General features: G+C 38.3%; 2 protein-coding genes across 8 annotated transcripts; one reads left to right on the top strand and one right to left on the bottom strand.

Moving 5' to 3' along the window:
• Positions 1-9,119: 9,119 nt before the first annotated feature.
• Positions 9,120-121,748, bottom strand: Mia2 (MIA SH3 domain ER export factor 2). Of its 7 annotated transcripts, XM_013154660.3 has the most exons (30): positions 121,433-121,746; positions 119,155-119,288; positions 107,138-107,224; positions 101,853-103,086; positions 93,154-93,372; positions 92,926-93,026; positions 76,778-76,909; positions 72,547-72,568; positions 72,364-72,452; positions 69,425-69,496; positions 67,985-68,011; positions 67,362-67,472; positions 66,268-66,339; positions 64,443-64,547; positions 60,645-60,767; positions 58,545-58,665; positions 56,665-56,711; positions 55,592-55,682; positions 53,474-53,612; positions 49,888-49,989; positions 48,313-48,373; positions 47,627-47,662; positions 43,934-44,001; positions 42,690-42,772; positions 40,953-41,081; positions 37,021-37,179; positions 25,841-25,963; positions 12,402-12,460; positions 11,310-11,535; positions 9,120-9,743 (listed from the first exon to the last, which is right to left on the bottom strand). In XM_013154660.3, the coding sequence occupies exons 1-30, from the start codon at positions 121,545-121,547 to the stop codon at positions 9,556-9,558; spliced, it is 4,275 nt and encodes a 1,424-aa protein (XP_013010114.2). In that variant the 5' UTR covers positions 121,548-121,746; the 3' UTR covers positions 9,120-9,555. The 7 variants fall into 7 exon arrangements, with proteins under 7 accessions (XP_013010114.2, XP_063102947.1, XP_063102953.1 ...); XM_063246877.1 differs by lacking the exon at positions 25,841-25,963 and having other exon boundaries at positions 121,433-121,748; XM_063246883.1 differs by lacking the exon at positions 40,953-41,081 and having other exon boundaries at positions 121,433-121,747.
• On the top strand, positions 89,268-100,609 carry LOC134475684 (uncharacterized). Its single transcript, XM_063246931.1, has 2 exons — positions 89,268-89,406; positions 98,579-100,609. Exon 2 carries the CDS (start codon positions 98,891-98,893, stop codon positions 99,923-99,925), a length of 1,035 nt encoding a protein of 344 aa, XP_063103001.1. The 5' UTR covers positions 89,268-89,406; positions 98,579-98,890; the 3' UTR covers positions 99,926-100,609.
• Positions 121,749-125,451: the final 3,703 nt, after the last annotated feature.

Genomic DNA, 125,451 nt, shown 5'->3' with positions numbered 1-125,451 from the left:
ATTGTTTGAGGTCGGATCGCGCAACATTACTTAGTTTGGCTTTCAAGTTCTGTGTTTTTTATTTTTTTATTTTTTTTAGGTGAGGTTGGGGTTTGGTTCTCGTGCTGCCCAGACTGGCTTTGAATTTACGCCACCCTCTCAGCCCCATGAGCAGTTGGAACTACATGAAGAGCCGAAATTAAAAAGTTTATCAGCTTTTCTTTTTCTTTCTTGAGTATAATGTTGAGATTTCTTGTACAGTAAGTTCTTGACTTACAAACAGCTTCTATTCCAGGAGAACATTAAGTCAGATTCGTTTTTGTGTAACAGTAAGTCTTACACAGTCTACCTGTGAAAGTTCACAACTTGAATAGTCTTGGTCAAGGACTTCTGTAATATGAATTAATTTCAAATTCAAATGGCTTGTTTTTATTACAGATATTTCAAAGAAATGATGAAGTGCAGTTTAGAATCCCCCACACATAACCCTGATATTAGTTGAGACCTCGGAGAGCAGACGTTGGCCACGAAGAAACACAAGTATCTGATACATGAAGGCAATTAAGAGGCCCTGCAGGGAAACTTTCTCTCACCCCAGCTGTCATCTTCCTCAACACAGTTACACCCATGGGCGTCATGCACCTGAGTGTCCCACCTGCTATCTGCACACCTGGCACTTGGTTTGCCCACAGCTTCCCAGACTCCTGTCCATGGTGAACACTCATCTGGCCTAGGAGGAGTGAGTTTCCCCATTTGTTCTCCGCCCAAGACACTGTCAGATCCAGCTCAATGGAAAACATAGGAGTGATGAACCGAGGCTCCTCGCAGCCTTTGAGGGCCATTGCTTTGGTGCAGTCTACTCATTGGGGCTGCTGGTGGTGAAAAGAAAGTAGACAATGCATGGTGAATCAATTTTCAGGACAAGTCATCTTTTCTGAAAGATTTTAAAAAATAAGGGCAAGATACACCATGAGCTGGCACGAAGAGACACTGGGAAAACACACTGTTACTTGCAACATTGGTTGGCAAGTCCAAGATCCAGGTACTGACCAGTATGGTGTCCAGCGAGAGCCCAGCCTCCCCGTGCAAGAGGGAGCCTTAAAGCCTGCATGTTGTCGCAAAAACAAAAGCAGGGGAAAAAACAAGGAGCAAACATTCCTGCAAGGCCATTTTATGCAGTACTACTCACCCAGTCATGAGAACACAGTCCTCGGGACCTGAACACTTCCTTTCAGTTGGGCCAGGCCACCGGCTCTCACCTCTCTCTCCTGGCACACTACACATCACCATGCTGGACAACTTTCTTTTCCTCACAAATTAAAGCGTTTTTTTTTTTTTTTTTTTTAGGGTCTTACTGTACAGTTCAGGCTTGGCCTTGAGTTCACTGTGTATTCCAGGCTGGCCTCAAACTCAGTGGCACTCCTGTCTCAGCCTCCGAAGCGCTGGCACTACAGGCATGCGCCACCATGCCCGTCAGCTCATTTTTGCTGACAGTTGTGTTTGTTTCCTCTTTGTGAATGTTATGCTTCCTTCCAAATTCTTGTAACTCACCTCCTCCAAGCTTTCCTGGACCTCCATTCTCTGCTCTAATTTCCTTCAGTGTACACAATTGCAACTGCCTTGTTTGCATTTTATTCATCACAGTCTCTCTGCCCACTGTTAATTTAGAACATAGGAGTTTACAGGGAGCAGACTGTCTCGTTCACAACTGTTTCCTACACTAAAGGCCTAGCATGCAGCAGAGACTCAATACATACTTGTCAGATGAATGGAATGTTAACATTTGGTTTCTGCGTTAATATTGCTATAGCTGGAAAATATTTTTAAGGGGACTATCAGGGAAAGAGGACAGAAAAAGATGAGCAAATAGGCTAAAAGGTTTGAAATTACAACAATACAGCAGCAAAAGAAAGACATACTGTCTCTTTAAAGAAACACTACACAAAGGAAAAAACATTACTGGAACATACGACCATGGATATTATAGGTGAGTATATCTTACTATCAAGAATTTTGAATATTGACCAAAGTTAAATCCCACCCTTTTAAAACAACTGCCAGGACTGGGAATTTAGCTCAGTGGCATAAGCGCCTGCCTTGCAAGTCCGTGGTTGTGAGTTCAATCCCCAGTACTAAAAAAAAAATTGCTTTTTGGTAAGGCGCTAAATTATTAATAGTGGGCAAGGCATTACAGTACTGTTTCTAGTGGTATGAGTTACAGACAGTGGTAACATTGACTCTTTTATTCATTTTAATTTGGGAATCTTGTCAAGATCCACAGGAGAAATGACGTATGAAACAAAACTTCTATCTTTTGTATACATCTGTGTGATATTCCATTTTTATCTAATTCAATTCTTATTGCTTCTAATTATATATAACAAATAGAATTTAAGATAACAAAACTTGCCAGGGATATAGCTTAGCAGCTCTGTGCCTGCCTGGCAACTACATGGTCATCAGTTCAATTCCTAGTACCAAAAATAAAATATAAAAATTAGTAGAAAACATTTTTGTTATTAAATGTTCTTTATGTGATTAAAAAGCAAATTCTTTTCCTAAGTACTTGGCTTACTACTAGATTGAAAAGGTAAGTTGTCTTATGTTTCATGGAATAATTAAGATCTAAATTTAGTCAATCATCTGTTTTCATAAAAGTCATTTATAAAGCCCAGTACTAGCATTTTCTAATTGTCCTTCCTTTCCAGTTTGTTTATGTTTTGTTGTTTTGAGTGGAAGTGGTGCTGGGATTGAATCCAAGGTGTCTCCTGCCCCCAGCCCTCAAGTTTTCTTTGCATCAGAAATATTTAATATTTTAAAACAATCAATTCACAACATAAAATGTTACTCATATCTAATTTCAATATTGAAAAATTATTTAGAAGTCAACTTCTCTAATTCTTCACTTTATGAAGAAACAAATATATTTAGTTTTTACTATTTACCTTTTTGCTTTAGATTATAACCAAAGAGTCATATAATTAACATTGTGCCACTTTAAAAAGCCTACCACTGATTAGTCACTTTTTTGTCTAAGCAAGACTGATAATTTCAGGAGCTTCTGAAAGAATATGACCTTAGTCACATACTTTTGTTCAATGAAGTAGTAACAAAATATAAACTGTTTGGGCTGTTTCAACTCCTCAACTCTTAATTAGATCCACAATCTTAATAATGTTTTCCTTTTATATTAATACTCAGAGCAAACTAAAAGTTAGTTCATAGGAAACAAGGAGATCAATCTTTTGCAAAAGGGGAGCAAAGATGAAAAGTGGAGGGAGGGGAAAAAGATATGTCATGTACACACACCAAAACCCCACAGGGAAGGCAGTCATTACGTACTGCAAACCGTACTCATTCAAGATGCTGATGGTGATGATGATGCTTTCCTTCCAAATTTTCTGAAGACTTCTAATTTCTGGCTGAACTTACTACGGCACAAGGCATGTAAAGGTAAATAATAAAGTGTACACTAATGACGACACCATCATAAGTAATATCACACAAAAATACAAAATTATAATTATAGTCAACAGATACACCATGTTAGATGTAGCTGGTGAAGTGTTTAAAACTGAAGGGTTAGCCGCCTTCTATAAATAAAAAGCAATGCAAAACCAGAAAGTAAGTTTTAGTTAGGTGCAACTATATAGTGAGCCCAGAGTAGAAAGAATCTCCTGATTTTATGTTCTTAATCCTTTTTGCTACAACCAGATGTTTACAACTCAGAACTGAAAAATAAAGCAAAGTCACTTCACACTCAAGATTTTAAAGTACAACCTCTTTAACCAGTTTTTATTTCAAAACCAAATTAAAACAAACCAGCTTCCTCGGGTTATTAATAAAGATGGAAATAAAAGTATCTGCCTTTATTCCTTCACAGGATTGTTATAAAAAGCATGAAGTATTAGATGCAAAAATGAGCATCCACATTCATATTAACATTCAGAGAACTAGAGCAGAGTTGTAATCCCAGGGGTCAGTAATCCATTGACCCACTGTATCTTCTCTCAGATTCTGTCAAACCCAATTCCCATGTGCACACATACCCTGATAGGAAGGACAACTTCTTTCTCACCTGCCTGTCTAGGGATTAGACAGATCTTCTCGGGGTGAGCACTGTGGGCCTTAGTTAACCAACATGCATACACTGTGTTATAGTTGTTCTGCTGTGGCAGAACAATTAGTAAAAGCACCCTAAAGGAAAGCCTTAAATGGCTCTCATTGGCTTCTCATTCTGTCTTCCATATCCTGTAACCTCCTTCATACTTTCTACTCATCTTATACTATATAATATTAACATAAATTTTTAAAAAAAAATTATCTGAGCTCACAGTTTCAGAAGTGTCAGTCCATGGTAACCTAGCTCCACAGTTTCTGTGCCCGTGGGGAGGTGAACATATGGCAGAGTACGTGATGCAGCAGAGATGTTCACCTCTAAACAGCGAGGAAGTGGAGAGAACAGTCAGAAAGGAAGGGGCCAGGGGCAAAATGCAGCCCCCAAAGGCACAGCCCTATGACCATCTTCCTCAGCTAGGCCGGCCACCTAAATGCCCATCATCCTCAATGATGCCATCGAGTTCTAAGTCTATAAATGGATTAAGAGCCCTCAGGGTGCACTCACCTCCTTAAACCCCAACCTCTGAGGACTGCTGTACTGGAGACCCAGCCTTCAACACAGGAGCTTCTGGAGGGCACTCAGCATCCACTCTGTAGGGCATCCGTAGACTTCCCAGTCCCTCCCAACCAGAGTCACTGAAGATTTTGTCTTTTGAAAAAACACATTTCCTTTTTCCAAATAAAGTTAACAATAATCGTGTTCATTCTAATGTAAATTTTACCACTCACTGAGCACTTGTCATGTGTTAAAACTCTATCCATACAATATTTTAGACCTTTGTCAACACTGATGAAAAAAGAACCTAAAGTCACTTCTTTAAGAGCAGACTCCCCCTACTCCCTGTTCTCTCTGGTAAAGAGTTTGAGATTTATTTTTTTGAGTTTGTGTTTCACCAATCAAACTTCAAAGCTCCGGTAGGACCAGTAGCTTTTTTTTTGTCTTTTTCGTTTTTATCGGTACCAGAACTCACGACTGCCTGCTTGCAAGGCAGGTGCTTATGCCACTGAGCTAAACCGCCAGCCCCTAGAAGGGGGCTTTTAGAAAGTGCTAGTTTATCGGGGCATGGTGGCTCACTCCTGTAATTCCACCACTCAGGAGGCTGAGGTATTATCGTGTTGCGAGTTCAAGACCAGCCTGGGCTACAAAGTGAACTAAAGGTCAGCCTGAACTGCATAGAGAGACCCTGTCTCAGAAAGACAAAAGTAAAAAAAAAAAAAAAAAAAAAAAAAAGTGCTAATTTAAATTATCCATAATGACGTACACCTGTGATCCTAGCACTTGGGGAGGCTGAGGCAGGAGGATAGCTGGGAGCTCGAAGCCAGCTGGGGCTACAAAGTAAGTTCAAGGTCAGCAGTGAAACCAGTCTTAAAAAGACAACAACAATAACAACAACAAAGTAAAAAAAGATGCTAATTTATATAGAAAAAAATCAAATCCATACAAAAAGGACAGAATCTATAGGAAAACACTGTATAGAAAAATGTTCAAAAACATTAAATATGATTGCTGAAAATTAAGTTTTCAAGACCACTGGAATACACAGGTGAGAAAAATTTACAGAAAAAAGATGAGAAAAAGTACAACCAAGGCAAAAAGGATTTCCCTGAACTTCAGGATGTAGATCTTTGGAATCCAACAACACACAGGCCGTGGACCAGCACCACTCACGCTTCCTCGGAGAGCTGAGGAGCGTGGAGGATGAGGAAGGGCGTCCTGGGTGTAGGTGCTCAGCTTCCCGGCAGCTGCTCAGGCACCGCATAACCCGTAGCGCTGGGGAAGAGCCATCCCCAGGCAGTGAGGGACACTGCCCCTGCGCCAGGGGCTTCCTCAGGCTGTCAGGGGCTCACCTGAGTCACAGATCCTCTAATCCTTCTCGTGGTCCTCCCCACCACCCTCTTCAGTGTCCACCTCCATCTCAGCAGCTGCTGGTCAGAGAAGGCCTGCACTAACAGGTCGGTGTTGTTTTCACTGTTTAAGTTTCATTACAATTAATTGTTTTTACTCTATTCAATATTCTGTTTTGACTGGTTTTATAATGTTGTCTTTGGCTTGATTTCGCTGTACCTAATTGACTGGACAACTATTGTGAAGATAACGAGATATACTATGGTACCCATTACTGGTATCCTGGTATCCTGCTGTGAAGTTCTGTACCAATTTCACTGCACAGTCTCAATTGGCTTTGTTCTGTCTTGTTCTTTAACATAAATTTTTTTTAAAAGTTAAGAAAACAGATTCATCAATTTTGCATTCTACATATCCTTTCTAAAAAAATTTACCCCTAGTTGATACGTTTGGAAATTTTGTTATAGTTTTTTTTTACTTATTTTCTTTTTATTCTTAAAATAAAATGGATCTGAAAAACTTAATTTACTTCACAGTGAATTCCAGCAATAAACATCCAAATAAAAGACACCAAAGTAACAACAAAACAAGAGCCAGATGGGACAGGAAAACAACTCCAAGAAATCACTACAAAGGCCAGCTTTGTTTAAAGCCCACGAAGCAACTAGTACGAGATGCAGCAAGAGGACAGGAACTTCCAGGACAAAAGTTATAACCGTTAAAAAAAACTCAACAGAAGAAACAGCAAAGATTTAAAACCATGACAATGATAGTATAGGAAAAAAATAAAACACATTAGGAAAGTTAGGAGAGATTCGCCCTCAGGTCAAGTTGGCCAGGGATAGAACAAACTAAACTGTGGTATTATTTTATTACTGCTAAACAGGGGAACAGAAAGAAGAAAAAAATTACTCATTTGACTCTGATGTTCAAGAACATTCTGAATGACCCACAGAAATTGTTACTTGGATTGACAGAGAAGGAAATACAAATTTAAGAGCATGACTTGATATGACGGAATAATGTTTAAATGATCATAATGACATATATGCTACCTACTGAATCAAACTTCAGATCAACCACGGGACAATTACAAAAGACAGGTTATACTTGTACGCAATTAGAAAACTTGAAAATACAAATGTATAGCTAACATAAAGTAGGATCCTGGCTGAAACTGGAAAAAAGGGAAAGTGAGACAAAGGACACAGGCATTAAGAGAGGTTTAAATACTTTTCAATTACAAGGTCATCAATATAAAATCTAAATGAGCACCAAAACCCCAGTTTTTCATGAAGAAATCAATCTACAAACTGATAAATCTTGAAACAGGAATTAGATATGTGTTCCTTCTAAAGTTCTAGAATAATGAGAAAAGGGAAAATGTTTTAAAGTCTCAAATTATTTAAAAACAAGTAAGAGACACTGTAGCTAGGGATAAGGGACAAACAGGGTGTTACGGTTTGTGTTCACATGTCCCCCGCCAAAGCCTCATAGGATCATGGGGGCAGGCCTTTTGGAGGCCACTAAATCTGGCGTTTGTGACAAACTCACAGTCCAATGCTGGGATTAAGGGTGTGCTACACCCACCCCAGGGTGGACAGCCTGCATATAAGGGACAGCAAGAGGTCTGCCCTGTCACTTCTGCTTTCTCCCACTGTCATGAACTATTGCCCCTCTGTCATGAGACACCATGCCTTGAAGCCAGCCAATTATGGATTGAAACCTCTACAAACTATGAGCTAAATAAACCTTTCCTCCTTAAACTATAGGTGTTGGGTATTCTGTGGGAGACTCTTACTGTACTTATAAATATACTAGCTGGGCGTGATGACACACACCTGTAATACCAGCACTCTGGAGGTTGAGGCAGGAGGGTCCCTGCAAATTCAATACCCTGGGCTACACGGTGAGTTCAAGGCCAGCCTGAACTATAGCAAGACCCTGCCTAAAAAAAAAAAAATACTATTGCTTTCATTTGGGTATATTACTTTAAAAATATATTTGAAAGCTAAATACATTTTTCATTTATCCTATAGACCCAAAGTAAACCCAAAGCTAATCAGCTACATCAAGCCTTTCTGCCTTCCACTGTTTTTATCCCATGTTCTCGTCTCCACTACAATCCTGCTTTCTTAGTTTGTTCCCAATCTTTATTATTTGATGTTATTCTGTCCTCCCCTTCTGTGTCAAGCCATGACAAGTCTCCCCTCTCCTACAGAAAGTAAAAAAAACAAAATCCCCAAATCTGGCTTATAAACATAGTAGTCTTTGTCCAAAGGCTGGTAACCACAATGTTATGAGATAGCATATAAATCACAGAAATAGCCCAAGGTTCTGGAGGCTGGAAGCCCAAGATAAAGGCTCTGGATAGGTTCATTTCTGTTACAGAAGGCAAGTTCTCTAACTCAGAGACAGCAAGAAGGGTCAACAGGCTCCCTTGGGCCCCTTTTATAAAGTGAAAATCTCATTCACAGGGTGCCACCCTAGCCTCTCCCAAAAGGGCCTATCTGTTCACACCACCAGGATTTCAGCACATGGATTTTGGAGAGACACAAACATTCACAGCCCAGCAAACATCGATGTAATGATGTCCCTGTACCCTCATGCCATTTAGGATTGTACCCAAGCATTTCGATAGCCTTTCTTTTTAGGCTTTTTCTCCAAGATCAACATGGCAACAGGAGAGTGGAAATACTTTACAGGACCGGTGTTCCAGTAACATTCAGGAAATGCTGCCATGATGTGTCCTAATTACAAAAACATCATTGCTTTTTTCAAGAACATTTGTTTTTTGGCACTGAAGAAAACTAAATCAACTAGTTAACAGAATACTATAAGGTTTTATATCTTTCCTTTATAATCGTATTAATTTTGCAAGATTAAATACCTGACAAATTAAGAGGGAAAATGAAACAAAACTGTTTCACCAGGAAACTGGTGAACCAACTAAAATCAAAATTCTGAAATTCACTGTAGGCACTATCCTAGTTTTCTTTAAAACATAATTTTGACTTCTTAAAGCATACTAAATTGTTCCTTTGTGTCACTCATGTCTATTTGCAAAGAAGACACCATACTTTTCATAAGATAATAGAATGAGCCCCACAAAAAGATTTAGTTTGAAACTCCAAAGAGATTAGTACAGGAGAAAAAACTAATTTATGAAGCCATATTTATGGAAAAACTAGCCAATTTTATTTGCCAAACAAGACTTTAAATCAATTAATATTTATTTATTTAGGCATAAAGTTACTTTCACATTTGTTTACAACCTTAGTAAACACATTTCTTGGCATAAAGGTAGCTTTTGTTTGCAATTTAAAATATCCCCAACTGAAAGATTGCACATATAAAACTCCTATTATTGTGTATGTAATAGTGGACTAGATAATCAAATTAAAATAGTTATACTGTTTAGAATAAAATAAAACAAATAATTTACTCATAAGATTCATATGTAAATCATCTTTATTTACAAAATACTATCCTGAGAATTATAATTCCATGAAGCTTCAATTTGAGCAAAAGTATAATCACTTAAGTAACAGCAGTTACTTAAACTGAAAACAAGAGATAAAATTATTTTTGAAGAGAGATCAAAAATGTCCTCAGGTTTCTTGCTGTGGCTCTGGATGGTCAGCAGCCGGCTTGCTGGCAGGCAGGGGCGCGGTGGGCCCTGAAGGAAGCTCACTTCTACTTTCAGAAGGCGGGGGTGGGGCTGGGGGCTGGGGGGGAAATCCAGCGCTTGAGGGAAGAGGAGGAGGAGGAAAACCCCGCGGTGGATACACACTTCTCACTGTGCAAAGAGATTGGCAAAAGACACTTTTAACTTTTTAAGAATCTGAATTGCAGCCCAATTAAAATCACTAGCTTATAAATATCTACTCTTATATTCAAAAACTGACATCAGAATAATACATATCTAAAACTTAAATTTTTACATGAAGAAAAATGTTCCTTCTTCAACTATGTATGATTAATGGGAATATAATTTTAAACAATTTTTGTCTTACCACTTTAAAAAACAGGAGTTATTTCACAATCGATATACAGCTTCACTTTTGAAAACATTTTCACATAATATAATAATATTATTTCTACTATTTAACATTCAGACCAGTGATTCTGACTTAACATTATACTAAAACATTTCCAGTGATATTGAGATCATCTTAAAATTCCCCAAATTTTAAAAACAGAAGAGAAATGACAGAATGACTACACAGGGTAAAGTATAGACTTTTCTCTATTATTTGGTAACCATGTATTTATTCTGCAGAAATTTATGGCTCTAAATGGCACAGTATGGCTGTAAAACAATAGTTATTCCTTTTCTCTTATATAAGACTATTAAAGAGTCTCATGATAAATATATCTTAGGTTTTAAGTATGTAAGACTACACAGAAACTACTTCTGAAAAAGACTTAAAAATAAATTAGCCAGTAATTTTTTTTTTTTTTTTTGAGATAGGGTCTCGTTATGTAATTCAGGCTGGCCTTGAACTCACTGTGTAGCCTAGCTGGCCTCAAACTCATGGCAATCCTCCTGCCTCAGCCTCTGCAGTGCTGGGATGATATGTGTGCACTACCACACCCATGCAGTACACAATTTTAATCTAAAAATATAAATAATTAACTAATTACCAAAAATAACAAGTTTCTATTGAATAAGCCTGACCATGGGGGCGCATGCCTGTAATTTCAGCTACTCAGGAGGCTAAAGCAGAAGGATCACAAGTTTGAGGCCAACCTAGGCAAACTTAATGAGACCTTGACTCAAAATAAAAATGGGCGGGGGATGCAACTTAGCATTAAAGAGCTAATATAAGACCCTAGATTCAGTGCCCAAGTCTAGAAAAAGAAAACAGAGAGATACAAATAATTTTAGTCTTAACATAAGATTACTGCAAAAAAACCATAATTTTCCAGACTACTACAATACAGAAATAGTTCCACGTTGCCCATCATGGTGGCACATGCCTATAATCCCAGCACTCAGGAGACTGAAGCAGGAGGATCACTGTGAGTTCAAGACTACCCTGGGCTACATATTTTCAAGCCCAGCCTGAACTGCATAGTAAAACTCTGTCTCAAACACACACACACACACACACACACACACACACACACAGAGGGGGAGAGAGAGAAAGGCACAGTTGCCAGTTATTCAGATAAAGCAAGTGGAAGCCTTCCTGTATTCCACTGACGGCTGGTTGCCCTTCATTTGGAAAAGTAATGGTATATTCACAGAATGTCAGAAAAGTTATTCTTCTGTTGTATTACCATATGAATAGACAGTAAAATTAGTATCTTTGATTTACTGGGTAAAACACAAATTAAATTTTTAAAAAAGAAGGCCTACTTGGGAATGGAGGAAGTGGGCCAGAGAAATCCCTTGGAGGAAAATAGTCTCGAGGCGCTCCGTACATGCTTCCTGGAGGAGGTGGAGGAAAAGGTGGTCCTCTCCTCATGATCTGGCTCCTTGGATACATTAGAAACGGGGGACGCGGGGGAAACGGCGGAGGAACAAAGCCAGGGCCGGCTGCTCTGCTCTCAGCAGGGAGGGAAGAACCCGGCACATTTGAATTCTGTAACAAATCCACATATGGCAGTCACTAAAACAGCCACAAAACTCACAGTAATTTTCCTAAATATCTTAGACATAGAAGAAAGCCACACACAACTAGATAGAAAGCAATCCATAGCAGCCTCAGTTAACAGAACAAGATTCAGTTTTCCACAGTAACTCAACAGAAAATGACCTTTACCAACAAAGTAATATTCTGGCTAAAGCTAAGATACAACTATAATTCAAAAATTTCAAAACATACACTTTTTAAAACTTTGAGACAAGATCTTGTTAGGTCACTAAATTACTCAGGCTGTGATCAAACTTCTAGTCCTGCCTCAGCCTCCTGGAGTGCTGGGATTACAGGTGTGTGCTACCATACTCGGCAAAACACACATTCTTTTCTCCAGCACATGGGGGGAGCGGATGGCAAGATGCTTGTTTTCAGTGATAAACCAATATCATAAATGCAGTAAAAACGAATTAAATGTAGTAAACAGAGGTACAGTGCTTCCTCCCACATGAGGGGCCCTGGGTTCAATCCTCAGTGCCATAAAAATGGAACAAAACACGTTTGTTTGTCGTTTGGTTTTGTTTTGTTTTTTTCAAATAAAAACCCAAATGGTAAAAATTCAACATCTTGTTCTACTAGTAAACTAATTTAAACCCTAAGCCTACAGGTTGTACTTTATCTCCACAGTTTAAAAATTCAGGGAAAAAGATTTTTAAAAAATAGCAAACAGCTTTAATGCTGGGTATGAACTGAATTTTACTGAAAAAAAGATTCATATCACAAAGCAAGTTATTAGCTATATTTCTATTCTATTAAACCAAGTGACCAAAAGGCTCTTTAACACATGGACAAATTCTGTCTTCTATACTTACACCAGGATCATCTTTGGTATCATTTCTACTGGATTCCATTTCTGAAGACACTGGCCCATCTAGACATAAAAGTTAAACAATGAAAAATACAGGACTTAGCATTTTATTCTTAGATTACTTTCAGACCATCAAGGACACTGATGTTCCCCACTCCACCTGCTGGCAGGCACTGGCTTAACATCAGCGTGTTACATTAGGGGCACAGGAACAGCTCAGGTCCCCAGAAATCCCCGAGGACGGGCGTTCTTCAGCAGTGTGCCACTGCTGAAGTCATCACTATGACTGCTCCTGCCCCCTAGGCAATCTGCTGCAGCAGCATCGTGACAGAACATGTAGGAGGGAGCATCCACCCTTCTTCCTTCCTTCCTCCTTCCCTTCCTTTCTTCTCCTTTTTCTTCTTTCCCTTCTTATTCATTCACCAAGAAACACAGATTGGTCATCTGAATTTAGCCAATTTCTAAATAAAAGTTCCTGACTCTGAAAGCATAAATGCAAACTTCTCTGACCACAACCACTGCCTCTTCTCTCGCAGCCCTCTCTTTCTGTCATTCTTTCCTATTATCTATCCTTCAACATCACTGAGGCTTCCAGTCCACCAGTGTAACTGAGTTGCCTCCTTTCTTTTCATCTTTCTCTACAATTCCAAGTCTGTCACTCGAAACAGCTATTAATCTTTGCCTGGTTGATCATTTTTCAGTTGTGCATCTCAACATACTAAGCTTAATCTAGAGCTCAGCTTTTACTTTGTTTATCTATATCAAGGCCACCTAAACTCACAGGAGGGGGAAAACTGGCTCATGCAGCCCGGCACTACTCCAGTTCCCAGTTCCACCACCCGACTCCGACTCCGGGGGCACACAGCCTGGCCTCCCTTCTGTGTCTTCTAAGCCAGCTTTCTCCTCAGCAATCGGAACCTCTATTCTCCTCAAATGCTTACATCTGTAATCCAGCATAAACGTTTCACAACTATATTCCTGTGATCTTCCCCCTGCTATCAGGATCCTTCCAGACAACCTACAGCCCTGACCCTGTGCTCAGAATCCCTCTCCTGGAGCTTCCCTCTCTGTCGGCTCCCTCCCTCTGTTTCTGCTCCATCCAAGTCTTCCCTACTCAAAACTGAAAGAGGATTTCTTTCTAGCTACGTGTCTCCTTCACAATCCACAGCTATTGAGTATACACCGTTCAGAATTCCTCCACTTTTGATCTCCTGTTACTGTAACCTATTTGCAATATCTGTGTTCCACTGAAATTATTTTACAGAAATTAAGAAAGTTTCTTTGTATGCTAAATTAAAAATAGATACTATTAATCCTTATCTTACATTACAGAAGCCAACCCTTACTTAATAGTCTCATTTTCTGAGGTTTTAATTACCTGCTGCCAACTATGGTATGAAAAATATTAAATGAAAAATTCCAAAAAAACAACTCAGAAGTCTGACACAGCATACCTTTTTAAGTAGCATAATAAAATGTCACATCATTCATTTCTACCCTGCCTGAGACATGAGTCATTCCTTTGGCCAGTGCATTCACTGCATACCCTACTGAGCCCGTAAGCAGCATCTCAGTTATCAGCTAGACTACTGTCACAATATCATGACAGTGCTTGTGTTCATAAAGGTACCATCATTTTACTTAACAATGGTCCAAATGTACAAGAGTAGCGATGCAAAGGAGACACAAGGGTACAAAATACGTGTCATGGTTTGTGTCCAGATGTCCCCCCAAAGCCTTATGTGGTCACAGGACTTTTCCACAGGTGGCTGAATCTAGAATATGCAATGTTGGAATTAAGGGTAGATGACTGCTGGGTCAGTCACTGCAGTCTGGCTAACACAAAAGTGACAGAAATAGGTTCATCTCCCCTTCTGCTTTTGTTGCTTTTGGTGTTTTCCACCACTATGAACGGTTACCCCTCTGCCATGCACTCTGCCTTGGAGCCAGCTGATTATGAACCTCTACAAACTGTGAGCTAAATACCTTTCCCCCTTTAACTTTGGGTGTCATGTATTTTGTCTCAGCAACAAGTGACTAAGACAACATGAAAAGACAGATTAACTCTGGTGCTATGTGGCAATGCTGCAGGAGATACAGGAAAAAACATACTACACAGAAGGTTCACTGGGGGATCCTGACACATATTTCCTATGAATAAAGGGGGGCATTGTATATTCCACTTTGCTGACCACACCCTCCCTCCCTCTTGAAATGTTCTCAGCCTCTTATTTCTATAACAAGTCCCTTCTTTCTCTACAGCTACTGCTTTGTAGTATCTTTGAAATCCACTATTTCTGACCATCTTTATTTAAGTAGTGCTATTTCTGAAGGGCCACTTTGGACACTTCTTTTTCCATCCTATCCCTCCTATAGCTTTCATTAGATATATGTAGTTAGATGTAACTTCTATATCTGCAATGCAGATCTTGACCACCTAACTGAAGTCATAAAGTTGCATCCTATGTGCCTTTTTTTAGAGATGGGTCTCACTGTGTAGTCCAGGCTGGCCTTGAACTTAGTTGTATAGTCCAGCTGGTCTGAAACGCACGGGAATCCTCCTCCTTCGGCCTCCCCAGTGCAGGGATTACAGGCATGTGCCACCACGCCCAGCTAGTACTGCTGATTTTATTCAAAGTATAACCTATAATTTTTCTTATCAAACTCGCTCCTTGTCTCAGAACAATGAATGGTCCTTCCTTCACTCACCCAAATACCACAGCCAGGAACTGGGTATCAGCCAAGGCTCCTTCTACTGTACCTCCCTCCCACATGGCTTCCATCCTAAATCCTAATTCTGTTTCTTCCACATCCATTCACATTGATCTAGCCTCTCCACTAAACCCCTGCCATCACTCTTATTGATTCCTGTCACAGTCTCCTGAAAAGTTACCCTGCTTCCAATCTTATTGTTCGCTAAGCTCCATAACACAATCACAGAATCACTTTTAACACACTCATTATCCTGAGAATAAGGCACATATTTCTGAACAGTTTGCAAGGTCTCGCAAAATCGAAACCATGCTTACCTCAGAGGCCACTTGCTTAACTATTGCCTGGCACACTCCAGGGAACAGCCATAATTTGTCAAGCATTCTGTTAATGTATGAGTTGTGTTTTCTAAACTACATCAGGATTCAGGTTTAACTGCAGTGCTGGCGCTTTGCAATAAGTAAGTGGGTTTTGGGTGCTCTCAGTCTCTAAAAGATTTGGCATCACTGTTCTACAACACTGCCATTGTCCTTTCAGTCCAGCTAGCTTCATTTAATTCTCAGTGTACATGCCACTTCTTCTGTTTGTTTGGTTTGGTTTGGGCGGGGGGGCGGGGTTGGTACTGATGATCCAACTCATAACCTTGCGCTAGCCAGGCAGGCACGTAAGCTGCTGAGCTAAATCCCAAGCCCCTACATGCCACTTATATTAAGAAGCTTTTCTTGACTACCTCACACTCAATCCACTTCCACTTCACGTGGGTCAGTGCCTTAGGCACTGCCACAACGTGACTACTGTGTTCCATAGTGTAACTTCCCTCACCCCTTCATTAGACCTCAAGGTATAGGAATACTGGGCACATACTCATCACCAACACAACAGCAACTACCACAATGCCTGGAAGCATCCAATAGGTAACAGTCACGTACTGCATAACAATATTCAGCTCAGTGACAGACCACATATATGACACTGGTCCCACAAGATTATACTGCCTAATGACACTATAGCACAGCGACAGCCAACCCTTTAGAGATCTAGTATCCAAAGTGCAACACAAAACCCACTTATTTATTACAAAGTGCCAACACTGCAATTAAACCTGAATGCTGAGGTTTTAGTTTAGAAAACACAACTCCTATATTAACATCATTTACCTTAAAAGAAAAACACAGTAACAGAGTTTTCATTGCTACAAACAGCTTTTGACTGAGGGATGAGAGATTGCACTTGGTGCCCTTTTGCACAATTAATGTGATCTTTGCTTTGTATGCATGCTAATAATTTGTCAAACCTTGGACTCAGGGACTTGGTTGGCATGCTGAGATAGGGTTCTACGAGGCTGCTACAGCAAGTGTGCCGTAAGTTCACCACCATTGTTATGGCATTTTAGTTTGCATTAATCATCACATGCTCTGAAGTTTCAGAACAATGAACTCATCCAATAACACATTTCTTCTTTTTCTACAGTCTCAAAAAAAGAGGCGATACTTAACGTAAAGAAAGTAAGTCAACATGACACATTCTACTGAGAAATGCATCCCAAAAGTATACACATTCCCTTTCAGTTTTTCACTAGTTAATCTTCTGGCAAAGCGCAGTGGCACAGTACCTGCTTGGCAAGTGTGAGGGCCTGAGTTTGACTTCCTGAACCAAAAAAAAAAAAAACCACTGAAAATTTAAAAAATGGTGTGTAAGATGGATGAACATATTATTAAGTTTTTGTTGGATTACTGAACACAGCTGTTTGCAGTCTCACTGTTTGAATGTCCACATTGTATGCTTTAATCCTGTAAATTGAACAACTATTTCTAAGAGGACAATATGTAATCTATTAGTGATTTCTTACTGGTTTTTTTTTTTTAAATTCTGTATTACTTGTACCCTTATAATGTTTTGTTTTTTTCCTTTAAATAAAATAAAAAAAAAAAAAAAACTTTAAAACTGAAGCTAGACTTCCAGGAGAACATGGCGGATAGATAACAGCAGCTATGGAGGCTCTCTGAGATAGCCAGCTTAGATTCCAGGAATGGTGCAGTATGGGGAGTCCTAAGCAGGGGGAGATATACCCTGCCGACCCAGGAACAAACTAAGCTGAGAGAAAACAACTGGAAATGCAATCCTGGTGCTATGACTGTAACAGCTAAAGTCTCAGTGTCGAAGCTGGAACCCGCGCCTCTGGAAACTACGGCTTGAATTTCCTGCCACTGCTGCTGTATCTGAATCGGCACAGCAGGGACAGAAACGTGAAAGCTCTGAGAGCGGGAATCAGCAAACCGAATTGAGAGCAGAGCTGGAAGGGAGTCCTGCATCGACCTGCGGTAAGTGAGAGGAATGGCGACCCTTCCATAGTCTAGGAGGTTCCAACAGAGGACATTCTGGGACCCGGCAGACTAGCCTAGCCGGAACAGAATGCTGCAGGGACTTCAGTAACATATTCCCCCTCTCGAGCGGGATTGGTGGGGAGCACTTGACCTGGGTGACGCCGCAGACTAAGACCCAGTAGGCTAGCCCAAACCAGGTCCCTGCGCCTGGTGGTGTACCCGAATGCAGTGAAGCCTTCAGCAGGTTGACTGACCTGGAAAGGCGGGTCTAGCATAGGCTGCCCAGATCTGTGTCTCCCTAGTACACTGCAGTGGGAGGGAACACCTAGCCAGCGTGATTCAAACAAACTGTAACTGACAAAGAAAGAAACTGGGCCTCTTATATACGCTTGTATGGAAGCAACAAAAAGTATGGGAAGAGGGAGCAACAAGAAAGGGTCCTCAGTCCCCAATCCTGACAACATTGATCCAGGAAAGGTAAATGCAAAGGAGAATGAGGGCAGAAAACATGCAATATCAGGCACGGCACCAATAGACATAAAGCGATATCTCTGGAACCTTACAGACAAGTTCAAAAGTGAAGTATTTAACCAAGTAAAGCAAGATATTAGTAGAATAGTTAAAGAAATGCTAAGCACCTCCCAAGAAAAAACAGATGGTGGAATGGAAGAACAGAAAAAAAGGGGAGAATTCTTTGATGGAGAAAATAGAGAAAACATAGAATATGTGAAGCAAGTTCAAAGAGATTACCAGGAAACTAAAAACTTTATTGAAAGCTGGCATATCAGCTTGAAAGAAACTAAGGATAGATTATCTGAACTGGAGGACAGATTTGTAATGTGGGAGCTCATGAAAGGAAAAACTTCTTGAAAATAACAAGGAAACAAGCAGTAACAATACAAAGGTTAGAAGATGATAAGAGGATCTATAACCTAAGAATTAAGAATGTAAAGGAAGAAGCAGTGATACAAACAAATGAACTGCAAAAGCTATTCACAGAAATAATCCAGGAGAATTTCCCTAATTTAGCAAAAGGTAAAGATACTCAGATGTATGAGGCATACAGGACCCCAGCCACCTATAATCCAAACAGAGCTACACTCAGGCATATAATAATCAAAATTCCAGAAATCCAATATAAGAACAGAATATTAAAAGCCATCAGAGACAAGAAACAGATCACTTACAAGGGAACACCCATCAGAATTACAGCAGACTTCTCGGCATAAACCATCAAATCACGAAGAGCGTGGGGTGAAATAATTCAAGCTTTGAAAGACAATAACCTCCAGCCAAGATTGATATATCTTGCACAACTGTCCCTAGAAATTAATGGAGAAACAAGGTGCTTCCAGGATAAAGAGGAACTAGGGGAATTTGTGACCACCAATTCAACTCTACAGAGAATACTGCAGGACATTCTAAAAGAGAAAAATACCAAGATCCCAGAAACAGTGGCAGAGAGGTCACAATGAATGGAGCAGAAAGCAAAATGAAGAAGACAAACTGACAACTAATGACAGAAAAAAAGCTCAACGGAAATGAGGAAGAGAAGGTTGGATGGTAGGAACAGCTATTTTGGAGAAAACAAGACATCATAATAGCTAGTGCTGATTTAATATCATCTTGTTTTGAGGTCCCATCAAGCTTTTGTTCTTCTGGCTCCATCAGTCTTAACATGTTGTATCTTATTGGATTTTATTATATGTGATAATATAAACAAAAACTTTTACAGATAAGGAGATAATACAGAAACCATTGTTCATTTTCTGTTAGTTGGTCCTCAATACCATAATACTGTCATCCTCTTGAATGGTTTTACATTGTCTTGATATGTTTGATGCTACAGTATACAAAGTTATACTCAAAGATTTCAAGGAAAGACACACTGTGGTAACTACTTTTATGTCGGGATATCTTGTGGTGAAACACTATTTTGCTTAAATGGTTATGTTCTGACCTGTGTGCTATTTTGTTGTTATGTCCTCTTTTATCTCAATCTCCTTTTTTTAAATTATTTTTTATTTTTTTAATTAAGGAAAAAATAAATTAAAAATAGCAGGATATATTATAGTAACCCACTTTTCCTATTAACTTGATTTGAAACCCTGTATTGCTCTCACCATCTTGTTTGGATTGATTTTACTCTATTCTGTTTTGCTTGACAGTACCAAGTTTGAGAGTATAGGCAACAACTGTGAAGACAGTAAGATTCACTATAATGCCCATTCTGGTTTGACTATTATCTTCTTTTGAAGTCTTGTAATGTCTCCAATGTTTAGGTTTTATTGGTTTTGTTCTTTACTGTTTTGTTCAATTTTATTATAACTGATGATATAGGCAATTCTTTTTAAAATAGCAAGAGGCATTATGGTAACCATTGCTGATCACCTTGTATTCTGTTTTTACATTATGCACTATGTCCATCCTTTTGATTTGACTGACTCTGTTTTGTTATGTCACATTTGGTTTTATTCTCTTCAAAAAAAAAAGTAGTAAGAACTGTAGGAATAATAAAACCCAAAATGTGTAATTGTCATTGTAAAAAAGAGAGGAAAACAAAGTGCTCTAAAGGATATAACTGCATGTATATTTAAGTGTATAAGATAGAGGGACTTCCGGGAGAACATGGCGGACAGATAACAACAACTACCGGAGGCTCTCTGAAAGACTCGGCTCAGAGGCCAGGAATGGTGCGGACTAAGGAGACATAAGCAGGTGGAGATATGCTCTGCTGACTCAGGAACGAACTGGGCTGAGAGAAACCAACTTGGAATGCATTCCTGGTGCTAAAACAGGAACAGAAAAGCCTCGGTGTGGAGGCTGGACCCCACGCCATTGTAAGCCGCGATTTGGGTTTCCCGCCGTGCGGCGGCTGGCTGCCTCTACAGTGGCTCAGCAAGGAGGGAGACTCCCAGAAGCTCTGAGAACGGCAATCTGCGAAAGGCAGGGAGGCGTGCACTGACTTGTGGTGAGGTGAGTGAGAGAAGCTGACACTCTACCACAGTTTGACTCCAGCAGAGGACTTTCTGGGCCCGAGCAGTCCTGCGGGAGCAGGGCACGGTGGCAACTCCAGCCACACATCCCCCTCTCGGGCGAGATTGGTGAAAAGTGCCTGGCCTGCGTGACGCTGCCTGCGGACCTGGTAGGCTGTCCCAACCCAGATCCCAGAGCCTGACGGTGGCCGGGACGGGAGATGCGTAGGCTGCCTGGTCCGTAACTCCCTGGTGCGCAGCGGTGAGCGGGAACACCTAACTGGCGCAATTCGATCAGGCTGTGGCTGACTGGGAGAGAAGCTGGGCCTCTTATATAAGCTTGCATATATAAGGAACAGAGAAGAAGAGGCAGCATGGGAAGAGGCAGCAACAAGAAAGGCTCCTCGGCCCCCAATTCTGAGAAACAGGCAATAGCAGACACCGCACCAATATACATTAAGCACCATATAGACAGCCTCATAGACCAATTCAGGAATGAAGTTATCAATGACCTGAAGCTAGAAGTATGCAGAATAGTTAGAGAAATGCTAAGTACCACCCAAGAAAAAACAGGCGGTGGAATGGAAGAGCAGAAAAAAAAGGGGAGAATTGTTTGATGGAGAAAACAGAGAAAGCATAGAATACGTGAAGCAGGTTCAAAGGGACTACCAAGATACCAAGAAGTCCATAGAAGACTGGCATAACAGCTTGAAAGAAACTAAGGACAGACTATCTGAACTGGAGGGCAGACTTGTAATATGGGAGAATGAAATGAAAAACTTCTTAAAAATAACAAAGAAACAAACAGCAATAATACAAAGACAAGAAGATGATAAGAGGATCCATAACTTAAGGATTAAGAACATAAAAGAAGAAGTAGGGACACAAACAAGTGAACTACAAAAGCTACTCACAGAAATAATCCAGGAGAATTTTCCTAATTTAGCAAAAGGTAAAGATACTCAGATGTATGAGGCATACAGGACCCCAGCTACCTACAACCCAAACAGAGCAACACCCAGGCATATAATAATCAAAATTCCAGAAATTCAATACAAGAACAGAATATTAAAAGCTGTAAGAGACAAGAAACAGACCACTTACAAGGGAACACCCATCAGAATTACAGCAGATTTCTCTTCACAAACCATCAAATCACGAAGAGCGTGGGGGGAAATAATTCAAGTTTTGAAAGATAATAATCTCCAGCCAAGATTGAGATATCCTGCACAACTGTCCCTGGAAATTGATGGAAAAACAAGGTGCTTCCAGGATAAAGAGGAACTGGGGGAATTTGCAACCACCAATTCAACTCTCCAGAGAGTATTGCAGGATATTCTAAAAAAAGAAAAATACAAAGAATCCAGAAATAATGGCAGAGAGGCCACAACGAATGGAGCAGAGAACAAAATGAAGAAGACAAACTGACAGCTACTGACAGAAAAAGAGCTCAACAGAAATGAGGCAGAGAAGATTGGATGATAGGAACAGCTATTTTGGAGAAAATGACATCTTAATAGGTAATACTGATTTCGTATCATGTTGTTTTGAAGTCTCATCTAGCTTTTGTCCTTGTGTCTCCAATGGTCTAAATAGGTTGTATCTTACTGGATTTTATTATGTACGATATTATAAGCAAAAACCTTGTAAAGACAAGGAGATTATACAGAAACCATTATTCATTTCCTGTTAGTCGATTCTAAATACTCTGTAATGCTGTCATTCTCTTGAATGGTTTTACATTGCTTTGATATACTTAATGCTACAGTATATGAAGTTGTACTCAAGGATTTCAAAGAAAGACAATATGGTAACTACTTTTAGGTTAGGATTATCTGGTGGTGAAACACTATTCTGCTTAAATGGTTATGTTTTGATCTGCGCTGTTTCGTTGTTATGCCCTCTTTTATCTCAATCTCCACTCCATTATTTACTTTTTTATCTTTATCCTTTTAATTAAAGGAAAAAAATAGCAGGATATATTATAGTAACCCACTTTGACTTTTTATTACCTTGATTTAAAGCCCTGTATTACTCTCACCATCTGGTTTTTAACTGATGTTCCCCTATTCTGTTTTGCTGGATAGTATCAGGTTCGAAAGTTTAGGCATCAGCTGTGAAGATAATGAGATTCATTATGACGCCTATTCTTGTTGACTTTTATCTACTTTTGAAGACCTACAATGTCTCCAATGTTTTGGTTTTGTCGGTTTTATTCTTTACTGTTTTGTTCAATTGTATTATAACTAGCGATATAGGCAATTCTATTAGAGATAGCAGGAGGCATTATAGTAACCATTGTTGATCACCTTGTATTATGTTTTTACATTATCTATTATGTCCACCCTTTTGACTTGACCGATTCTGTTCTGTTATGTCACATTTGGTTTTACTCTCTTCCAAAAAAGTAATAAGAACCGTGGGAGCAATGAAACCCAAAATGTGTAATAGTCATGGTACAAAAGAGAGGAAAAGAAAGTGCTCCAAACTATATAACTGCATGTATATTTAAGTGTATAAGATAGAAAATGATATCACAGAGTTTTATTGGATCAATGAACAGAACTGTTTGCAGTATCATTGATGGAATGTCCACTTTACAAGCTTTAATTTTGTGACTTGAATAATTATTTCTAAGATGACAATATGTAATCCATTAACTAGTGATTTCCTACTGTTCATTTTTTTTCTGTAAATCTGTATAACTTGTACCCTTTCACTGCTTTTTTTCTCTTTTCTCCTTAAATAAAATTAAAAAAAAAAAAGTGTATAAGATAGATAACCATTATTGAGTTTTTGTTGGATCATTGAACAGAAATGTTTGCAGTCTCACTGTTTGAATGTCCACTTTATATGCTTTAACTTTGTAACTTGAACAACTATTTCTAAGATGACAATATGTAATCTATTAACTAGTGATTTCCTATTTTTTTTTTGAAATTCTGTATAACTTGTACCCTTTTTCTGTATTTTTTTCTTTTTCTCCTTAAATAAAAAAATAAATAAAAATAAAACTGAAGCTAATACTAGATGCGTGGTGCTATGGTACCCATCAAGACTGAAGGGTGCAGGAGGTAACAGAATAACCCAGGGCTTCACAGAAAAGGCAAATCCAAGTGTTGGCAGTCAGCCTCAGGTTCCTTAGCTCAATTCAGATGGAAATTGTGAATCAGCAAAGTGCAGCTCCCTAGTGGTCCTAATGTCGGTATCCTAGCGGTCCTAATGGGTATCAGGTAACACTGGCTGCCAACAGTCCATACAGCCTCTGCTGCTCACTCTCATTTTGTGCTGGACACTGCAGGTTGCCTCTGCTGGGCGCTAGGTCTCTGTGGTCAGTTTTTGTTGGCTGCTGGTCGTTGGAGCTCTTTAGTACTAACAGCTCTGTTTATTCACTCTCTCCACACTACTCAGAGTAAAAATCCTAAGCAGATTTATAGGACTTTTGGGATCCTACTCAAGAAATAAATCACAAGGAGGCTTGCAGGAACACCAAAGGGTGTCTATTTTAACGAGGTCTGTGTTGCAGCACATGGGGGCTGGCACAGAAGGAGCACCCCTTGACCAAACCCCAGTAACATGTTTCTTACAGCCTCGCATTGAATGACACATGACTACAGAAAGTACATTGATGGCTGATTCTACTCGCCTTTCTTTTCAGTGAAGTGCAGTGGTCAAGACCACAGCTCTGGAGTCACACAGATGTGCACTATCTGGTCTCTGATACTTCTGACATCTTGAACATCTTTTGAAGTCTGTGGTTTTTAACTCATAAAATGAGGACAATAAAAATACTGACTTCATAGGATCACCATGAACATTAAGTGAGGTAATTCTTTTTTACTCAACAAATGTTTGCTGACCATCAGTGCTACTCAATGTTTTGGCCATATTTCTCACATTCACCTCTATCCTGATGTAAACCAATATATGAATACATAAGAATCTAAGCTAACACAAACATAACAGCCCAGGTATATATACTGACAGACTAAAACTAACATATTTATACAGAATTTTCCATCTCACAAAATGAGCTCTGCACACATGAACTTACTAAATCCTGCTAATGATCATGTCAACTGATGAATAACTCAACTTTATAGCTGCTATTCATCAATGACATGTGCTATTCCTTTTGTTGTGCTCATGCTCAGTAAATTTTCCAAGTTCATTCAAAAGCAATTCAAATGCCATCTTCCTGGTGGAATTTTCTGATCTTTCACCAAGCCAGGAGCTCTGTCTCCAACCACAGCATACTCTCTATAGAACATTCCACCTGACTGTCATTAATCAAACTTACATAGTTATCTGTCTCTCTAATGTGTTAGAATCTTAAAGCTTCCCATATTTACATCCTATGCCATGTCATGCAGAGTGAGTATATCCTAATGAGCACTTAAAAATTCCGTGCTAGGGCTGGGGATACAGTTCAGTGAGTGGCAGAGTACTTGCCTAGCATGAACCAGGCCCTTGAGTTCCAGCACCAAAAAGCAAACAACAACAACAAAAAAAAAAACCACTCAAATTTAGCATATTATTTTGGTTCTAGTTGAATTACAAAGCAGGAAAAATTTTAAGAGCCAAATAATTATCTTAATTATAACTAACAAGGGAGCTGGGGATTTAGCTCAGCGGTATAAGTGTCTGTGTTGCGAAAAGGCAGTCGTGAGTTTGATACCCGGTACTGGTAAAAAGGAAAAAGACAAAAAAAAAATTATAACTAACAAAAGAAAGCTAGAATGTAGGGCCTGCATCTCTGCTTATTATTCAAAATATACTGGATTTGAAAATAACTATTTCAAATAGATAATGTTCCCCAAAAATAGATTTTCCTAAGGAAATCTCTTAACAATGCATTTAATTTTCTGCTTTTTAAAAATTATTTTTTCTCATATTAACAAATTTTGACAGCTACACTAAATAATATCTTTCCAAACTTTAGTGAACACCTATGAGGTAGTTTAAGTCACAGTGACAGTAGACTGCTCAGTAAATGCTAGCTAAATAAGTCTAATTAGAAATGTTTAAACAAAGTAACTGATTAACCATAATAGAGGTGTACCTAAATTAACTTTCTTGTGCACATTCACTTATCCATCCATATCCCTGCCTAATTTCCCTGCTTACTAAACAGCTTATATGGAAATGGGCTAGAAAACTTTAAAAGTTTTCCACCGTAGGTATATTTAGTGAACCCATCACCATGTTGCTCAAACCAAGCACCAACATATGTTTAGATGCCACTTCTGTGTACAGTATAACAAGAAACATAAACAAGCAGTTTCAGGAAAGAAATCTCACTTTAAAAGCAAGGAGAGGTAGAGATTGTAGTAGCTTTCATTCAGCTTCCAGTCTTCAGTCTGCCACATTTAAACGCATACACCCCCACACGTGCGCAGACACACACACACTCACCACACATAGTTTCTCACCCAGTTTATCCAAAGGAAGCATACTATAACTTCTGAGTTCTGCTGGTCCTGACAGTCTACCAGAATTAGAGTAGTATCTGTCTTGCTTTTGCAATGGAAGAGCAGGATCAGGATACGGTTGGCCTAGAAAACAAGGTTTTGAAATATCTTCATTAATATAGCAAATATAGTTTACTTAAGTTTAATGTGATGAACTTGAGACCTATCATCTGCTTCTAAAAAAATCTCTGATCCATATTAGTGATATAAACTGACCATAATTAGTGACATATGACAACTGCATATTTTACTACATGTTCTAAGAGTATTTTTTATTAAACACAAGTATAATTTGCTACTTTGGATTTTGAAAGTTTCTATTATTGTGTATAAAAATGTGAGTTACAAGTAAGTAAGAAATTTTTAAACAGGATAACATTAGAATATGTGAAAATAATTTAGTTAAAAGTATACATATATAAATTCATTTTAAGACTTCTGGGAAAATGGCGAGATAGTGAAAAGCAGAGAAAGAGCCTTTCTGAGATTTGCTTTCCAGATGCTGGAATATAGCAACACAAGCAAGAGAAGGAGGGAAGCGGGTCCCTGGGACCTAGCAAAGATCTGAAGGGAGAATGAGGCACATGGGGAGAACAGAGACTTCAACAAAGAAGACAGGTGGGTTGTGGCACTTTCCCCCTGAGCCCTGACTCCCTGTGAGGAAGGAGAGGCTCAAGCCTGTAGACACAGGGTAACTTCTAGGCACCCCAAGGCCCCCACAGAGAAATGTACCAGTGATACAGAGAGCACTTGATGCAGCCGACTGCAGTGCCTGAAGAGTTATTCAGACACAGTCGTCCCCAAGAGAGGGGAGATTTGTCAGGTGCCATCGTGGAGAGGGGCCAAATGAGCTCAGACCTCAGCAACTGCTAACTCCATCTACTGGCTCACAGAGTCCTCAAACAAGCTCAACTCAGCAGGAAGTAAAGGGACCTAGAGAAATCCAGCAGGCTCAAGCCAGCAAGAGGCACGGGGAGTATTGTAGGCTGAACAATCTGGATTCCAGCCTTACAATCAGAATCAGCCAGAACTTTAGTGGAACTAATGGTGTAGGCTTGCTGGGATTATCCACTGCCCACCATAAATCTACAGCTTGTTTGCTGGGAATGATCAACTCAGAGCTTGGCTCCGTTTGCCCAGTTTGTCTGCCTGTCACAGCAGACACACACACGGAAGTAGATTTTTTTCTTTTGTTTGTGGTTTTTTCTTTTGTTTTGCATTCTTTTTTCTTGACTGTGCTCGTCTTTATATGAGTTTGAACACTGTTTCTAGTTTTTTTTTATTTTTATTTTTTCTTTCTTTCCCTCTTAAAACATCATAGCACTGACAATAAAACAGACTTAAGGATCAATGAAACAGATAAGAAAATACAGATACAACTCCAAATACCAGCCACAAACACATTCACTGGAAGAAGTCTCTTTAATAAATGGTGTTGGAAAAACTGGCTCTCTAAAAAGAAAAACCAGTGAAGAAGGTGACGATAGCAGGCGGTGCCTTCACCTAGAGCAGACTCACTGTGTGAGGGCAGCTGTCGGAACCAGGGAATGTGTGGTCATGGCAGCAGCGATCCCAAGGACCAACTGCAGAGAGGCTCAGGAGAGGAGGGGAGCAGTGGATGTGGGGGACTGTACTGGCTGGCAGTGAGTGCAGAGGACTTGGTCCTCCTACTGGAGAGAGCCATTGGCCCGGAGCCATTTAGAGACAGGCCAGATAAACCCAGAACCAGAACTGCTGCAGCTTCCACCAGCAGCTCCTAGCTGAGCCAAGACTCATGGGAACTGCTTGGACCACGGGGAGTCCAGTGAGTCTGGTCCCAGGGCAGGCCCGCTAAGCTTGTCCACGACTGCACCACAAAGCAGCTTCCGGCTTGGCGGATAGGCACGATTCGGGATGCTGTCTCCACAGGCTGTCTAGTGAATCCAGAGACAATCCTGAAGTGCACTATTTTTTGGTTTCTCTTTTCTTATTTGTTTTATTCAGTTAGTTTATTTCTCTTTCTCTTTCCTTGTTTTCTCTTTTTTGAGTGTGAGTGTGGTTCCTAACCTCCGTGTGGGTGTTATTTTGTTCTATTCTTTTATCTCTTCAACTCTCTTTTCCTTCAGTCTTCTGCATCAGTTTCTCCAAATTGGTAGGATCCAACTTTGTCCTCCAACCCACTTGTAATCTCTTTCTCTTTTCCCACTTTTCTGTTTCTCCTTAATCCATTTTTTTTGCTCTTCCCTCTAATACATCTTAACCCTTGGGGACAGAATTGCCATTACAGACTTATACACTGTACATAATTGTTTTACATTCTATTATATGATGACAAACTCAGTTCATACGGTTAAAAGTTGCAAATCAGGGGTTGGCTCAGTTTATTTTTTTCTAGGTTATTTGATGCTATGGGTACCATTACAGCCAAAATTGACATAACTATTCTAAACAGCTGTTGGCTCTGATAATCCATGACTGAGACTGACTAGAGGTCACAAAGAATACTGTGACACGGTACCAAAGAACCAGAACTAACCCAGGTGAGCAATAGCTTCTTATCTCCAACAAACTGGAGAGAGAAGATCTTTCAAGAGACTCAGAACCCAAAACCCAGCTACACCTGGAAGATACTTCAAAGAAGTAATCATCACCTGGGCATCCTAAATACCACCAATAAAGCAATCCACCTCAGGCAACTAACAAATATCACTCCAGGAATTAAACTAAAAAAGAAATGATAAGACACTTAAACAAGAAATAACCTCGGATGCCCAGTTCACCAAAGGCAAACCTGGGGGCAGTGAGGCTGGAAAATCCGGAAGCCCCCACCAGATGTCTCAGAAGTGGTAACAAAACAATTGAATGAGGCTCTGAAAAAAAAAAAAAATCAGAAATAAACTCTCAAACTTTTGAAGATAACTATGTAAAATTACAAAAATTGTTATGTTCCTACCATCTTGGTTTGAAAGTTTACACTGTTGTTATTTTGGGTCTTACAGTTAGTTATCTGTTGTTTTGCTCTTCCCTCTAATACAGAAAGGATAGATGTGCATATATAGGCTTATATATGCCTAGAACGTCACCTAAAGGGATTATATTGATTTTATTATGTGTGATGATATGAACAACTGCACTGAAGAAAATGAGACACCATGGTAGCCATTGATGAATTCCTATCATTTTGATTTGAAAGCCAATAATGCTTTTATTCTTGGTTTTGATTGGTTTTAGTCTGTTTTCAATTATTTAATTTCAATATGAATGAAGATACGGACAGTTATTTTGAAGAAAACAAGAGACATTGTGGTAGCCATTATTGATTTCTTAGTGCCTGTTCTTGAAAGCCCTTAAGGCTCTCATTCTTGTGTTTTGACTGCTTTTATACTGTTTGATTTGTATTAACTTATTGTGTGTGAAGGTATCGACAATTATTTCGAAGGAAACAAGAGACATTTAGCCACTGCTGATTTCCTGCAGTCTTTTTCTGAAATCCTGTGCTATTTGCATTGTTTTATTCTGCTCTGCTTTGTTCTATTTTGTTTTGTTTTATTCTCTTTAAACCAGAAATTCAAAAAAAATAATAATCTCTCAAATAACTACAGAGATTACCAAAATACATACCATGCTTAGTGATCTTAGAGGAGACACTGAAAAAAAGACAACTTCCCTCTATTATGCGAAGCATATTATGGAAGCACAACACAGGAAACAAATGGAATCCATAAGGCAGATTCAAGCAAACGTTCAGGAAATAAAAACTCCACTGAAAATATTCGAGGTAGATTAGGCCAATGTGAGGACAGGATCTCAGATACTAAACACAGGCTTGGGGCTGGGGATTTAGCTCAGCAGCATAAGCGCCTGATTTGCAAGCAGGCAGTCGTGAGTTCGATCCCTGGTACCGATAAAAACGAAAAAGACCAAAAAAAAAAATTCTCTAAACACAGGCTTGCAGTTAGTGATCAGGAAAAGAAAGATTTCTCAAAACTAGCAAGGGACCATGAGAAATCAATCCAGCAGCTGCTAAATGAGACAAAGAATTACTTAAGATTAATTGGAGTCAATGAACAAGCAGAAGATACCATAAATGACATTCAAAACATGTTCACAGGGGTGGGGATTTATCTCAGCGGCATAATCACCTGCTTGGCAAGTTGCAAAGTCGTGAGTTTGATCCCTGGTACCACAAAAAAAAAAAAAAAAAAAAAAAAAAAAATGTTCCCAGACATCGTGACACAAAACTTTCTGGTTAGAGAAAAAGAATTTGACACATAAATAAATGAGACATATATAACTCTAATTAGCAATGATCAAAAAAAAAAAGTCTATATCCAGGCACAGCATAGTCAAGATTCCAGAAATTCAACACAAGAATAGAATCTTAAAAGCTGTTAAGGAAAAGAAAAAAAAACACTTATAAAGGAAAATTCCTCAGAATTACAGCTGACTTCTCAGCACAAACTCTCAAGTCAAGAAGAGCTTTGCATAAAATACTCCAATTTCTAATGGAAAATAACTTTCAACCCAAATTAATGTATCCCGCAAAACTACCTTTCAAAATTGATGGAGAAATTAGATACTTCCATGAAAAAGAACATCTAAGGAAATTTATGACCACCAAATCAGCACTCCTAAATATTCTGAAGAACATTCTAGAAAGACATAATAAGGCCTACAACTCCATAAGCCTCAATAGAAGGAATCTACCAGGAAAGGCAAACAATTAGACAAGAAAAAGAAAAAAAGGGGGAGCCAATAATAGGAAAATAACATGACAAGGATAAGTCAATACATATCAGTTAAAACCATTAATGTTAAGGTCTCAATTCACCTGTCAAAAGACACAGACTGGAAGAATGGATCAAAAAGCAAGATTCAACAATATGCGTATACAAGCAACACATTTAATTCAAAAAGAAATTCAAACACTGAAACTCAAAGGATGGAAAGCAATACTCCATGCAAAAGGAATCCAGAAAAAAGCAGGGGTTGCTATTCTATTTGTAGATAAAGTGAATTTCAACACAAGATTAAGAGATACAGGAGGTCACTATATCCTAGTAAAGGAGACAATCCAAGAGGAAGAGATAACAATCATAAATATATAAGCAACAAATATTAGCACACCCTGTTACATAAAACAAGTATTAATGGACATGAAAAATCAAATAAACCTTAATACAATTGTATTGGGAGACCTTAATACCCTGTTATCACAAAAAGACAGATCAACTAGACAAAAAATCAGTAAAGAAATATTATAACTAAATCAAATTTCTGAGCAAATGGACTTAGTCGATATCTACAGAGTGTTCTACCCCACAACATCAGAATACACACACTTTTTTTTTTTTTTGGTCTTTTTTGTTTTTATCAGTACCAGGGATCGAACTCACGACTGCCTGCTTGCAAGGCAGGCACTCATGCCACTGAGCTGCAGAGAGTAACACACTGGAGACTAAAAAAACAATACAAAGAATCAATGAATTGAAGAGTTCGTTCTTTAAGAGATTAAATAAAACTGACAAATCCCTGGCCAACCTTAACACAAAAAGGAGAGAAGAGACTCAAATACATGCAATTAGGAATGAAAAGGGTGAAATTAAAACAGACCCTGTAGAAATTCAGAAAATCATCTATACGTACTTTGAAAACTTGTATTCTAATAAAATGGAAAATAACAGAAGAAATGGACAGATCTCTAGATACATATGAATTACCAAAGCTGAATCAAGAAGATATAAAAATCCTAAATAACCCAATATCAATAAATGAAATTAAAGATGTAATTAAAAGCCCAGGCCCTGATGGATTCACTGCTAAATTCTACAAGAAATCTAGTGAAGACCTAACACCCCTACTTCTCAAACTCTTTAAAGAAGTTGAAAGGGAAGCAATACTTCTAAATTCATTCCTGGAAGAAAGCATCACTCTGATTCCAAAACCAGAGAAGGACCCAACTAAGAAAGAGAATTACAGCCAATCTTCCTAATGAACACTGATGCAAAAATCCTCAAAAAGGCCCTGGCAAACAGAAAAAGAATGAAGGAAGGTGAGGAATGAGAAAAAGTACACAAGGCACTCTCAACAATGCCATAAACCAGGAATTACACTGGAGAAAGAGCCGCGCTCACAGACTTCATCCATAATTACTCAAGAAAAACTTGCAACCTTCAGCGAGTTATCTAACCTTTCTGTACTCTTCTTCCTTCACCTACAAATGAGAATAACAGAGTAACACTCTTACCATGTTAGAATGACTAATAAAAAGCACTTTATGGTATTTGGCACAAAACACACTGAAGTAACTAAGTTAATTTATGATTATTATGACTGTGCCCAAAAATGCTCTGTAATTGTACGATGTTTTAGTTCATGTTCTTCTGCTCTCCTAAATAACCTTTTGTTCCTCTCTAAATTTCTGACATCCTCTTTTTCACCCCCTTCAGTTCATGATCAAGAAAAACTGAAGCATTCAGGTACTCCACTTACCCTCTCCCAATACCTACTTAAGACTGTCTCAAACAACAAAAAAAAAAAATACACTGACAAAACACACAAAGAAAAGATTCGAGACGCAAATAATCCGTTTAATCTAATCAATATATAAATAATACTGTGCCCGATCTATGAAGAAAACATGGTTTTTTAGGAAGTGCAGAACACTTATCATCACTGCCCAAACACTCAGCTCTAAAGCAAGTTTCACAAATCTGCAAGGATTTAAATCATAGACCTATGTACTCAAAGCAGACGGGAAGTAAACTAGATAGGAGTAACAAAAGATACCTGAAATTTCTACACCTGGAAATGAGGGAGTACACTTCTAGATAGTCCATGGGCCCAGTAAGACATACATTTATTCATAAACACATAAATATACTTGATAGAAAATAAAATATGTAAAGGCTGAGAAAGAATAACACATTTCAAGACAATATGATTATACATGTAGAAAATAAAAAAATTAGGTTAGTAGGTGTAATAACATAGAAAATCAATTTCTATGTATCTAAAGAAAATAATTTTTGAAGATATAATTTACAACTGCATCAAAAATATATGACTATAAATAAACTGACAAAATTTGTGTAAGATCCTCACCCAGAAAAGTATAAAACACTAGCAGAAAATATGACTAAAATTTACTGAAGATCAAAGTTAATTCTAAATTTTCCAGTTTAAATTCTAGCAGTAAATTTTTGAGAAGTTGGCCTGTGATACTAAAATCTTAAAGAATCGAAGACTAATAGTCAAACCATCTCAGAGAAAGCTAAGGAAGGAGGCTTCATTCACCAAATACCAACACTTACTCAGAGCCTCAGAAATTGAGAATATACAGGCATGCAGTGCTGAGGCACACCTGCAGCCCGAGCGGTATGGGAGGCGGGAGCCGGAGGGTCTCAGATTAAAATGCACCAGCGCACATGTGCACACTTAATTTATAACAGAAATGACACTAAAGAACACTGGGGGAAAGGACTGTTTTTTTATGTTTCTTTGTTTGTTTTTTTTTTTTGGTACCAGGGATCAAACTTGTGACCTCATGCTTGCCAGGCAGGCGCTTATGCCGCTGAGCTAAATCCCTGGCCAAGGACTTTTATTTAAATTAACAGTGTTAGATCAACTGGACATTCATATGGGACAAAATGAAATTACATTCCTAACAGATACTATATACACAAAGTTTATCACAAGTAGATTACCGATCTAACATAAAGAGTAGAACTATTTAATGTAAGACGTAGGATAGTATCTGTACACCCTAAATGTAAGGAACAATTTCTTGAACAAGAAAATATCCATAAGAGAAATGACTGATAAACTGAACAATGTTAGTAATACCAACAATCTATTCATCAAAAGACCATTAAGAATATAAAAGGGGATAGAGTTGTCCAAAAAATTTGGCATAATATAAACCGTGAATGAAAGAGCTCATTTACAGGAAATATAAAACACCAAAAAAAATATAAGCGAATTCAACAATAGAGACAAGAAATTCAAAAGATGCTAGAGGGTACAGCTCAGTGATAGAGCACTTGCCTAGATACTCAAGGCTCTCTGGGTTGGAGCCCCAGCCAAAGAGGGGAAAAAAAAACAGTTCTAAAGGTACATGACAATAGAATATACAGATGGCAAACAAACTTAGGAAAAGGGGAGCTGGGTGTAGGGGTGCACTCCTGTAATCCCAGAACTTAGGAGGCTGAGGCAGGAGGATTTTTGCAAGTTTGAGACCAGCCTGGGCTACAAAGTGTGCTCAAGGCCAGCCTGAATTGCACAGTGAGATTCTATCTCAAAAAGACAAAAAAAAGAAACAAAAAAGGAATGCAACCTTATAATAATCAGAGAAATGCAAGTTTTCATTATAATAGTATATAATTACATTATACACTATTATAATAACTATAATTATTATAGTTATTATATATTTATAATTATATTATATAATTATAATAATTATAACAACATTATAATAGTGTTACTACACACTGACCAGAGCAACCAAAATCAAAAGGCCACTGTTGGTAACAGTGTTTGCTGATAACAACTCTTAGGAATACTGTTTAATACAGTGTGCTGAAATTTAACCAATATGCACATCCTGCAACTCAACAATTCCTATCCTAAATATATGTTCAATTAAATTCACCCAACAAAAACAATGTTTTATTTACAGTGATCCGAAACTGGAATATACATATTATGTGCGAATACAAATGAACTGGTATATATGCACTCAAAAAATATATGCCAAGAAAAACAAATTACACACACAGGAAAGAATGTGGAGAATCTCAAGATTACAATTTCAAATCAAAGAAGCCAAACAAAAAATATCCATACAATTTCACTGATATGTTCAAAAACAGACCAAAGCAACTTAGAACATGAAGGGTGAAGAGTGGCTGACTACCTTTGGACAAGACAGTACTTGGAAGTAGGGTTAGTTAACAAGGAATGCAGGCCTGGTTACGTAATACTGCTCAATCTGGGCGGTGGCTGGGCGGTTTGCACTGGGATTACCCATGAAGCTGACTATATTTATGTATTTTTTGGTATGTATGTTAGGATCTTGAATAAAAGCTGTCTTTAAAACAGTATTACTTTACCAAATTAAAATGATTATAGCAGTGTCTCGGTATTAATCCTCTCATACTGGGAAATAATATACAATAGTGAATTTCAAAGTCCCTTAAAAAGGCTCCATTGTTATTCACAGACAGGTGTTCATTATGGGCTTATACTAGTCATACGGTAGCCACTAGTCACATGTAGCTTTAAATCTTAATTTACAGTAATTAAATTTCAATAAAATTAAAAATTCCATTTCCCAAGTGGCACTAAGCATGACTTAAGCACTGACCAGCCTCCAGGGCCTAGGGGCACTGTACGGGGCAGTGCAGATACAGAACTTTCCATCACTGCGGGAGGTGTACTGGACAGAGCTGTCACACAAAAGATCTATTTCAGTATTATACTCACGCCACTCAATTAAATTTACTTTTGAAAACCAGTATCCTGACATAAAATGTTTCAATGAAAAATATTAAGATGAGACAAGCGATAGCACTACAACATGGCTCTCTAAAGTGTATTTAGATCTAAAAATACTCAGTTAATACTTTCAACCTTTGCAGCTGGGAGAGCTACTAACCCACTGTCTTTGGATTTAAATTTATGACAACAATCTCCACATTATGCATCCCATCCCGAGCTATAGTTAGAAGCAGTTATCTACAAGATGAGGAATTACTTCCTGAATAGAAGAGCGCTTCAACTTCATTTCACAAAGCAAAGACAATGAGTCAGCACACAGCACTCTTAGGAAGTCTGCCCTAGCAAAGGAAGTGCATAGCAAGTGAACCTACTTTCTCACCGGTCTCTTTCATCTATCATATTGTAATTCTAAATATGAAAGTATCTTCATGTTTTTCTTATGGTGAAGCACTCTGGTACATTTTTGCTGCACTTTAATATTTATAATAATTTTATAAAACACCAATTATCTCCAGACATATTTCTGTTAAAATTTTAATCACTGGGTGATATAAGAATAGTACAATATTGTAAATAAAAAATTTAATTAATTTTGTAAGACAAAAAAATGAAAGTTGATCTGAGAAGTAATTACACACTTGTTCAAACTGAAAAAAATCAAGTTATATGCTTGATACTTGTGCCTTCCCACAGGTGTGTTATATCCAATAAAAGTGGTACGTTAGTTTTCAATTTTCTAACGATTCACAGAAAACTATGAAACTGGTATAGAAAGGTCCTGCATACTCTTTACCCTGTTTCCACTGTATAGTATGATGTTTTATAACTACAGTGTAATATAACCAAGAGGAAACTGACCACAGCTCAATACATGTGTATACTTCTATGCCATCTTATCACTTGTCAATTTATGAAACCATCATTTTCAAGGTTGGGAACTAGTTATCTACATGTATGTTTCTGTTTGTTCCTGTGTTTTTTTATAGTTATGGTTCCAACTAAAGTCAAAAGAGAGTGAATGATATAATCATACAGAAGTGACAAAAGAATTTAAATACCTATGTTTATGGGTATATATCTGTGCACATCTGTGTATACATACATATGCATATATATGTAAACTAAAATATATAAAACTAAATTCTGAGAAGGATATGCTGTGATGATTAAAGGAACTTTTCACTTATCTAGTTGTATCTCTGCATCATTCAGATTTTTCTAAAACAAGTATGTATTATTTTTATAAACAACAGAAACAATACAGACATTCCATTTGGAAGGATAAACAGCTTTCTGTTATGTGAACAGTTATCTCCTATTATCCTGTTTAAAAATCTGTCATTGTTTCCTAAAACATATTATGATTTTTCTTAAGAGAACACATAGAAGCTGGGCATGGGGAGCACATCCATAATCCCAGCCCTCGGGGATCTGAGGCAGAAAGACAGTGAGTTCGAGGACAGCCTGGGCTACCTAGTGAACTCAAATACCACCTCAACTACACAGCAAGACCCTGACTCAAAAACCAAAACAAATATACAGACAGACAGACAGGAACTTGGATGAAAACATTAAAAAAAGAGAGAAAGAACACACAGACTTCTTCTATTTCCATGTAACATACATGAGCTGCTTTCAAACATTAACGCTAACCATGGTACCTGGCGGAGGAATCATCGCCCTGCGGTCCTGTTCCCACGGAGGTGACAGAGATCCAGTGTCTGAAGGTGCTCTGTGAGGATCAGTTAACCTATCGTAGCTCAAGTCTCCTCTTTCATTGCTACTCTGATGGTCCAGAGGATTTTCTAAGCCTCTTGAGCCTAAAGGGGGGAAAAACATACAAATCTATTTAATCTTAAAAAGTGTAAGACCTAACCACAAATAAAATCAAGGTACTCTTTAAAAAGCAAATATAGATTCTAACAAAGTTTGTCTAAGAATATACAGACTACCCTAACAAAGCCATTCTAGGATAAGAGAAAAATTTTGTCACATGCATAAACAAATACTTCCCCTACAATATTCATTTTTAAATGCTATCATCCCCATCATTTTATACTTAAATCACAAATATTAAGTCTGAAAAATAAGGGTATAGAAAGTAAATTTAAAATAAAGATACTTGTACTAGATATAATAAGATAATTACAAAATTAGGTTTTTGTTGCTTAAACTCATGTCAACAGTTGAAATGAGTCTCATTCTTTTCAGTCATTGTAGGGGCTACATACTAGTTTAATAACTGCTATTATTCAATCTATTTTTTTTAGAACAACTGGTTTGGAAATGTAACTTACTCAAATTATCTTAAAAGACATGTCAAAAACTGCATCTCAATGTTATATAACATGGCTCTCCTGTTCTGGCCCAAAATTATTTTAATGAACTTAATTAAAACATTTACACTCCACAAATAAAACTAGCTCTAAATGGCTTTTAAGTAATTTCTAAACATGACATTCACATTCACATTTAAAAAAAAGAGTACTCAAAACAAGCTCTGAAGGCAAATCTAAAATTTCAAAAACAACAGGACTGTTGAAATAAACCTTTAAAGTTAACATTCATTTGGGTCAGAAAACCTGGCCTAACACTTACAAAGGGGGAATCATTTCAGAGCTCCCACCCTCGGCCTGGCATGCACCTCGGTAACAGCGTGATTCCCTAACAGACGCCAGGCCCTGCTCAAACATACATCTCATGTAAACTTTCAAGTTTAAAAAGATGATAAAAAGGAAGGAAAAAAAACACCGCATCCTTCTTTGGTAGGTTACAGAAATTCAGTCCAAAGCAACTTTCAAGGCTGCTGATAACTTATCAAGAATTTCTGTAGCTTTTTAAAATACCTTTACAAGTAATCTAAACACACTGTTTCCTTAAAGTAATTAAATAGGAAAGTAACTGAAATAGGAGAGGAGAAAGCAAAGGTAGTTTTTACTCTTATTTCAAATAATCAATTGATTACAAGCAATCCTTGACTTATTAACTGAACTTGCAGGGACTCACATATGCAGTTCAACCAATTAGATCCTACGCAGGCTGCTTTTTCAGGCTGTACATGGTGCGGTATGTGAAACAGTAAATCAATATTCTCTTTCAAAGAAATAGAGTAAGACCGAAAATATTGCATATCATCCAAACTAGAATGGTAAGCACTACTTCATGTGATGTTTTAATTACTATGTATCTCCCATGGTGAATGTAATTGGTATGTACTGCAAACATGTCATAACAAAAATAAAAATGAAAAAATTATATAATGTTGGTTCACAATATGCCTGGATATAGATTTCTTACTACAAGTCAAAGTGAGACACATGCAGGGGAGGAGCATCTGCTCCTGCAGCACTGCACCCTGCACTGGCACAGCAGGCACGGGAAGTTCAAGCTCCGTCCCCTTCAGTCCCCTTCCTCAAGTGCCCAGGGCAACCGGGCTCCCCCTTATGCCCTGGCGACAGCACAGACTGCAGGGCTCCCAGTTCAAACCACACAAGCCAAGCGAAGGCTCTGTCTGAAATGAGGGCAGGCTTGGGCCCAGCCAGCAGAGAACTGAAGTGGGGAGGGACCAGCTCTACGTGGAATAAACCAAGGACAGAAGATGTAAGCAGGGAAAGGAGAAAGGGGCACTGCTCCGTGACCATAAGGTAGCACAGTGACTTCCTCAAATCCTTTGAAGGCAGCTCCAAAGGAAGAGTCCCGAATATATTTAAAAGTAATGGCAGCTTCACAGAGGAAGTACAGAGTCCCTCCTCTAATGGCACACACCTGCAATGCCAGCACTCTGAGAAGCTGAGGCGGGAGGACTGCCAAGTTTGATCACAGCCTGGGCACCTTAGCAACTGTGGGAACCCCTGTCTCGAAATAAAAATTTTTAAAAAGATTAGAGACATAGCTCATTGTGAAGGTTCTGCATTCAGTTCCTTGTACCAAATTAATTTGAGTATATGAGCTTTGTTGAGCTTCATCTGATGTTTTCATATGAAGTTCTGTAGTTCTCTGTAGTTCATGCTCATAGCTCAGTTTTAGTCTGTTAAAATCACCGACAAAAAGGGCGGGAATCCTTCACTAGCAAAGAATACTATCAGTTATCATAAAACACAGATCTGAGGCTAACAACCCAGAACTTTTGGTTTTGGAATAGAACTTTTTATTTTTTTAACGTGGCCACAAATCCAGAAAAATCTTTAAAGCAATTTGACAAAGTGAAGAAACTTAGGTCAGAGAATGAAAGAGAAAATCTCAAGGCAAACAAGTTTTCAAAGCCACCAGAGCCTTTGTGACACCAGGGTGGCAATGAGGAAGCAAATGCAGAAAGATCAAGCATTGTGCTTGAGCCTGCCGCAGCCACAGAAACTCTCAAAAACAGGTAGGGGACAGGGCGCACAACCTGTGTCCTCAGGGTTAGCAAGCGATTTGGTTCTCCTAAAGATTTCCACAAAGCTCTGCCTACAAGGGTACCACAAACCCCTTCACTCAAAAAACAAAGCAGATTCTTTTACTTCCTGATTTTCAAATATAAAAGGTAATGGTAATGAAGTTTTAATTTTTTTAATTCTATATTGTAATGTTTTATCAAAACAAAATTTGAAAGCCGGGCATGGTAGATCATGCATGTAATCTCAGCACTCAGGAGGCTGAGGTGGGAGAATCGTTGTGAGTTCGAGACCAGGCTGGGCTACAAAGTAAGCTCAAGGCCAGCCTGAACTGCATAGTGAGACACAATCTCAAAAAAAAAAAAAAAAAAAAAAAGAAAGAAGAAAAAATCCAGGGGCCACAGATTTAGCTCAGTGGCACCAGCACCTGCCTGGCAAATGTGAGGTCGAGTTCAATCTCCAGTACCACCACCAACAACAAAAAATTCAATGCTAGATTAAACTGTTATTCCATTTTATGTATTATTTTAAAATTTTATTTTATGTAATGTATATTGCTCTTGCTTTTTATTACTTTTTAAAAATAAGCTATGAGTCAGGAGTGGTGGCTCATGCCTGTAATCACAGCACTCAGAAGGCTGAGGCAGGAGGGTTGCTGTGAGCCAATCTGAGCTAAACAAGAAAGTTCAAGGCCAGCCTCCATTACATAGAGAGACTCTGTCTCAAAAATAAAAAAGTAAAAATAAAAATAAAAGTAAGATATGCATATGAAATCCTTTATCAAAATGTTATCTACTAAGACTGAATATCCTTTATCAGAAATGGTTAAGATCAGAGAAGAATTTCCAATTTTGAAATTTTCTGGATATTAAAATATCTGTGGAATTTAGTAGCTAAGACTCTCAAATATGAAAATACGAAATACAAAATGCTCCAACTTTTTGAGTCCTATGCCCAAAAAGCTGAGGATCTCAGAGCACTTTGGATTTCAGATTTTCAGAGTTTGAATGCTCAACTTAGGTAAGGCTGATTCCCAGGGAACAAAGTATTAAAATCAGGTGTTGTACAGCCCCTTTCCAAAAACAAGTGCCTACAATAAGTGCAAGGAATGCCTGCATTTTCCAAGTGATTATTTTACAAATTATTTTATGGGTAAGTCAAGATGAAAAATATGAAGGAAGGAAGAAATTTAGAGTAAAAAGAATGTTTAAACAATATACCTCTTCCTCCTCCCCCTGGAAGCAAAGGGGAGAGCCTGAGTGGACCCTCCAACAAGGTTGGCGGGGAGAGAAAAGCTCTCGTTTCAGATGAAGGCCGGCCCAGTGGTGAGGGGCCGTATGAGGAATGCTCTGGAATAATTAAAACAGCATGTTTAATTCATGGTTTCAGTCAGCTACACTGTAAAGACAGAACCTCATTTTAGCAGTTACCATCAGGCCACTCTAGTGCCAGCTTTAGTTTAATCCAAGTGTAAACGTCAGCTATACCTCTGGTTTTGCTAACAAAGGACTGAATTAAATAGGGAATCTGGTGTTTTTAAAGTCTATGAAAAAGGCATTTAATACAAACATTACCCTAAGACTTAAACAGGTTAAACAAAGGACTCGGGAGTGAGAAATACACTTTATTGCTAACGGCAGTGTGGTTCCAGGTGTTCCAGCTGACCAGGGCTATAACACAGCAGTGACCCTTTAGGTCAGGACCACATATGCTATGTTTGGGCCATGAAATGTCTGAGCAAAACTCAGATTCTGAAAGTAGAAAATGCATAAAACACTCCGAAGCGTCAGAAACTACATTTGACACCATAGCAGTAAGAAACCAGTTTACATATACTAGCTTACCAGAAAAATCACTTTCTCTGTAATTCATAAAACCAAAAGCCCTGATAGTTTACAAACTTAACCACGCCCAAAATAATACCTATGCTTCAAAGGTCAAAAATCAACAACCAAAACCAAACCTAAAATATCACTAAAGAAACATTTTTACAAATGGTAAATCAGCTGTTATACAACAAAAGATAGCAGCATTATTTACCTTCCCTGAGGCTTCTGCCTTGATTTAGAGAAAAATTCCTTCTGTGTACTACCCTCCTATCCAAACTATTCTACGTGAAATTCATAATAATCTGATATTTTTTAAATGTAAAAGTAGACTTTTATTTTAAGGAAAGTTGACTCTCAGGTAATTTTTATAACTTTCCAAAGGTTATTAAAATGAAATTCTCTTCATAACAAGCATAGGTTTATGTTCACTGCTGCAAGAATTCAGTTCCAATTCAATCAAAACTATTCTTAAACATTTAAACTGGGGCCTGGTGTCTAGCTCAGTGGCGTCAAGTGCCTACTTGGCAAATGCAAGGTTGTGAGTTCGATCCCCCGCACCCCCCAAAAAAAAATTTAAACTGTATGGAATAGTTTGAGATCATTGACAATGAGTAAAAGGTCCGAAATATTAAATACACTTTACAAAGCATTGGTTCCCCATAGCAGTAATTAAATCAAAACTCAGATTATTGTTTTCCCTATTTTTTAAATTAAACAAATACTTTATAACTATTTTAATTCCCACTTTTATAATTCAAGCAAATTTAAAAGCATAGTTAAACGTAAATGTAAATAGTCACACTACCATGCCATTTAAATGTTTATTCATTCTCCCCTCAAATAATGAGTACCTTACTAAGTGCCAACCACTTGACCTTTCAAGGAGAGCATAGTACTAGAAACCTATTATCTTACAAAATCCCACTGAGCAAACAAAATAGTAATCACTTATTTTTATTGTCAAGGAAACAAATCCTAGACACTTGGAACTTTTGAATGCTCAGAACAGAATCCCAGCTCAAAACCTAAATTACATATAAAGAATAGTGTTAAATTATACTAATATAAACTTTATTACAATATATAAATATAATATGTATTTTAAACTAGGTGTTAAAAAAAGACTACCTCTGCCAAATGCTGTGTTTGGAACATCAAGTGCACAAGGATCCTTTTCTAAAAGTTCAAATTTAAACTCTGCTTCAGTTAATCTGCAAATAGAGAACAAACATCACCAAGTTATTTATCCAAGAGGAGCACCCACATTTCAAGAAAAATGCCACTGCAGGTTAGCTGCTCCGCGCTAAGTACTGACACACAGAAATAGAGCTCCATTCTGACCGAGTGATCTGGCTACATCACCCATTACTTATTCTGGGTACTAGTCCCTTGTTGTTTATGGATAGTGATGTTTTGTTGAGATCTGGGGCTGTTTCATGCTTTCTTTGAAAGTAAACTACAATATAAAAAGTTAGTACTATCTCACAGAATCCAAATTTTTGAAACGGAACAGCCAGGTGAACCAGCCCAAATCCATCATTTTATAACTAAGAAAACTAAGGCTAGGAGTTTAAATGACTAATTATAAATGAAAACAGCAGGATTAAAACATAGCACCCCTGAGGTTATATGCATTCCCTTATAATGTAACCCACACGATTCCAATCACAACATCAGGCTGGAAATTCCATTAATTCATCTGTTTTACTCATAAACTTTCTGTTTTAACTACAAAGTTTCAAGTGAATCATATCCTAGTTCTTGACCATCAGACCTGAAATAAAACATTTAATCATTTTATTTTAAATTTCTGACAAAGACACGGGAGAGCACTAAAACCAATATTCAATAATATTGATCATACAGTCTGGCGAAAAAACAGCCACCCGCCAGAGCCTGTTGTGACCCACACCGAAGAGCACGCGGGCGGCCCTTTTACTGTACGCTTCCCCGCCTCCATTTTATTACTGTCCAGCAGGGCACCCACACAACAAAGCCAGGGCATGAGAGGTAAGAAACATCTGTTCTATTTAGCCATTAAAAAATGCTGACACTCTAAACATTTGTATCATAAAGATTCCTCCTTTTTACTTCCTATCCTTTTTACCTCTCTGTACCTCTACTGGCTTAAATTTTTTTAATTATACTTTTTACAGAAGAATTGGTGAAAAAGTTTCCTTCAAGTTCTGTTTCAGTGGCCTTTCCAGGACAAGTATTTCAAATAAAAAACTATTTGTACCTAGTAAAGTTGTTTCACAATCAGATATGCTAGTACACTCCAAGTTTATTTATTCATCCTTTAAAAGTTTTACACAATTCATAAAAGCAGTGACTAATTTGAAGGTTTATAGTGCTCCTTGTAAGTTACTTACTTTTGTCTGCTGTAAGCATTTTCTTTTCTTAACTCATTGAGGTTTCTTTCAGCAGTTCGGGCTGCCAACTTAAAGAAAATAACATCTTTTAAAAACTATTTTATACAAACTGAAAGTGAGAGACCAGCATAAATGTCACAGTGAAGGTATCACAATGATGGCACAAAAACAGCACACTCACCTAAGTACACATCCATCTCGTAACCCAATGTAAAACACTTTAAATTTAGGAAAATATTTAAACAGGAATGAATGTCATGTAAGCAGAGATACGAGCCTGAGACTACAGACAATCAGGTGTCTGGTGACATGGCTGTGAAGTCATGGGTTAGCGCATTTGGTGACACAGAGACCCAGGTGACAGGGTAGGCGCACATGTGCTCAGGGCGACAGCCACAGCAACTCAGCGCCACAGTACAGCAGCCCCACTATGGGACACTGTGGTCATGAACAAAGGGAAGTCATGTGACTCCATGGCCCCATGGGTCTGGAGTAATTTCACAGCGTGCCTGTACAGGTCATTTTTTAAATGGCTGAATACAATCAATGCTGCACTGTTACGTACACAGATTTATACAGATGATATTCCTCTAAGTATTTTACACTTGTTTAATCATACTTTTATTTAATAAAAAATTAAAATCACTCAAGAGGCTGAGGCAGGAGGATCGTGGCAAGTTCTCAGTTATTAATTTTTTATTTTTTGATTTTTATTTTTTAAATTTTGGTTCTGGAGATGACCTCATGCTTACCAGGCAGGCGTTTATGCCACTGAGCTAAATCCTTGGCCTTTGATCATTGCAACTTCAAGACCAGCCTGGGCTACAAAGTGAACTCAAGGCCAGCCTGAACTCCACAATGAGACTCTTGTCTCAAAAAGAAAAAAAAAAAAAATTAACATCAGAATACAGACAGGCATATGCCTGCAGTCTCGGCACTTGGGGGCTGAGGCAGTACTGCCACAAGTTCAAAACCAGCCTGGGCTACATAGCAAAACCCTATCTCAAAAAAATATATGTATTTTTTAAATGAGTATACACATTATAGAAAACAAAGCTTATGTTTATAGTAGCAACCAAGAACATGTGATATTCCTAGCAGTTGCGGGGAAAGGCTACACTTGCACAGTATTCTGGACCACGTATTCCCAGTCGTTCTGCAGACTCTGGGTATACCATGCAGCAATGCGGAGCACATTAGCCTGGCTAACCTAACACAACCCACGGGGCTTACAAGCCGCGATCAAAAATTACAATGAATGTTTACATAAAAACCTATAAACTTCATTACAGTAAAAGTCAAACTGTCACTAATCCCTCTCAAACTATGCCCCCTTTTTTTCCACATCCAAAGGTTTACTTGACAAAAATACAAGTGATACTATCACAGTAAAGCGAAGACTCCAGTTAGTGAAATCTAAAGCTTCTGTATTGTTTTGAATACTCTTATCCACACATCATGTTCGTCACTTTCTGAAGCAATTCTGGAAGTCCTCTTTTTTAACTGTCTTTTTGAAGCTGCCTGGATGTCCTGAATTGATTCAAAATGTTTACCGCAATTTTGGCCTAATAAAAATATTACAATGTCTCCTTATCCACCTGATTCACTGCCTCTGGCACCATGCAACTTCTTTGTGGAAGTCAAAACAATCATGAAAAGCAAGCATTTTGAATTAGTTCAGGACATTAAGACAGTCAGGACAGCACAACTAAAGACACTTCTCGAGAAAAGACTTACAGAATTGCTCAGAAAGTGGCAAGAATGATGAGATGAGTGTATTCAGAGTGAGCAGAAATCTTCTGAGAGCATCAGTGGTAATGTGTCCTTTTTAAATTTAACATTAACCATGTCTGATCATACCTAACAGCATAAAAAGGTAGGCAATTTAGACTGGAACCACCCCTTTACAAGTGAAAGGAACTACTATTCTGTCAGATTTGCTTTCACTTAAAATTGTGAACTATACTTTAGAAATGACTTTAACTGGCCAAAAAATACATTAGGTAAACATCTGCAAGAAGCACAGCTTAAGTTATTTGAGCACTCACTATCAAAAGAAAGATTCTAAGTGTAAATCTTTTTCTAATATGTAATGATATAATCAATTTTATACTAACAAAAAGTTTACACTAATAAAATTTTAGTAAAATATTCTTTTAAGTGTTAACAATGCAGAATCAAAATTACTTCTGAATGGTTTCCACACAGCATAACACATTAACTCTTAGACACAAAACTCATAATAAGCCAGCAATATTAAAGATATATCACAGAAATATGTATAAAAATAAGTTGATGGTAAGTGATTGCAGATTTTTAAATAGCTTACAAAGGTTAAACAAAACTGCAATTTCAGTGACTGACTGCTTTGCACTCTAAAATACTATTATTTAAATAGTGACTACTTATACAAACTATTGTTAGGTACAGTTACTAAGCAAAAAGAAACAGTTCCTGTCTTATGAAATTTAAAGTCTAAATACAAATGACTACAGTAAAGAACAGAATACTGCCACAGGACATATAAAACAGTACAACATCAGCCCAAAAAGTGAGGATTAAATTTAATACAATTAAGCAAATAAATGTTTAATGAAGAAATACCTAAAATCATAATCATAAAAAAGTAGATACAAAACTAAAGGTTCAAATTGGGCATGGTGGCACATGCCTACAACTCAGCATTCAGAAGGCTGAAGCAGGAAGATCATTGTAAGTTTAAGGCTAGCTTGGGCTACAAAAGCAAGTGTAAGGCCAGCCTGAACTTCACAGTGAAACCCTGCCTCACAACCAAAAAAACAGCAACAAAAAAAAAAAAAAACACTAAAGGTTCATCAAATGAGAAAGTTTTTATAAACTATGAAACATTCGTTGACAGCAAGTTTTTTAATGTTTAAATAACATTTATTAGCTGGGCCTGTAATTCCAGTACTTAGGAGGCTGAGTCAGGACAATTGTCCTGAGTTGGAGACCAGCCTGGGTTACACAATGAGATTCTGCCTCAAAAAAATAAATAAAATCTATTATAGTAAAAAAAAATTGCCATTAGTCTTCATCAAAATATTCCCCCCTTCAAATAAATCTAGTCTATTTGTTTTCTCTTTTTTTAATTAGTACACATTTGCAATACAAAATAATTACAAATATGATGGGGAACAGATATGTGTACGTAATACATCTAAATCTTGTCATGTCCCCTTCTTCTCCCTCATTCTCTCCTTCCTGAGAGCAAGTTATAGACAGTAAAATACAGTAATCGGATTCATTATTTTATATATATACACACACACATACCCATACACACACATATACATGCTTTTATATTTAAATTCATTTAAGTAGTACAAATGACAGTGACAATGATAATCACTTCTTTGTATATGTTCTGAACGTTTAAATTCACCACTGATGAAATTAAGTGATTTTTTAAAAATACTAGCTTTAGCCAGGCATGGTGGCACACACCTATAATCCCAGCACTCAGGAGGCTGAGGCAGGAGGATTGCCATGAGTTCAAGACCAGCCTGAACTACACACTGAGTTCAAAGCCAGTCCTTGCTACACAGTGAGACCCTGTTTCAAAAAAACAAACAAGCAAAAACCCACTATCTTTTATTTTCACCTAGTTTAAATAAGCAGTATATCTTCTAAAAAGAATCTGACAAAAGAACCATAGGAGCATTTAAAACTTACCCAATTATCATGTGCTTTTTTCTCATGGGAAATAACCTGAAAACAAAGGTATAAAAACACAATTACTTTTCTTAAGTAAAAACCACTTATATCTACCACCATGATTTAATGTACAACCCATAAACTCATAATATTCCAAACATCTTTGGTGAGACAGTAAACATTTTAAAACAAATTTTCAAGTACACATGATTTACTCCATTATACTTTTAAAACAAAAATTAAGTGTACAAACAAGATTTTTGTCTAGTAAAGTTCTATTTTTTGCAGTAATCAACTCAACAAAGAGTTTCTAACAGATAACCAGCCTGGCTAAATATGAGACCCCAGCCAGGAATGGTGGGACACTCCTCTACTCCCAGCACTTGGGAGGCTGAGGCAGGAGGATCACTTTTGTCTGAGGTCAGCCTGGGCTACACAGTGAATTCAAGGCTACACTGAACTACACAGCAAAACTTTGTTTAAAAAAAATTATGAGACCTCAATGCTAATACATGTTTATTTATCCCAGGTAAACCACATTCCCAAGGAAGCAGAATCCTTAGTTCCCTAAAAACGGTCCATAGGCATATGCCATTCATACCTAAAGGGAAGTAGATGGTCATGTAAGTGTGTCCCTGCACCAATGCAAACAAATCAGAATTGTTTCAAATTACACACATACGCACACATGCACACATACCTACCTGCCCTTGATAAGACTGAATGGTTTTCTCCAATTCTTCTTCAAGGTCTTTGGCTCGTTTCCTAAGAGGAACAAATAATTACTCTAACACAGTATTAAAATATAATAAACACTCCACTAGAAAATACTAAAACACCCCAACGCTCTGTTTGTGTAAAATGTAACTCCAAAACTCATGCGAAGAAAGCACCTTTAAGGAACTCTAAAGAATCTTTCCCTGATCTGTGTTTTTTAAACATGTATCAGGAGTACTTTACTGACCACCGCCCAGCTGCTCCAATCACGTTCCTCTCCACTCTTCCGATCCCTCGCTCAGTCCCCTGCCCTAGTATCCCAGACACCAGCTTCCTGCCCAGCCCTTTGCTCGGGTGATCTGTGCTATGTTTCCAATCTCGGTCTTCTTCATTTTCCCAATCTTTTTTTTTTTTTTTTTGTGCTTTTCTCATTCAGCATCTGACTACAGAGAGTCAGACTTATGTTTCCTCTTCCTACTTTCCTCCCTGCGCCTCTTAGATTTTTTGTAACTTCTCTCAGCCTCTGTGCTAGAAGCAAGCTCTGAAGCCAAGAGGCGCTGACCGCTGCTTCTCCTGAATGGCCATCACCATCATCTGAATCTGACCCAAGAGAGCGGGGATATTTCCTGCGGCGTTTCTTAAAAGTCTTAGATATTTCTTATTCTTTGAATGATGAGGCTGACACTCTTGCTCAAAGACATGCACAAAACCTTTAAATGTTCTTTTCTTTTCAGACTCTAGACTTATGTCCTCGAATGCTGGCTCTTCTACAAACCTCTCCCGAGCATCTTCCCAGATGGCACCCTGACCTAATTTTAACTTGAAGCCACCACTTGGTTCCAAGTCTAGCAAAGTTGCACGAAGTGTTCAGTATACAACTTTTCTTTTTTTTTTTTTTTTTAAGAAGTATGACCCTGGAAGATTTACTCAGATGCCAGGAATCTTAGTAGAATTCTAGGAAATTAACATCTTTTACAAGCTAAAATATTACTTATTACTTTATAAGACTAACAAAATAATTCTTTCTTTTGGTTAAAACCCAAACTTACTCTTCCCTAAGGTAAATCAAAATAACACAAATACTATATTCTGGTCACTATATACTATATTCTGAGGTTCTGCCAAAACCTCAGGATATACTATAGATGTTGTGGACACTATTATATTCTATTTCTTTTTTATTTCCTTGGATCTATTGAAAATTAACTTTATCAGGATGTTAACTATGGCTCACTGTTCTTTTTAAAATACACTGTAAAACTCGTTAGGATTGTATACATTCTTCTCATTTGAACCAAAAAGTAACAGATCTTAAAATTAATGTGTTTATACGTTTCTTGATATTAACATAAAACAGAATTGCTCATATTCAAATGTGAGGTTTAAAAATCACATATGCTTAAAAGAAAAATTCACTCTTCTGTGTAATTATATAAGAGCAAGAATTCTGAATGAAATAAAAATGTCATTTGGTTTTGGCTGCTTTATCTTTTTTCTATCACTGAATTTTTAGATACTCTACTCCCGCCCCCGCCCCAAAACAGAGTATTTATATTTAATACCTGTAGGTCTCCAGCTCTTCAACAGCATAGCTAATCTTTTCATCCAGTTTAGAAAGTTTCTCCTCTTTTTCTAGACGGGAATTTTCCTCTACTGTTAATTTCCTTAAAACAAGTGTTTTATTTCTTTTAATATGTGTCACAAAGTAATCAATTACATCTTTCTGATTTATCAAAACTGTTACCTCTAAAACAATTTTTAAAATACCACTACAAATATCACATGCAAGAAAAAAAAAGTAAGCATTTATGGTGTGGAATATTATAAACTTAACATAATACTGTATTCAGGACAGTAGTACTGAAATTATGGTCTCAAGCGTTCATGCCAGGCATGGTGGCACATGCCTGTAATCCTAGCACTCTGGAGGTTGAGACACGAGGATGCTACAAGTTAGAGGCCACCCTGGACTACACAGTGAGTTCAAGGTCAGCCTGAACTAGACCGTGAAACCTTGTCTCAAAAAGACAAAAAAAGTTTTCTGTATTAATTTATTGAAAAATAAGGTTATAAAGATAAATGCTAATAACTATTATGACTATCATTTATCAAGCTTTCTTTATAAAAAGCATTAAATGTTTTTAGACAAAAAAATTATCATCTAATAAACTGTTTCAATATTTTAAACTGGTAACAAAAAATAGGGATTAGGCTTCCATCAGTTCAGTAATAATAATAACAACAACAACAGAATAAACCCAAAGTGAATAATATTAGAAGCAGTACTAGTCCTACTTACTAATCTTAGTTTCTATTTGTTATTTTTTGAGACAAGGTCTCACTCCGTAATTCAGGCTGGTCTTGGATTCACCAAAATTCTCCTTCCTCAGCCTCGCAAGTGCTGGGATGATAGGAGTGTGCCACTACACCTGGCTATTCTTAGTTCTTTCAATAGCAGTAAGTAATTTACTAGCCATTAGTAGGTGCCATTAGTCTAGCACCACACCGAGCCATTCCCGTGGTAGCAACCCTATGGCACGTGTGACAGACACGGCAGGCTGTCTGGATCACGGCAAGCTCTAAAAGGCTAGCATCCCTGGACCAACCCTTTACAAGTGTTACCATATTTAACTACTACAACGCCTCTATAAGAAAGGTACTATTGTTACTCCTATTTTACAAAAGTGAAAATAAAACAGAAAAACAATGCTGGGTTCATTACTTAACAACAGAGATCTGCTGAGAAATGTGTCATTGGGCAATTTAGCCCCATTATATAAACATCAGAGTGAGCGTACTTACACAAACTAAGAGACTCATGACATCCTAGATGACATAATCTTACGGGCCGCCTTCACATGCAGAGCTCACTGCTGACCCATGTAACACACTGTGCTGTGTGACTGTAACCAGACCCAGGCAGAGGGCTCTCAAGTCCTCTGCATTACCCACACGGCTTCATGTAGTATCATTTATGCTATTCTCTCAAGAAATATTACTGAACAACATGGGAAAACACATATGGAACGCCAAACAGATGTCTCCTCTCTGTTATGAACTTTTAAAGGAATATTAGAAATTACTGGAAAAATAGCATAGGACACAAGTAAATGTTTTATATTTTATACATTACATGCATATTGCTTAGAAAGTACACCTGGAGAGCAACCTTTAGTAAATCCTTTAAGAAAACAAAGGTGTTGCCTTCAGAAAAGCGTGAAGGCATGAGAGCCCAGGTTCACGAGAAGGTGTGTCTCTGCAGACTGTACACTGGAGAAGGCCAGCAACCCTTGGAGCCCCTCCCCCAGGCCTGCGCTCTTATCTGCCCTCCCCTCGATTCTGAGAGGGCCTATCAAACGTAGAAATCACACTCTGAAAGGAATCTCAAGGAGACAACTAATGAACAACCGTATCTTCACATATTTAAAGCAACATACTAAGCTTGCAGTTCTACATTCATTTTTACTTCTCTGCAGTATTAAATTTGGAAAAGTGCTAGTAATGTAACATAGGTCTTGAAAACCACGGAGACATAAAACAACCACACTTACATTTCACTGGTGCGGGGAAGATTTTAAATCTAACATTTTACTGGTTCTGTCAACTCTCTATATTTCACTCTGAAGAGTAACTAGTACCATAATTCATTGAAGCTGAGCACTGGATAGTTTAAGAATGTGACATATAATATTTGGATAATTTAAAACATTTCAAATTAATCAATGAAATCACAATGCAAATAAACACAGACAGGATACTATTCAACCTCTCATTTTTGCTTTGAAAATCTACAGAAGAGAGCTTTTTTTCTTTGAAATGTAAATATATCTAATTAAAATCCCATATCAACCATATACAATTTATTCCCAAAAATTTACTCATTTTTTCTGCATTTCTGCCATCTCAAATAATGTCTTTTGTCCAAAGGTACTTCCAATACAGTGGTGCCTCAGTGCACAAACAATTCTCTCCATGATTCTGGTCACAAATTGAATCACACAAGAACCAAATCAATTTCCCCATAAGGCCAACACTAAACCTAACCACTGAAATTGATTTGGTTCTCATCGAATTCAGTTTGCAACCAGAATCATGAAAAGAATTGTTTGTACAGAGGTACCACTATATCCTGTACTGTAAATTAAAAAGAATAGACTATTCTTAGTTTTACTGATTAAATCCCTGAGGCTGTATTTCAAGTCTTTCATTTAGTCAGATTTATTTCTCTTCTATAACCTGTGAAGTCCAAAATGGCCCACAGGTCCATGATGAATGCAAGTTTTCATCTCTGAATTTTTTTTTTCATCTCTAAATTTAATCCAAATCACTGACATATATAGTGTGGCAGTGAATGAGCTAACCAACCACCCAATATCTTCACCTCACTAGAGCATTAACATTTTCTACCAACTTACAAGTATATACAGGATGTTCTTATCATTTATTCTAGTCACATTCCATGAAGTTGCCACAAGCCCTGAATTAACAAACACTAGATCACTGCTCCTAAGGGTAACATAAAATTAGGATCTTATTAGCCTCTGTTCACAATAACTTTATCAACCAATCTATACACAATCTTGCTTTATTTTACTTAAATGCATGTTGTCGATTTATTTACACTGTTCTCACAGTCAACGGTACTATAGCTCATACCTAACCAAGGTTTAGGTGATATGTATTTTCCCTGTAACATGTGTCATAGCCTTCATGTATTTCACAGTACTAGACAGTACTTGGACATCACGCTTAGGGAGAATTTTAAACAGCTAAATCATAAAAAAAAAAAGCATAAAAATGTTAAAGATGAGTCACTGAACACTACGAAAATGACTCCCATCCTACAGATTAAGAGTTGAAACAGGCAAGACAGAGTTTTAGCGTCAGCTGGGCAATTCAAACTTTGATAGTTTTTAACCCACACATGTTTTTGCCCACAAATGGCTGCAAAAGCTCTGCGAGAACTGATTTGAGGGTTACAAATAAATTTCATCAAGTACGCAAATCTGCATGTACAGACTCTACGAAAATGAAGCAAGAGGATTGCCATGAGTACCTAAAATACATGAGTTCAAGGCCAGCCTAAACTACACAGTTGACCCTACCTCAAAATAATAATGATAAAAACAACAATGTAATTTTTCTTACCTGTGGAGTTTCCTTTCATTCTCCTGATAGAGCTCAGTCATCAGTTCAAGTTTCTGCCGAAGCTTCTGATTCTCACTTGCAAGCTGTGTGTTTTCTGACTGCACTGATGCTTGTTCACTCTGGAGATTTTTAACACGATCTAAAGAAAATTTTGAAAACTCAAAGAAATAAATATTCTGAGTTGTACCCTAACATTTCAGAAAGAAAAAAATTGCTAAAAATACCAAAGTAATAATCTAACTTCAAACTCAATGGAAAATGTGTAAGGTATCTTGTTCATATTTTAATAACTGTAATATTTAACTAAGGAGCTATACAGACTTTGTTCTACTTTTTACTAGCATATCCTTGCTACACCCCAGAGTTACGTTCAGTTCGGGGAAACAGCACCTGTGTACAGCACACCTTCATCAGTTTCACTCCTCGCACCTCCCTCCCCCAGCACCAGCCCATTTCCAGCTACTGCCTCTCTGCTTCCTCAGTTTCTCCTTCACTTCACTCTTCTATCTGGCTTTAGATGTGTCATGTAAGAGGAATCATGCTATAGGTAACTTTCTGTGCCTCATCTTCTCTGACTTTTTTCACTCAACAGTAGGGCTCCAGATTCCACCCATTTTCTTAAAAATAACACTATCTTCCTAATCTTTCTGGCTGGGTGCTGAACATGTGTGGTAAGAGCGGACAACTATCTTATTCCTGATTTTACAGCGATGCTCCCAGTTTTTCTCCGTTCACTATGATGCTGTCTGTGATTGTCTATATACAGCTTTTATCAATTTGAAGTGAGGTTCTCCTATATCTGTTTTCATCAGGGTTTTTATCATGAAGTGATGCTACAGCTTATCAAATGCTTTTTCTATCTCTGCTGAGATGATTATGTGATTTTCTTGCCCTTGACTCTACTTATGTAATAATGTACTGAACTTACTGACTTACATATACTGAGCCATTCTTGTAAGCCCAGGATGAAGTCGGCTTGGTGTATGATCTCTTTAATAATTTGTTGAATTCTGTCTGTAGGTATCTTACGGGAAATTTTTGCAACTATGTTTATCAGGGATACTGACTTGTAGTTTTCTTTTTTTTGTTAAATACTTATAAAGCTTTAGTATCAGAGTAATACTGGCTTCATGGAATGAGTTCAAAAGTACTCCCTTTCAATTACGTGGAAAAGCTTGTAGAGTACTGATGCTAGTTCTTCTCTGAAATTGTGGTAAAATTCAGTGGTGAATCCACTGTGTCCTGGGCTTTTCTTAAATGTTAAAACGGGCTGGGGATATAGCACTGAGCTAAGGCCCTATATTCAATCCCCAAAAACAGGAAATACTTGGGTACTTTTATTAAAAATATAAACATTATTGGGGCTGGAGATTTAGCTCAGCGGCATAAGCACCTGCCTGGCAAGCAGGCAGTCATGAGTTCAATCCCTGGTACCGATAAAAAGGAAAAAGACAAAAAAAAAAAAAAAAAAAAAAATATATATATATATATATATATATATATATATACACACATATATAAACATTATCAGTAAAGTAAATAGAATTTACTTCTACAGGTCTAACATCCCTACTTATATGTAGTAATAAACATGGATTTATATTAAAGAAAGGAAACATATACAGCAAAAAGTACTGAAGATTGGTTTTGTAAAAAAATGTTTAAATTTTCAATTTGCTATTTCTTAACATTTAAAACTACACCAAATATGACACTCATAATAAATGGTTTTACATGTTTTCAAAATTATTCCACTTACTTCTCATAAATGTAAAATAAAATGAGAAAATACTACCAACAACAAAACTCAGGACTAATTTTCCACAATAATGGGGCTAGAGATTTAGCGCAGCAGCACAGCGCCTACCTGGCAAGCACAAGGTCCTGAGTTCGATTCTTGGTACCAAAAAAGAGATGGTTTCCACATATACTCACCAATAAATTGGATTTTTCCAAAATTGATTCAATAATTCATTCTCTAAAAAGAGATGTATTTAGTTTGTTTTTTTTTTTAAACCAGGAATCGAATTATCAACCTCACCATTGCCAGGCAAGTGTTTGTGTCACTGAGTTAAACCCCGGGCTTAGAAATATTTTTAAACTATGTAGACCACTTACCTGTAAACTCTTCCTTTGTTTTATCTATTTCGGATAGCTGTGTATAAATCTGGTTTCTTTCTCCTTCTAAGGATTTTAAAGAAGCATTTAACTTCAAAGAGCAAAAGAAGAAAAAAGTAACATTAAACAGTTAAACAAATAACAGCAGCAGCAGCAAAAACCCTCAATATGCCGCCCCAACCCTCCTGAAGCTATTTTATCACTCTAATAAAGTCATCACCTAGAAACCAACAATCCCTCCATGTCAGAAAGCTAGTAAAGTCACCGGATGACTATTTCTGAGACCAGGAATAGAGATCATCAGTACATGTTTTCTTACTGGGTGCTTAAAGAGTCACTATGTGCGTTCTGCGCCTTCAACACAAGTTTCCAGTTTTCCTATCACTTACCAAGACCTCACATAAAGAGCAGAGACCAAGACAGAAGAAAAACAAGTAAGCCAGAAGAAAACGAACTCAATATTTACTTCTCAAAACAGGATATGGTGCAGTAGAGATAAGAAACTACTAAGACCAAAAGAAAAAGAATGTACTAAGAGAAATCTAACATAAAATACAGTATGGTAAGCATTTAAAATATATTTATCATTTAAAGTAATGAGTAAACTTGAAAGTTTTTAATAGATTCTAAAACTTTTTAGTTTTTGAAGTTAAAAAAGTAAGTAACTGACAGAAATTTCTGATCACTTTTTAAATACACATAATGAGGACAATCAAATGGGCTTTTAAAATAGCTATTAGACAGGAGCCACAGCACACACCTCAATCCCAGTACTCGGAAGGCTGACACAGAAAGATGGGCACAAGCTCCAAGGCAAGCCTTAGCTACACAGTGAGCTCAAGGTCAGCCTGAATCACACTGCAAGATCCTGCCTCAAAAAACCAGAAAAGGGGCCAGGCACATCACTCATTGGCAAGTGCCTGCCTGGCAAGTGAGGTCCTGAGTTCAATTCCCGAGACGCACCAAAAAATAATAAAATAAATAATAAAACAGAGTAGCGACTAAGAATATACATGTTTAACCAATGTGCTGTTTCTTCATCCGTATTTTCATAGTTATGTGACAATACAAACCTTAGCAGCATAAATCAGTTTCTTCAAAGCTCCTTTTGGCTCATTATCTATAGTGAAAAATAAAACTACAATTAGTTGGAAAAGCAGCACAGTACACCAACAAATATCCAAATAACTATTAATCCACTCAAGTAGAACCCTGTAATTCCAGAATTTAGTACAAGGTAAAATGGTCTTTGTTCCCAGGAAGCTAAACAATAAAAGCACCAGGTATACCATAACATTTTAAAAAGTTCTTCTACATTAATTCCAAAAACAGACTTATAAAAAGGATTGAGTATCAACCTACATACAGACCACCATCTCAACTATTTCTGGCCTTTTATAGCACCCAAACTGAGTGGAATTATAACCCAAATAAAATAACAGTGAACAAGACTAAGTTCTACTAGAAACTTACTAGTTTCTTTTATGAGATAAGTAAAAATAAACATAGAACTTTATGACAATCCTCCCTTATTTACAGATGCACTGTGATTTCCAAATTGCATAAATGGTTGGAAAATACTAAATGGAAAATTCTATAAACAGATTATTTTAAATTATGCACTATGCTAAGTAGGACCTAGTGCTGTAATTCCATGCTGACCCAGCATTCCCTTCTTCCTAAGCCCTAAATCACCCATCTGGCCAGCGTATCCACGCTATATACACTGTCTGCCCATCAGTCACTCAACAGTCATCTCAGTTATCAGGTGACCTGCTGTAGCCTTATGAATAAGAGCAGTCATATCCACATAATTTTCCTGACAGTATACTGTTACAATTTTTCACTAGTGTTAAAATTCTCTTACTATAAACTGCACATTAAATATCATAGGCGTGTAGGCATGGAAGAAAACAACACATATAGTGATCAGTACCAAATGTTGTTGCAAGCACCTACTAGAGAGCGTGGATACCCGTTCCTGAGGACTACTACATATATTTACTTCAGAAGTATAACTTTCTTCCAACATATGAATACTATCATAAAAGAATATTTTACTTTTTTTAAAAAAAATCACACTTGCTACTCTTAATGACAGTGTTGATCATATAGCAGATCAGAGAAAAGAGAAAAGAAAGTCATAAAAGAGGAACAATCACTGGAGTGAACTGGGAGGAGCGCACAAGATAGCTGTGTACTATTTTTACTACTTCGTAGGAGTCTGAAATTATTTCAGAGATGGAGGTGTAAAGCACAGCTAGCTGGCTGTATAGTCATGAGAGTCCTTTGTAACCGTCCCAATTCCTGACACAAAAAAAAGGAGAGGGAGGAATGGAGCAGGGTTCATAAAAAGAAGATGTGTTATGTCCATGTGGCAACTCTCCATAATGAATGTAATCACCATGTAGTATAAATGGATGCTAACAAAAGTAATTTAAGAATAAAATTATATCAAAATAAAAAGATCTGTCGATAAGCCAAGGGCACGGTTTGAGAATCTAGTGAGTGGCTATAGTGAATTTAGCTCCTGCCAGTTTCAGAAGGCAACTAACAATGGCAATGACAATTTGAGACTGCTAAGATTAAAGTACTACAATCATCTGACTAAAGCAAAAAAAAAAAAAAATTAACATAAATTATTAAGCACAAGAAAAGAGCACTGAGATGATCCAATTTTAGAAACTGTTGCAATGAAGGCACACATAACACAGAGAGAACAGAGGGACGGAAGCTGTTAAGTTTGAGGAGCTGAAGAAAGATTTCCTAGAAAGGCAGTAATCCAGCTAAAACTGAACTGGTGGGATGGACAGAGAGACAGACGGTGTTTCAGACAGACAGACAGACAGAATATGCTCAAGTACAGGTAGATAAGGAACAGGGTACACAGGGGAAACAAAAAGGAAGCAGAACTCGTCACCACTTTAGCAAAGAGGGTGATCATGACTAATACCTATGTGGGCACCATCTGCTGATTCACTCCTCATGTCCAGCTCCAAGTTACCATCGTCCGGCACGTCCTCTCCAAGCACAGCAGCCCAGTCTTTCATCTTTAACAAGTGTTCAGTCAGAGACTTGACATTTAACAAACGAGAAAAGCAAAGAGAGAGGGTAACGCCTTATGCTAACGGCTTTACACCTTACCAACCACAGCAGTAGTTCAAAACCAAACCATGTAAATAACAGTACACAACTACTTATTTTCTGTTATTAAAATACATAGTTTCTATTACTAACTATAAAATGTATTGCCAAATATGCTAAACGACTATGAAGTATAAAATATTTCCTATATGACATTTCCCACATGTCACAAATAAAACTGGCATTAACATGGGAGTGAAATTTGGTTTTGTTTTTTTGTGGGGGAAGTGAATTCTATGTGAAGCTGCCAGTGAGACAAAATGATCACAGATTTTTACTTGACTCATTCAATTAAACAACTAGCTAAGGAATTCAGTTGATAAAGAAAAAGACATTGTGGATGAGAATTAAAATGAGAGTATTAAGTTTTACAACAGTGCTTCAAATCTTGGATAAAGGACACTTTTCTAACACTGTAATCAAATGGTTACATCCTGCTCTGAAGTTTTCACCTTTCAACTTCATCCCTCTCTTCAAGGTTTATGGCAAAAACAACACACATTACATTTTTGAGTGGTGCTTAGGGAATCACAGCTCATTCTTCTGTTTAGGAAGAATCCCAAGCCCTTTAGGTAGAGTAAGTTTAGGAGAAAAAAAAGCACACTCATCCCTCAGTACTCAGAGGAAATCGGTTCCAGGCTCCCATCTCTCCCATGATGGATACCAAAAGCCACGGACACTCAAGTTCCTCATAAAAAAGGCATAGTGTTTGCTCCTAACTTACACATATTTTCCTGATACTTTGAATCAACCCTAGAGCGCATATAATACCTAATACAGTGTAAATCCTAGTAATCTTTTGCTATACTTTATTGCTCAGGGAATAAATAATGACAAGGAGAAACTGTGTTCAATACAGATGCAATTTGGGGAAATTTTGATCTATGGTTGGTTGAAGTCACAATTTTGGAATCTGTGGATAGAGGGGCAACATCTGGCAAATCATAAATAAAATTCCTGAAGCTAGTATCTTGACAATATTTTCGTAGCAACAAGACTAGCATAAATCTATAGCAATACCCATTTTACTGTATAGATTACTGAAAGTTTTTCATCTTGTCATTGATACTCACAGTGAGTATTTATATGTACTATGAAAGTTTAAAATTTAAAAAAGAAATGGGGCATAGTGACTCACGCCTGCAATCCCAGCAGTCTGGGAGGCATAGGCAGTAGAATCACAAGGCTGAGCTCAGCTTGGGCAACTTAGCAAGAACCTGTCTCAAAATACAAAAAATAAGTTGTGGGGATGTAGCTTGGTGGGAAGGCCCTGGGTTTAATCCGGTACAGGCTGGCAGGGGCTGTGGTAGGGAGTAATACGCAGGAAAAAGGGGCTGGCAAAGGGAAAACGGGCAGGAGAAAGTCAGACCAACACTGCGAGCAGCACCAACTACTTTATTCCTATTATTACAGTCAAACTCCAGTTAAGTTTATTTTTTAAAAGGTTTCTATCTCTATGGAAGTACAGAATATCAGCAATTCAGACATTAAAGACATTCAGTCAATAAATATCACTTTGTCTATCCTGTTTCTCATACTCTTTCCAACCTCTTACCAGCAGAGAGATGGCAGCCTAAAAAGAAAAGGTAAAACCCATCATTCTTTTCCCTTAAGTGCCCAGAGTAAGATAATACAGAGACAAAATGAGGGCTGGGGATTTAGCTCAGTGGTCAGCACAGGCCTGGCATGAGGTCCTGAGTCCGATTCTCAGTATTAAAAAAATAAATAAATAAAAATCACACACAATGGACATACAGAATACTGATGTACATGATCTTTAAATCTTGAAGAAGTATTTAAAAGTCTACCCAAACACTTAATGAAAACAAAAGCTGCCAACAAAGAGTGTTAAAATTTCAGAGTCAGTATTCTCGCCGACTCAGTCACGAAAACTGTGATAGCTACTTACCTTGATGCGACTGTCTTTATCACTTAGAACTTGTTCTACACACACTTTGGCGTCTTCAAATGTTACTTTCTGCTTTTTAAGCTCATTTACTTGTTCTTTCCACATTTCCAATTCTTGTAAAAGCTGAAATTGAAAAAATAACTAAGAAACCAACTTCTCTCATCACACTTACGTACAGATACACTTATCTGTATGTCTGGGTATATCACTAAGACATTAATCACTTTTTACCCAAGCACCACTCAGGCAGTGCATCTGTTTACATACTGTCCAGAGCATCAATTGGACAGAGGTCATTTCATCCAGGGATTCTTGTATTGAATAAATTTCATAAAATTGTCACTTTTATATTTCCCGTTATGTCGTCTTATAAAAATTAATTGAAAGAAGACATTCTGCCCCTCTCGTGAGCCAGCAGCAGTTATGCTGGGCCAGGAAGAGAAACAAGAAGCCAATTCACCCTTCCCGTGAGCCAGGTGGCATGCAGGCTGGGAGACAAGACCACCACCACCACCACTGCTGCCGGGAGAAAATCAGCTCACTCAGAGGCTGGGTTGATAACAACTAAGGTATAAAAACAATTTAATTCTTATACTGTCTGACTTTGCAGTAGTCCGAGCATCTATTTAGAGGATAACAATATGCAGTAGAGAAACTATGAGGAATTTCTTTCTGCATTGGGGGCGGGGGGTCTTTTCTGAGGCTGAGTTTCATTATATGGTTCAGGCTGACCTTGAACTCACTATGTAGCCCAGGCTGGCTTTGAACTCACAGTGATCTCCTGCCTCAGCCTCCTGAGTGCTGGGATTACGATGTATACCACCATGCCCAGCTTTCTGTCTTGTTTTTGAAATCTAATATTATCTTTTTATTTTGTTTCATTTTATTACTTTGCTTTCTTCAGCGTTCTGATTGGTTTTACTCTGTTTTGTTTGATTTTATTATGTCTGATGGTATGGGTGGCAATTTTGAAGATAACAAAAAGCATGATAGTAACCACTGTTGATTTTCTATTATCCTGGTTTAAAATCACTTACACTGTTTTGTTTTGATTGGCTTTATTCTCTCTTTTTCTGGCTGGTTTTATTCTCTTTAAAATAAAATTTTAAAAAATTAAAAATGCAATTTTTAGCCATCCTGAATTTAAATCACTGGACGAATACATGGTTAAGAAGAACAGAATGCTGTTTTCAAACAACTTTCAAAATAAAAGTAGTGTAAAATAACAGGCATTTAAGCATTCTTTAACTGACTTACAAAATAAATTTATATCAAAGAAAAGGGTTCCCAGCAGTACAAATGTGTTACATTTGGTAAGGGTTTTCTTCTTTCTGCGATGTGCATGTGTGTGTGCTAGGATTGAACGCAGGGTCTCATACGTGCTGTTCCTGAACTGCATTCCTAGCTCTTTCACAACTTTGATTTTGACTCTTCTCACTGAATTGCTCAGGCTAACCTCAAACTTGCAATCCTCCTGCCTCAGCGTCCTAGGTAGGTAGGATTACAGACATGTGCCACCACAGCAAGTAATTTGGTCTTTTCTTGCATTCCTTATGTCACATGTAACACACCATATCTACCTCCATTAAGATTTTTTATATGATTATATTCTTGCAAGTGGAAAATATCAAAGAAAAAAATGAAAAGTTCCAAAGAGATTAAAAAATGACATTTTCAAGCAATTATCATTTAAACTATCTCCCTAAAAGTACGGAATCATTGAGGTGCATTTCCCAGAATTGAATCGAGAGAAGTTTCCAGACTGCAAGTGCCCAACCCGATGTATGAAAGTCACACTCCATTTTGTAATTTCAAGGAAATGGAAACAATGAAAAGATACTAAAAGATCCCAGGGAAGAAAAAAATAGATAACAAAAAAGATGTTCTATAATCTGCATAGCATTTGACTTCTCAAAAGTAATAATGAAAAGTGAAGATGATGGAACAAAGACATCAAAACATCATGGAAGAAAAGAAAATTCCAATCCATAATATTCAACCAAAGTATCAGTAAACAGGAGAGAAAAACAAGACACGTGCAAGTATGAATTAACCAAAGAAGAGAAAAATCATAAGCACAAGAAACAGAAGATCTAACCCAGGAGAAAGGTAACGGAATCTAGGCACAGAGGCACATGCCCGTAATCCCAGCACTTGGGAGGCTGAGGCAGGTGGACCTCCATGCATTAAAGGTCAACCAGGGCTACCTAGTGAATTCAAGGCCAGCCTCAAGTGCACAGCAAAGACCCTGTCCCAAAAGACAACAGAATCCTCAGGATGGGAGTGAAGTAAACTCTCAGGACAACAGAGGCCTAACAAAGCTACAAAATAAATTCTTACTGGACCAAGAGAATGGATGGCCTCAAGAACTGCTTTAAATAAAAACACTGAAATTATCAGATTAATCAAACCATTTAAATGCATGAATATGACATCTGTGCCTCCAAAAGGCAATGCACAGATGAGTTACATATTACAGGTAACAACTGTTAACTAAAAGAAAGATAGAATGTTAGTTGTGATCAGGAGAACCACATGGCTCAGATTAAGTAATCATAATATAATCACTGAAAAATTTTTCCACTGAAAAACTGTAACTTTACTGGGAAAAAAGGAGGGGAGAAATGGATGTAGATGTGTGAAGTGTCTGTGTAAGTGAGGGAGGAAGAGAATACACGTTAAATCCTCATTTGACCTGCCACCAGAATTTCTTCTACCTTAGGCTCCAGACTGACAACTTCAATAACCCTCACCGCTATTCTCTGCACGTCCTTCAGTCTGGCAGAGGAGCTCGTGCTCAACTCTGCGACGATGCTGCACACTGGGTTACCTGCATTCCTAGAGGAAGACGGCAGCAGAGGCATACACATTTATATCCTAAACACACAGAAATCAAAGTATGCAAGGGTGTCTGTCCTGCTACATGCTGTGCAGGAAAAGCCTACTCCTGGGAGAGGGGAAGAAAGGAAGGAAGGAAGGGGAAGGCGATGAAAAAGGAATGAAGAAGTGCTATGTGCCTGCACCACCTCCTCACCAGGGATTCCAGCACTATGTACCGCAAATGTGTAGTCATTAACTAAAACTGAAGAAAAATAAACTGTCTTAAACTGTAACCTAATCTCTGAATAGGATACAGCAAGGTAAGCTTTCCAATTGCCAGTCTGACGGCCAGGTGTGGTGGCACAGGCCTGTAATCCCAGCACACGGGAGGCTGAGGCAAGAGGATCACCTCAAATTCTAGGCCAGCCTGGGCTATCCAGTGAGTTCAAAACTGGCCTGAGAGGCCGGGTGTGGTGGCACACACCTGTAATCCCAGCACTCAGTAGGCTGCATTAGGCAGGACTATTGCGAGTTCAAGACCAGCCTGGGTTACAAAGCAAGCTCAAGGCCAACCTGAACTGTATAAAGAGACCCTGTCTAAAAAAAAAAAAAAGAAATGCTACTCTGCTTTTTGCTACATGGAGGTTAAAAATCAGATTTCTTTTTTTACGCTTTATATTCTAAAAGAGGTAGCTAACTTCTAGAATACTGCCTCTGGTCCTCAAGGACAATGTTGTTTTCTTGAATAGGCTAATTATCATGTTGAGAACTGATTTGTGATTTTACTGGCAGTAAGCAATATATTTAAGAACATCTTGACCCTTGCTAGTCTCCTAATCCTGATTTGTTATAGCTACCAAAAACCTCCACGTGCAGTTCAAAAAGCTTATACTTACCCCTAGCAGGGATCGGTCATGAGTGTGGCCAGGCTGTCTGTAATTACATATTCACAAGACGAAGAGTCTCCAGAGTACAAACCTGTTTTTGGCTTTCCTGAAGTTGAGAATTTTCATTCATTGCATCCTTTATTGCTCCCCTAAGTCGCTCTTCGTTGATTTGAAATATTTTGAAGGTTGTTTTGGCCTGAGCAAAAAAATAGCTATAGAGTACAACAATCCAGCAAATGCCCATTTTACATTCTCCTTCAACCATGATATTTATTTATTTCTTTATTTTTAATTTTATTTAAGGAGAAAAAGAAAAAAAGCAGAGAAAGGGTACAAGTTATACAGATTTACAGAAAAAAATAAACAGCAGGAAATCACTAGTTAATGGATTACATATTGTCATTTTAGAAATAATTGTTTAAGTTAAAAATTAAAGCTTATAAAGTGGACATTCCAACAGTGAGACTGCAAACAGTTCTGTTCAATGATCCAACAAAACTCAGTAATAACATTATCTATGTTATACACTTATATATACATGCAGTTATATCATTTAAAGCACTTTCTTTTCCTCTCTTTTGTACAATGACAATTACATATTTTGGGTTTTGTTGCTCCCACAGTTATTACTTTTTTGGAAGAGAGTAGAACCAAATGTGACATAACAGAACAGAGTCAGTCAAATCAAAAGGGTGGACATAATAGATAATGTAAAAGCATAATACAAGGTGATCAACAATGGTTACCATAATGCCTCCCGCTATCTCTAATAGAATTGCCTATATCATCAGTTATAATAAAATTGAACAAAACAGTAAAGAACAAAACCAGCAAAACCAAAACATTGGAGATATTATAGGTCTTCAAAAGTAGATAAAAGTCAACGAGAATGGGCATCATAATGAATCCCACTATCTTCACAGCTGTTGCCTAAACTTTCAAACCTGGTATTATCAAGCAAAACAGAATAGGGAGACATCAGTCAAAAACAAGATGGTGAGAACAATACAGGGCTTTAAATCAATGGAAAGTCAAAGTGGGTTACTATAATATATCCTGCTATTTTTTTTATTTATTTTTCCCTTAATTAAAAGCCATGATATTTAAACAAAGACAAATGTTTGCCAATATTGATAGCAAAGTCATTAATTTAGAGAAAAATAAGGGTCTATTCTTGACTCTGCTGCCAATTTGCCAAGTAATCTTAAACAAATGGTTTCACCACTTACAACCTTCTACGTGTTGTGCAATAAATTCTGTTACCTATTTACTTTGTGTCTCCATGACTAAAAATTAAACTCCATGGAGTTTGTCTGTTAGTGTTAAGTGGCATACACCTTTAATACTGTTCAGTAGATCATCATCATAATAATAATAATAAATACTTACCCAGTGGGGAAACAAAAACTTTTGAAGTACTTCATGTAAAAAAAAATACATATCTAAGATCTGTATCTCAAATCCTAATATAGTATCTTATATCTTAATAATAAAAATAGTTAAATTGTTTTTAAAAAGAAAAAAATTAAAATTTCAAAACATCAGGGAAAAATAGTAAAATTAAAACAATTTTCACCTTATGGTAACCATTTTGGATTTACTATTATCTTATTTTGAAGTCTTGTATTGCATCCATTGTTTTGTTTTTATTGGTTTTATCCTGTTCTGCTCTGCTTGACTTTTTTTAATGTCTGAAGGTATCTGCAGCTATTTGGGAGACAGCAGGAGGCATTAAGGTAACCACTGTTGATTTCCTATTATTTTGAAGTCCTGTGTCACTTACACTGGTTTGTTTTGATTGACTTTGGTCTGTTTTGTTTTGCTTGGTTTTATGGTCTTTAAAATAAAAAATTTTTTAAAATGAAAAAAAAAATTTTTTTCACACACAATAGATTCACTAGACTAATTCAACTTACTTCAGCTACTTGCGCTTTGAGGGATTTTGATTCATCTTCTAGAGCCCATATCTTTTCTGAAACATTGGCCTTCTGCAAAGACAGAACTAATCAATAAGAAAGAATTCACTAACCATTATACATACATATAGTATGCTGCTAACCTAACACTCGTGATTCATAAGTGAGGGCTCAGATCAACTGCTCAGTTAACTTACCATACACTGAAAGGGATTTTATACTAAGTTATGTAACTATCTCATGTACTCACACAATTTCAAGGTAAGTCCACTAATATCACATTTTATTAAATGACCTCACACACATCAATATTTTCCTTAAGTCAAATTTTAAAATAAAAAGACAAATGTTTGCTATATGTAATTTACTATGTATGTGCTGATTTAATTTAAATTCTCTTAGTTACTTCTACAGCAGAAAATGTCATTAAGAACATGTGTTGAGAGCTGGATGTGGTAGCACAGGCCTGTAATTCCAGCACTCAGGAGGCTGAGATGAAGGATGGCTGAGACCAACCTGGACTACATTAAGAGTTCAAGGCCATCCTAAACTACACAGTGTGACTTTGTCGCAGGGGAAAAAAAAAAAACATGAGCATGCATGAAACTCAAGATAACTTCTAGGAAATGAAGGACATATTTGAAAAATTTTGCTTTCTACTTTACAACCTTCTATATTCTTTGCAGTTTTTGCTGTTGTTTTAGTTTGGTTTGGTTTTTGTTTTTGCTTTTTGGATTTTGGGTTTTTTTCATCTTTTTGAGACAGGGTCTCACTATGCAGGTCAGGCTGGCCTTGAGCTCACTTCCTAGTCCAGACTGGTCTGGAACTTGCAATGATCCTCCTGCCTCAGCCTTCCTAGTGCTGGGATTACAGGCGTGAGCCACCACACCCGGCTCCTTTGCACTGTTTTTTACAGTGCATGTAATATTTTAACCAACATCATATTAATTTTTAAAACTCAAAACTTTCTTTCCAGGACAAGGGATGCAGCTCAGCGGCACAGCACCTGCCTGGCAAGTGCAAGGTCATGAGTTTGATTTGAGGAAACAAAAAAACCTTTCTTTCCCTGATATGCTCAAATACAAAAGCCTTACCAATTCTTCCTGTTCAGAATGTGTAGATTCCTCATCTTTAAGCTCTTTTTCTAGAAAGAATATTTCATCGTCAAGCTTAGATTTGTTCCTATCCAGTTCTTCACAGGTTTCCTAAAATAGAAAGCACACTTGTCAGACAGCCATGGGAACTCTGGGTTAGGGTAAATCAGATAGTACAATCAAATGTATGTGTAGTTTATATATTTGCTCATTTTTGCAATACTAAAATAATAGCAATTCTAGCAGCAGTCATCAAACTTGCGTAAGGAATCAGCAAATATTTCAGGCCACATAATCTCTGTCATAGTCAACCATATCATTGTCATCAACAACAAAGACAATGAACATGGCTATGTTCCAATAAGATTTGATTCACAAAAAAATGGCAGAAACTCTACTATGCAGTTTGCCAGCCTGTTCTAAAGCATGTTGAAAAGCATACTAAGGAAAATATGAGAAATAAATCCAATTCCATATAAAAACATAAAAAATAAAACCAATTAAGGTTGCATCATGGTAATAGTCCCCATTGAATTACGACATATTTCCTATAAACTTCTTAATTTAAAGTGATTCATGATTAGATTATTCCAAATGAATTTTAAATACTATAATAAACATACCTCTGATATTTGTGATCCTTCATCAAACTTGTTTTTAAAAAATAATAAACCAAAAGATAGTACAGTAATTAAAAAACTTGTTTACAAAAACTTCCTCAAATCTGCCTACCTCATTATAGGAATTCTTCAACTTGAACCTAAATGATCCTACTGGTTGGTTTTTTTGGTTTGTATTACTACATTTGCAATACATGCATTTACAATCACCTTGCAGGAGGTGCGTTCACATACCACAGACTGGTTCTTTTCCTTGGTTCCCGTCCTCCTCTCTCCTTCCCGCCTCCCCAAGTCCCCTCTCCACTGTTGATCTCGCTGATGTTATTAATCTTATCTCATGTATGTGACACACAATGCTTACACTGGTTGAGGCTATCAGGTTCCTGTGCATGGCGTATCTTCCCTCTCCACTTTTTCTTGTCCTCCGTCTCCAGGATTGTTTGGTTTTTATGTACACAGTTAACCATCTAACTTTCTAAGAACTATATCATCTTAGAGTTTATATTCAATTATATTTCTATTCCTAAAAAGAAGTTTGTAAAATTACTAAAACTAGTCAGGTATGGTGGCGCGCATCTGTAATCCTAGCACTCAGGCAGCTGAGGCAGTAAGATCACTGTGAGTTCAACACCAACCTGGGCTACAGAAGCAAGTTCAAGGCCAGCCTGCACTACACAGTGAGACTCTGTCTCAGAAAAAATAAAAATAAAATTACTAAAATTAGAGAAATTTTCCAAAGGTTCAGTTTGACTAAAAATTAATTTGCTGTGCTAGATTATATACACTTGTTACTTTAACAGCAAATTGATGCACTTTATCCGTAATACCACCAAGCCTGAGTGAACAGATCTTTGCTCTGCTATTTTCGCTCTTCATGTTAGCATGCCAAATGCCTTCTAAATCTCCCCCCCCCCCAAGGCAAGGTCTCACTATGTAGCCCAGGCTGGCCTTGAACTCACAGGGATCCTCCTGTCTCAGCCTAAGTGACAGACTTACAGGCGTGTGCCACAGGCATCCACTGCCACTACTCTGCTTTTTACAAGTCCCCCTCTTAAAACAGCCTTAACTAATTGGTCTAACTTGAGGTACACCTCAAATCACCATACATCTTTATAATTAGCTGAATCACACCTAGAGTAGAAACTGTGTAGATGTCTTTGAAACGTCTCACTCAGGGACAACATGTTGGTAGCTTGAAATTGACCACAGTGGGAGTATTCATACCACAGAATTCACAAATGCTTTTCAGACACCACTCATTAAGCATTTACCAACACGCCACTACTTACAGTATAAACCTCCGGCCTAATTCTAGTTAGCACCTACTCTCTTGTGGATGAAGTGAAGGCAAACAGTGTCGCAATTTATATACCTTATTGTTTGAATAATATATGTTATGAAAAAGAACTTTTCCCCAGATTTTTAAGCTGCATCATTTTTTACCTTCAGACTTTGTGCTTCTACTGACTCCTTCTCAAAGCCGACGTCTTTTAATGAACACTCTAAGCCTTCACACTGAAACAAGGCGGTACAGAAGAAAAAGTTGCAAATTTTATTCCAGATTTTATCTAGGTTGCGATCCACAAAGCACACAACTCTAGCTGCAATTTAGCAAGACCTTCTCTCAAAATAAAAAAGGTGTCAGATGTAGTGGCATAAGCCTGTGATCTCAGCACTTGGGAGGCTGATGCAGGAAGATCACTGCAAATTGGAGGCCAGCCTGGACTACATAACATAATGAGATTAAGGCCAGCCTAAACTATATAGTGAGACCTTGTCTCAAAAAAAAAAAAGGATTTTAAATAAATAAAGAAGGGCTGGGGATGTAGCTCAGTGTGAAGCACTGAGTTCAATCTCCAGTACCATCCCCTCTACCAATAAAAGAGATATATATTTTTATATGTAAGCCTCTAGGTCTATTCAATAAGAGTTTGAGTTTTGTTTGTTTGGTTTTTTGTACCAGGGATTGACTCATGGCCTCACTCTTGCCAGGCAAGTGCTTATGCCACTGAGCTAAATCCTTGGCCCAAGAAACTGTTTTTTAAAGAAAAAAATAAAGAAAAACAAAACAAAACAGAAAAAAGGGTAGAAGTAATATGAATTTCAGAGAAAAACATCAACATTAAGAAATTACTAGTTGATAAGTTACATACTGTTCTCTTAGAAATAGTTGTTCAAGTTACAAAATAACAGCATAAAAAGTGGACACTCAAACACTGACAGTGCAAACCATTCTGTTTAATAATCTAATGGAAATTTAGTAATATGGTCATCTATCCTACACACTTGAATGTCCATATAGTTATATCCTTTAGAGCACTTTCCTTCACTTTCGTTTTCACAATATCTGTTATGTATCAATAAGAGAAATTTTATAGTAAATGTCCATCAGGATTTTCCATCTGGGGAAGCAATTCTAGGGCTTGAGCTCAGGGCATCTGTACTTAGCTACACCTATAGCCCCTTCTCTCTTTTTTTTTTTTTTTAATTTTTTGAGCAGGGTCTCAAATTATTAAACTGCCCAAGCTGGACTCAATCTTGCAATCTTTTTGCCTTAGCCCCAGAGGCAGCTAAGATTACAGGTTTTTGCCCAGGGTCAGAAATTTTCATTTTTAATTTCTATAATATGAAAAATAAAGTAAGAAGGGGATATAAAGTCTTTAAAATATAGAGAATAACCATCAACAAATGAAAAATACACATAAAGGCAATAAGACTTCAAAAACAAAAAGCGATTAAAAAGGTTTGTTTTGAATAACCCTTCCTGCTAGGAACAAAAAGAACAGAATACAAATATCAAAAAACATGATCTGTAGACCTCCAAGAGCCATTCAAACACTGAGAACTTAGCAGAAGGAAGGAGTCTCCAGAGAAGCAAGTCCCACATTTGACATTTCTTCTCCCCAAAAGTAAAGGCTGCTAGGATAAAAGCTGAGCAAACATTTCAGAACCAAAAGCTGGGAAGATTAAAAAAAATAAGAGTTGAGGACCCATTGAGTAGGATGAGCTAAGTAGCTCAAGCTTTAGGACAGGACCCCGTGCTTGACTGAATAACCTCTCCCAAAATGTCCACGTCCTACTGCTCAAAATTTCCATGATCATTAAGGTAAGAATCTTGAGGTGGGGAGAATATTCAGGATTATTCTGATGAACCCAATATAATCCTGGGAAACTTTTATAAAAGAGAAGCAGTGTGGGTAGGGGCATGTGTTCTATGATTCCATTTGTGCAAAGTGTCTAAAAAAGGCAAATCTATAGAAACAGATTATTCTGCCAGTTTCTCTAATCATTGTTTTTTGAGTTGACAGCATGCAATTCCTTTATGTCCTTGGTTAAATAAAGTATTTGAGGGATTTGAAGTGGGACAAACTGCATAAAGGGTGTTAACTAAGAGTTCTATCGTTTCTTTGGAAAATAACAAAGACTTTCAAAAATTGATTGTTTTCATGGAGGCACAATTCCGTGGACAGATTAACAAACACTCCTTTACATTCTTCAAATGAGTGGACTTTATGTTACATAATTATATCCCAACAGAGCCGTTTAAAAAAGAGAGAGACCTAGGAAAAAATCTAAGAAAAGATGTGCAAAACCGCAATACAAAAAATGTACAAAATAACAAGAGATTTTAAAAAGACATAAACAGGGCTTTTTTTTTTTTTTTTTTTTTTTTAGTAAACAAGATTTTTAAAAGACATCATCTCATCTCATCTAGTCTACTCTCATTTTGTTGAGTCGAGATCCTGCTATGTAGCTCAGTCTGGCCTTGAATTCACTATGCATCCAAGATTAGATTCAACACAATCCTCGTGCCTCAGCCTCCCAATTGCTGGGATTACACAGGTGTGCCACCACACCAGGCCAGTTTTGTTTCCTCCTCCTCTCCTTCTTCATCACCTCCTTTCTTTGAGACACGTGTAGCCCTGGGTAGCCCAGACGTGCTCTAAATTTTCAACCCTCTGGCCTCAGCTTTCAAAGTAGCTAGGATTACAAGCCTGCAATACTGTACCAGGGGAGGCAAGTATTTCCTTAAGACTAGAAACAGAAAAAATCCTACATAAGACAAAGGAAAAAGACCACACTGTATCTTCAAAAATAACTTTAAAAAGGCAACTTCACAAAAAGACTATCAAAATGGGCAGCATATAGAAAGATGTTTAACCTCATTAGTGGAGGTAACACAAACTGAAACCACAATGAGAAAATACCTTCCACGAAAGAACTGCAGTGACTAATGTTAGTAAGATGGGTAAGCACTCAAGCTGAGCGACAGAACCTGAAAACTCTACAAAGCATTAATAACGAATTTACACAGAAGTAGCTACATAGAGAGTACGAAGTTCCCTGACTCTAATATGAACATTATTTTCATTATGTCTTACCTCTTTTTGAACTAGGCTAACTTTATTAAGTAGTTTACATTTTTCTTGAATTAGTTCAGAAAGCTTTATAGCAAGCTGTTTTTCTCTCCCTGGAAGAAAGAATGATAGACACACATATATACTCTAAATAAATTACAAGTTTTAAAATTATACACAATGAGATAAAATAGAAAACCAGCTTACCTACATAACAGCGGCTTCTAACCTGAAACATATTGTTAACAAAAATTACATTAAAACAAATACATTCAAATAAATCAAACTTATTTAACTTCTACTTCCAATATAAAAATAATAGATTTTTTATTACCTTACTAAGAATACAAGTTACCCAAAAAGTGTTCTATTTCCAATGAGAAAAATGTTGCATTCCTTACTCATGATTCACATTGTACATGACCATGTTAAAGACTCTGAAATCAGTTTAGTGTGAAGATACCTGTTTAATTTCATTAAACTCACGGATTCCTAAACATATCTGGTCCTAAAACAAACTATTTCAAGAAGTTCCTACTATCATGTCCCTAAAGCCAAAATACAACAGCCTGAGAAACACTACTTTAAGAGTACATCCTAGCTGACCCTAAAAAAAAAAGAAAGAAAAGAAACAATAATCAAATTTTTTCTTCTCTTAGGTTTTCTCTCAAATAAGGAGAATAAATAAATCCATTGTAAAAGGATCAGTTTTGGAGCTGAGGTAGCATAACCAAGGAGAAAAGACAAAAGAGGATTTAAATCACCTAAAAACTATGCACTGAGATATAATTAACAGAAAATTTAAAAGAGAAGTATAGTAGAATGGGTATAAATTATTGAAGCTTGACATAACTGACACCACCTCGTGCCCTGTATTTGACCCAGAAGAGTGAAAAATGACTCAGGATACACGTCCCAGGAGAAAAGCAGAATGAGCTGCACCATCAAGAGAAAAAATTAACCTGCTCAACAAAGAAGCAAGATACAGCTGTCAACCAAAACTAATGTAAGATTCTAGCTAGATTGTTTCCAGTGGGATGTCTTGCTTGGCGCTTTTCTGCTTTAAATGCCCTGTAACCCCCCAGTTCGGGGCCACTCAGTTTTGACTCTGATCAGGTGTACATGAGTGGTTGCTGAGCTAAGCTAATAAGATCCCAAAATCTGTCAATTTGGCTGCTTAGATTCTTATATTGATTATGAATCCACTTCACGATGAACAGGAAATTGGGGAACTGAAATATCACATTAAAAAACTCAAAAAGTAACAGAAATCCACAAAGAAATTGAAAAATAAAAGTAAAGGCATATGGAATGAGCAGAAGCGCCAAAATCTAAGAAACAACAATCCCAAAAGAGAGGGGAAAAGCTGTTTAATGAAGGAGAAAGGCCAGGCACAGTGGTATGCGACTGTAATCCCCACACTCGGGAGGCAGGAAGATCATATTCAAGCCCAGCCCAGCACCTTAGCAAGGCGGTCTCAGTATTAAATATTACAAAAAGGGTAGAGGACACGGTTCAATGTGAAGGCCTTGGGTTCAACTCCCAGTATCACCAAGAATCACATTGATATGAATAAGTAACAGCAGGGTTTTAGAGTGAGGACAACAGTAGGCATATGATTGTTTGGATCTGAACAAACGGTCACGCCAACAGAGCACACTCATGAACATTGGTTTGTACCGCCCCATCATCCCAGTCACTCAGGAGGCTGAGGCAGGAGATCACTTGACCACAGGAGGTTCAGGTCAGCCCAAGCAACACAAAAAAAACATGTTTCAAAAAAAAACTAAAGAAAAAAAAATCTAAAGAACCCCTTCATCTTTCTCTGACAAAATTTTTTTCAATAAATACACTCTGCTCTTAATAATAAAACTAAAGAATTCAAATAAAGTCTCAGAAGATTTATCCCACACAGACATGCTAAAAACAATCTTGAAAGAAGTATTCAAAAATCCAAAAGACCCAGCAAGAGATGTCAATTAAGGATGATTAAATACCTTGATATTTGTTATCTTCAAGATAAAGGTGAAGGAAAAAAATTAAGCACAAAAAATAGAAAAAGAGAAACATGTCTATAATCCAGAAAAAAATCTAGATGGCAACATGATGTAGCCTGGAAAGCAATGAAAGTGTACTAAGGTTACTGTCTTTCTAGCAAAAAGATTTACTCATCACTATGAAAAGAACTGAAACATGAAAAATGGAACAAATTAATAAACTAAGCTGTAAGAAACTAGTTCAAATACATTGATGATGACAGTATCTGTAGATAGGCTGCACTTAATAGTGACAAAAGAGATTGTCAAATTAGTATGTATCAGAAAATGTATACAAAATACAGTATATATTATGTAGAGACTATGGAAAGCATAGGATAGAAGATAATTATCAGATAAAAAAAAGTTCCTATGGCTTTATTAGCATCACATTAAAAAAGACCTTAAGAGGACTGGGGATTTAGATCAGGGCATAAGTGCTTGTCTTACAAGTACCAGTCGTGAGTTCGATCCCCAGTACCAAAAATAAAAAAATAAAAATAAATTTAAAAGCCCTTAAGGCAAAAGCATTACTTGAGTTATAGAAGGTCACCAAATACTGACAGGATTCAATTCACAATGGCACAGTAAATCCACATAAGTACACAACTAAAAGATATCCTTAAAATATGTTTTAAAAAGGGCAGAAAAAGATGATAAACCCTTTGCAGTAGAATGCAGCCATTTCTCTTCATTTTTGGTAGAGTGTAGATATATAAAAATTATGAACGTGCCGGGCATGGAGGTGCACACTTGTAATCCCCACACTAGGGAGGCTGAGGCAGAATCACTGTGAGTTTGAGGCCAGCTGGCTACATAGTATACTCAAGGCCAGGCCAGCCTGAACTATACAGTGAAACCCTGTCTCAAAAAAAAAGTGAACAAAATAATTATTAAATTAACAAGCTTGGGGCTGGGAGTTTAGCTCAGTGGCATAAGTGCCTGCTTAGCAAACACGAAGTCATGAGTTTGATCCCGGTACCAATAAATAAATAAATAAATATAAATAAATAAAAATTAACAAGCTTGACCTAATGGGAAAAAATAGAAATGAATATATATGTATCTGCTTTCCACAAAAATCAGTGAAATAAAAGTACAGAGAACACCCACATATATATGAAACTTAATTCATGGCACTACAGATGAAAAGAAATGAATATAGAGAGTAGAGGAAAACATATTCACTCCTTGAGAGAAAAATTTATACTGACTTTCTACTCTACACCAGACCAAACAACTAAACATGACTCAAGGATTTCAGCATTAAAAGCAAAACTTTAAAACTGAGAATTCTGTTCATCATTTAAAAATTACGAAGAAAATGAGAAGAAATTTCACCCTGGGACAGGTGGCACATACTCAACAAGAAGGCATCAATAATATATAAAGAATTGCTACAAATGAGAAAACAACAACCTACTCAAGAGAAAAACTGTCAAAAAAAGAAAGATTTCCAAGAAGAACAAATACATAAATTTACTGGAAAGATTGCATCCAAAGGATTCAAATCAAGACCACAAGGTATCATTTTATATCCATGCCAATGACAAAAAAAATCAAGGATTTCAACAAGAGTAAATACTGGAGAGGACACAGATCAAAGGGAGCTCCAGAATCTCTCACACACCACTGGTAGGAGCACAAACCAACACAAGTGAGTTGGAAAAGAAGCTGACAGTATCTTTTACAAGTAGAAACTCCACATGCCTGAAAGCTAGTAATCTCAGAGGTACATATATTCTCAAGAGAAAGGAATTTAAAATGTATACAGTAACATCATTTGTAACACAAGCCTAAAAGCAATCCAAGTATCCAAAAACCATAAAATCTGTGAATAAACTATAGCGTATTCTCATAATGTAATATTCTAGGGTTAACAACATGGAAAAAGTTATAACCTTTGCAACCCCAAAAACAATTTTTAAAGGCAAGGGAATCACCTTCAATACAGGGAGGCAGAGGATGAAAAGAGGCAGGGCCACCGGAAAGTAAGTGACAATGCTTTTGATTCCATGTTGGTTGATACACAGACGTAGGTTAAAACACACACAGTCTCTGCTCTTGCCCCAAAAAGGCGGCGGCAGAGAAGTGGGGAAAAAAAGAGAAAGAAGAGAGAGAGGAGGAGGAGGATGAAGAATTTAAGGTAGGGTTTTAGCATTAATGTAGAATACTTCCACAAAAAAGTTCTTTAAAGTAAACCAAAAAAATTCCTCTGACTCTGTGTTTAGTGGACGCACATTAACATGAACAACCCACAAAACTACAACCAAACTTGTTACTTTAAATAACAAATGTGTTTCTCATATTATCTGTTCAGTCTAAAGGCACAATTAATTTACTTTTTAAAAATATTTAAGAAGATAGAATAAACATTTTCTTAGAAAACACTGGTTACTTACCGAACAAAAGCTTCTCCATAAAAATAAGACAACAGTGACAAAACCGACAATAGCTGCCCCTATCACCAGTTCCCATGGCAAAGCACTGGGATTCAGGCCTGGTCTCATCTCTTCAGGCAGTGCTGTCACCACCTGCAAGACAAAGAAAAGTAGCTCCCTAAATAGCACACAGCTTTGACAAAAAGCACTGATTACAAACACAGGTTCAAAGGACACGGGATCTCCCCATCAATAACCATCCAGCAAACCACCTGCCAGGCTCACCCCAACAGGAAGCAACTGAGAATATGTTCCAGACAACTTTCAGCCATGGGGAGCACAGTGGGGTGAAACGCCGCGATGGTCACACTGCGAGCTTTCCAGGATGAGAATAACGCTGGGAAAGCCCAAGAAGCTGAGGAGCCTGGCTTCAGGTGATTTCAGTCCACTTAGGTTTCATCAGAGGAGCGCACTGGGTTCAGGCTGGGCCTCACCTCAACTCTAAGACAATCATAAAAGCTTGCACATAACAGACTGCAAGCATCTCGGAGTCCCAGCGTGGCCCACAGCAGGAGCAATACTGACTGCCTAAACGCAGGGGCCAGGCCTCAGTACAGTGACTGTCTCCATGCAGCCACCACCTCTCACAGCGGCCACCCACACTGGGTCCTTCCCCGCACAGCCGAGGCTCTGCAGCTGCTCTGTGTTTCACCTCTCCCTGCATTGGGTCACGGTTCCTCTCGCCCTGTGCGGTATTCTGATGTTACTGTGTCCAGATACTACTTGATCATAAATAAAGGAGAAAGTGGCAGCGGATACACTTTGAAGAACAACCTAAGTATGAGGCCGGTATCTTCCCAGCCCCAAACCTCGATAATAAGCCTTCCCTTTCTTGTCCTTTTCTGTCTAGGGAAAAAACCCAACCTGTAATAGTTATTCACCTCTCCAAAATCTACTTTTTACTCTAATCGCTGTATGTTCTTTCCAAGTCACTAGCTACATTTCATTAACCTGTGCTAAATAAACATGGCCATACTTCTAAAAAGAAATCCCTTTCCCCTGACCTCTGCCTCTCCCTACATTGCTTCAGTGACATCAGTCAACTGATAGTAAGAAATACTGATTTTTTTTCCCTAAGAAAAGAGGAATTTAACATGTAATACTGGGGAGAAAAGAAGTTCTCTTCACAGTTTACATACTCTCCAAGCATCTTATTTCAGCACAACAGATGCACATTACTGACCCATGTATGGAGGTACACATCTGTAATCCCAGCACATAGGAGACTGAAGCAAGAAGGTTACAAACTGGGGGCCAGCCTGGACAATTTAGCAAGACCCTGTCTGAACATTTTAAAGTGCGGGGACTGGTGTTGCTCAGAGCAAAGACGCTGTGTTCCCGAGAAAGAAAAAAAGAAAGGCAGACTGACAGGCAGAAAGACAATGTCCACGTTCAGATCTGAGAAGATCTGATTATAGGGCAAAGGTATACCTCTTAAAGATATTGTACTTGACAATAATTTCTCCTTTACATAGTAGTCATGCTAAAAAATTAAATTATTCCAAATTAAATAATCAGTTATGAACCATGGAAGAGTTTCAAAAAGGGACTAGTTCATTCATTATTCATAAGGAGTTTGATGAAAACAATTTTAGCATGCTTATTAATTTCTTTCATTAAGTCATTTTGTTTTAAATCTCCCTTTAAAAAGGGATTAAAGAGCTTTACTTTGAATTGGTTTTCAAACAACTCAGAACTCAGTCTGAACAAGATTGAAAAGGATCAGCAAAATGAAAAATTAACATGAAGAGCCATTAATACTCATTCAGCTATCCGTCCATCCACTCACTAATTCTGTACTTACTAACCAACTATTTTCCAGACACTAATTAGAACATATTTTCCTGTCCTGTAGTACTCCCACGATCTTGTTTTGACTGATTAGACTCTGTTCCATTCTATATGATAGTATCAAGTTTGAAGACATAGGCAACTACTTTGAAGACAATAAGATTCACTAAGATACCCATTCTGGTTTGACTATTGTCTTCTTTGGAAGTCCTGTAATGTTTACAATGCCTAAGTTTTATTGGTCTTGTTCTCTACTGTTTTGTCCAACTTTATAATATCTAATGAGATAGACAATTCTTTTTAAGGAAACAAGGGACAACGTTGATAACCATTGTTGATAAACTTGTACTCTGTTCTACACCATGTGCTATGTCTATCCTTGGTATTGACTGACAGCTTTGTTTTGCCATATTTGACTGTATTCTTCCCCCCCCCCAAAAAAAGTAATAAGCACTAAGGAGTAATAAAATCCAAAATGTGTAAATTTTGTTGTAAAAAAGAGAGGGGAAAAAAAAAAAAGAAAAAGAAAAAGAGCTCTAACGGATATAACAGCAAGTGTGTTTAGGGGTGTTAAATAGCTGACTATATCAATGTTTTTGGATCATTGAACACAGCTGTTTGCAGTCTCCCTGTTTGAATGTCCACCTTGTATTCTTTGATACTGTGATTTGAGGAACTATTTTCAAGATGATAATATGTAATCTACTAACAGGTGATTTCTTACTGGGTTTTTTTTTGTTGTTTTTTTTTTTTGTTTTTGTAGTTCTGTATTACGTGTACCCTTACACCGCTTTGGTTTGTTTTGTGTTTTTCTCTTTTTCCTCTTAAAAAAAAAAAAAGAACATATTTTCCTTTTAATCTTAGCTGTTTCCATGTCTTGATTATCACTATCATAATAACTCACAAATCTCTGACTCAGCTCTGAGTTTTATGACACTAATTTATTTAACAAACCAACCTGGCTGAGAGATTATGCAGAGGATGGCCCTCTGAAACGTCTGTGTTTTACTGAAAGGGCAACTTCCTGGTGATGGCTGAGGTATTTGTTGATGTGGAAGAAGGGAGTCATTGCCAAAGTCAGCAATCCAGATGAAAAGGGTACAAAGACCTTGAGACCATACTCTGAAGTGAAATAAATCGAACACAAGTGTAAATACCACATTGTTTCTCTGGTGTGAGGAATCAAAAGTGTAAATAAGGATTAAACTGTATAACAGATACTGGGAAATGCGGGGAAAATGTTCAAAGAAGAAGGGGAACAAGAAAGGGGCATAAGGAAAGAATGGAAAGGATAGAAAAAGAATAGAAGGAAAAAATGGAAATAAAACTTTTAAATAAGGAGAAGAAGGGAAGGGCAAAGGGAAAGAAAGAAGAAGCAAGATATATCAAGTACAGGCACAAATTCACTGTGATGAGTGTTAGCATTAAGTATATCTAAAATGTCCCGAAAGATAAATTTAATAAAAGGCATACCTGACACCAGGTCACACAAATGGTACCTAAACAACCTGTTCTGCAACCAGATTAAAAGCAAATAAATGCATAGGGTGTGAAGAGACCTCTAGAAGGGAGCCAGTATTTCATTCTAAACTGGTAGAATGCTATTCCAACTTGTCATCCTTTCTTGGGACCAGATTTTAGGAAAGGGAGAGATGGATGCTAAAATGGATGCTAGCACAAAGAAAACTACTCCAGGTTCTAAAACGCCAACAGCCCCAGGACCTCTGCAGAGCAAAGCACATCCTGTTAGATGATTTACTGTATCTTATCCACTGAGTGTTTCACTTTTTCAGTATAGAAACATTCAATAAAGCCTTATTTAAACGTTTGTGTTGCTTTAGCAACAAGTATGAACAACCAGGCTTAGCCCAATATGCTAAATACAAAAGCAGAACAGGGATACACATACACAAATTTTCTGTAACTCCTTTTTAAAAAGATAACTGCATAATGAGGTAATTTCAAATGTATGTTCATGAATACAAAATGTAATGAGATGCAAATTTTCACAATAATAGCATAAAGGGGAGTATAGAGCTATACAGACGTAACATTTTTTTAAAACAGGCTGAATACAAATTAAATTGTTATAAATCAGCAAATGAGGAAATAAAATCATCCGTAAATATAATTGAATTAAACATCCCAATTAAATGGCAAAGATTGGAAAAATGGGGAAAAAAGGACCCAATTATGTGCCTCTTAGAAGACACAAGCTTAAAGACATACACACGTTCTGTTCAAACAATAACCAAAAGACAGAGCTGCTGAAGTAATATCAGACAAAACAGACTTGAAGACAAGCCCTGCCACTAGAAACAAATGAAGACATTACATAAAACATCTGAAAAAAAAAAATTTTTTTTTTTTTTGACGCACGGTCTCATTGTGTAGTTCAGGCTGGCTTTGAACTCAGTGATCCTCCTGCCTCAGCCTCCCAAGTGTTACAGGCATAAACCACCACAATCGCCACTTCAATCTTTAAGAACAATTGTGGCCAGGTATTCCCATATCTATAATTCCAGCTCTTAGGAGGCGGAAGCAAGAGGATCACCAGGCCAGCCTGAATTATACAGTGAGACCTTGTCTTTGGAAAAAAAAAGGAGGGGGGTCCAGAATTTAGCTCAGTGGCTCAAGTGCCTGCCTGGTAAGTGTGAGGTCATGAGTTCAGATCTCTGGTACCAAAAAAAGTAATATTTGTAAACACATTTTAGCTACCAGAGCCATAAGATACAAGTAAAAGCACATAAGGAAATATAATACAATTAAAGGGAAACAGACCATAGTTGGAGGTTTGAATGATGCTCTCACTTTTTTTTGTTCTCAAATTTCAATAACTCAAAGAACTAGACAGCAGATTAGCAAGAAAATAACAAACATTATAATCCAGCTAGAGCTATAATTCAACTAGTGCTAACATATCCACAGAATATACCACCCAACAATAGCAGAAGTCACATTCTTTTCAAATATATACATGTGATATTATTCAGGAAAAAACCATTTGTTAAACTGTAAAACAAGTTGCAAAGTTTGAAAGCTGAAATTACCCAAAGTATCTGTCCTGACCATAATGAATTAAAACTAGAAACCAGTAACAAAAGGGAATTTGGAAAAGTCACAAATATGTGAAAATGAATAATAAATAACCAGTAGACCAAAGTAGAAATCACAAATTAAATCAGAAAATATTAAAGAATGGAAACAAAAATGCAACACATTGATACTTACAGGATACAGTCACAGCAATGCCTAAAGGAAGTTCATAGCAGTAAAGTCTATATTTTTTTAAAAATGGTCTCAACCCAGTAGCCTAACCTTCAAACTTAAAAAACTTAAAAAAACAAAAACAAAAGAGTAAAACAAGCAGGTGGGCAAAAATATGAGAAAAATAAAAAACTTTTAGGGAATAAAAAAAAAAAATAAGAGAAAAACCAATAAAACCAAAAATTTTTAAAAGATCAACCAATTTTTTTAAAAAAAACAGGTAATAAACAAAATGGGCATACATTTAGGTAACAACCTCAAAATCAACTACTAAAATCAAGTTACAAGTTACTAAATCAAGATACTAAATCAGTTATAAAATCAGTTACTAAAACCAATTAAAGGAATATTACTTGTTAGTTATAGGAATAAATGTAAGAGAATATTATAAACAATTGTATGACTACAAACTAAGCCTAAACAAAATGGATAAATTCTTAAAAACACACAAGTTAATCAAATAAATTCAGAAATAGAATATTTGATTAGGGTTATAACAAATACTAATATTCAAAAATTTCCAATAAAGAAGAGCCCAGAACCAGATGGTTTCATGGCTGAATGTTATCAAAAAAAATTTTTTTAATCGATACCAGGAATCGAACTCAAGACCACACACTTGCAAGGCAGGCGCTTAAGCTACTGAGCTAAATCCCCAGCCCCAATTTTATCAAAATTTTAAAGAAAAACTTAACACCAATGATTTGGGAACACTTCGTAATTCCTTCTATGAGGACAGCATTTACCCTGATAGGAAATCCCAAAATACATCACAAGAAAAGAAAACCATACTCCAATGCAGCTTATAACTATACAAAATAGCAGAAAATGAATCAAGCAGCGCACAAAAAGGGTTACACACCATGACTAAGCAGGATTTAATCCCAAGAACTGCTTGTTACAGTTTAACAAGCAAAAGTAAATCTATGCCATATCCTATAGAAATAGAATGATGAAAAAACAAAACAGCAATGATCACCTCTATAGAAAGTGAAGCAGCAAGTGACAAGTTCTACCATCCTTTTATGCTCAAAGCTTCAACAAACTAGGACTAAAGAGAATTTGTTCAATAGGATCAGAAGCACCTACACAAAACCAACAGCTAATATACTTCAAAGCTTTCTCCTTACTATCATGAACAAAGACATCCACAATTATTCGACATCATACTAAAAATTCTGGTCAAGCCAATTAGGCAGAAAAAGAAAGTTTTAAAAATCTAGATTGAGGGTCTGGGGATTTAGCTCAGCGGCATAAGCGCCTGCCTTGCAAGCAGGCAGTCGTGAGTTCAATCCCCGGTACCAATAAAAAGGAAAAAGACCAAAACAAACAAACAAACAAAAAATCTAGGTTGAAAAGGAAGTAAAATATCTGTTTGAAGATGACACAATTTATTCACAGAAAATCCTAAGAAACACACACACACACACACACTAAGATAATAAACAAGTTCAACAGTTTTGCAAACACAAAATAGATACAGAAAAATCAATCTCATTGTTATCCAGTAGCAATGAGTATCCTAAAAATGAAATTAAAAGATCACTTTCATTTTTAGTGGCACCAAAAAAGAATAAAAAACACCAGAGGTGGTGGCATGTGACTATAATCCCAGCATCTGGAAGCTGAGGTAAAAAGATCTTGAGCTCAAGGCCACCCAAGGCAAAAGAGTGAGTTCCAGGCCAGCCTGAGATACACAGAAAGATTCTGCCTCAAAGCACCGAATATGGGCTGGGGATATAGCTCAGGGGCAGCACCTGCCTGGCAAGCACAAGATTGTGAGTTTGATTCCAGCTACAAAAAAACCCACAACACATAAATAAATAAGGAATAAATTTAACAAAAGAATGAAACACTGAAAACTATAAAGCACTGTTAAAAAGTAACTAAGGAATATCTAAAAAATGAAAAGACATCCTGTGTTCATGGAATAGAAGTCAATCTTGGAAAGACATCAATACTACCCAAACTACCTGCAGATTTCAATGCAAACCCTATCAAAATTCCAACAACCCTGGAATATAAGAGCAAACACAAGTATTTGCTGAAAAAAATCCCAACACCTTTTCTTGCAGAAATGAACAAGTTGATCATAAAATTCCTATGAAAATGCAAGGGACTCCAAACATCCACAACAATATCTGTTAAAGAAAAATGTTGGCAGATTCATACTTCCCTATTTCAAAACATGGTACAAAACTATAATAATATGATGTGAGAAAAAAAAATTTTTTAATTTTATTTATTTATTTATTTATTTATTTTTGTCTTTTTCCTTTTTATTGGTACCAGGGATCGAACTCACGATTGCCTGCTTGCAAGGCAGGTGCTTATGCCGCTGAGCTAAATCCCCAGCCCCTATGTGAGAAAAATTTTAAAGGCAATGTAGTAATAACATAAGGGTAGACATTACAGACCAGAAATGATAATTTACAAATAAACTCTTCAATATACAGTCAATTATATTAAACAGTACCAAGACAAATAGGAAGAGAACAATCAGTTCAACACAGCTTACTAGGGTAAGTCAATACATGTATTCCAAATAATGGATCTTAACCCATACTTTATATAAAAATTAATTTTAAAAGAATCAAAGATCTTAAGGTTAAGCTAAAATGCTTAGAAGGAAACACAGATGTACATCTGTAATCCCAGCACTCAGGAGGCTGAGGCAGGAGGATCACTCTGAGTTCAAGTCCAGTCTGAAATACATAGCAAAATCCTGTCTCCAAAACACAAAAATCACAATAACAACAGAAAATCACAAGTGTTAGAGAGGATATGGAAAACTTGAACTTTCATAAACTGCTGGAGGGGATGTAAAATGCTGTCACCCATAAAGAAAACAACTAACTTCCCAGTTTCTTAAAAAGTTACACATAGAGCAAGTATGACTGAGCAATTCTATTCATAGGTAATACCCAAGTGAATAAAAAAATGCATATTAAAAACTTTAGCATCATACATCATAGCTAAAAAACCCCAGGCCATTAACATTTGTCCATCAACTGTCATTAAAGAGATATAAATACATGATGGAATATTTTCAGCCATAAAGAGGCATGAAATAGTAGTATGTTAAGTACAGAGGAGCCTTGAAAACTAACGATGCATAGACGATCACATGGTATACGAGTAATTTATATGAAACTTGTGGAATATGGGTTCACACAGACAGAAGGCAGATCAGCTGTTCCCAAAGGGTGGGAGAGAGAAGGGAAGGACCTGCTAACAGGTACAGGCTTTCTCTGCAGTGCTGCTGAAATGTTCCGGCATTGTGACTGTTGTACAACAGTGAATACATGCAGGTGAACACCATCAAAGGATGAATTTTATGTAAATAGATATGAATATCAATAATTTAAAAACTAAAAAGAAAGAGAGGATGGAGGAATGGGAGAAAAAGAAACAAGTTGTATCGTGTACAGGCACAGATTCTCTATAATGAATGTGATTACTATGTATATCTAAGTGTACCAATAAAAGCTGATTGGGGACCAAAAATATTAAATTAAAACTAAAAAGAAAAAAATAGCAATTATTGTGTCATCCTAGCTAGCACCAATGCCAGTGTAAAATAGTGGCATTTAGCAAAAAATCACTCACGTGAAGATACTCATCAGAAGAGAGAAAATTCTGCAAAATCTGACAGGTCCTATCCATGTCTCTCTCCACTACTAGTCATAAAAGCAAAGTAGTGATTGCTGTTTTTAACAAAGAGAGGAAAATACATGAAACCTGACGATATCTCTCATTCATGATGTTTCTATGAATTCCATCTCAGCAAACAACTTGCCACCAAGTTGGGAGTCAGTCACTAGATTTATATTCTTTTTCCCCCTCTCCAACTAATCAACAAAGTCACACCCCGTTTTAGTTCCTAGCTCCTAAACACTTCCCCTTTTGGTGCCTCTTTCTCTAGCCCTACTCTAGCTCTGTCATTTGTCCCTGAAGACCTGTTGAGTTTTGTTTCCTTGACATCAAATCTCCACGCTGTTGCTATCTGGAAGAGTTATCTAACCAGAAGTCTTCGACCGCTCTCCAGCACCTGCAGTGGCACTTGGAACACAGCTGTCTGCAGTAAGCACCACTGCACATCATGCCCTGAGCCCACTTTTAAGTTAAACAGCTTCTGCTTCCCAGCACACATCTCTGCTTGAGCTCTGTGCTCGGCCTAGAAAGACTACACTCCACAGAATGTAATCTTTCCCACCCCTCCTTGGACTAATTTTTCTGTCTTCTCTCCCTTAACAGAAAGCATGGTGCCAATGACCAAAACTGCGTCTCACTCTATTTACAATTTCCACATGAAGCAAGGCTGTCTCTTTCATTGATTGTATGTGCGCGCGCGCGCGCAATACACAGTCTACCACTGAGTAAATGAATGAACTCAATGGCAACAACTTGTTAATTCACCTAAAAAAAATCACTACTGCTTCAATATTTAAATACTCCTTTTAAAAAACTAATGCAATATTTTAAAACACGGCAATATAAATGTCCCTAGACATCTCAATTAATCACTTAGGAAGAAATGCCTGCAACCTGAATATAAAGTGAACCTGGAAAAAATAAATTTTGACAGTGGGAGTTTACTATCTCTAGACACTCACTGCATCCCCCCGACCGTAAGGCACAGACAGACAGAAGCAAGGTGCAATCACTTACGGCAAAGCATCTCAAAAGAGCATTCTTTAACCCGAGAAAAGCAGCGTAAGCAAGCACCCTAACTCCCGCCCAAGGTTAGGCGTCCTTGCAGGACAAGAAGTTTCCTCGCTAAATAACCCAACTCATCTCAGAAGATCGGTCCTTGGGTTTCCCAGTCGGGGGAACCACGTGTCACCGATCCTAGCTCAAAATAAATAACACAACCCAACGGCTGGTTCCCGCTGGGAATCTACCACGGCGGCCGCTCACAGCCTCCACTGCTGCAAAGCCCGGCAGAGCAAACGCTTCCTCACCTTCCCGACCTGCGGTCCCCCTCTACCACCGATAGACACCGAGCTCCGGGCCCGGCCACTGAGCGGCTCCAGGCCGGAGCCCGGGACCCGGCGAGGACCCCGCCGCCAGGGTCGGCGCTTACAGCCCGGGACCCAGCGACGCCGGGCCACGTCCCCCAACCGCGAACTCACCCTGCGCAGCTCGGCCAGGACCGACCCCAAGTGCGGCCGAAGGGCGGCCCCGGGCCCTTCCATGGCTCGAGGCCGTCCGGGCCGTCACTGCCGCAGCCTCGGCCTGGCCGGGCCACAACCGGCGGCCCAGGACGCCCAACGTTTAGTCCGGAACCAAGCCTGCACCCGGCGGCGGAGCGGACCACTGCGCGGCTGGCTGCGGGGGACCGGGGACGGGCGCCGCGGACCACGCTTCCGGTCGCTGCCCGCTGGGGAGCATCAACCCCTCGCCTGCTCCGCCGCACATCCCGGAGTGACCGGGTCCGCTCCAGTCCCGCGAGCCGGCGACGCGCCCCTCTCCACACACATACAAACACACCCAGCACCCCCAAACGCGCGCTTTGGTTCCTTCCGCGGGGAGGCGGGACGGCTCGGACCCAGGAAACTTCCCCGCCCCCCTCGTGCTACGTGTCCCGCTAGCTCGCTCTTAAAGGGGCCGGCGCTCGCTTCCAAGGCCGCAAGCCCTGGCTCTCGGGGCCTCGGAGACTCGGAGCCAACCCATCGCTGTGCTGCGGGCAACGCGGCCCCGAAAGCCAGGGCTTGAGGCAGTCCCCAGCGCCCTCCTCTCCGCTCCGCTGCCGGAGCCTGCCGTCTGTGCCCCGCACAAGCTCTCCCGGGTCGTACCCCGGGGAACCCCGCCGGCCCAGGGAACCCGGTCGGATTCCGCCTGTGGGACTCGCGCCGGGGCGTCCGGCCAACTGCACCCGGACTTCGCAACCCGGCCCGGAACCTCGCGCGTCGGTGTGCGCCGCTCGGTGCACTCCCACCTGCGCGGGGACGCCGCGCCCCCTGGCCGGCGAGCTGATCAGCCTGCACCTGGAGCCCCCTGGTGCCAGAGCCGACCCGGGGACCCAGGCCTGGCCCCGCTGCCCTCCTGGAGAAGAGGAGCTAAACGCAGCAACTGGGTCTCTGAAGGGCACGTCTTGTTTGCAGGGCCGATGAATAGTGCAGAAAATAGTTTTAGGTGACACAGGTGCAAAAGGCAACCCCTCTGTACACATCCTCCTTATCACTCTCCTTCACTTCGGCCTCCTAACCCAAGCGCCCAGTGACACGGTTCCGAAAGGAGCAGGTCCGTCTTCCTGAATCAACTACCCGAGAGAACCTGCTGGACAACACGATGGTGAATCTCTGGAAAACTGCCCTAGGTAAGCTTTGGTGGCAACACAATCTTTATGGTATTAAAGACATCAGAAACACCCGAGTTCACAGGAAGATTTCCGGAGCAAAATGTGGCCTAGCGTTTTAGAACTCAAACTGCGCCCGCTCGGCTCTCTGCCACATCAGCCTAAGGAGTATCAGGAACTGCCAGCGTCAGAAAGTAGCCGAGACTACTTAATAATTCTCCATTTTTAAGGTAATACGCACCTTCATGCGTGTCAAACAGTGTATGCTGAAATCAGATTGTGAATAGCTTACTAAAGTCAGAGCACAAGCATAATCAAGATTTTATCTTTAGAATTTAAAGACTAATAGCAATGCATGCCTCAGTAAAATGTTTTATTACTCAATAAAAATTTTTCAAGGAGTCTGAACATTTTCAGGGGACTCCAGAATCAGAGCTTTTAGAACTTGTAAAAAGAAAAATTTCCTTGGTCCTTCCTAAGTCTGTGCCTCTTTCCAGTTGTTCAGTAACTATTCCAAATAGAAAGAACAGATCAAGAACAAAAGAACACTAAAGTTTAAGATGAGTAAAAATCTAAGTTACCCTATATTAAAAACAGTAAAGTTTAACAGTGCAAAATTCCATGCTTAATGTCTTCATGTATGACGCTTAATAGTCATAACTCACCTCTTCCTCCAGATCTTTCAGTTCCATTTCTTAAGAAGCTCATGTTAAATATTCAGGTATCTATGAAGTTCTACAAAGCACCTCATACCCTTGAGAAACATTTCAGATTCTAGTATATCCTGCACTCCTGTTGCCACACAGCTGTGATCCTGTTATGACACTTGTGCGGTAAAGGGGTGCTACAGGTGGAGTCACGACTACCAACCTGTAATCCAATTTCATGGACCTTGCACTTTACTAAACACACACACACACACACACACACACACACATTATCTCAAATATTGTATATCATTATCCTCTTATAATCTACAACTGGAAAAAGAAAAATCCTACACTTGCTAACTAATTTTTTAAAAAGTAAACTGAATGTTCTATTTTATAGTCTATTCATATGGAGTACATGATTTCTACCATGCAAAAGATATTCAGATTGCTCCCATAAGTAGACATTGGATTTTACTGTCTTACATGGGACCTGGTTTAAAGGAAATGGCCAACAAATGCTGTCGGTGTTTGCAGAGCTATGACAGAGCATCCAAGAACACTGGAAACTCAATAACCAGGTAAACTATGTCCACAACCTGCAAAGTCACTTCCCCATGCAGGGCCCTGTGGCAAAGCTGGAAGTACTAGTTACTCTTGCTTAATTAAACCGGCAGTGCCACCAGTGCACTTTAAATTACAGTCTTAAACATTTTAAAGAGAATCCAGAAATTTACACTTTAAGTGATTTTACCCTTTAACTGTTAACAAAGATCTAGTTCTTTGGAAGAAAATCAAAATGTTGAGCCACATAATCATTCCCTGTATTAATGATGGAAGAGTTATTTTCAGGACATACTAAACCTGGACAAGAACTGGGTAATTTCCTTTGCTCATCCTCCCTGTAACAAAGCATTCTACGTAGCAATATATAAATGGTAGAACAGGTTCCTCAATTGTGAAATGAAGTAGATAAAATGTAAAAACTAAAGTAGTTACTGCTATTACTTGAACAATACAACTAAGGTATGTTCTGTGAAAAGTTACCAGTAAGTTGAAATTGCATGTGCTGTTGAAACAATTGCCTGCAATATTTAGGCAAGGAGGAAAGGAAACTTGCCAGGTATGAGGACACATGCCTGTAATTCCAGAAACTGAGAGGCTGAGGATTTCAGAGAGTTTGAGGCCAACCTAACTACATAGCAAGACTCTGTCTCAAAAAAAAAAAAAAAAGAAAAAGAAAAGAAAGAAAGAAAAAAAGAAAAGAAAAGAGAAAAAAGGAAGAGGAGAAGGAAGAGAAATGGGAGGAGAAAAGGGAAGAGAAGAGAAAGAAGATGAAACCCTTTTACTTAACTGGAAAATTGCTCAAATTTTCTACTTCCTGAAGCCACTGAAGACTGGATTGTGGGTACTTAAGTGCATGTAGACTGTTAGAATTACAGATGTGTTAGGAACTCTTCAGAAAATTTAGTCTAAGGGTTTGGATTTAAAGTCCTATAGAGGTCAAGCAGCTGAAAAAATGTGAGGAACAGGAAAGTATCTGTCTCCCGTTAAGGCGCTATTCACCTTGTGCCTCTTGTTGCTGTAGAAGAATGAGAGGCTTTAAATTACAGTCTTAAACATTTTAAAGAGAATCCAGAAATTTACACTTTAAGTGATTTTATCCTTTAACTGTTAACAACTGATTAACAGTTTTCTTAAATGATGCACAAGCCAGTTTCAACCAGCAACCTGTGATATAGTCTCTGCTTCTGATATTAAAGTTTTAAAAAATAAAAACATTGGGGCAGGGGATTTAGCTCAGTGGCTTAAATGCCTGCCTGGCAAGCTTGAGGTCATGAGTTCAATCCCCAGCACCAAAAATAAATAATAAATAAAATTTTTAAATTTTTAAAGCTGAGACTCCTTGAGCCAGGTATGGGGCCCATGCCTGAATCCTAGCACTGAGAAGGCTAAGACCAGCCTGGGCTACAAAGTGAGCTCAAGGCCAACCTGAATTGCATAGCAAGACCCTGCCCGCCCCCCCCCCCAAAAAAATACTGAGACTTCTTCCACAGAGAATAAGTGCTTTTATAACATCACAAGACAATTAACAAAAATTGAAAAGTCATTTCACTAAAGACCATTTTAAGACTTCCAACCAAAGCCAGCATTGTGACATATCCCTAATCTCAGCTATTCTGGAGCTTGAGGCAGGGAGATGGCAAGCTTGAGGCCAGTCTGAGCAATTTAGCAAGACCTTGTCTCAAAATGAAAAAAAAAAAAAAACCTAAAAAGGCAGTAAATGTAGCTTAGTATTACAGCACTTGCCCAGCAAGCTGGAGGCCCTGGATTCAATCCCCAAGGCCATATGGGGGGTGAGGAGGAGGCACCAGGCATGGGGGCAAAGCCTGTAATCTTAGCATCCAGAGGCTGAGGCAGGAGGATTGCCACGAGTTTGAAGCCAGCCTGGGCTACATAGTTCAAGGTCACCTGGACTACACAGTAAAACCCTGTCTCCAAAACAGACAAACAAACAAAAAGACTTAGCTTATTATAACTCTATCCCAGTTTTTCCTCCAGTGCTGGAAATTGAAACCCAGGCCCTTGTGCATACTAGGAGAGCATTCTACCACTGAGCTATCCCCCTAATCCCCTTTTGTAAATTTTATTTTACAGGGTCTGGCAGCAAAACTATTCTGTCTCTGATCTCTGTGAACATCTTCAGCCCATCCTGTGCTCACTCTGACTAGAGAACTTACACTTCTCCCAATACGGCATGTTCTCTTCCTCTTTCATATTTTCAAAACTGCTGTCTCTTCAATTTAGCGCATGCATCCTCTCCTTCCTTGGCTGACTCCACTCTTAATTCAATACCAGCTCAAATGCAATCCTGGAAACTCTCCTGGACAACACATCCCCACACTCTCTGCCTATTCCTTACAGTCCAGTTGCCCAGAAGCGCCTCCTGAATCAGTAGCAACTTATGGCTATCACGGTACTGGGTTATAATTACCACTGTTTTTACCTGTGTCCTCTGCTGGGTGTGGCAGGACACACCTGTAATGCCAGCACTGAGGCTGAGACAGCAGGATCAAAAAAGATCAAGCTCAGCCTGGGCAATTTAGTGATTTAGCAAGACCCTGCTCGAAATAGGAAATAAAAGCAAGGACTGAGGATGTAGCTAGTGCAAAGGGCCTGAGTTCTCCCTAGTACTGCCCAACAAAAAGGGAGAAGATAAAACTACTTCTTCAGTTATTTTTACAGTAACAGTAGGTGAGGAAAGAAACCAAACATTCATCAAAGTCCTCCTGTGTGCTAAATGTGACAGCCGGGTCCTTCTGTAAGATTATATCTCAGTAAGTTCATAATAAATGAAACGGTGGGGGTAATGGGATGTAAAATGATCAAAAAGTGTTATATGCAGGAACTGAAGTCTCAAAACAAAACTCATTATTCTGTATTACTAATACACACTAAAAATGTTATATGTAATAGGTTAAAGAAAGTAATAAGTGCTCTAGAAATTACTAAAAACTGAAAAAGTGAACAGAATTTGAAATTTTAGCTACAGCTTGGTTAAATTTTGAGATACCAGTTGCTTTTATACTCTTACATTATACCACTTTTAGACAACAGCTGTCATATGGATACTAAAACTTTTAAGACTTTTTAGTTCATATGATGGCTGAGTTAATTCATTTAGTATAGTTTTCCTTAATTTTAAAAAGAAAAGAAAAAATACTCATGATCAGCAAATCTTTTTTTTTTTTTTCCTGAGACAGGGTTTCACTATGCAGTTCAGACTGGCCATGAACTCACTTTGTAGCCCTGGCTGGCCTTGAACTCGAAGTGATCCTCCTGCCTCAGCCTCCTTAGTGCTGGGATTACTGGTGTGCACCAGTACTGCCAGCCAAGACTAGCAAATCCTGTTAAAACAATTTTTAAAATCTTAACATGAAACAAAACATTAATGTGCAATATTATATGAAGCTTTCATGAGAAAAAAAAAGTGTAAGGTAGACAGGGGAGATTCATTCAAACATATTTTGAAACCACTCCTATACTTAGTAAAATCAATTTTTAAAAATTATTGCAAAAGATTTAAAAGGCTGACTTACCCATTCTGAAAGTAGTATAACTGGTGAAAATACAGAATTCATGACATCACGAATATCAATTTGAAATAAATATTTCAGAATCTGAAACTCTGAAGCATCATCTGTTGATTTATAAATAAAAATATGTTAACATTTGCTATATTAAAAATTAGAAAAAATACTTGCTGTATAACCTTTGAATCTCACTTCTTCCTTAACTGATGGATTAGAGAACAGCTTGTTTCTTACCTTTCTGAGGAATGTAATTGTGAGAAGACAAACCACTATCAGTTGAAACCATCCGGCTGTCTGGAGAGGTGATTTCCACAGATCTGTCTATTTCCACGTGAGCAGGCTCTTCAGAGTCTACTGGGAATTTTGATTCCTCATCATTATTTTTAGAAGAGGAGGTTTTAAAAGATCCTTTTTCAGTAATTCTCAAAGATAACTCTGCTGTAGAGATCATGTCTGCAGATAAATAGAGAAACATCGTGTAAAAAAGACACACGCTGTGTTACAGGCTTTCACTTTATTATCACTCTTCATGGTCATTAAGACACTTAATTTGAGAAAAATGCACTAAAGATAAACTGTAACCTGTATTAGTTCCTATTGCTGGCATAATAAGTTACCACAGACTTAGTAGCTTTGATAGTAGATTTATTTCCATCTACTTTGGGTGTCAGAAGCCCTAAAATTCAGGCACTGGCGGAGCTCGCTTCCTCCCAGATGCTCTGGCGCGAGCACATCTGTCACCCTTGTTATTCCAGCAGCCTCTGGCATTTCTAGGGCGCGTCCTCCATTTGATACAGGGTCTCCCTATGGAGTCCAAGCTAACCTGGAACTCACTTTGTAGTCCAGGCTAGCCTCAAACTTTGAGGCAGTCCTCCTGTCTCAGCCTCCTGAGTGCTGGGATTACAAGCATGCAGCACCATGCCCGGCTTCCTGCCATCTTTTCATAAGCAATCTTGTGACTATATTCAGCCCATAAAGTTATTCTCTCCACTACAGGATCCTTCACTTTAGCACATCTTCAAAGTTCTTCTTACCACCCACAAGGTTTGGAAGCTAAGACATGGCTGTTTTGACGGCTTTATTCAGCCTACCATATTGCCTTTCCTTTATTTCTTGCCCAAGGAAGAATTACGAAAGCAATATATAATTTTATTCTTTATATCACCTTTCTGTTCTAAAAACTACATTAAAAAATTGCCTAAGGTTAGTAGAACTGTCAACAACTATATTGTTCTATACAAGCTAATGACTAAGAAAATACATGGATCCCCTTAAGATTTCCTTCCATTAAAAAAAAATAACTAAACAGCAAAACGACCTCTTTCCAGTTAGTCCCAGTAGATTGGGAAATTGTGCAAGAACATCAGGGAAGATGTAAAAGCTTATATCCTCAAATTCATTAATGAAATCGAAAGGTGGCTGGGCATAGTGATGCACACCTGTAATACCAGTACTCAGGAGGCTGAAGCAGGAGAATCACTGTGAGCTCAAATCAACCTTGAGCTGTATAGTGAGACTGAGTCTCAAAAGAAAAGAAAAAAGAAAGAAAAGAGAAGGAAAAGACATTCCATGGTGCTGCAGGAAGATCACTACATGTTCAAGACCAGCCAGAGCTACAAAGTGAGTTCAAAGGCCAATCCGAACTACTTAGTGAGACCTTGTCTCAAAAAGACTAAATAAATAAGAACCAATAATATTCCTCACAAGAAAACAATCCTAAAGTTCACTGGGAACCAAAAGAGACTCAGGATAGCAAAAGGAATCCTGGATAACAACCAAAGCCCGAGGCATGACAATGCCAGATGTCAAGTTACACTGCAAAGCTATAGTGATAAAAAACGCCATGGTATTGGCACAAAAAAAGACAAGTGGATCAGTGAGACAGAGGATGCAGAAACCACTGGGGGCACATTCAGCTATCTGATCTTTTACAGAGGGTTCAAAACTATAGACTGGAGGAGAGAGCCTCTCTTGCAAATAGTGCTGGGGAAACTACCTGTCCATGGACAGAAGATGGAATCTAGAACCATATAGCTCACCATAAAATAAACTAAAATCAAAATGGATCAAAGATCTAAATGTGAAAACAATTTGCTGTTAGAAAATATAGGTAAAACTTTTGAAGGCAAGGTCTTTCTAAGCAGAACCACAATTATTACACAACAAATAACGTCAAGAATCAACAAATAGGCTGAGGAGATAGCTCAGTGGCTCAGCATCTGCCTGGCAAACCCAAGGTCCTGAGCTCAATTTAGGTACCAAAAAAAAAAAAAAAGATTCAACAAATAGGGACACTTCAAAGAAAACAACCAACAAAGTGAAGAGACAGTCTATAGAAAGGGCACAATTTTTTTCCAGGTATTCCTCAGACAGAGGACTAATATCTAGAATATATAAAGAACTTAAAAATAATAGACCTCCAAAACAAAAGACATCACCAACACATGGGCAAGTGAAGTGAACAGACACTTCTCAGAAGAAGTACAAATGACAATAAATGTATGAAGAAAATGTTCAACATTTATAGCCACTAGACAAAGGCAAATTTGACCCAGCTCTTCCTCGTCTAGGTATCTTCCTCAAAGAGTTAGAGACATCATATTACAGTGACATATGCCTATCCATGTTTATAGTAGCACAATTCACAATAGATAAACCTTGGAAGGGGCCTGTATGTCCATCCACAGATGATAGAGAAAGAAAATGTGGCATTTATACACAAAGGAGTACTATTTTGCCAGAAAGAAGAATAAACGAGTCATCTCTAAGAAAATGGATGCACCTTGAGACCATAATGTTAACTGAAATAAATTAGACACACAAGCTTGAATATGATACAATTTAATATTCTATGAGAGAGACCCAAAATGTAAATAAGGAGCAAAATAAAGGACAGTGGGAGGGAGGGAGCTAAATCTTTTGCAGATGAGAAGGGGACCAAGAGATGGAGGGGAGAGGAACAGAGATGAAAAATATCTGAGCTACATTATGAATGTGGACCAGCTTCCCACAGGGATGTGCTCACTGTGTACTGCCAACATGGACTAACAAAAAGCAAAAACTGAGAAAGCAGATTTTCTTCCGATTAAACACATTTATCACCCAAGAGGACATTTTATATTTTAGAGTACATTATATTAGTACATTGTTTACTAATTTACTAGTAAATTTACTTTAGAAATTATCAAGTAAGCATTCATAAAGCTGCCACATAAGATGTGGATGTGGGGGCTGGGGATTTAGCTCAGCGGCATAAGCACCTGCCTTGCAAGCAGGCAGTCGTGAGTTCGATCCCTGGTACCAATAAAAAGGAAAAAGACCAAAAAAAAAAAAAAAGGCTACATAACAAGAGAAAAAAAGCTCCTGATCTTTTGGCTATAAGTTAAATATTTAAATGAACTGCAATATACCTGAATTCAACTTAAGAATGAAAATACATAGGTACATCTTTTAAGAACTTTGGTTTAAACAGGTATTCCGTCCTGTGGTAACCCTCCTGCTTCATCCTCCCAAGTGCTGGGAATACAGGTGTGCAGCACCACACCCTCATGAAAATTGATTTTCTTAAATTAATAGTTATTTTGACTTGATATGGAGAAAATTATATGATGCGATATTACAAACGTAACAGATTTTGATTTATGTAGTTTTCATATTGGAAATTTAAACATTAGTTTTCAGGAGAGCAGCCTTTTTACTACTTTTTAATCAATTAATTATATTTGAGACAGGGTCTTAAGATGTCGTTCAAGCTAGCTTTGAACTCACTATGTAGCCCAGGCTGACTTTGAACTCCTTTTTTTTTAAAAATTCCTGATGATCCTCCTGCCTTAGCCTCTCAAGTGCCAGGATTACAGGCATGTACCACCACATCTAGCAAAAATTCTAATTAGCCAGGAGTTACAGCTCACGCCTGTAATCCTAGCACCCGGGAGGCTGAGACAGGAGGATCATTGTGAGTTCGAGACCAGCCGGGGCTACAAAGTGAGCTCAAGGCCAGCCTGAACTGCATAGTGAGACACTCTCTCAAAAAGACAAAAAAAAAATTCTAATTAATCTTGTCTTGAAGTACAATATTCAAATAAATTTTGGGATCTACTTCTCAGTACTTTTTAAAACAAGGATTCAAAACAAAGCACAAGCATTGGTGTGGTCACCAGTGGACCTGAAAAGCACTATTAAGCAGCAAGTGAACTGTTAAACGTCTAGGTTTGCTCTTTGAGCTCTTTGCTCTTTGACCCTCTCCTCCCCCGCAGGGAGATTGAGTGCAGGGCCTCCTAAGTGCTCTACCACTAAACTACAGCTCCAGTGTGAGGGTAGTGATCTTTAAAACAGTACTTCTTTGATACTATCCTTATTTAGCATTATTCAAAAGATAAAAGTTCCAGGTGAGCAAATACCTATCAGTAATTGTGTTTGCAGTGCCAGGGTACCAGGAAATAAACTCGGGACCTTCACATTCCATTCCATTCCATTCCATTCCAGCCTTTTTTCATCTTTTCTTTTTGAGGCAGGGTCTCACTTATTTGCTGCATTGCCCAGACTCAGCTTGAATTTTCAACCCTCCTGCCTCAGCCTCTCAGAGAGATAGGATTACAGGCATGAGCCACTGACCAGCTTGTGGATATGGATAGTGAAAAAGAGGAATTAAGGCAGGATTCCTTTTCAGTGGGTACTGAGGACGGAACCCCAGGCATTTCTAGTTTGTCTGTTTTACATGGGTGTCTTAATACATTGCCAGGCTGATTCCCAAGTGGCAGCTGTGGCTTCCCAAGTGCTGGAACCACAGATGAGTTCTTCCACGCCAGACTCGAGTCAGGAGCCTAAATGCACTCATACTGCTGTATAGGTACACCAGTGATCTGTGATGCTTAGCAGCCTTAGGGAAAAGGAGCTGACTTAGCCATTATACTCAAATTTTTATGTGGCTATATTAAGAAAATACAGCCTCAGGATACATTTCAAATAAATATATATGTGTGACATAAGTAGATGTTCCCTAGTATTTCTATACTGCACTATAATTTTAAGGTATTTTTTCAAATGACTTAAATTTAAGCTTTAAGGTCTACATTAGATACAGACATGTTTCTTTGTAACATTAACACAATCTTAAGTCAAATAAAATCATTTTATTATGTAACTACTTTGCAAGCTCATTATGGAAATAAGCTCAGCTGGAGCCCACTTGTGAAATAGTTAATACTGCAACATAAATAATGGTTCTCCAATTTACCTGTTTGAAAAATTCTAACATCAGCATACTAATTTTGCTATAAAATTGGTCATCCCAAGTCCCAGTCTTTCATAAACATTGATTTAGGTAGGATCAGTGATTTCTGCACGCGCGTGCAAGCACACACACACACACACACACTTATGTGTTTTGAGACTTAGGAGTTCTTGCTATGTAGTTCAGGCTGGCCTTGAACTCATTTTGTAGCCCAAATTACCCTCAAACTCTCCTGGATCCTCCTGACTCAGCCTCCACAGTGCTGGAATTAAAGGTATATGTCACCATGCCTAGATAATCAGTTTCTTTACACACTTTATAATTAAGGCAAGTTTTCATGGGGCATGGTGGTTGTCATGGTTTAAGTCTGTGTCCCCCAGGCCTCATGAGTTTGAATTGTGCATTTGTTATTCGTTTATTGTCTAGTGCTTGGATTGATGGTGTCTGCTCCACCCACAAAGGGGTGGAGCCAGGATGTGATGTAATGGCAGGAAGAAGGTGTGGCTTGCTCTTTGCTGGTTCCTGCTTGCTGTTTGCAGTCACCATGAACTGTGGCCCAGCCATGCCTGCCTGTCTTGGAGCCAACTGAGTGTGGACTAAAACCTCCAAAACTGTAAGAAATAAATCTCTCCTTTCCTAACTTGGGCTTCAGGTATTTTGTCTCAGCAACGAGCATAAAGTAAGTAAGACAGAATTTGGTACCGAGAATGGGGTCGTTTGCTGTGACTATACCTGACCATGTTTCTCGAGAGGCTTTGGAAATATCTTGTGGGCAGAATTTGGAAAGGTTCAGACATGTCACCTGTATGCATAGAGCTGGAGCAGCTTAGAGTGTTCTGTAGAGGAGATTCTGGTCAGAGCTCAGGAGACCAAAAGGCTGATAGAAAGCCAGATGGTAAAGACCAGGCTTGGGAAGTTTCTGCTGGGAAGGATTGCATTGGTCGTTGGACTCCACATGATGTGTGTTATGGCTTGGCAGAAAGTTTGTCTGCATTTTGCTCCTGCCCAGAGACTTTGCCTGAGACTGAGACAAAGGGCAATGGACTGATTAATCTTGAAAAAGAAATTAAAAAGCAATCAAACATTGAGGCTGTGACATGGCTATTGTTGGGGGCTTTCAGCCAGCTTTATGTTTCAAATGGAGAGCAAAGAGCCCAAGAGGATAATTTACAATGCTGTGAGTTTGGCCAGAAGGAAAATTCCAGGAAGGCTGTGGATTGTAAAGACAGAGTTGAGATTTTGATTCCTGAGGTGAAACAGAGAGAGAAGAAGATGGCCCTGGGGCACCCCAGGAAGTGGGTCCCCACCCTGTACAGCCTCACAGCAAAGGTAAAAAAAATTTGCTCGGAGGAAAAAGCTGCAGAGCACCATGTTCCAGAATGGCCACAGCGGCCACATGAGGTTGCAGAATGGCGGCAACATAGAGAAGCTTTTTCTCACAATCAGGTAAACAGAGCCCTGCAATCCAGACAACTGACCCCTACAGCCAAGAGAGAGAAAAGCCTGGCTACTGCTTTAGCTAGCAGCAAACCTTGGCGGCATCCACAAGGTGCTGATTTTAGGTGCAAGGAAAATGCACGAATTCTGAGGGTAAGACGGCTTCCACCTCGATTGCAAAGGGCCTGGCTGGCCAAGCAGTGTGCCCCTGAGAGGGCAATTTGTGAAGATGTAAGGGTGAAGCCAAAGGTGCAGTGGGGACACCAGAAGTTTGAAAAAGCCAGAAATGTAGATGACCCAAGGAAAGCAGCAAAAAGCGAGCAGAGAAGATTTTGAAAAAAAAAGCTGCGAAAGTTGAAATCCCTGGAAGTGCCCTGGGGGTGGAATCACCCAAGGCTTTTGGAGCTTGCAACCAGATTGCTTCAGATGCTGAGTATAAAACTCTAGGACTTAATGTTTGCCCTGTTGGATGTTAGAATTGCTTTGTTTCCAATACTTTATATTCCCCTGTTTGTAACTTTTGGAATGGTAATGTTTATCTTGTGCCTTTGCATTTCAGAAATGTTTAACCTTGTTTCATTTGTACAGGGGTTACAGTTAAGAGTTTGCCATAGATCTTGGAGGAGACTTTGGACTTGGACTTTTCAGCAATGCTGAAGCTGTTAGGACTTTGGCAACTCTTGGAGGTGGACTAAATGTCTTTTGTATAAAGGATGTACATGAGTCCTGGGGGCCAGGGGTGAAATGTCATGGTTTATGTCTGTGTCCCCCAGGCCTCATGAGTTTGAATTGTGCATTTGTTATTGGTTCATTGTCTAGTGCTTGGATTGATGGTGTCAGTGCTCCACCCACAAAGGGGTGGAGCCAGGATGTGATGTAATGGCAGGAAGAAGGTGTGTCTTGCTCTTTGCTGATTCAAGTTTGCTGTTGCAGTCTAGCCATGTCCGCCTGTCTTGGAGCCAACTGAGTGTGGACTAAAACCTCCAAAAAACTGTAAGAAATAAATCTTTCCTTTCCCAACTTTCAGCTTCAGGTATTTTGTCTCAGCAACAAGCATAAAGTAACTAAGACAGTGATGCACATATTTGCTCAGTTTCTAATGTGTCAGTCATAGAGACATCAGAATGGAGATTTCGGAATTCATGTTACAAAACGGTCACTTAAATTACAGTCCACACGTTTCTAACCCTAGGAGTTGCTAGATACTTGGACAACTATATCTAGAAGTATTCTAGATCTCTCTCTCTTTCTCTCTCTCTCTGTCTTCTATTATCCTCCTAGAATTGAGAGATTTGAGTAAGAAGGTTGAAAACTTCACCTTATTTTTGCTTGACATTTACTACAGTCCTGTACACTTAGAGAAAAATGTTGTACTGCTCCTTAGAAAAAGCAGAACAAACCATAACTACAGACCTATAATAAAATATACTAAGCATCATGACTATTTTGAATTATTGCATTTTCTTTAGCTTAAATTCCTAATAAAACAATTCAAATATGATTGTTTTGAGGAAAGTCCAAAAAGTGGAATATAAGTGAGTGAAAATCTCATCTACAGGATAGGAAAACAATAGACATTGTCCAAAATAGATAAATCAAAAGGCAATAATAGCTTTTATTGAGAAAAACTAGAGAAATACTAAAAATAATTTTGCTTTAAAAACTCAGAAGTTATTATTTCTGGGACAAATGTGAGAGTAAAGATGACAGAGGGAACAGAAATTGCTTTTGTAAAAATTGTTTAGCATGAGCCAGGGATATAGTTCAGTGGTGCAGCACCTGCCTGGCAAGCACAAGCTCCTAAGTTCAATTCCTGGTACTCAGAAAAAAAATTCTTAAAAAAATTCTTAGCATTATTTAAAATTTTAAACTCATTTACATATAAAATACTTACTATAAAATACTGTAAAATCTTAGAACATCAAAATATCTCCAATCATTCTGTTTCCCTTGGGGATTTTATTTTATCATATTACATTATAATTTCCTAAGTAAACCAGAAATTGATAAGAATGATGACTATTGATTATTCACTGTTTTGAAAAGCAGGGATTCATGAGTTTTTTTCATCTAGTTTGTATTGTAAAATTAAATTATGTTAGCCCAGCATGGTGGCACAAGCCTATAATCCCAGCACTCAGGAAACTGAGGCAAGAGGATTGTTGTGAGCCAAGGCCAGCCTGAACTGCACAGTGAGACCCTAGGTCATAAACACATAAATAAATAAATAATAAATTTTGTTGACAAATATTTTCATACCAACCTGATTGACTGTATCTGCTTTCCAACATCATAAGATTTTCCACATTTTCTGTGGGATAACTTTCAGCTGAAAATTCTTCTGTTTCATCATGTTCAACCATATTATTTTGATCCCATGTTTCTTTGGGAAATGGCAATTCTGTTTCTTTTGGATCATTCTCAAAGCTCCAAGTGTTATCAAAATTATACAAAAACTTTTTCAAATACGGTATGGTACTAGAATCATCTGTTTTCTCAAAGACTTTTTCCTTCTCTGTTTGATCTTCTGTTTCTACAGTTTTTATCATTTTCATCTCTTGTTCCTTAGGAGAGTCAAATTCCCTCACATCAGTGTGTTCAGGTTCATTTAGTCCACTGTTTTCTTCATTTTCCCCATCATCTGATATAATTTTTTCTTCACTGGCATATGCAAAGCTTAGCACACCAAAACCAAAATCAAACCAACTTGGCTTGCGAACTGAGCTATCGTTAGCAATTGTGTCTTCTTTTTCTGTTAACACTTCCATACATGGAATCGGGGCTTCCTCATCAGACGACATGGAACTGGGAACATCTTGCAGTGGCTGATTGCTTTCTTCGGATAATAACTCAATCCCTGTATCCTCCTTACCGAAACCTAAATAACTTGTGAATCCACCACCAAACCAGACAGTGGCTTGAGATGTGGGAACGTCCTCTGAGTCCAGGGCTCCTTCAGGCTGGTCCTCTGGCAAGGATCCCAATTCTGATTCAGGCTGGTGCTCATGTTCTGTTTGGGGCTCACCATTATTTAATTCCTCTAGATCATTCTCACCTTTCACTACTGTTCTACTTCCAAATGAGCTTTCTGGAACAGGCTCAGTAACTGCTTCAGCACCCTTCTCTGGGGCTTGTTCGGTTGCTACTCTGAATCGTCCTTGCTCATCTGGCACAGATGAGGGTGGTGAAATATAATCCACTTCCGGGATGTGATCCCCATCCATGCTGCTGGCTCCTGCCTCTTCCCAGTCGTCTGATTCACTGGCACTTCTGATATCTGCAGGAGCCTCAGATGCTGCAAACCGGTCTTCAAACAAAGTGCTTGGAGGAGTTGCATAGAATTCAGGATCCATTTGGAAATCACTTTCATATATACCATACACTGAGTCTCTGTCCTCTTCATATGGATATACATTTTCACTATTATCATTGTTTATCTCACTATCTTCAATTTCAAACAAGTAGCTTGCTCCAAGAAGACAAAGAAAATCAGATTCCTGAAAGAAAACAAAAATCGCAATTGTCATAAATACACTCCTTGTTTCTCCCTGAACCTCTTCAAAGGCATGAGTATGGATCTTCTCAAGAATACACAATTGAGTTTGGCAGCGGGACAAAAACTAAAATCAGATCTAATCTCAAACATCTGTATCACAATTTACTTCTAGGGGCTAATGATGTAAGCCTCAGGGAAAATCCTTTAATATTATGGTTGGTTTGTGATCAAATAGTTGACAAGTGGAGAGAATCAATGCTCTGAGTGTATTCTGCACCCAAGCTCTGGTGAAAAGGCATGCATATCCACAACATCTTGCACCTCCTCAGAGCTGTGGACAGAAGCTTCTGTGTAATGATTTGGGGGAGGGTACCATGGTTTGAATGTATTCTCCCCAAAAAAACACACATTAAAAACTTAACCCTCGGAAGATGGGATCAAATGATACATGAGAAGGCCAAAGGATCAATGCAGTTATTGTGGGAGTGTGTATATTATCCAAGAGTTGCTTCCTTGTCAAAAGATACATTCAGCCCCCTCTAGCTCTCTCTTACCCTCCTGCCCTCAATCCTCCAATGGCGCAACAAGAAAGCTCTTATCACATGCCAGGACCTTGATGTGTGTCCTAGCATTTGCAATGGGAAGAAATAAATTTCTTTATTGTTTAAGTTTCCCAGGCTCTTGTGTTCTGTTAAAGTAACACAAAACACACCAACACAGTGGCCTAGTCAGTTCCCCAGGTATGATCATAGTGAGATAGACCAGAGATGCTGGAGCGTGAAGCTTGGTTAAAAGGTACACTGAAACATTTAGGCTTCCTTTATTCAGTCACTGTGTATAGCCAGTGGAAATAGGAATCTATTTTGCTTCTTCCGTAGAGCAACAAAATCCTGAAGAAAAACTTAAGAAAAAACTTTTGAAAACCTGAAATTTAGAAATAGTAATGTGTGTTCTTTCTTGGGTTATTACCATTATAAAATGAGAGTAAATAGAGATTTTTTTCTTAAAGGATAAGCTTCAGAATTGCAATTTTATAATGCATTTTATATACTGAAATATATATTTATAGTTTGTTTTATTTTTGGTACCAGGAATTGAACTCAGGACCTTGAGCTTACCAAGCAGTCGCCTGTGCTGCTGTGCTACATCCCTGGCCTATAATATATTTTATATTATAAGGATAATGAGTAATTAGGAAAAGACACTAAACCAGGTGTGGTGGCATACACCTTTAATCCAGCATGTACCTGGGCATGGTGCTGCATATCTATAATCCCAGCACTTGGGAGGCTGAGACAGGAGGATTGTTGCAAATTTGAGACTAGCCTGGGCTACAAAGTGAGCTCAAGGCCAGTCTGAACTGCACAGTGAGACTTTGTTTCAAAAAGACAAAAATAAATAAATAAATAAGTAATCCCAGCATTTAGGAGGCTGATACAGAACCATCACTATAAGTTTGAAGGGAATCTCAGCTACATAGGGAGTTCAAGATCAGTTTAAACTACATAGCAAGACCCTGTCTGGAAAAAAAAGAAAGAAACACTAAAGTCAGATCTTCTGAGTTTAACTCCTACCTGCACTATCTACTAGCTCTGTAACTTTGGATGATCTCTGTAACTTTTCTATGCGTCTTCCTCCACAATGTAAATTGCGGATGATGATGGCCTCTGCCTTCCAGTATTATCAGTAATAAACGAGTCAAATGTTTGGAATAGTAACTGTTGAGCCAGGTGTAATGATGCATGCTTGCAATCCCAGCATTCAGCAGGCTAAGGCAGGAGGATGGCCACCAGTTCCAGGCCAGCCTGGGCTACAGGGTCAGTTCAAAGCCACATGAACTATACAGGAATTCTCTGTCTAAAAGAAAAAAGTAACTCTCTCTAGTAAAAACTAACCTGGGCCAGCTCAAAGTTACACCATCTTGGACAACATTACATGTACCCCAGTTATTCAAGGCAGATGGTCTAGCTCCCTTGTCTCTGAAGGGTCACCCTCACTTCAGAGTTCCTTGTGGAGCTGATATTTATTTTAATTGCATGCCATTTCAACTTCTCTGTAGCTCGATCCTGCATTTTCTTTTGTTCCTTTGCAGGTCCGATCCCCAAGAGTACTGGATGTGATGGTTTACTTCAGTGTCTGTTCCTCAGGAATTTGACCTAAGAATCTGGGGCAAGATGTCTGTGGGGTCATGTGCTCATTATCCCAGTTCTTGGATAACTCAGGAGACTAAAGGAGGAGGATAGGGAGTTCAAGGCCAGCTCCATAACATGGTGAGGCCCTTCTCAAATAGAAAAAAAGGAAAGAAAAACAATAAATCCAAGTAACTGTATGTTTACTACATGCCTGACACTGTGCTGGGTGTTTGGATTCTACCGTAAACCATACAAAAAGATACTGAGATTGCAACTAGTGCAATCTTAGGGGGTGGGGTGGCTCGGTTTGAGCCAGGGTCTCACTTTGTAGTGCAGGCTGGCCACTCGCAGTGATCCTCCCGCCTCTGCCTTCCAAATGCTGTCATTACAGGCGTACACCACTATACCTGGCTAAATCGTGATGTAAACAATAAGACGGAACTAGCCAACTGAAGAATTTGGAGTAAGAATTTGAATCAGAAAACACAGTCCTTTTCGTTCCCCAGGCAGGAAAAGAACTCAACCAGGAAGCCCTGACCAAAGGTCAGTTTGGTTGAGAGCAGGGAGCAGTGGCCTCTGGAGCCAGTATAGGGTGTCTGGCATTACCTGGTCCAGGGAAAAGTCCCAAAAGGACTTTAACCCAAGGAATGTAGGATCTGACCTGTTATTTTTATTTCTATGAGATCTTTCGGTGTGTGGAGAACAGATTAGAAGAAAACAAAACCAGTGGCGTGGAGAACAGTTAAAAGGCTGCTATATGATTTCAACCAGAAAATGTCAAGTGCCGTGGATTAGGGGGTACCGTGAGAGTAGAAATAAAGAAAGACAATCTGTCCCAGATTCACACAGAGGCAGGACCAATGTCATAGTGTAAATGGACAGTTAATCCCAGAGTTTGCACTGGGCAAGAGCCAGGCAATGGTAGGTTGTTTAATTAGACAGATTCACTTTATACTTGCCCTGAGATCTGAATTAAATGGACAATCAAGGTCACATATTAAAGTCACTTTTTCATTTTCTTCCTTATTCCAATCCCAACTTTAATGAACTCATTAGAAAAGTTCCAACACCAAGCTGGGGGTGGTGATGCACACCTATAATCCCAGCACCCTAGAGGCTGAAGCAGAACACTGCTGGGAGTGTGAGGTCAGCGTGAGCTTCACAGTGAGTTCAAGGCCAGCCTGGACTACACAGTGAGAACTTGTCTCAAAAACAAAAAGCAAAGCAAAACAAACAAATAACTCCAACACTAAAAGAGGTGATATAGACTCCGGCGTGGGGTAGGAAACAAACTTTGGGCTAGTAGGCTGTATCTAAATGATCATCTAGCCAGGCATGGTGGCACATGCCTGTAGGACCAGCACTTGGGAAGCTGAGGCAGGAGGACTCCATGAGTTTGAGGCCAGTCTGCGCATCATTAGCGAATTCAAGACCAGCCTGAACAAACAGAAAAAAACTTGTCTCAAAAAAAAAAATCTAAGCAAAATAAAACAAAATGCTGATCTACAAGCTTTCCATAACTCATTTGTTCCTCAGAAAACTGAGGTAAGCCATGTTACACTCATCACTCCCATTGTACAGTTGAAGAATTTGGAGGACAATAAGGTCACGTCACCTTATGTCCTAATCAACCTAAGTGATTAGGTTGGAGTTTAACCTTCATGCATCTTTAGAATGCATGCATTTAACCATTACATGCTATTGCCAGTTTTTTAATTGTTCAGAAAGTAAAATATTCAACGGTCACCAGTTTTGTCTTGCCTAGTTCTATTTATATACTCAAATTACGTCTAAGAAAATTCTCAGGCCAAGTATTTTATGCATTCACTGTGTGATACAGTGAACAAGGTACACTTCTTAAAACCTGTCTTAGCCAAGAAATTTTAAATTCACTCAAGAGCTGAGGCTAAGTTTACTCACTTTAGTTGACACTTGAACTTCTTCAGATATGAACACCTCTTCAATCTGGACCGCATCTCTGGGAAAAAATCCAAAGTCCTTTCCTTTCTATCAAAACAAAGGACAAAGGTCATCAAAGAAGAGGACAAAGCAGCAGTAACCACTAAGCTAATTTTGCCCTATGTCATCGGCTTTCATCTAGGTCAAGTCACAGAATAATTGTCCGCCGATTGTTAGCTAAAGAAAGTGAATGAAACCATATTGTTTTACTCTTCAGAAATAAAGAGATTAATTCAAGGGCACAATAAGCCCAACAGAAGTTGCCACCATTTTGAACCTCAAATTGAAAACCATGCCACCACCACACACTCATTTCTCTGTCCCCCGCCGTCTTCCTTTTCTTTTGCTCCCTGTGTTGGGTACTGAGCCCAGGCCCAGGGCTCCACTAGGTGAAGCAGCACATCCCCAGCCCACTTCTGTTCTTTACGCCCTCCTCTGCCCAGGCAGACAGCAATGCACCTGGTACACTGCTCTAGTGCACCTGGGATACAGAAAGGCAAAATGACCAAAGTAGCCAGGGGAGACAAAGCTGTGACACATTCTGTGTTTTCCAAATGTCACACGCAGGTGAGATGCTTAAACTTGGAGAACCCACCACAGGATTCTTCAAAATAGTAGCGTCCCACAAGTCCTCTGTGGAGGATTTGGTTCCACTCAACTTTTCTGGGTCTCCCTTAGTAATAGAAATTCCCTTAACCTAGCTGGAGCATGTTTAGGACGTCCTCCGAAAAGGTTCACACAACCGTGCTCAGCCCATTGTTTACTCCCATTAAGTTTCAAGACTGCATTGCTTGCTGGGCATGGTGCGCTCACTTTGGCAGCACATATAGTAAACCAGGCATAGTGGTACCAGCCTGTAATCTTAGCACTCTGAAGGCTGAGGCAAGAGGATCACCTAGAGTTCAAGGCCATCCTGGGCAATGTAGTGAGTTCAAGGCCAGTCTGAACTACTTAGAGAGAGCCTGTCTAAAATTTTAAAAAGAATATATTTCTTTTAGTCTTGTGATCAACACCATTATGTCTCAAATGTAATTCTTGCAGCTTTGCAGTTGTTACACCTTTTTAGGAACTGGTAGCTAGTGAGTCCACAGTGGTGCTGTAAGCACCCACATGGACTAAACAGCTAAGGTGCCAAACTAACAATACCTGAGACCTCACCCTGGCCACACACACTTTTGTGTGAAACTATTATCTTCACACTTAGTAGACAAGTAAGAATGCTTTTTTTTTTTGTCTCTTATGACTACTGTGTGATTTTTTTTACACATGTAATGTATGCGTCCAATGTATTCAAGACATGGACTGGCATTTTTGTTTTGTTTTGCTTTCTTCTGTTTTCTGTTTTTTTGCAACAGGGTCTCACTAGGTAGTGCAGACTGGCCTTGAACTTACTTATATAGCCCAGGCTGGCCTTGGAGTCATGGTGATTCTCCTGCCTCAGCCTCCCAAGCTGGGATGACAGGTATGTGTCACCGTGGCTGGCTCCCTTTTTAATCTTTGCTGTACAAGTTTACTGCATATAATGATTACATTTACCATAAGGAATCAGTACATGTGCATAACACATCTTATTCTTTTTATTACTTCTTCTCCTCTCCCTCCCCATTCCCTTATCTCTTGGTTCTTTTCCCATTTGCAAAGATCTCTCTCCCTGTTTCTTTTTATCTTAATATTTTGCTATTTAAATTATTTACATTTTGGATTTCTCAATTTACATTTCTAGACTTCTCAAATAAGAACCATGTGATATTTAAATTTGTCTGTTTGATTTAGTCCATCTAACATTATTGTCTCAAGGTGCATACATTTTGCTACTGATGACTCAAATATATCTCTCTTTATAACCTTTATAGTACTCCATTGTGTATAAATACCAGGTTTTCCTTTCATCTGCTGATAGCCTCGCAGGCTGCTCTCAAGATAAAGCTAAACCCAAGAGAATTACAGCAGCCCTCTCAACACAAACATTAAAGGCCCAGAGGGCATACAATGAAGTGTCTCCTGTCACAGAAGAAAACAGCTTATAACCCAGACCTATATATCCTGCAAAACAATGTTTCAAAATTGATGGAGGAAAAAAAGTGCAGAAATGAGGTGCTTCCATGACAACAAGCATTTTAAGCACTTCAAAAATTCTCAAGGATATCGTAGAAAAAAAACGATTAAATCAACAATGCCAGATCAGGGATGTAGCTCAGTGGCACAGCACCTGCCTGGCAACCGTGAAGTCCTAAATTTGATTTCTAGCACCAAAAAAACAAAAGTCAACAATGCCAGAAGGCATACTAGAATATATATATACAAAGTAGGGCAAACACTTTTTTTCAAATGGGAAGAAAAGGAAATTAGCAACAACAAAGTATGCAGTCAAAGGAATAAGTCAATAGCTTTCAGTAGTAACTCTCACTGAGAATGGTCTCAGCTCCCCAATCTAAAGACACACACTGGCAAAATGGAGCAAAAAAATAAAACTATCTGAGGATTAGTTCAGCTGCGTAAGCGCCTGCCTGACAAATGCAAGTACAAAAAGGCAAAACTTGAAGATGTGCTATATGCAGAAAAGACACTTAATCAAAAAAAATTGACATTAAAAAACTTACAATATTCCATGCAACAAGAGCCCAAAAGAGCAGGAGTAGCTATGCTATTTCGAGACAAAGAGGACTTCAAGCCAAACCTGATCAGAAGACACAATGGTCACTACATTTTGTGAACAATTCAACACACAATGGAACAATTCAACACACAATTCAAGACACAATGGTCACTACATTTAGTGAACAATTCAACAGGAAGAGATAATTATAAGTAGGTTTCCGCTGAACAGCAGTGCATCCAATTTTGTAAAATATTACTAGACATAAAGGATCAGATAAATACAAATACAATTACAGTGGGGGACCTCAACATCTCACTGTCACAAATAGATTAACTAGAAAAAAATAAACAAAAATATACAGTTGAATAAAATCTTCAAAAAATGATTTCATTAGATATCTACAGAATGTTCTACAAAGCAGCAACAAAAATACACACTGCTGTCAGCAGCACAGGAGATTTTCTCCAAAACAGACCATGTACCAGCCAATGAAGTGTGCTTAAACAAATGTAAAAGAACTGAAACTAGGCCAGGGATATTATCAGATCACAGTGCAGTGAAACTAGAAATCAATGACTAAAGAAAATGCAGAAATAGTGCAAACACATGGATGTTAAACAATATGCTCTTGAATAATGAATTGGTCACAGAAAAATCAACAAAGAAATTTGACAGGTCCTAGACTCAACAATGCCAGTATAATGTACTAGAATTTATAGATTCAATGCAAGTAGTCCTAAGAGGGAAGTTTATAGCTGTGAATACCCACATTAAAAAAAAAAAAAGAAGCCCAAATAAATAACCTAATGATGCACCTCAAGCACCTAGACAAAACAAGAACAATTTAAATCCAAAGCTACTACAAGAAAGGAAATTATAAAGATCAAAATAGAAATTAACAAAATTGAGACTAAAACACAACACAGGAATCAAGGAATCAAAGAGCTGGCATAAGCAAAATGGACTAACCCTTAGCCAGTCTTCAAAAGAAGGATAAGGAGGAGGAGAAGGAAGAAGTAAGAGAGGGGACGAAAGAAGAGAGGAGGAGGATTGGAAAAACATGACCCAAATCAATGGAATTAGAAATACAAAATGTGGGCCGGGGATTTAGCTCAATGGCATAAGCCATAAGCACCTGCCTTGCAAGCACGTGGTTATGAGTTCAATACCCGGTACAAAAAAAAAAAAAAAAAAAAGAAAAAAAAGAAAGAAAGAAAAGCAAAAGGTGAAATCACAAAGGACATCCCCAAAATCTAGAAGAATATTCACTACTACTTTGAGAACCTGTACTCCAACAAACCAGAGAATCTGAAAGAACCAAGTATAATATATAATATTATATTATATATAATATATCATATATAATATTATATGATAATTATATAATATGTTTATTATATAAATTATATATTATATAATATATATTTTATTATATAATATAATTATATTATATAATATATATCCCAAATAATCCAATGACAAAGTTATATTAAAGCTATAATGAAAAACCTACCAACTAAAAAAAAACCTACCAACTAAAGAAAGTTGTCCTCTGAAAAAAATTCGCTATCAAATTTACAAAAATTGGGAAAGTTTAAAGTCAAAAATCCTCAAACTCTTCAATGAAATCAAAAGGGAACGAGTTCTCTCAAAGTTATTCTTGGAAGCTAGCATTAACCTGATCCCCAAACCAGACAAAGATCCAACCGAAAAGGAGAACTAGAGGCCAATGTCTCTTTTCTCTCTCTCTCTCTCTCTCTCTCTCTCTCACTCTGTTATTTTGAGACAGGGTCTCTATGCAATTCAGGCTGGCCTTGAGCTCACTTTGTAGGCCAGGTTGGTCTTAAACTCACAACAATCCTCCTTAGGCCGATCTCTTTAATGAACATAGATACAAAATTCCTCAACAAGATTCTGGCAAACAGAATGCAGTCCGTTATCAAAAAGATCATACATCATGACCAAGTAGGCTTCATCCCAGGGATATAAGGATGGTTCAATCTATGCAAATCAATAAATGTAGCATGTTGCATAAATAGAAGCAAGAACAAAAATCACATGATCATCTTAATAGACGCAGAAAAAGCCTTTGAAAAGTCCAATATCCATTCATGATTTTTAAAACCCTGAAGAAAATAAGCATATGGATGTCTCAATCTGATAAAAGCCACTTATGACAAACTTATTGCCAACATCTAAAATCTTTCCTTTTTAAGTCAGGAAGAGCACAAACATGTCCACTATCACCACTCCTGATTAACATACTCCTCGAAACATTAGCCAGAGCAACCAAGCATGAGAAAGAAATAAAAGGAATACATTTGGGAAAGAAAGAAGTTGTATTATCATTATTTACATATGGCATGATGCTCTACTTACAAGACCCAAAAAACTCAACCAAAAGACCCCTAGAATTAATAACCAAATTCAGCAATGTAGCAGAATACAAAACTAACACAGAAAACTCAGTATCATTCCTGTACACCAACAATGAACTCATGAAGAAAGAAATCAGAAAAACAATGTCATTCACATTTGCATCAAGAAAATTAAAAACATAGGGAATTAACCTAACCAAAAATGTGAAAGACCACTACAGTGCAAACTATAAGACACTGAAAAATGAAATCAAAGAGTACAAGATAAAAGGAAAATATTCCAATATTGGAATATCCAATATTGGCAGAAGCAATAATACCCAAATTGCTGTCCTTCTAAAACCAATATACAGATATGTGATTCCAATGAAAATATGATTAAAATTCCTCACAAAACCAGAGAAAACAGTTTTAAAATTCATAGGAAACCAGAAGCACTGAGAACAACAAAAGTAATCCTGTGTGAAAAGAACAAAACAAGAAGTATCACAATGCCAAATGTCAAGATATACAGCAAAACTATAGTGATAAAAACGCCATGGTACTGGCACAAAAACAGACAAGTGGATCAGTGAGACAGAGGATGCAGAAACCACTCTGGGCACATTCAGCTATCTGATCTTTTATAGATCATTCAAAAACATAGACTGGAGGAGAGATAGCCTCTCTTATAAAAGGTACCAGGAGCTGGGCGTAGTGGTGCATGCCTATAACCCCACACTCCAGAGGCTAGAACAGGAGGGATGTTGTGAGTTTGAGGCCAGCCTGAGCTACATGATGAGCTCAGAAAAGCCAGTCTGAACTGCACAGAAAAATCCTGCCTGTGTATATATATATATATATGTATGTATACATATACATATATACATATATATGTATATATATACATATATATATAACTGGTTTTCTGTATGCAAAACATTTAATCTAGATCCATAATTCTTACCATATTCTAAACTAAAATCAAAGTAAATCAAAGTTCCAAATATTAAAACAGAAACAACTTGCTGGAAGAAAAAACAGGCCAAACAATGACATAGGCACAGGCAAGAACTTTCTAAACAGAACCTTAATTACAGAAGATATAATACCAGGAATCAACAGATAGGATCGTATCAAACTAAAAACTTCCACACAGCAGAGGAAATGACCAATGAAGTAAAGAAACAACCTACAGGAATGAGAACAAATTTTGCCAGCTGTTCCTCAGACAGGGGACTAATATCTAGCATATATAAAGAACTCAAAAATAATAGACCAAAACAAAAGACCTCACCAACACATGGGCAAGTGAAATGAACAGACACTTCTCAGAAGAAGTACAAATGACAATAAACTGTTAAACATCTCTGGTCATTTAAAAAAATGCAAATTAAAACAAAAATAAGATTCCATCTTACCTCAGAAACAGTGGTTATCATCAGGAAATCAAATAATATGCTGGCAATGCTGTGGGGGAAAAGGAATCTTCTACACTGTCAGTGACAATGTAAACTAACTCAACCAATGGAAACCAGGGTAGAGATTGATCAAAAACTAAAACTAGAAATTCCATTTGACCCAGCTAGTTCTCTTCTAGTTATCTTCCCCAAAGAGTTAAAGACATCATATTACAGTGGCACAGTGATGTTTATAGAAACCCCAATTATAATAAAATCTTAGAAGTGGCCTATATGTCCGTCCTCAGATGAATGGAAAAGGAAAATGTGATAGTTATACATAAAGGAGTGCTACTCGGTCATAAAGTAGTGTAAACTTGAGTCATTTGTAGGAAAATGGATGCCCCTTGAGACCATAATGTTAACTAAAATAAGTCAGACACACAGTTTGAATGTCACATGGTTTCTCTTGTACGAGAAACCCAGAGTATAAATAAAGGGTAAAATAAAAACAGGTAACAGGAGAATGGGAGCTAGATCTTTTGCAAAAGGGTAAGCACTCATCCATTGGGTCACATCTCCAGCCCCTTTTTTATTTTTTAATTTTTTTTTGCTCTTTTCGTGGCAGTGTCTCACTACGCAGTTATGCAGTGCAGGCTGGCCTAGAACTCACTCTGTAGCCCAGACTGGGCTCTAACTCACAGCAATTCCCCTGCCTCAACCTCCCAAAGGCTACACATCCCTGGTATCTTTTATACAGGGGAAGGGAACCAAGAGATGGAGGGAAGAAAAGTGAAAGAGATAAAAAAAAAAATTAAGAAAAAAGAATTAAGATGTATTCAGCACATGTGCCAACTTTCCATGAGGAATGCAATCAATATGTACTGCAAACATGTCTTAATAAAAATACTAATGGGCCGGCGTGGTGGCGCATGCCTGTAATCCCAGCACTTGGGAGGCTGAGGCAGGAGGATCAATGCGAGTTCAAGACCAGCCTGGGCTACAAAGTGAGCTCAAGGCCAGCATGAACTGCATAGCGAGACCCTGTCTCAAAAAAAAAAAAAAACAAAAAACAAAAACAAAAAAAAACCATGTTAATTAAAAAAAAGTATAATTAGAAATAATTATATTACTGGGCTAATATTAGCCATTTTTTTACCCTTTTATTCTTAGCGATTTATTTCTTAACCTTTTTGTGACCCATTATTAGTACTTTAAAATGCACAATGCCTACTTTGAGAAACTTCAGTGAGATGGAAAAATGCAGAAAAAATGGACAGATTGCTAGATACATATGAATTACGAAAGTAGAATCAAGAAGATAGAAAAATTCTAAATAACTCAATAGCAGTCAATAAAATAAAACATTTAATTAAAACATCAAAAAGAAAACCACGAATGCTGATGAGTCACTGCTGATTTTCACAAGAAATTTAGGTAAAAGTCCCATGATCTCTCAATAGACAGAAAAAGCATTTGACAAAGACCAACACCCACTTCATGATAAAAATCCTACTGAAAATTGAAATAGATGGTTTTTATCTCAAACTGATAAACGCCTTTTATGATAAACCAACAGCCAACATCAAAAACTGAAAGCCTTCACTCTAAAATTAGAAACAACACGAGGATGTCTACTCTGATGACTCCTCCTATTCAATATAGATCTAGAAATATCAGCCAGAACAACTTGAAAAGAGAAAACAATAAAAGGCATAAAGATAAGAAAAACTAAACTATCGTTAGTTGTAGATGACATGATACTCTACATAGAAGACTGCAAAAACTCTGCCAAAAAACTTATAGATTTAATAAACAAATTCGGGCACCGGGGAGATAGCTTATCAGCATGGGGTCTGCCTGGCAAGCATGAGGTCGTGAGTTCGATACCCGGTACAAGTAAAACAGCAAACATCCACACATGGATGTGAGGGCCATCTGGCTACGATATCTGTCACCCCATTGATCGCCAGGGTTGATTCAGCTGATCTGGCAGGCTAGGCCGGTGTCCCGTCCTCCCTCAACATCCATGTGCGGCCCTCCCGAAGCTGACGCTTGGTGGAAGAAGACAACCACCCCCTTAGAGGAGGACCTTTGCTCCCTGCTAGAACCGCCAAACAAGCTGTCAGATAAAACACACACACACAGGATAAAATGGAAATCAAGCTTTGAGCCAGGGGTGTAGCTCAGAGGCACAACGCCTGCCTGGGAAGCGTGAGGTTGTGAGTTTGATTCCGGGTATGAAAAAGAATTCAATCATGTATCCAGTACAAAATCAACACTCAAAAATCAATAGCATTTCTGTACACAAATTACATTCACTGAGAGAGGAATTAGGGAAACCACGCCTTTCACAATAACATCCAAAAAAATGAAATACCTAGAATTAATGTAATGAATGTAATGTAAAAGATCTCTATACTGAAAAATAAAGTACTCTTAAAAAGACAATTGTTTAGCTCAGCGGCATAAGCGCCTGCCTTGCAAGCAGGCGGTCGTGAGTTCGATCCCCGGTACTGATAAAAAGGAAAAAGACAAAAAAAAAAAAAAAAAAAATTAAAAAAAAAAAAGACAATTGAAGAAGACATCAGAAAATGGAGAGATATCTCTTGCTCTTGGGTAGGAAGAACTAACATCGTGAAAATGGCCATATTTCCAAAATTGCTGTATAGATTTAATGCAATTCCAATCAAAATACCATCAACATACCTCACAGAACTAGAGAAATCATTCCTAAAATTCATCTGGAACCAGAAGAACCTAGAGTATCAAAAACAATTCTGGGCAATAAAGGCAAGGCAGGAGAATCACAATCCCTGATTTGAAATTATACTGTGGAGATACTGTGATAAAATCAGCATAGTACTGGCAAAACAAAGCAGACCTGAAGGTCAATGGAACAGATTAGAAGAAGCAGAAACAGCTCCAAAAACACTCAGCCACATTAGTCATGACAAAAGGGCCAAACATATGCACTGGAAGAAAGCCTTTTTAATAAATGGTGGTGGAAAACTGGCTTTTCACATGCCAAGGCTAAAAATAGACCCCAAGTCTATCATCATGCATTAAACTAAAATCAAAATGGATAAAAAGATAAATATTAATACATAAACACTAAATCTGCTAGAAGAGAGGATAGATAGAACACTCAAAGATATAGGTATAGGCAAAGGTTTCATGAATAAAACCTCAATTACATGGGAAATGCTACAAAGAATAAACAACTGAGATCTCATTTTAATAAAAAGCTTTGTGTGGGGTGTGGTGGCTCACATCTGTAATTCTAGCACTCAGGAGATTGTTGCAAGGCAGAGACCAGCCGAGGCTACAAAAGTGAGCTCAAGGCCTGCATAGTGAGACCCTGTCTCAAAAAAAATAAAAATAAGTAAAAGACAACCCACAATGTGGGAGGAAATGTTTGTCAGCTGTACCTCAAACAAAGGATTACTATTGAGAACATATAAAGAACTCAAAAAAATCAGTACCCCTAGATTTAAAGACCCAATCCAAGAATGGGCATCTGAGATGAATAAACATTTTTCAGATGAATAAACACAAACAGCAAATAAATACGTGAAAAAATGTTTCACATCATTGGTCATTTGAGAGATGCAAATTAAAACAACCCTGGGATTCTACCTCATCCCAGAAAGAATGGCTACTATCAAGAAATCAACCAATAACAAATGCTGGAGGGGCTGTAGAGAAAAAGGAACCTTTCTCCACTGTTGGCGGGAATGCAGACTAATGCTATCATTGTGGAAATCAGTGTGCAGATTCCTCAAAAGACTACGACTAGAAGTCCCATTTAATCCAGCTATTTCCCTTCTGGGTATCTTCCCAAAAGAATTAAAAACATCATTCCACAGCTACATATGTGAACCCATGTTTATAACAACACAATTTGTAATAGCCAGATCGTGGAAACAACCTAGATGCCCATCGACCGAGGAATGGATAAAAAAGATGTGGTATTTTTATACAATGGAGTACTATTCAGCCACAAAGACAATGAACTGGACACTTTTATGGGTAAATGGACGCAACTTGAGAACATACTCATTAGTGAAATAAATAAGACACACATGTGTGAACACTATTGTCTCATCAGTGTGAGAAGCTGAACGTAACAACACATGTATATGTGTATGTATATGTCTATAAAAATAGCTAACATGGTTACACTACTGATTTCTCTGAGTTCATTGAAGAGGAAAATTTGTGCTGGCATTGTTCAGACAATTGAATGCAGATGTCTTGTGCTCTGGATGAATGATTTGGGAATGACAGTGTCCAATGTATGTACCATTGTTGCCCCCTGATTGACGTGTTTTGTAATTTAGTTTTAGTTTTTTTCTTTTTCTCCTTGAAATAAAATGGATTTGGAAAAACATACATATAAGCATCATGCCACATGAAAAAAAATGTACACCTAACGTGTACCAATTAACTTAATTTTTAAAATGCACAAAAGTACAAAGCAGTACTGGTAAATATGTGGGATTCTGCCCCATTTGAGAACTGTCTTGAGGCTGACAAGGACCAAAGTCTGACTGTACAGTGTGGTTTTTTAATGGAAAATTCATCAAATTTTCCTCAGCTACCAACCTTTCGGACCATCTCTTCAGTAACAACTCTCAGCTCTTCCTTTGTTCAGAAAGACATGCTTTTCAATACGATTAATTCAAACATCTTGTTCTCTCCCAAACCTGACCAAGGCACACCAAGAGATGGATAGGGTTGCTTAACCATCTCACAATCTATACACTTACCCCTAAAGTCTGTCCAAACAAATAGGAAATCTAAGTTCACAACCTGTGCACCATATGTAAAAAATAATTTCAAGGCTTCCCCTTAGCCCTCCATCTCAACGACTTCCCAAAAGTAATTTTATAGGAATATTGGAGTGACCAATTCACATGAACCATTTTTGTTTGTTTAAATGTAAGGGTTTTTAATATTTACACAGTGTTTTGATTTTTTTTTTTTTTTGACATGGTTTCACTATGCAGTTCAGGCTGGACTCACTATCTAGCCCAGGTTGGCTTTGAAATCATGGTGATCCTCCTGCCTTAGCCTCCCAAGTGCTGGAATTACAGATATGCATTAGCTTGCCCAGCTATACAGTGCTTTGAAAACTTTAGGGTTCCTTTAAAGATGAAAAGCAGAGCTGAGTACAGAGCCACACACCTGTAATCCCAGGACTTTGGGAGGCCAAGGAGGAGGATGGCAGATTCAAGTCTAAACTAGGCAATTTAGCCGTCTCTCTCAGAGGAAGAAAAGGGGCTGGGGATATAGCTCAATGAACAAGTGCCCCTGTGTCTGATCCCCAGTAACACAGTAAGGAAGAGAAAGAAAGGGGAAAAGGAGAAGAAAGGAGGAGGGAAGGGAGAGGAGAAGGGAGGGAGCCGGCACGATGCTGCCCATGTGTAATCCCAGCACTAGGCAGGCTGAGGCAAGAAAATCGCTGCAAGTTCAGGCTAGTTTAAGCAGCATAGTGAAACTATCTCAAAACCAAGCAAAATGAAACAAAACAAAACAGAGGAAGGAAGGAAGGCAAGCAGTATCCTGGTGCAAGTTGGCCATTTATTCTGCATTGAATTCTGAAGACGGGATACTTACACTTCCTGCCCACAAATCTTCTCTTTCCCCAGCAAGTTTAATATAAACAAATATCTCTTCTCCCTTCGTGAAGTTCAGGTAGCGGCAGTCAGGTCCTGTGTAATCTCTCACGGCCAAGACTCTGCTAATTAAAGCTATGTAAATATGCAAAGAAAAACATACACATTTTAAATTGGAACGTTATTTCTTCTCCATCTATTTTGCCTTCCACTGTTCCATCCTATATACTTCCAAATGCTAATTTCTTAATATGATTTATAGTCTCAAAAATCTACATAAACTTTCCATCGAGCCTTGAACCAAGCCCTGGCTTTTTGGTTTGGTATTAGAGGATGTCCATTGCTTACTGACCCATTCCCTATTTACAAGGACCTTCTAGCCAGGCATGGAGGTACACACCTGTAATCCCAGCACTCGATAGGCTGAGGCAGGAGGACCTCTGTGAGTTCAAAGCCAGCCTGGGCTACATAGTGAGTTCAAGACCAGCCTGGAATGAAGAGCAAAAAGACGCACACACACATACACGCACATGTACACGCACACACACGCACACACACGCACACACACACACATCTATTCCTTTACACACACCCAGGGCTGTGGTGAAACTTATAGAATTATTGACCCTGCTGTGTGTCATTACCATCCTCTTGTCCACAGGAAAGGAAAAGGTAATTTGTTAAGCATTTTCATATCCTTGGGTCATTAACGCCTCCAAACAGATCTCTAAGGTAAATCATCTCTTCTCATTCTAATAAATCAGCTTTCCACCAAGGGTTAGAGACCTGTGCTCACCCACAACTTTCTGCCTCCTTACTCTGGGCTTCCACTTCTGCTCTTTCCTGAGCCCCAGTCTCTTCTACCTCACCCACCCCGTCCTCCTGCCACCCCAGCCCACTCCTACTGCCCCGTCCCTGAGCCCCTGTCCTTTTTTTTTTTTTGTCTTTTTCATTTTTGTCGGTTCCGGGGATCGAACTCAAGACCGCCTGCTTGCAAGGCAAGTGCTTATGCCGCTGAGCCAAACCCTCAGCCCCTGAGCCCCTGTCTTACTGCATCTGCTACTCCCCTGGCCATTGCTCACAGCTGCGGTGACCTCTTCTCACCACTAAGTGGAACGAAAGTCCCTGAGGGGTAAAAATGACTATCTGCGTCTTAGTTGGTTGATCTTAGATAGACAGCACTTAGACAGACACTCCTTAGACCCACAGACGCAGGCCCTCGGGAACCGTCCCCAGGAGGCCAGGTTAGCCCTTCGGCTCACAGAGTAAGGGACACGTCCCGTTTAGGACCTCAGCGACACTAACGTGTGCAATTTTAAACGCATTTTGATTAAGTCACAAATTAAAGCTAAAATAGCCTCATAAATTGCTATAACTCAGAATGTTCTCTTTCATATTCTGTCAGGCCCTGAAAGATACTAAAATGGGGTTAGCATGTAAAGACAGAAAGGATTATTTTTATGAAATACCACCTAATAAACTTCTGTACATATTAGATTACCTACTTAAAAGTTTAAGAAAAGTGTTTACATATAAAATGTTATTCATAAATTCTGTATGTCTATACTAATAAGATTTTGCATTTTAAATTTATATTTTGATAAATTAGAAATAATACACATATGGAAAAAGCAAAATTCATGTATAGAAACTCCAGTATAAAGAGATGTAGTTATTTATATCATAATGCTAGTAACAAAATAATAAAGTTCTTAATTATTAAAATGGAAATTATTTTTTCATCATAATAAATCAAAGAATTTTTAGTCAATGTTATAAAAATATACTTATATCTTAACTCCAATTTCACTTTTTACCTAATAAATGAACATAGAAATATTAATATTTGGTAAAGTTTACAGAATATATGCTTTCAAATAAAAACCATTTATGAAAAATAACAATCAGAAGTCTTGATTAGGAAATAAAAATTAAAAAGCACATGATAAATAACTGTCAAGTGGCCTGGTTACACATATCTGCAATTATCTTTTAGAAAATAGTAAAAAGACCCTTTCACTTGTGAGGTATGCATTAATATCATAACTTATAATACATTTTTATATCAATCTGATCTCATCTTGGTATATTTACATTAAATACCATCACCAGCTGGTTCACTTCCAGAGTTACTTTCTTATACAGAGTATACTTTACAATTAAATATTTCTCAGTAACATGAATCTTCATTTTTTATCATGCATCTCCATAATAACATTTTACATCTCTATTTTGAGCCTCTACTTTGAGAAGAACTAGGGGGAAAAAGGCAAACTTACTTTCACATTCCAGATCACCACATTTTTTAAGGCCTGCTAGCAGCTTTGCACCTTCCAGGTACTTAGTCAGAGAAATAAACAGAAGGAGGACCCCGCGAAGGCCAATCTCCGCCATGCTAAGACACGCAGCTAGAATCCCGAGGGAGCCACATCAGCTGCTCACACTGGAGACTTGACGGCCAAACAGCAGACATTCCACTTTCTTCACTAAGTCAAAAGAAAAGGGTTTGGAGTTTTTAACTCTTGATAACTACATTTCTCTAACAATTTTCAGGCTTGAGAAACAACACACTCTGTTCCCGATCCCAGTGTCAGGTATACAGACAGTACATAAAGGTTTAATAATTAACAGGGATTTGGAGTTGGACTAATGGCTCACAAAGGCAGCCTGTGTAAAGCTGCGTCGTGGTTTAAAGGCATCTTACATTCCACCGGGCGGTTCTTTTATATGTTGATTTTTGGGGTACTGGGAATTGAACCCACAACCTTTGCAGTGAGCTACACTGCCAGCCCTTTTTAAACGTTTTAAGTTTTGAAACAGGGTCCCCTAAGTCACAGGGCTGCCTCAGCCTCCCAGAATGCTGGGGTTACAGGTGTGAATCTTCAGGCCAGCCCACACCATGGTACTCAGCAGGCCTTCACAGAAAGGCGGCTAATGTCTGTGTCAGTCTTCAGATACATCAGCCAACAAGCACAAAGTATTGCTAAATGCAAATTCTAGCTTCAAATTGTGTATAGGCAAAGTATATACATAGCTGTATATAGAAACAGTAATAATTTATGTCAAAACTCTGGTTATAACTACTGTTATGTTAAAACTCTGGTTATGAAATATGATGAAAAGTGTATGAGGAAATATTCCCCTTTAATATTTGAACTTTTTTCACGTTGCTATTAAGTTAAAAATAGTCAAATGTAGTACCCAGTTTCTATGCCCTGTGTATTATCTCAGGTATGTAGAGCTATGATCTGATGTAACATTACACCAACTCTGATGGGCAGGCAATGCTATTGCACATGAAGAAACTGAGGTACACAGAGAGGTTCAGTCACTTACCCACAATCACGTAGAATTAGAGAAATTCAGGCCTAGGCACTAGGATGCGCTGTCCTTGTAACCACCCTGTTTACCATCAAGGGCCAGGATTTCTGCTCAGACTACAATACTATTCTAGCCACACCAAATAGAGTATTGTTCCATGTACTGTTTAAAATTATGTGTATTTTTCTGTAAGTACAGAGAGAATGAGAGAGAAACTGAAAAAGATTCCCTCAATGGCAGCAGTCCCTACTGTAATTGATTATAAGTGATATAATCTTTGTTGCTTTCCATATTACATAACTTTCTTTTTCTAAAATCAATGAGCATATACCATTTAAAATAACAATAAGCTATGCAAATCAAGTCACCTGAATATTACTGTCCCTTATAAAAGAACCAAAGTCCTGTGCTGGAAATCGTGTGAAACACTAGACCTGCAGGTTCTCAGGCCAGAACCCTGAACGATTATGACATCACACTCCCCTCTAGGGCCTGACACAAATAAGACAAATACCAAGCGCTTGGCAAAGCTGATGTGAAGGACCTCAGCTTTCAACGTTCTAAAGGAGAAAATACATTTTTGGCCTGTTTTTCAAAACCAGTGATCAGCAGGAAGCCTGCACTCTCAGAGCTGAGATGCTGCATCCTGCAAAAGAATCTAAAAAGAGCTTGAATGTGAAAGATATTTGGCTTTCAAAAGACCACTGGATAATTACAGACACCCATGCATACACACGTAAACACACACACACACACACACACACACACACACACAGTTTGTTTCTTGAATACCTTTGCAAAACTGTGAGCTATACTGTCAAAGACATTTAAACAATAATTGGTCATCCTCTAGACTTCAAATGCTGGTACAAGGTTATTTCCATAATATATGTTATCAAATCCAATAATAAATGAAGACCTTTTCATGATTAATATAGTTTAACTATCCTTGTTTTGTATTCAGTTATGAAGACATTACAGCTAAATGCAGAACTAATTAATCATACTCTAAACTGAGAGCAACATTGCCCTATAAAATGTTAATTCACTCATTGGCTTAAAAATTAGAGAAAAATGCTTGCCTATGATTTGAGCCTGGGGAGATTTGCCTCTAATAGAAACGCTCCTGCATACTCCCCACTTAATGCATTCCCCAACATGTGTTCAGACCCTTATTTAAGTGTAAGTGAATAAGCTATCTGAAGAGAAGATGGGATAGTGTTGTTTTCTTTCTGTAACAGAGCAACATAAAGAGATGGCATTTGGTTTAAAAGAAATTGGAGAATGCTACTTCACAATAAATAAGTCCCCAGATAGTACCTAATTGATGATGTATTTTGTAGAATAAATATAGCAATATTCAGATATAAGCTCACACTGAGGGGAAAGATTCCATGGTAACACTAGCCAGCCAAGAACACTAACTGGATGGCTGCTAGCAGTCCTACACAAATCAGAGGTAAGACGCCCACAGTAGAAAGCTAAAGAGTGAGTCATCAAAGCCACTCAAAGTCAGTATCTTAGAAATGAAGAGGAAAGAAGGAGCAGGAAAATAAGAAGGAAGAAAAGAGGAAGAAGAGCAGAAAGAGGAGGGAGAGGAGAAAGAGGAAGTGGAGGAGGAGCAGGAGAGGAGCAGGAGGAGCAGGAGGAGCAGGAGGAGCAGGAAGAGGAGGGTCACAGTGCTTGGCAGTGTCACACACTGTAATCCCAGCGACTGGCCAAGAGGATCCCAAGTTCAAGGGCAGCCTGAGCAACTCACTGAGACCCTGCCTCCAAATAAATAAATAAACAGGCCTGGGATGTAGCTCAGTGGTTCAGTGCTTGCGATGTGTGTGGAAGGCACAGGGTTCCGTCCTCAGCAACACACGCACAGAAAATTCATCACAGAGTGCTCTTTCCCCTGAGAATAAGTGTGCACAGTTATTCTTAAAAAGTTTTAAAAATTTACCTGATTAACAGCTGTTCCGACTTCAGACCCGTGGCTCAGACTTAACACCCACATCAGCACCCAGGATGTGGGACGTAGGTGGTAGTGGAGCCCTGTGCTGGCTTCTTCCCCAGTGCAGTGCCGTCATTTCTGCTGATCGGCCACACAGTGCTGTGTTTCCTGCTGCTGTACATTACAGCACTGCTTGTCAGAGTGATGCAGATGAAAGCAAAGCCACCAAGTTGGTGTTGCTTTGCCCATTTCCCTGTCCTGAGTACTGTCATGTGCACACCATGTCCCACACCTCATCTAACGACTCAGCTGCAGGCAGGGACCCGGGCTTCTGTAACCGTGAGGGCTTCACCTCTCCTGCTTGGAGTTGACACTGTGTACTGTTCTCCTCCTTCTCAAAACAGCAGATTTCCTAAAGTGGAAACACTTCCTTCAACCATCTGTCTGCTACTCTGGCAATTTATACGATAGAAAAGCTTTTCTGGGAGGTACTTGGCTCAGCAGAACTCATTAATCTGAGGGGGGTGGTTCACTAGGATGGGGCTGAGAAGCTGCCCTTGGAAACTGTCCTTGCATGTGTGCAGTAAGAGAGGAGGCCCAGGAGATTTTGCATGATCATATATGTAAAAGAAGGCTCAGGCGGGGTATGGTGGCTCATGCCTGTAAACCTAACACTTGGGAGGCTGAGGCAGGAGGATCCTTGAGAGTTTAAGACCACCCTGAGCTACAAAGTGAGCTCGAGGCCAGCCTGAACTACATACTGAGGCACACACACACACTCACACACACACACACACACACACACACACACACCTCAAAAAGAAAAAAAAAAAAGAAAGTTCAGAAGAAATTGAGATTCACATTGTGTGGAGCACATGCAAATGTGCCTGGTCTCATGACTCATGCTTGTAATCCCAGCACTCAGAGGCTGGGGCAGGAAGATTGTTGAGAGGGCTATATAGTGAGTTCAAGGCCAGCCTGAACTACATAGTGAAACCTGTCTCACAAAAAAAAAAAGGACAAAATATCCTACATATT

The sequence above is a fragment of the Cavia porcellus genome, unplaced genomic scaffold (assembly GCF_034190915.1).
Source record: "Cavia porcellus strain 051 isolate PalLab524CR breed Dunkin Hartley unplaced genomic scaffold, mCavPor4.1 scaffold_1, whole genome shotgun sequence".
Classification (NCBI taxonomy): Eukaryota; Metazoa; Chordata; class Mammalia; order Rodentia; family Caviidae; genus Cavia; species Cavia porcellus.
Note: the sequence above shows the minus strand (reverse complement) of the source record. Positions and strands in the feature narration are given on the sequence as shown.

Coding starts and splice junctions, on each gene's coding strand:
- LOC134475684 (XM_063246931.1), top strand. CDS start 98,891: ATGTTTCTCGAGAGGCTTTGGAAATATCTTGTGGGCAGAATTTGGAAA.
- Mia2 (XM_013154660.3), bottom strand. CDS start 121,547: ATGGCGGAGATTGGCCTTCGCGGGGTCCTCCTTCTGTTTATTTCTCTG. Junction 49,990..53,473: donor AATGAAAGGAAACTCCACAG/GTAAGAAAAATT, acceptor ACTTGTTTTAAG/GAAATTAACAGTAGAGGAAA. Junction 48,374..49,887: donor GAAGAGCTGGAGACCTACAG/GTATTAAATATA, acceptor TGTTCCTCTTAG/GAAACGAGCCAAAGACCTTG.